Source organism: Siniperca chuatsi, linkage group LG8 (assembly GCF_020085105.1).
Source record: "Siniperca chuatsi isolate FFG_IHB_CAS linkage group LG8, ASM2008510v1, whole genome shotgun sequence".
In the NCBI taxonomy this organism is placed as follows: Eukaryota; Metazoa; Chordata; class Actinopteri; order Centrarchiformes; family Sinipercidae; genus Siniperca; species Siniperca chuatsi.
Window position 1 is genome coordinate 27807756 of NC_058049.1, and position 140975 is coordinate 27948730.

Genomic DNA, 140975 nt, shown 5'->3' on the forward strand with positions numbered 1-140975 from the left:
TGACTGGCAGACCACAGCACGTGCGCCTGAAGCACTGTGTCGGACAGTGTGGTCAGCAACACTGGGGCCCCTCAGGGGACTCCCTTCCTCTTCACCATCTACACCACGGACTTCAGCTACCACACAGAGTCCTGCCACCTTCAGAAGTTTTCTGATGACTCTGCTGTGGTGGGATGTATCAGTGGTGGTGATGAGTCTGAGTACAGGGCTGTGGTGGGGAACTTTGCCTCATGGTGTGAGCAGAACCATCCGCAGCTCAATGCGACAAAGTCTAAGGAGCTGGTTGTGGATCTACGAAGGGCCAAGGCACCAGTGACCCCGGTTTCCATCCAGGGGGTCAGTGTGGACATTGTAGAGGACTACAAGTACCTGGGAGTACACATGGACAATAAACTGGACTGGGCTAAGAACACTCAAGCTGTTTACAGGAAAATTCCCTATTTATTGATATTACTCATACATCTATTACTGCTGTGCAATATCCTCCATCTCATTATAATCTTAAGCTACACTTGACAGTTCACGCACTATTACCTTTATACCGTATTATCATCAACCGGTAAACCCACTTTGTAATTCACACTTATTTTATACTTATACCTACATGGTATTTAATTTATTTTCTGACCTGTATTATAGTGTATTATATTTTTTGCTAGTACTTCTATTCATGTGTGCACTGACATAAAGGTGAGCTGCTGTAACAAAAGAGTTTCCCCTCGGGGATCAAAGTATTTCTGATTCTGAAATACTTGACCAATGAACGACAGACAACTGCAAGCATTTGGCTTTAGGTATACAATGTGTGGTCTGTTTTGATTTTTGAGCAAATCAAAACAAGTTTTTTTTTTTGTTTACTTCTCTTTTAAAAAAAAAAAAAAGTATCAAATCTTATGGTGGGTTGGAGTGGCTGCATTTTCCTGTATCAAAAGGGAAAATGAACAAAGGGTAGACACATCTAATAGCATTATGTGAAAAGTGATCAAACCTTACGCTTACCAGCACTTTACAACTTAACTGCAAAATGTTATTGTTTAGAACTTGTTATCTAATTAATGCCTAATTAACCTACACAAGATTAATATACAATAGAAACAGCATTTAAGCTGCCATTGCAGACAGTTAAAGCACAATGAGTGCTTAAACACCACATTGTAAATATCATATATTCATGTCAGATACTGTATTAGATGTGTGCTTTTCATAGGTAGCAAAGGCTGTGCTGCTGGTGAGCGGGAACCCCTTCAGTGCTGGAGGTGAAATCTCTCTTCACATAGATGGAGTTGACATTGTGAAGCCAGATGACATCTCAGTGGGAGTTGGTGCCCCTACTGGGTATCTATTTCATCTTTGGAGTTAGATATGCAGAGAATACAAGGAAGAATCTAATTTTATAATAAAGTCAAATGATAAAGTTCTAATAGGGGCCATTAAAATGGCAAATTTCTTGCTCTAAATGACTTATACCGATAATGATGTAGAGATTTTGTCAGCTACCTGTGATTATTTTTGAGACATTATATTGTCAGAGTACATGCAAATATTTTTATGGGAACAAGTACAAAAACAGTGAGCCTCATGAGTATTCACGCACACTCTAGTTCTGAGTCAAGTCCAGTGTATTGAATTGTTGTATTAATGGCTTTATTGACTAAAGTAGATCAGCATATTACTTGCTACTGAGATATCTAACCCAGGAGTGACCTGGTTTACAAGCTTAACTTTAGCTTGATGTTACTGATCATTGCGTTCAGTACAGAATCCACAGGGTATTGTATCCTCAGTCCAGTTTTCATCAAAAACCAAACACTGCTCACTGCATGACAAACAATCTTTTTAGCACCACAGTGTTAAAAAACCCATTGCCCTTCCAGGGTCGAACACCCGACAACTGTGATTTCCTACCTTTTTAAACCTGAACCCTTGATGGTAGCACAGCGACACCCAATGTACACAAAGGAAAAAAAATTACATTCTGGTTATTTCAACAATGTATTTGGCTCTTACAGACATTAATGTTTATTGTATCTATTCCTATGTAGTTTGTATTTATTGAGTTTCCTATTTATTTTTGAAAATAAATGCTCAACCCTCATTCATTATTGTTGAACTTTTCAAAAGTCTGATATGTAAATAAAATCTTGCTTAAAGACAGCTGCTGTTTCATCATTTATTATAAAATGTTTTCATTACTACAGCAGACCTTCTGTTGGGAGTTAGCAGTGATATCGCCCTTTTGCATTTTCACAAATAGAATAAAGGTTTCACAAATCGGAGTGCCTGTAATTTCGTGAGTCAGTCTTTTTCGGTAGTTTCATAATTTTACATCAATTCTAATTGTGTTTGTGCAGATTTCACAAACTCAGCCTGACATAGAGTCCACCATTTCTTAAAGTCTGTGTAAAGGAAATTTTTAAAATTTGTTTCTAAACACATTATAAATGTTAGAAATATATTGCTTAAAACATGGTAGACTTTGTTCCTATTATGTTGGATTAACAAAGATCTATAACAAACATTCTCTTCCACAACATTATTTGATTTGATGCTGATGTGAGCATGTTGTTACTTCACTATGAAGGTGAGAAATTCGAAATAATACACTTTGTAACAAGTCTTTTTTACTGCCTGTGGTTTTCTTTGTCAACAGAGCATCAATCAAGACACCGCAGGACATGGTAAAGTACTTGGTGTATGAGGAGTGCCTGCTTGAGCTTTTTAAAATCTGCCCCACCTGCTCAAGAGTCTGCAAGGTAGCCACGTTTGTAAAAGGAACATTCCTTTCTGTGACTAAGAAGTGCCTCCACCAGAGTTGCTCATACACCAGAGAGTGGAAGAGTCAAGCACATTACAGGTGCTCAATGCAATGCATGTGAGAAAAAAGCTTGCTAAGGTTAGGTAACTTTGGTGGAGGATTATGTTCCGGTGATATGACGGTCAGGACGGGATAACAAAGCCAGGACCGTGGGAGACTGACAGCTGCTGCGGTTACGTCAGCACACACAGCTGCTTCAACAGGTCCTCGGCACCGTCAGCAGGGGGCTCTTTACGCTACTCCCACCGACGGAAAACGTGAGCTATGCACCGTAAATCTTGTTTTCTAATACTAACTTCCAGATTATTCAGCATAATGATTTCAATAATGAGGAGCGCTGTGTGGAAAGTATTTAATGTTTAAGGCAGCGTAGCTATCTTTTAAAAAACACCACCTGATAAGGCATAATGGCTAATGTTAGCTAGCATTAGCATCCTATTATGAGAAGGCATGATCGGTAACCTCAGTTTCCTAACATTAGAAACCCCCCCATCGTCAGCCTTTGCAATCCGGAGTTAAGGAGGGGCAGTCTTATTTCGACTTGCCGAATATGACTCCTGAAGTATGTTCTCTAAATTATTCTGAGTGGAATAATTTACACTTAAGAAATTGTTAGTAAGATGCTATTTCATCATCAGGGCAGCATGTTTAATGTAGGCCTACAGTAAATACGTTCATGTCGGGTGCAGTCCTTTTTTGACACAACAGGTGTTTTTTGACCCTCCCCACTTCCACTCTGTCACAGAGTGTACTACTCTGTAGTCACACTCACAGCTGAATAAAGCACACTTCATCAAGGTGTAGGTGTTCAGGACGAACTTCCAAATTGGCGGCAAGATGGCGGCCTGAGCGGTCACGTTTGCCTCTGGTAAATTCTCTCCAAAGTTATCTTTTGACTATTTGTTCCCACTATTTTGACTGTTTAAGAATCTTAAAGTTTTCCTGACTGCAACAAGACAAAATGTCCCCTCCGAAACCAATGCAATCCGTTGTTTCATTGGAACAAAGTGGCCATGACTATCTTTCGGCAGGCGAAACGTCAATGGACACAGAGCGTAGCCGTGATAAGAGGAACTTGGACGATTTGAGTGAGTCTGTTCCCTGTACTCCGTCCAAAGGTGAACATGTTTGCAAAATGTCAAAGTCAAATGAAGGGGAAGTTCCAAGTTCTGCTATTCTTGCTGCAATAAACTTGTTGAATAAGAGATTTGATACACTAGAAACGAAAATGGAAAACATGGACACTAAGCTAACACAGAACTGTGCAATGCTTGCTAGCCTCTCGAAAGCAGTTGAATTTAATGCGTCTGAGATCAAGGATTGCAAAGGCAGAGTATCTGTGATGGAGAAAGACTTGGAGCGTTTGCGTGCTGAAAATGTTGAGCTGCAAGAAAAATGCAGAGAACATGACCGCTATAAAAGAAGGTGGAATCTCCGGATCAAAGGCATGAAAGAGACCATGAATGAAGATACCAGAGCCGAAGTCATTAATCTCCTCAAGAAGATAGCTCCTCAATGGGCACAAAACATGGAGGAGATTGTGGATACGGTCCACCGGATTGGTCCTAAGTTAGACAGTAAAGTGAGAAACATAATCATTCAGTTCACAAGACGCCAACACAGAGATGGGTTCTGGAAAATGACCAAAGTTTCTGATGTCTGCAAGAACGCTGGTATTCGGTTTGCAGAAGACCTCACGAAGGAGGACAGGTCAGCGAGAGCAGCGCTGTGGCCCCGCATCAGTCAGGCACGTCAAGCCGGGGAGAAGGCCTATTTCCGAGGGCCACATGGATACATCAACGGTCGGCGCATCAAAGACTAAGTATACTCTCACATTTTTCCAACGTGGGATAATGTTCTCAGGAGGGAATAAACCTGTTTATTAGTCACTTTAAGACACTTCTTACTACTCTTAAACTTCTTTTTTTTTTTATTGCTGCGAGGTTATCCAGCAGATGGATGTTCTGAAAGCCCATTTAAGTTTTATTTCACTCAATACAAGGGGTTTAAAAGACAATGTGAAAAGAAAAGCTATTTTTTTGCACTGTAAAGGATTTAAAAGCCACTGTGTCCTTCTTCAAGAAACTCACTCATGTGCCTCTGACGCCACCTACTGGTCAACGCAGTGGGGGGACAAAATTCTTTTCAGCCATGGGAGCAACAGATCTGCAGGGGTAGCCATCTGCTTTAACAAGTGCCCCGGTAATGTAGTCTCATATAAGTCAGATGACAATGGTCACTGGCTGACAGCTGTCATTAATATGGACAATATTTACTTGATCTTAACAAATGTCTATGGTTACAATAACACCAATCAAAATAAGGCCCTGTTACAAGAAATCACAGAGGTTGTTTCTCAATATAAAAGTTCATACCACACAGATTTGATATTGTTTGGAGGAGATTTCAATCTAGCACCTGATGATTATCTTGATAGATATCCTACTAAATTCACAGACACTCATTACAATGGTACCTTTCTTGATTTTTGTAACACCTTTTCCTTGATAGATATATGGAGGGATACATATCCTAATCTTAGACAATACTCTTGGATTAAACCTAATGGGAGTAGTAGGTCTAGAATTGATCTGTGTCTCTTAAATTGGAGCCAGAGCTAAGAGGTAATAGGAGAAATGTTTGTTGGAAATTTAATGCTGACTTTCTAAAATGTCAGGAATACTGCAACATAATAAAGGAGCTAATGTTAAATATCAAATATGATACGTCAATTGGTAACTATTGTAGCAGATGGGAATTTTTTAAGTTTAGGGTTAGACAGATTTCAATTCAATTTGGAAAACAAAGGGCCAGAACCCTGAGAGAACAAGAACTTAAACTAATACAGGATTTGGATGATTATTGCAAAAGGACTCCCATGTTGGATTCAGATAAAGCTACTTTCATCAATTTAAAAACCCAATTGGACGAATTAAGTACCAGAAGAGCAAGGGGAGCTTTCATAAGGTCAAGGGCGAAATGGATCGAAGAAGGTGAACGTAATACAGCTCATTTCTGTGGTCTTGAAAAGAGGAGACAGGAGAGAAATATTATCAACACACTGATGATAAATGGCTCTGAATGCACAGATCCAAAATTAATCACCGAGGAGGTCTACAGATTCTACAACGATTTATACACTCCTTCTGACCGAGGCAGAGATTTATCGCTTCTGGAAAGTATTAAACATCACATTCCCTCCATCAGCTCAGACTTTAAGGACTTGTGTGACTCAGACATTGAAATGTTTGAACTGGACAATGCTGTTAAACAGCTGCCTCTTGGGAAGTCTCCCGGGCAGGATGGACTCTCTTCGGACTTTTATAAGCACTTTTGGGAGGATCTTAAGGATTTGTTCTTCCTTGCCATAACGGAAAGTATCAAAAACAAAACTCTGATGACTACTATGAAACAAGGGCTCATATCACTTATTCCAAAAACTGGAAAGGATAAGAAATATCTGGACAATCTGAGACCGATAACACTACTTAATGTAGATTATAAATTGTTGACTCATGCCATTGCAAATAGGCTTAAGGTAGGTATCTCGCAAATTATCAGTGAATCTCAGTCTGGTTTTCTCAGAGGTCGGTCAATCCATGACAATATTAAGCTTGTTCTTGATTTATTGGACTATAGAGACAATATCGAAGATGATGGTTTTATTTTGTTTTTGGATTTCTGTAAGGCTTTTGACCGTGTAGAACACTCCTTTATGTTTGATACTCTAAGATACTTTAATTGTGGAAGTGCCTTCTGTGATATTATTCAAATGCTGTATAGTGATATCAATAGTGCTGTTCTGTTGCCCTTTGGCACATGTAGACGTTTTGATGTAAAGAGAGGGATACGGCAAGGGTGCCCTTCCTCTCCACTCTTATTTATTATGGTTGCAGAAATTCTGAGCATAATGATAAAAACCTGTGAAGAATTAAAGAAATTAGATGTTTTGGGATATCCACTTGCGATAAGTCAGTTAGCGGACGATACCACGCTGTTTTTGAAAAACAAGACTCAAATACCAATAGCTCTGAAAGTTGTTGCTCGTTTCTCAGAAGCATCTGGTCTTTATCTAAATGTGGGTAAATGTGAGCTGATGGCCATCCACGATCACCCGCAAATACCGTTATATGGTATACCTGTCAAGGATCAAGTCAAATATTTAGGTATTATTGTAACGAAAAGTGAAATAGATAGAGAGAAGTATAATTTTGATGGTGTTTTAAAGAAGAGTAAAACAATTCTGAACATGTGGTTGCAGAGAGACCTATCTATTTTTGGAAGATTACTACTCTCTAAAATGGAGGGTCTCTCGAGACTTATTTATCCAGCATATTCCCTGAACATACCTCAAAAAGTGATCAAACAAATCAATCAAAATAACTTCAATTTTCTCTGGAAAAATAAGCATCATTATATAAGGAAAAATGATATTGTTAAATCTTTAGAAGAAGGCGGCCTGAATGCCATTGATTTCGACCCAATGAATGGCACTTTAAAATTACGGTGGTTACAAAATTTTATAACAAATCTAGACAGTTTCTGGTTCAATCTCCCCGCTAAAATATTCTCTAGTTTTGGTGGTGTCGAATTTCTTATTAAATGTGACTTTGAGTTATCCAAATTACCCATTAAGTTGTCTAAGTTTCATGGACAAGTTCTCCAGTACTGGAAATTAATTTATAATCATAATTTTTCGCCCCATGATACACCTTTATGGAATAACAGGTATATACTGATTAGGAAAAAATCCTTCTTTTACAAACACTGGGCTGAACAGGGTGTAATGCTGGTTTTACATTTAATGGATGACAGGGGTAATTTACTTAACTATTCAGATTTCATTCACAAATATAATATTATTTGTTCTAATCAACAATTTACACAAGTCATCAATGCGATTCCACAAGCTATTATTGGTTCTGTTAAAGGTTTTTTGATGTACACACACTCTGTTCCCCAACTGTTTCCCTTAACTGTTCAAAACATTTCCTTTTTAGACAGAAAATGTAACAACAAGTTCTTAAGATCCGTATTGTCCAATGAATGTTTTCCTTTGCCTTTAAGAAGACGAAATATTATGAAAGGTTTCACCAGTCAAAATGTAAAAAAGTTCAGATGTAACTATTTAAAACTTCCTGTCCCACCCAAAGCTAAAGAGGTACGTTTCAAATTGTTAAATAATGTTTATCCATGCAAAGAATTTTTACATTCAAAATTTAATATTGAAGACAATGTTTGTACTTTTTGTTTAGCTAACATTGAAACAGATGAGCATCTCTTTTTCTCGTGTGTTTATTCAAAGATATTTTGGGATAGTTTCTGTATTTGGGTTTATCAAAACAACTTAGGTGTCCGATCTTTCGATTACAGTGATGTTAAATTTGGCGTTGTACTGAAGGACAAATCAAAAGATTTAACAATTAATAGCATGATTGTTATGGCAATTTTTTTCATTCACAAATGTAAATTTGGCAATATTAAGCCTTTATTTAATGTTTTTATTCATGATATGTCATCTTTAAAAGAGTCTTTGAATGTCTGTAAATCTAAGAATGCACTTTGGCTATGTAATAATCTGGAAGCTCTTTCTTTGAACCCTGTAACTTTGTAATTATGGCTTTCTTTGTTCTTGGTTTCATTTTTGTTCAATTGTTCGACCTGCTCTTCTTGAAATATTGAATGTTTAATAAGCCTGTATGCTTTTTGAAATAAATATAAAAAAAAAAAAAAAAAAAAAAAAAAAAAAAAAAAAAGGACGAACTTCCCTTTCTCTGGCGGAAACAGGAACTGTCATAATTTTTTGTAACCATGGTTTCGTATTAGCATCTTTCGGAAGCAGCAACTTAAAAAAAATAAAAGTAGAATTTGTACAACCATAGGCTACATGGCAAGTGATACATCATCAGTAGTAGGCTCTTTAGAAAACGGAGCACACAATGTAAATAGAACTATAACCTAATAAGAGAAAATAAAATAAAATACCTAAGGGGTCTAATAATTTTAAGGCATCAATAATGTTCAGTGTGATCTGCAGTGCAGTGCTAGTTCTCTTATGAGAAAACACCATTAAGGGTTGTGTCTTAATACATGGAAACTGTTACCATGAACCTCCAGCTATTGGAATATGAGATGAGGCTCTTTTTTTTTTAAACATATCATTTTTCACACAGATGTATAAAAGCTGTTTGGTTTTTGCAACAGTACCTGTAGATTCAATTCAATTTATTTCAATTCAATTTTATTTATATAGTGCCAATTCATAACAGAAGTTAGCTCATTGCACTTTTCCTATAGAGCAGGTCTAGACCATACTCGTTATAATATTATTTACAGAGACCCAACAAATCCCAACCATAAGCAAGCACTTTGCGACAGTGGCAAGGAAAACCTTCCTTTTAAGAGGCAGAAACCTCGAGCAGGACCAGACTCAATGGTGGGCGGCCATCCGCTGCTGCCATGTTAGGCTTTGAGAGATAGAAAGAGAGAGAAGGGGGGTGGGGAGAGGGGAGGGGAGAGGGAAGCACAATGCAAATACCACATAGAATTTTAAAATAAATGGATGGTAAATGGACTGTACTTGTATAGCACTTTAACTACATATCACATTCACACACTGATGGCAGGTGCCAGCTGCTCATCAGTTGAAAGAAACTAATTCACTCATAATTTGGAGTTCAGTGTCAGAGGAGGGAAACGAGAAAGCACAAAACTATGGGAGAGAGAAGATGTCGAGTTAGTAACATGCAGTGATGGGATAAAATTTGCATTGCTACAACGTATGAAAACATATGAGATGTTTTACACAAGCACAGCTGTAGATTTAGTTTAAGGTTAAGCTAATTTGAACTGCTTTATATACTGTTGGATAGTTTAATCTACAGCAATGCATCATATTCTACAAGATCATCATATGTTTGCACTATTTGAGAATTTATGTATGTTATTTTAGAGAAATTGTGTAGGCTATATCGAGATATATATTGTTTATCACAGCATAGCCCAGCCCTACTCGTAGTAATAAACTGAAACTAAGTATTTATTGTATTTGAATATTCTGTCCCGTCAATGGCTAATGGCACTTTTTAGCCACAGGGTGGCAGCATAACACTTCACACAATTCAAGAAAAATTTGGTTTTTCCAAATGTTCTATATGGTGTCTTTACATATGGGTTTATTCACATATGCACAACTTGTGAACTGCATAATCTGACTTTTCTACAGGCTTCTCTTGGCAGCCCTGCATTTCAACCATAATGGCAGCTGAGAGGTTGCTGTGATGGTGAGGTGTGTTATATAAACATTTTTTATCTCTCCCCAGCATATGCATCGGCCCTCATGGATTCTCTGACAGAGGGCTACTCCAGGTTACCAAAGACTCAAGCAAAGCCGATTCAAGAGCTTGGGGGAGCTTCACAAAGAGTGGACTGAGGCTGGATTCAGTGCATCAAGAGCCACCACGCACAGACATGTCCAGGTAATGGGCTACAAGTGTCACATTCCTAGTGTCAAGCCACTCCTGAACCAGAGACAACATCAGAAGCGTCTTACCTGGGCTAAAGAGAAAAAGAACTGGACCGGTGCTCAGTGGTAAGAAGTCCTCTTTTCAGATGAAAGTAACTTTTACATTTCATTTGGAAATCAAGGTCCCAGAATCTGGAGGAAGAGTGGAGAGGCATAGAATCTAAGTTGCTTGAAGTCCAGTGTGAAGTTTCCACAGTCAGTGATGATTTGGGATGCCATTTCATCTGCTGGTGTTGGTCCACTGTGTTTTCCCAAGTTGAGTCAATGCAGCCTCTACCAGGAGATTTTAGAGCACTTCGTGCCAAAACTACTAGTGACTGGTTTGCCGATCATGGTATTACTATGCTTGATTGGCCAACCAGCCTGACTTGACCTGTATTGTCAAGAGGAAAATGAGAGACACCAGACCCAACAATACAGCCGAGCTGAAGGCCGCTTTCAAAGCAACCTGGGCTTCCATAACACCTCAGCAGTACCACAGGTTGATTGCCTCCATGCCACACCACATTGATGCAGTAATTCGTGCAAAAGGAGCCCTGACCAAGTATTGAGTGCATAAATTAACATACTTTTTCAGAAGGTCGACATTTCTGTATTCTAAATTATTTATTCTAATATTTTGAGGTACTGGATTTTTGATTTCCATGATCTGTAAGCTGTAATTATCAAGATTACAACAAAAAAACGTCTTGAAATATTTCACTTTATGTGTAAGGAATCTAGAATATATTAAAGTTCCACTTTTTAAATTAAATTACATAAACTAATTAACTTTTCTGCGATATTCAAATGTTTTGAGATGCACCCCTATAATGTATTCCCTCAGCTGAGAATCTATATCACTCAAAGAGAATATCATCAGGAAAAGAATTAGTGAAAGGGCAGTGCTTTTTACAGCCGATTTAAATCTGAAACATAACCTCCTCCGGAGCACGTTAGGTGTGCAATATAAGTTACCATGGCGATCTAGCAGGTTAAAAGAGAGCCACCTTTGTGACATTGAAAACTCTGGTTTTAGACTCAACATACCACGCTAACCCATTAATCTCGCTTTGTAGTACACACCTCAGATTAGAGCAATTTTGATGAAATCTGGTAAACAATTAGGATTTTGTTAAGTTTTAATGTTTTTTTGTTGCTTTGTTTTTAAAAGTTTTCTCAACATTGCAAGATAGCATTTTGAACTTTTTCACTGTTTACTTATGCTTAATGTTTTAAAAAATGGTCTGTGTGTATTTTGATGTAGAGCCAGATGCTAATTAAAACATTTTCTATTAATAAAATATTGAGGATTGTTTGTTTGAAGTATGTTCTCTGTGTCCTTTCTATTTTTAAATGGGTCAATTGGTATTTTTTCTTTTGATCATATGCATTTGGTACAACCACATACATATTTTAAAAAGTTCCACTCTTGTGTTTTGGTGGTGAGGTTAATGTTTGTATTGAATGTGCCTTGTCTATTTCAATTCATAAATAAGTTATATTATTATTTATATAGAATATGTTTGTAATTAGTCTTGCTGCTGCATCATGCAGGCCAAACCATTAATGCAGTATCTGTTCAATATATATATATATCATTTTAACTGCATAAAATGTTATACAGTATGACACTTTGTGATTGTGATTAATTGTATTGATTGTCACCCAAATGAGGCCATATAAAGCTTTGTAAATACCCCTTCTTCTGGACATAACACAAGGGTAACATAAAAATGCCTTAGGCCCAGCAGACAACCTGGCTGTAAGCTGTATAGCGGTACTGCCTGGGAATAAGGACACAAGATCTACATTTAAACCTGATCATCTTAATGCCATCATCGAACGTAGTGATGGTATGAATATATACATAAATATGGACAACTTCTAATAGAGAAAATGATTTAGATTCAGTTTTAATATTGTCTCCAATTTACTATTTATCTACATAATAAAGTACTTAGCTGTTCTATTCACAAGTTCAAACTGGTAAACTTTACATATAGATGAAGTATATTATTTAAAAGCAATGATTTCTGTGTTTAGATACCTGCTGAATCAGCATCAGTATGTACTTTATTACCTTGGTCCACAAGGCTTTTATTCAAATACATTTTTCCCAATGATGGTTTCTGTCATTTTAGGTAGTTCATATTACGCTGATGTGTGTTCAAGTGTTCGTTTTTCTGATGTTTGGTTCTAATTAGTTATTTGATGCTATAAAAAGGGGGTTACACGTCACGATTGACAGCTGAGGCTGGCTCGTGATTGAGTTGGCCAGGTGTATATGCGGAATCTTGATACCGTGGCTCCAACTGCGATCACTACTGCACAGACTCTGTCTTCAATGATGTCACCAGCGAAAGATGGCAGCTCCCGTATGCAGGATATTTTGACTTAATTTTTGTACAATAGGAGGAAACTCATTTCATACAAGGTAGGTTGAGTGGGGAATTGTTTTCTCTCTTGCAATGATTGTATGAAGGGTTTCCCCCATAGAATAAAATAAAATAAGGTTTCCCCTCAGAAACTGATGAAGTAGTAGTGTCAGCGCGTTCGTTTATTTGCAAAAGAAAAGTCTGGAGAGAAGCTATTCCTTAATTTGGCATTTATTAAAGAATTGGAGGATCAAAAGCATCTTGTACAAGGATCTTTTCTATTCAGAAAACCACAGTCAGCAAGCTGTTAATCTGTAGCTATCATCCTAAAAAAGAATGCTATTCTTAACATTACACAGAGTTTTAAATGAAAAGGTACAACTATCTGATAGGTTTCTACAGAGGTGGGGAGGAGCTGTGGTTTAGACTTAGCTCTCCCTTCGGTGGTGCACAGGCTGGTCCCAGCCTCTTGGCACACGATTCCACCCTTCGTGTGGAGACAGCACCCTAGTGGAGGAATCCTACACTTCCTCTACTTGTAAGTTGCTAAAGTCTCTGCTTCGTTCCCCAAAACTGATACTTTTCCTCTCATGGTCATTACAATACATACTGTCCTCAGTACATGATGTTCTTTCTGATATCCCTGTTTCTTTGTATAAATGTAAGCCTGTTTGCAACAGCTAATCAACTTTTCCGTGCAGTCAGCAAGTCTGCAGGACAACACTTTGAATTGTTAAACCTCGTGCCCTGTGTGTGTGTGTGTGTGTGTGTGTGTGTGTATGTGTAAAAAAGTTTCAACATGGTATTAATATAATAGGCAATCAACCTTCATTAAAGTTTTTAATTCTCACAGTAGCACCCAATTTTAAATGTCCAAAGATGATCAAAATGGCCGTGTTAACATGGTATTTTAAGTAATATAACTAACGTTAGCTAGGTTGTGAGTTAGCAAACTGTCCCTACAGTTGCTGCTGCTGAGGAGCCGCAGCGCGAGCTCGTAGGAGGAGAAAAAAGTTGTCGCAGGTGACGCCGCGAGGCCCCCTCAGGCCCTCGGTCAGGTCTAGGACCACGCGCGCGCCCTGGTTTCTTTCGGGAGGCGCGCCGGCGTAGACCTGCATGTTCCAGGCGTAGCTGGACCGCGCGTCGCATGCCACCCAGACCTTGATCCCGTACCTGGCCGGTTTGCTGGGCATGTACTGTCTGAAGGGACATCGACCTAAATATGTTTGGGACACACACACACACACACACACAGAGAGAGAGAGAGAGAGAGAGAGGAGTGATCGACGGGTCCACAATAAAGAGACAGACACCTGGGAAGGACACGGAGTGCGCCAGCCGGTGCCTTATTGAGTTAGTACCGAACATAATAATGAAAGTTACACCGAGGACAATTACAAACGCAAATATCTCATTGACATCTATCAACCGCAGCAATGAGGAGAGGAGCAGCTAGGGGTCTGTCTCGGATAAACCCGATGACACTAACTTCATTATACCGTAACCCATAAATAAAGGATACACACACAGGGATACACATAACCAATAATAACTAAGGCAAACACACACACATGTATAAAGCGGGTTATTGTTATCACTCTTATTATTGGTCCTGTGTGTGTTTGCCTTAGTTATTATTGGTTGCGTGTCCCTGTGCTTATCAGTCCTTAGTGTTGTGGCAATGGAGCTAATAAGACTACCCATACGGATATGGCTTGGGTCTGCTAAGTACAGGTGTGTGTGTGTGTGTGTGTATAAGTGTAATACTATCACAGGGAGGAGTACGCGTGAAACGCCTTGAGGGGCATGGCTGCTCGAAACATCGCGCGGCCGCTCTCGGCGTCCCACAGGCTGGCCGCGGCCTCGCCCCTGGACCTCTACACTCCGGCTAGGAGCAGCAAGCCCACGTACGCGCGCAATTCTACCGCGTCCATGTCCCTCCACCAGCCGCGCCGCGCGACATAGTCGGGCCGCCGGGCCTCCAGGTTGGTCATCTCTAGGATGAGGCGCTCTACGGACTGAGTGAACAGCAGGCGGAACGCGGACTCGACGTCGCTCGCAGCGAGGCTCGCGGCATAAGGAGTGGGGCCCGGGGGGCCCGCGGGAAAAGGACATCGGGAAGCAGCAGCAGCGGAATGGGAGGAGGAGGCGGCTGACCCGTACGCGGCAGCCGCAGTCTCCGCAATGGGGGACCATTTCACTTTGCGGTCTTTGGACAGGTACCCGGGCTCGGGCTCGGGCTGCTGGGCCTCAAGATCCTGATCGTCCGTTCCTTGTGCTTGCCCTTGCGAATACCTCTTTGCGTCTCCATCCTCGTGATCTTCATCATCATCATTATCATCATCATCATCCTCGGTATCCTCATGATCGGTACCTCGATCCTCATCCTCATCCTCCAACGGGGCTTCTAGATCGCACTCCTCCTCCTCCTTCTCCTCCTCATCCTCCTCCTCCAGATCGTCTTCCTGATCATCTTCCTCTGCTCCCGAGATGGATTCCTTCTCGGGGTCCTCCTCCCGGGACATTGCTTTTTTGTCCTTGTCCTTTTCCTTTTCCTTTAGGTTGTTAATTGTTATATACCTCCGTTATGGTTGTATGTGAGATGCTTGTGTAGTACAATGTACACAAAGGGATGGGATAATCCCTGTAACGTTCATTAGTAATAGTAAAAATAATATGTATCCCTAGGGAAAGGGAAAGGGAGAGAGAGAGAGAGAGAGAGAGAGAGAGACAGAGACAGACTCTGGACTGCTTTTCTGGTTATTCTATTATGTGTGTTGTGTAGTTCGCTTCATCAGCAGGGGTCAGGGTGACCCTCATTTTTGCCATGGGTAGGGGGGGTCACGTTGACCCTGAACATATGTCCCGGGTCAACGTGACCCCATTTTTTGCTATGAGCAGGGGTCTACGTGACCCCAGAGTTGCAGCGGCTAGGAAGAGGGGGATCACCGTGACCCCTTTTGTCTTGTAGTTCATGAACCTATTTCCCCGGGTCTCCCTGACCCATTGGCTGTCTTTTTGCTATGGGCAGGGCGGGGGCAGGGGTCACCTTGACCCACTGAATCGCGGTCGCTATGAAATGGGGGTCGCAGTGACCCCGTTTGTGATTTAGAGCGCTTCATCATCAGGGGTCACCCTGACCCCCTTGTTACCCGTCAGTCACACACACACACACACACACACACACACAGACGGGTCACTTGGACACGGACCGCTAGGGGCGCACGAGGGTTAACATTACCTGACACACAAATCATGGCTGGAACGGCTGGAATAGTGTGTGGCCCAGATATAAAATTACCTGGATCTTCCGCATCATGGGGCCCACAGAGCAAGCACACTAGAGATTCCGCCGTCCTAGCCAGCCAACTTCCGGTTTAGCCCTCCGCTAACTTGAATGGGAATAAAATGATTTAATTGTGCGGCTCTTCTAGACTTTCCACATGTTATCAGACCAAATGGGTCAAATTCTGATCGTGAAATGAGTCATTTCGTGGGACGCTCAAAAAATGTATCCATCACTTTACAGCCACTCTTTCACAATCTAAGTCTATGGAGAAAAGAATTTCTGGGCCCCTGTGCATCACATGACAGACCCAGAAGTTATAATGACACGGTTTGGCCACTATGCCAAATGGGCTTCAAAGCCCGGCGCAGCACTACCAACGTTTTAAACAGAAGATTTGCCAAAAACAGTGTTTCCCTCAACCAAATAGATGTATTTGTGAGTCAGAGTTAATTAATTTCTGCTTTACAACATGTAATAGTTCAACATTTGACCCATAGAATGGGTAACATTACATAGGCCTGCCTGAAAGATAATTTCGGATACAGTCTTTAAATATTGGTAGGTGAACCTAGCACTGTTCTTTAAGGGATTAAATAATAAATGTTATGTTAAAACAAAAATACATGGTACTCAAAATTAGGAAAATTCAAGCAAGTTCACCTTTGTATCACCAGGTGTATGAAAAACATATGAAATTGTAGTAACTTTGGATTTATGTATTGCAAGGTAAGCTTTTACCATTGCAGTAATTCACTTAATTTGCATTAACAGAATGTAATAGCATTGTTTTTCGTATCCTTTCTCAGACATCATCATCTCTTAATATTGATCCTCAAATCACAAAATACTTGCAAATCAGTGTACAATATATAAAATACCAGAATACTTGTCTTTTACAAAAGTCCAATTCATTCAGGTGACATTTTTTACTTGTTCATCTCGATAGCAACACGAAATACTACACTATCTTTAGATAAATAGTAGTTTGAGATAGCAACAATGGCAAAAATACACACAAACTAATTACATCATATGATAAACAAGGCATGTGGATAGATTTTCTTTATGTTGGACTTTATTTTGTAGTGTATGAACACAGATAATTAAGATAGAAATGTGGCTCACTCACTGTCATTCTTTCCTGTAGTGGTAGATCATCCATTATTTTCTGCCTAAGTTACAAATCACCCCTATGAAGCTCAGGATATACACTACTTTACCAATTTCAGATATTATAAATGTATGTATCGGGCCAGCTGAATTAGTTCAAATGACGAATGAGCTAACCAGTTTAAACAGATATTAATTGTTAAACTCAACACCTCAAAAGGAGCCCTGTTAAGTAAACTGCAGCCGCTGTGTAAAGCAATTGACATACAGTTAAGTGAAGATATAGACAGTGAAAACTGAGAAAAATGGTAGTAGTTTTTCATCATATCCTAAATTTATAACAGTGGTAAAATCAGACGAACAGCACCTCAAGCCAGAGACATGTCTCCTCTAATTTAAACATTTGGTTTCTTGCATAGTTCTTGTGTTTACTTAGCCTTTGACCTAGATGTTACTATGCTTCATATGTCAGTATTTCATTTGAATGCCATATAAAGCATAGTGACATCTAAAATATCTATGGTGTGGTTTGCAGCTGCAGGGGATATCAGGTGCCACAGGTAGAGGGGTGTTTCATTGTCCAGAGAAATTCATCTGTATTATCACTGTCCAGTGCGAGCCGCTTGTCTCTTCTGGAACTCCTCCAGCTCCTGTTTGTACCAATCAGGGGCTTCAGGGCCATTCTTCCCCGTTGGCTTGTGATCGTAACCATAAGCAACCGTTAGCTCCTCATCTTTCTGCACAGCCCTCAGGGTTCGGATACACTTGATAGGCCCAAAACAAGGGTGGACAAACCTTCACAAACCAAAAATAAAAGACATTCAGACAAGAAACACAACCATAATTAATAATAATAATTTCACCATGCTTTCCTTATGAGAAATGTTAAGATGTTAGACAATAATTCACTTTTAACATATATAATTTATTTTCCTTTTTTAAAAGTACTTTTGGGGCATATTATGCCTGTATTAGAGATTTGACAGGGTAGAGATGACAAGAAATGAGGGAAGAGAGAAATGGAGATTGACATGCAACAAAGGTCCCCAGCCAGCCTTGAACCAGTGATGTTGAGGTTCATGGCTGGCTCCTTAAATCCTAAGGCTACCCCATATATCGATTTTCTGTGGAATCATATAATATATAAAATTACCATATTGTGGTATAATTTTTACAAATTTCTATTATCTAAATTATTTCCGGCAAATTGTCATATAAAACTGCCTAAATTAGTTATTAATGTTGCCATATCATAAGATATAGCTCTATCAGAAAACGATATTATTAATAGCCGGCTATTAATTTCTTTCATATAAGACTTGTTTCCCTGTGACAATAGAAGCTCATACTAGCAGCCACTTAGCTGCTAACATATCACTGAGGTGTTCATAGTTTACTTGAAGTTACTGGATAAAGAAATTGTGGGGGATTGAACTGAGGCAAATTGTGGGGGATTGAACTGTTTACTTACTGTCAGTCTTTATTTTGCTGCTATGGGAAGGAAACTGACCAAATTTTTTAATTAGATTTTTTCCAGTTAAATTATATTTCACTGGTTAGTGTTTGCTAGGAACTTCATGTTTGCAATTATTGCGAGGCCAATTATAAAGTAACATGTTTTCACTTAAAGGGAACCTTTATTTTAAAAATCACTATTAAACACATCTCCAGGAAAAACATGCAGTCAAGTCAATTCAAGCCAGTTTTATTTATATAGCCCAAAATCACTGATTCTATTTGTGGGGCTGTCACTGCACTCTGACCAACTGGTGCGTTATCCTAGATGTATATATACATTAAAAAAAAGAGAGGATCGCACTCAAAACTATGTCATACATATAAATTATAGTTATTATTATAATAAAGTTTACTTAATCATCTGTCTGATAATACACAAAACGTTTTCGGCCATTCAGCCTTCATCAGTGTGTACAAATGCAGATTAGCATGGTGGTTTTGTAATGTTCTTAATAAATATTATTCAAAATTTCTAATTGACTGATATGAAAATATGAGTTTTAATGCTTAGCAACGATTGACTTTGAGGTTATACTGTATACCAGGGATGGGAAAACTTTTTGACTCATGGGCCACAATGGGTTCTAAAATTTGACAGAGGGGCCAGGCGGCCTGTTCCTGCGTCGACTGCTTGCGAGTGTAGTTGGCATGCTTCGTAGCAAAGTGACGGCTGATATTGTACTCTGAAAACCGCGACAGTTTCTTGGCATATTAGGCATACAGCCTTTGATCGGACTTCAGTGAAAAAATATTTTGTTGTCCACTCCGTATTAAACAATCGGCGCTCACTATCCACTTTTCTTTTCTTTGATAAGCTAATTTTTGCAGAAGGGTTCATAAGAGAAGAAGAGAGTAATACACGTGAACAAGGTCAATGTAGCTGAAGAGCGCCATCTTTTGGGGAAACGTGGGCATTACAGGGGAAAGGTAAATTGAACAAGGTTTACCCGTACCTATTTTAATATAATTTGGTATCGTTCAGTGGGCCGGATTAATAAGCCCAACGGGGCCCGCAGGCCGTAGTTTGCCCATGTCTGTTATATACGATACCAGTCTGAGTGGAATTGCGATGATTGTATTCATCGGTTGACTCTGTGTAGTTCCATTCTGGGCGAGGTCGCAGTGATTAGTGATTGCATTCACCTGTTAACTCACCTGACCTGTTTAAGTAGGATCATATCTCTGCATTTGTACACACTGATGAAGGCCAGCTGGATGCAAACTTTTATATCTAACATCACTTTTGCGGTATGATTTTGTTTGCCACAAATACACTTCCATAAAAAGTCAACTGGACAAGTAAATTTAAATGTAACATTTTGCATTTCTCCTGGTACACCTCTTGGTAAAGTTCAGTTTTACACAAAAAAATCAGTGTTTGCACGCCTGAATCAGGAGCTGAGTTCCATTTACATCTTAGTTCAGTTACTTTAGGTTTAAGTTGGTTTGGTTTACTTATCTTTAGTTGAATGTAAATATAATATAAATATATTTTAGTTAGTTTTAGTCAAGTTAGGTTAATCCAACATGGACGAGTCCAGTCCTTTAAAGTAAAATTTGAACATCTACAATTCTGTTGAGGAAGATTGTGATTCAAACGTAAACTCCAGAACAGCTACTTCATGAACCTTGTGCAGAGATTGTTCTGTCAATTACTGTTTTTAAGTTCAAAAATGAACTTTCAATCTTTGTTATGTGGATGATACCCAATTAGATCTATCGATCAAGCTGAAGAAGCTAAGATGAAACTTATCAGTTAGCCAAACTTCAAGCATGCCTTAAGGACATAAAAACCTGGATGATCTGCAATTTTCTGATATTAAACTCTGACAAAACTGAAGTTATTGTAACATCTTCGAGACATGTTATCTAAATATATAGTTACTCTAGATGGTATTGCCCTGGCCTCCAGCACCACTGTAAGGAACCTCTGAGTTATCTTTTGATCCAGAAATGTCCTTTACCTTTCACATAAAATAAACTTCAAGGACTGCCTTTTTTCACCTACGTAACATTGCAAAAATCAGGCACAGCCTGTCTCAAAATGATGCAGAAATCTAGTCCATGCATTTGTTGCTTCTAGGCTGGATTATTGCAATGCCTTATTATCAGGCTGGCCCAGTAAGTCCCTCAAGACTCCCTTAAGTTTTGTGTTTTCTCGTCTCTCTCGTCTCTCCTTCTGTCACTTCCAGCAGGTATTTCTTCCTCCGGAGCTGTAGAGTCTGGATCTATGATTGCGGGCCTCCTACTGCTCCCATGTTCCTGCTCAACACCCACTTTTATTATTATTATTTATTATTATTATTATTATTATTATTATTATTATTATTACCACTACAATTACATTATTTATTATTTTAAAATTCTGTGGAATTTTGTGCTATTGTTCACACACACACACACACACACACACACACACACAAGGAAGTATTTCCTTGCCATGATGGCCCAGTAATCAGTAATCAACTCTTAAAGGAAGTTTTTTCTTGCCACTGTCGTCAAGTGCTCACTCATGGTGGGAATTGTTGGGTCTCTGTAAATAAATTATAAAGAGTACGGTCTAGACCTGCTCTATAGGAAAGTGCAATGAGAACTGTTATGAATTGGTGCTTATTCTTATTTTGAAAATATATAACTGTCTTCTGCTCCTGTCAGTTTGTACTCACGGGTCATATTTGCAGTTGGGGGTGAAGGAGTGGTTTGCCTTGTGACCCAGAGAGGCACAGTATCTCTCTGTCTGGTCAAATGGGTGAGGGACGTCAATCACCGTATCCTCGTCCAATGAGATTGTGTTGCCATTCAGTGCCCAGTCTCTGCTGTCCACCTGAGGAGTCAGATGGTTTAATTAGCAAAAGTACTGCAAAAATGACTTAAGAAAACTAAGGATCACAAAAATGTAAAATTTTCTCATTTATCCAATACTTTTAGCGAAATATTTCAACCACTTAAACATTATATTACGCTAATAATGTTAACTGTTTAACCACCATTACTGTTGCCATTTGAACAGTTAGCTTAAAGTACTAGTTTATCCATTACTTTAAGCTAACTGTTTCACCTGTTTGTACATTACTTAAAACTAACTATTTTAACTGTTTAACCATTATTTTAAATCGCTATTACTTTTAGCTATTTCAACATTTTATCCATTACTTTTAGCTAACTACTTCAACTTCTCTGCTCTGCTTTATTTGCACTCTAAACATGTCAGATATTTAAATTGTAATTTCTATTTTTTTAAATTAGTTTAGCTACTCCACAATCTGGGGTAGTACCCCTGTTTGGGAATCAAGCCCTTAATTATCTCTTTATTTACTTGTGCTCTGTGCGTCATACCTCAGAGTGTGTGATGCGTACTCCATTATAAAAAGCCATCACAGTGTCAGTCTCAGCATCTGTCTTGGCAAACAGGCCCTGTCCTGCTCCTCTGATCATAGAGTCTGCCACAAACACCCTGACACACAAAAACAATATGGTGACAATATGAAGAACAGTCTTGTGGCTCTGCCCCAGTATCATTCTAATTCTAATAGTAAATTCTAGGAGAGATGTAATTTATCAGGCTAGCAGTCTGTGCAGTACAAAAGGTCTTTACACACAGGGGTTGTTGTTTTCATGCGATTAATTTGTACGTCAGTATATTCTTTTGAACTTTTGTTTTTGTCATGAGTACTTTAACACAGAACACAAATATTAACGCGGTGAAAAAGCGATGTTGCCATATATGAAAAACTGTGCTCTCATTTGTGAAAGTAAACCTTTATTTTGTATTGTGACATATATGTCAATAGTTTTTCCCCTGTGGGAGTTCCAGTCACAGCAGAACTGATAGAAACTGTGTTTCTATTCCTCCGTAATTATTTGGGCCATCTTTGATTGCAAGGGCTAAATGACACCATTTTATATTAGCCTACCAACAATGAAGGAGAGCCGGCAGAAGATGGGGAGAAAAATGCCAAGGCATATGCAGAGCTAATCCAATTTCTGGATGACAAAAGTTTGTCGCTGATAATGGAAGAAGCGATAGACAATGGGCGGAAAGCGCAAAAGATTCTGAGAGACTATTATGCTGGCAAAGGTAAGCCACGTGTATATAGCTTGTGTACAGAACTGACTTAACTGCAAAAGTCGACTGACTTTGTGACTGAATACATTATACGTGCAGACAGCCATTACAGCATTGAGAAACGCTGGTGAGACATTGAGTGATGGCCTGCCAGAATCATTCAAACCTTTTGCTATTCATGTCACGCAAAGTGAGAAAATGCAAGGCAATGCTTTTTGCTGAATTCAAAACTAAACTACGGAGCTATGAGGACACTGAGAAAATGCATGCCATAGCATCTGATGACAACGTCAATGCAGAGTGCAGCTGAGTGCGGGACCCGCTTTGGTGAGTGCAAGTGACTGGGGAACTGAGAGTGCGGACATAGCGTGCTTCAGATGTGGCCTGAAAGGACACAACGTGAAGTCAGTGAAAAAGCACCACATATCGAGACACAACCTGCACCCGGAAACAGCGGTGGGAGGACCCACGAAAAAGTTTCCGAGGAGGTGAGCAGTAGGGAGTATGCATTCCAGATGAGTGACGGGACCAGGGTGTGATGTCAAGGTTACAGGTCTGATGATGGATACAACTTTGGGGCAACTTTGCATATCATCACAGATGTAGCAAAGTTCAAGAAGGTCAATGACAGTTTCCAGCCCAAGACACTGCATGGGGTTGGCTGATGGCACAAGGTGCAACAAAGTCGCAAAGCGGAAGATGCGGAAATCTGGCCTCATACCCACAGGACATTTTCTGTAAAAGCAGCTACTGCAAACGGAACGTCCATAATCTTAAGAAGAAACCAAGTTATTTAAGTGAATATGTATCTGGCGAGGAGAGTGATGATCAGGATCACTGATTAACATAGATTATTGGGGTGGCTGTGGCTTAGTGGTAGAGCGGGTCGTCCACCAATCGGAAGGTCAGCGATTTGATCCTGGCTTCCCCCAGCCCACAACGAAGTGTCCTTGGGCAAGACACTGAACTCCAAATTGCTCGTGCCTTTGATGTGTGAGTGTCTGTAAATTAAAAATGTGTTAGTTTCTTTGGACTGATGAGCATCTGCCATCAGTGTGTGAATGTGATATGTAGTGTGAAACGCTTTCAGTAGTCGGAAATACTAGAAAGGCGCTATACAGTAAGTACAGTCCATTTGCCATTATTGTTACAGATTAATGTGTATCCCTATATGTACCCCTAACATTTAGGGAAGCTGTAGCCTCATCTAACTCGAAGGAATGGGTTAATGCGATGGATGAAATGATGCAATGGCTGAGAGAAAATGACACATTTACCCTAACCAACTTGCCATTCAATCAGTCAGTCACTCAGTCAATAATGAATGGATGAATTAAAAAAAAATAACTGAATACAATTTTTTTGAGTGTCAGTAAACAACTCACTAACAGAGGAAGTGTAGGGTTCCTCCCCCTAGGGCGCTGTCACCTCAAGGTGGGTGGAATCCTGTGCCAAGAGGCTGGGACCAGCCTGTACACCAACAAGGGAAAGCCAAGTCTAAACCACGGCTCCCTTCTTTTTACAACCAGTCAGATAACTGCACATTTCTATTATAAAACCCTGTGTAATGTTAAGAAGAGCACTCTTTTCTAGGACGTTGGCTTGCTGACTGTGGTTTACTGAATAGAGAAGATCCTTGTACAAGATGCTTTTGATCCTCCAATGCTTTAATAAATGACAAATTGAGAAATAGACTTTCTTTGGACTGTTCTTCCACAAATAAACGAACGCGGTGACAATACCAAATCAACTTCAGAATAAAAGCAGACCACCACAGTGTGTCACTCTAGCTGCATTTCAACCGCAGGAACTTTCCCCAGGGACTAGGAACCTTTGGAGGAACTCCAAATAGAGTGCATTTCCACCGCAGGGACCAGGGTCTAAATTAAATACCGGGGACATTTTTTACCCCACAAAAGGTCCCTGCTCTGGGGGTAGTACTTTTCAGAAGTACCAGGACTTTCGGGGTGGGGCTTGCTGTGCTGGTTTGACTGTCTGGATCGATATGTTGCTGGGTCACAGGCCAGCCTTGTCTAGCGCAGCGGCTCAGCTACTGCGCTGCTGAAGCTGTGGTGGAAGACACACTATGACTGTAGCATTCCCGGCTGAACAGATGCATCTTACTCTCAGGAACTGATGTTTATAAAGAATTTAATTTCCAAAAACACCGTAAGAGCTGAATAAAAACAACAAACAAGCATTAGACATCTGCCTGCAAATAGTATACAAATATCCATAAATATATAAACGAATACACATTTGCAATTAATTGGCTTAAATCATAAATAATGTGTAAATAAATCACATTTTAGCAAACTGGCTAATGCAATAACCTATATGAATTGTTTTAATTACAACAATCTCCTTTTAGAGTGCGATGTTAACTACGTTACATGAAACACCCGAGTTAACAATCAATTAATTTTGGTAAAATGGACAATCTCAATTTAGAGAGAAAAACGTAAATTAATTATATAAAATTACCAAATGAAGTGCTGATTTACTGTAAACAATCTATCTGGAGTGCAAATCAAGAGAAACACTGACGAGGCAATAACAACATTAGCTAAAGAATGATATAGCTAAACCAAACACTTCAAAGTCCTTCAAAGTTTACCACACAACATAAAACTAAAACGGTACCTTGTGCCCTTCAGCCAGGAGCTAAGATGTAGAAAGAAACCTTTTTAAAACAAACATTTGTACAGTGAGTACCCAAGGGTTTATCCTTTCTCTCTTAACGTTAAATCAGAATGGCGCTTCACGTAAAAAGAGCGCCAATGTACACAAAGAGTGCTGCTGCACTTCCTTTTCCAGACTTCAAAATAAAAGCATGTGAGGTAAAAAATGTACACTTAATAAAACAAATAAAAATACAATGTCCACATTAAGTATGCAGCAAGAATTATTAGTCAACCAAAAACAAACAAAGTAACATTTGGTTCAAGTTCAATAATAAAGTCCTTTCTTGTGAAAGCCTTTCTCAGGAGTTCCATGGCAACACTGCCCTCTATGGTTGGAGGTAAAGATGACGACCTACTTCAGTGATTGGGGATTCAATGGTCATTTACACTCCCACCAAATCATGAGGGATTTGTATGACGTTAAGAAATATAAATTACAAATGATTTTTAAATTTTAAAAAATGACCTTTAACTCAGAAACGGACGAAAAGTGCCCATACTATGTTGAATGAATGCTAGAATTTAAGTAATATAATGAAAAGGATACACTTGGTTGCTACTGGAAGCAGTTAGACGGTCTCTAGCAACAGTATCAGCTTCTGGACTGGGCGTTCAATGACAGACAGCTTGTTGAGACGACGACCATCCTTCTCCAGATTCCGGTCACCAAGGCATACTTTGACTCTTCTTACAAGCCCGTCTTTATCTGTAGTAGTCTCTGTAACTCTGGCCAGCCGCCACTCATTTCTAGGCAGACCATCAGCCTTTTCCATCACAATATCTCCTACTCGCAGGTTTCTCTTTGCTCTGTGCCAGCGCTGCCTGGTGGCAATGTTGGAAAGATACTCCCTACGCCAGCGACTCCAAAACTGCTCTGCGAGGTACTGAACATGACGCCACCTTTTTCTTGCATAGATGTCTTCTCTGATGAATCTGCCTGGTGGTGGTAATGCTGGAACAGACTTCATAGTAAGCAGGTTATTAGGGGTGAGAGGTGCAAGGCTGTTGGGGTCGTTTAGGTTGTCAACCGTTAGTGGTCTACTGTTTACGATCGCCATAGCTTCAGAAAAGAATGTCCGCAGTGATGCATCGTCCAGTTTGTCAGAAGAGAGTGAGAGAGTTGAGCGAAGAACATTTCTCACTGTTCTGATTTGTCTCTCCCATACCCCACCTGCATGACTTGAATGGGGCGCATTTAGGACAATGTCACACTGCTTCTCAGCTAAGAACACTGTCAGACGATCAGCGTCAATCTCCTTGAGGGCATTTTTCAGCTCATTCTTGGCTCCTACAAAGTTGGTGCCTTGGTCACATTTGATTTGGCGCACTGCTCCCGTAAATGCAACGAAACAGCGCAGGCCATTGATGAAAGCATCTGTAGACATGTCATTTAGCATTTCGATATGAATAGCTCTGGAGCTGAAACATGTGAAGAGGAGGCCGTACCTTTTATGTTCTTTCCGACCCTGTTTAGTGACAAAGGGACCAAAGCAGTCCATACCACAGTATGTGAAGGGTGGAGATGGATTTGTACGCTCTGAAGGGAGGTCGGCCATTCTTTGTTCTTCGGTGGGTCTCCTGAGCTTCCGACATGTCACACAGTGATGTACATGGGATGCTACTGCTCTGCTCATTCCTGGAATCCAGTAGCCTTGTGATCTGATCTCATTAATAGTAAGGCCCTTACCTTGGTGCTTGACATTCTCATGACATTGAGAGATGATCATCTTTGTTATATGGTGATCTTTAGGAATGATCACCGGGTGTTTGACTGAGTTGGGTAGGGGTGCATCGCAAAGCCTTCCTCCCACCTTGAGTAGTCCGTCTTGATCTAGGAAGGCATCAAGATGATACAGCTTGCTGCTAGGTGACAGCTGGGCCCCTTGCTCAATAACTTGATATCCCTTGTATAGGTGTTTCTTTGTAGGTCTTTAATGATGATGCGTTTAGCATCTTCTCGCTCAGCTACCGTACTGTGACCGATGGACTTATCCCCTTTGGCTCGGCGAACAAGGCGAGCCAGAGCTTGGACAGCTCCAGACCATGAAGACAGCTTTGACAAGCGGTCTGAGAGGGTGACTTCTGTTGTTTCTGCACTCAGTGTCTGAGCCTGTTTCACTTCAGGATCTCCAGTCATTAGTGCTGTGTCAATATCTGCCACAGGAGGTATATCCTTCTTCCATAAGAATCTTGGCCCTGTCAACCAATTGGATGTAAGAATCTCACCAGCGTTTAAACCCCTTGAAGCATGGTCAGCAGGGTTCTCATTAGTGTGAACATATCTCCACTGTTGAGGAGTAGAGCTGAGATGTATCTTCTGCACTCTGTTTGCCACAAATGTGTGAAAGCGGCGTGCTTCGTTGTTAATGTACCCCAAAACTACTTGGGAGTCGGTCCAGAAGTGCTCTTCTAGGTCTGCATATTCCAGCTCCTGTTTAAGCATATTGCTCATGGCAACTGAGATGACAGCAGCGGTCAGTTCGAGCCTGGGAATAGTCTGGACCTTAATGGGAGCAACTCTGGATTTACCTATGACCAGGGCACAATGGATGTTACCTTCTTCATTTGTGACTCGTAAATAGGAACACTGGCCATATCCGCTGTTGCTCGCATCAGAGAAGTGATGAAGTTCTCTTTTTATGACCTTTCCAAAGTTTGCAGGTACATAACAGCGGGGTATATTGATCCTTTCCAAGTTCATAAGATCAGCCTTCCAAAGCTCCCACCTTGGCTGCAATTCTTTAGGAAGAGGGTCGTCCCAGCCTGTTCCGCTTTCTGCACATTTCCTGAAGCACTAATTTTCCACTGAGCACAAAAGGAGCAATAAAGCCCAGCGGATCATACAGTGATGCAACTGTGGATAGTATGCCACGGCGTGTTGCTGGCTGGTCTTTGAGGTCAACAGAGAATCTGAGTCTGTCAGAATCAATGTGCCAATGGATCCCTAAAGCTCTCTCTAAAGGGGTGTCATCGGTTGAGGTCAAGGGCTTTTACTTCAACGGCTCGTTCAGAAATTGGAATGCTATCCAGGACAATTCTGTCATTTGAAATAAATTTGTGCAGTCTAAGACCACCTGAGGCACACAGTTGTCGAGCTTCTCTTGCTACCTGGACAGCTTCTTCTGCGCCGGCTACACTGGTGACACCGTCATCTACATAAAAGTCTGTTGTGATGAATTTTGAGCCAAGAGGATACGTACTCTCATTCTCCTTGGCGAGATGTTTCAGACCATAGTTGGCGCATCCAGGTGATGAGGTAGCACCAAAAGATGGACCTTCATGCGGTATTCTTGTGGCTGTGAAGTTAAGTCTCCGTTTTCCACCAGAGAAAACGGAGGTAGTTTCGATCTGCTTCTTCCACATGAAATTGGTGAAACATCTGTTCGACATCGCACATAAAGGCAACTGGATGTTGTCTGAATCTTACGAGAACACCAGTCAGCTTATTCATTAAATCTGGGCCTTGGAGCAAATGGTCATTGAGGCTGGCTCCCTGGTACTTGGCGGAGCAGTCAAAGACAACACGGAGCTTGTCTGGCTTTTTAGGGTGATACACCCCATGATGAGGGATGTACCACTTCTCTCCAACCTTTCCTTCATCATGCACTTCTTCCGCATCACCTCTCTCAATGACCTCTTCCATAAACCTAACATAGTGTTCCTTGTACCTTTCATCTTTCAACAATTTCCTTTTAAGATGACTGAGCCTTACAATGGCAAGCTGCTTATTGTTAAGCAAGTGAGGTCTCTCTTTGAATGGGAGAGGCATTTCATAATGCCCGTGATCGTTCTTCCTTATGCCTTGCTGCAGTTTGGTCAAGAAGAGGATGTCATCCTGCGACACAGTTTTATTATCTTCACCAGCATCTTTGAAGTCAGACTCCAAAACCTTAATAACATCTGCTGGAGTCACTGGGGAAGCTCTTTAGTGCTTACTCTATGACAGATGGTGTTGAAGCTTTGTGATTCATGGTGTGTGGACAGGCGACCAACAATACTCCATCCTAGGTCTGTATGGACTGCATAAGGCTCATCGTCTCCTCCTAAAATTACCTGTTTTGGTGCCAAAGCCTTTGGACAACTGTAGCCTATTAGGAGACCAACCTCACAATCCTGCAGTGGTGGAATTTTGTCCACTATTGTAGAGAGATGCTTCCAGTGTCGTGCTGTGTCACAAGTAGGGATGTGAGTACGGTTCACTGGAATGGAGTCCTTAGTGTAGGCAGGAGGAAGGTTGAGGACAACAGTGGAGCTGAAGCCTCTTACTTTGAGACCGGACACCTTTTCACTCGGCATAACAACATCTTTTGCAGTCATGGTTGTCAACTTCAGTCTCACAGGACAGGAGTCAGCTTGTAGCTTGTTGCTCAGATCTCGGTCGACAAACACAGTATCACTCTGGGTGTCAAGCAGAGCATAAACAAGTTTTTCAGAGGCTGGATTCCTCTCGGTTGATACCCACACTGGCACTATCATTGAAGTATTGGTGGATGGCTCATCATTCTCTACTTTGTGAGACGTACTAGTAGCCATCTCTGTGTCACCTTGATTTGAGACTGGTGCAGTGTTGATTTTCTTTGTGTAGTTTTCATCATGTAGACACGTTGGATGTTTACCTCTACAGGTGTCACAGGACAGACGGTGACGGCAGTCTTTTGCGCTGTGGCCTGGTCTCATGCAACCATAGCAGAGCTTGTTCTCCTTCACATATTTCCGTTTCTCTTCTAATGACTTTGCCACAAATTTAAAACAGCTGTGAATCTTATGCTTGCTGTCTTTGCAGAAGAGACACATATTATAATTTCCTTTAGTGGGCTTTTGTTCGTTTTTATCATTTTGTTTATTTTCTGTAGCTGTTTGAATGTGAAAGACGTTAGCCCTGTTCCTTTTACTGTCCTTAAGGTTTCGTTCTTCTGAAGTGGGGTCAGAGGCACGAAGAGCACTGAAGGAGGTGACTGGATTGCAAGTAACCTCTGCTTCCATTGACATGAAGGTCACAAAATCTATAAACTTTGGAAAGTCATGAGTCTCAATAAGTGTCTGCGTGACCTGGCGGTTCCACCGTGCTGCTGCCCAATCTGGTAATTTGTGTACAAGTTTCTGATTTTCATCACAATCATCCAATATTTCAAGCCCTTTGACATGAGGCATAGCTTGATGACACGCATTCAAGAAGTCAGAGAAATCTCTGAAACCTTCAGCATCTTTAGGCTGAATCTTAGGCCATTTAGCTAGTTTTTCTCTAAATGCTTTCTGTATGACAAATGGCTGTCCATACCGTTGGTTCAACTTGTTCCATGCATCATTATAAGCCTCATCATCATCTCTGTAGAAGATACCATCAAGAGACTTACGAGCTGGCCCACCAACATACCTTTTAAATAGTGCAGCTTGTCGGCAGAAGAAATGGCCTTTCCATCAATGAGCGACACAAATGCAGCCTTCCACTCAATGAACTGGATAGGATCACCACTGAACACAGATGGTTCTGTTGTAGGCAGTCTGTTCAGGGCTATGCTATCTTGGATAGCTTGAGCGAGATAAGATATATCAGATTTTGGAGGAGGTAGTGTTGCTGTGATGTTGGTAGGACATTGGATGGGAAATGGAACTACATGCTGCTGCACCGCTACACTTACATCCTGCTGTTCCCTTGTATGTGAGTGTGAAGAATGTATGCTGACTTCCTGTGCCATTTCTTGATCATAGGCCTGTAGTCTGGCTCTAGCTGCTTTTAGATCCTTCTCTGCTTTTAGTTTTTCCAGTTCACACTTTCGAGCTTCAATCTCTTGTATGACTGAGTATTCTGCTTCTTTGGCTGCTAAATCAGCTGCTGCATCTGCACGCTTGGCTGCAATGGACATAACTGTAGACCTTGATGATGTGGGGCGTGAGACTGTGGATCCATAGACAGAGCGAGCATAATTGTGATGGAGTAAATCACGCAGGCTGTGTTTTACATTTTCTCTGTCAAAGTCCTCAAGACATGCCATTCTGTCAAAAATTATCTTCAAATATCTTTTGTCACAGCTTCACAAGTGTCGATTCTGCGTCTAGTGTCACTGGATGGAGCAATGTAATCTCTGATTTCCAGGTAGACATGCATAACATCATCCCTTCCCTTCTCAAGTGTGTTAATAAGAACTACCAGTTGACTCTCACTAACGCCTGTTTTTAGCTCTTCCCTTGTGTTGCGAGCCAGGTCCTTCCATTTTTCATACAGCTGAATCAACCTTTTCTCCCTTTTAGGGCTTCCTCCTCTTTATACGCACGCATCTTCTCCGTGGGGTTGCGTTGTCGACCAGAACGGTGAAGCTCCTCCTCTTCCGTTCCATTATGAGGGGCCTCCACTTGCTGGTCGAGGTCCTTATTTTCAGAAGCATCCATTTTCTTTACAGGCGTGCATTGGACTAGATTATCATATCAAGTCCTTTGGTTGTCATTAGACAGCTTTCAGAGGTGAGGTAGGACTGATTAGGTGAAGCTGTTGTTCTTCTGGGTAAAGCTCTTACTGTAGCATTCCCGGCTGAACAGATGCATCTTACTCTCAGGAACTGATGTTTATAAAGAATTTAATTTCCAAAAACACCGTAAGAGCTGAATAAAAACAACAAACAAGCATTAGACATCTGCCTGCAAATAGTATACAAATATCCATAAATATATAAACGAATACACATTTGCAATTAATTGGCTTAAATCATAAATAATGTGTAAATAAATCACATTTTAGCAAACTGGCTAATGCAATAACCTATATGAATTGTTTTAATTACAACAATCTCCTTTTAGAGTGCGATGTTAACTACGTTACATGAAACACCCGAGTTAACAATCAATTAATTTTGGTAAACGGACAATCTCAATTTAGAGAGAAAAACGTAAATTAATTATATAAAATTACCAAATGAAGTGCTGATTTACTGTAAACAATCTATCTGGAGTGCAAATCAAGAGAAACACTGACGAGGCAATAACAACATTAGCTAAAGAATGATATAGCTAAACCAAACACTTCAAAGTCCTTCAAAGTTTACCACACAACATAAAACTAAAACGGTACCTTGTGCCCTTCAGCCAGGAGCTAAGATGTAGAAAGAAACCTTTTAAAACAAACATTTGTACAGTGAGTACCCAAGGGTTTATCCTTTCTCTCTTAACGTTAAATCAGAATGGCGCTTCACGTAAAAAGAGCGCCAATGTACACAAAGAGTGCTGCTGCACTTCCTTTTCCAGACTTCAAAATAAAAGCATGTGAGGTAAAAAATGTACACTTAATAAAACAAATAAAAATACAATGTCCACATTAAGTATGCAGCAAGAATTATTAGTCAACCAAAAACAAACAAAGTAACATTTGGTTCAAGTTCAATAATAAAGTCCTTTCTTGTGAAAGCCTTTCTCAGGAGTTCCATGGCAACACTGCCCTCTATGGTTGGAGGTAAAGATGACGACCTACTTCAGTGATTGGGGATTCAATGGTCATTTACAATGACCAGTCGGCTGAAGGTAAATCACATGCCATATGACATGCCACATGCTGCTTGTTAAATGTTATAACTGCTAACTGTTGTCATGCTATTGCTACCCTAACCAAAAGCTAAAGTTAGCTACATGCTAACGCCAACCGCTAACATTAATGGTGTAGAATCACGGTGTTCCTTAAGACAAGGCTTGGCTAAACTGAACAAAATGATATCTTGTTAATGTCGTTGCAATGAGACAATGTTTATTTTTTTCCACTGTGTTTTTCGTCCCACGCCTCCTGCTGAAGCACACAAACGCTATATTTTGCACACTTATATTACTGCAGATTAATAAATAGTTATGGAACTAAATTTGTGTATAGTGGCTGTTCTTGTATCTGAAAATAAGTATATACTGCTATATATGTAAAAAGACATGTAACGCTTATGCTTCTGTTACCATATTCTAATATTTACAATGCTCTGAGGAAGTAGTGGCTCTCAATTTCACGCCTAGTTATAGCCCACTACCAAAGCTGACCTGGTCAGTGGGGTTGGTGTCCCTCTCTGCCGGGTGTAGTACGGGAGCATCACAAGGTGTATTGCTGGGATCGTCCGGCTTGTAAACGCATCCGCACATTCTCTCTTGTATACAATGAACACATAAAACACATTGTCCACTATCATAACTGGCCTTGTCGGTTTGAATAGTTGTGACAAGGCTGGCTGCATTCTCGATCATTGCAAACCTTCAGCACAGAGCGGCTTTCCACTCTCCTGGCAAAGATGGCCATCAAGGAGGTGGGGCAGGCAGGGTTTTATTCCCAATATTTCCTTATCCCGAAGCGGGACAGAACTCTCAGGCCAGTTTTGGACCTCAGTGGACTAAACAGGTTCCTCAGGCCTCTGAAGTGACCCCAGTTTCTAGGCATGTAGTTGAATGCCAGGGCTGGGTTGGTAACATTGACACAAGAGAGGCAGGGCAGTGGCCGACCTGTTCATGTCCAGAGACAACACACACTGTACACTGTACACTGTACTTCTTCATGCCTCCCAGGCATCGATGCCATAGCACACCAATGACCTCAGGAGCTGTTGTACGCTTTCCCCCATTAAGTCTTCTTCCAACCCTGCTGCAGAGAGTCCGGGAGGAGGAGGTGAGGCTGATCCTGGTGGCCCCAAACTGGCCTCACACGACGTGGTTCTCAGAGGTGACATCTCTTTTGGATGGGAGGCAATGGGAACTTCCACTTTGCCAGGACTTTTTGAGTCAGACACAGGGGGCCCTGTTTCATCCCTTTCTAAAGGGGCTCAAACTTGGTTCTCTGAGTGAAGAGACTATCTCTCCAGGGCATGGTCGTTTGGGAACCATTCCAATCAGTGGTAATCAGTGAATACATGCACACCTGAGCCTTATAAAACCACGCATGGGCCACATAGTGGTGTGTCTTAAAGAGGTAGCCACGTCAACTGTCCCGATGGGGTCAGTCCCCTGTACATATGGAATATGTAACTGTGTAGCGATGGGAATCGAAACCTGGTTCCAAATTGTCCGATCCATTGGAATCGTATGCCTCCGAGCTTATCAATTCCTTTTATCGATGCCGGCATACCAGTTGCGCTACTTTCTCTCCTCCTCTCCTCTGCTCTTTGTGTTTCACCGAGGGCAGGACTGAGCACACACACAGAGCAGAGCAGAGAACGTGAAGTGAACATTACTTGAGTTGAGGACAACTCGTTACATTACATGTTACATAACGCTGAAATTCAGCTGTGGTGTTCTGTCAGGAGATCCAGTGACTCAAACCAACGGTGAGTAAGAAAAAGTATAAATAATATTTGTTAAGCTATGACTGGAGGAAAAGTCTGGTAGCCGTTAGGCTAACTTATGTAGTGTAAAATGCAAAATACAATTGTTTTGTCTATGAACTTTGACAGTTATGGGATGACTTATCAGATATTTTTGGACAGGGTACACTGCAATCTAGACTGCCCAGAGCAGGATGAGGAGCAGGAGGAGGCAGGACAAGAGCTATGGAAGTTTCAAATCTGTAGAAACAAATCCACAAATGTGTACCATACACAAATTTCTCATTTTCCACAAAGCTGTATTTTTCTATTTGTGTTTGTGTAAAGTCATGTCCACAAAAATACAGTTGCGATTTGCAACTATGCATAACTTACTCTGTAAAAACGTACTTTAAATTCACAGAAAAATACATGTAAAGTGATATATATGCATTTGTGGATCCATTTTTACATGTGAAACGAATTTTGAACATTTGTGGATTGCTTCCTGTCAGCTTGTGGGCCACGTGACATTTGTGACTTCCCTCCTATTTATTTGTAGAATTTTGTCCAATTCGTACCATAGCAGATCTGTAAAAAGCAATCTGTAATCACTCACATTCAGTTAGGACATGATGTAACATAATTTAAAATTTCCATGAAACATTTAGCCTAATAAATCATTCCAATGTTCAAAAGAGACTATAATCATATTCTGGGTTATTCAATAATGAATTCACAATCAGAATATCAATAAATACAGATGCAAATAATGAATAAATAAAATAAAGGAATTCTGCCAAAAGGACATAGTACACAGTATAAATACAGAATGCAGCTTGTTATTCATGTGCATGTGTTTGTTAAACAGGTAACAGGCTACAGAGAGACAACACTGCTGCTCTGGCAGTGATAATGGTGTGCCTTTATTAGTATTAGGACAGTGCACTGTTAAAGCCAACTACAGCTGATCCAGCTATGATCACGCTGTTTTATTTCCTCATTCATTCAGTCCGTATCAAAGCGCTATCGAAGCACATTAGTTAGTGGAGGTTTACTGTCAGAATCTAAATCCTGGTTGGATAATAGTTTGTTACTCAGGAATATCTTTATGCGCTGTCATTTCTTTGAACAGCGGTTTTTGTAGTTAAAAAAAAAGTGACGGTAATTTAAATGTTAAATGCTTTGTAAGCCATGATGTCTCTGGTGTGTTTCCACTACATGATTATGGGAATGATTTGACTGAATGATGGATTTTCTCTGAGATATCGCTGACCTTTTCATCCCTCTTTCTCTCCGTCTTCTCAGCAGCACCTTGGCCTCACATATCTCAAGATATGCCCTGTCTCCTTCTCCTAGGAGTATATGTAATTTTGAGAGGTTATTTAGTTCTTTGAAATCTGAGATTACAGAGTTGAATATATTAAAGTAAATGTTCCTTATTTCATTGAATGTTGTACATTGTAGGATGAAGTGCATCTCTGTCTCAACCTCACCTGTTGAACAGTGACGACATATTCTGTTTTCTTTCAGTTGCTATGATTTTGTGTCTTCCTTTTTCGATTGCCAGTTTGTGGTCACTGAGCCTGTACTTGGTTAGGATCTGTCTCTGCTTTCTATCTCTGACAGTAGAGAGTTATTCTGACAATTCATAATCTCTTTTTAGGGCCAGATAACATTCTAATCTACTTCGGCTTTTAGTGTCATCTTTCCAATGTTCCAATTAGGTTTCTTTACATTGCGTTATAATTTGGTTTACTCTGATTGGTGTTTGGAAAGCAGTGCTGTTGTGACTGGTCAGAGTGTCTCTGAGAGGGGGCAGTTAGTCTCAGCACCAACTGACATAGGGGACTCTTTTCTGGGCTTAGCTCTTGGGTTTGGAAGGCTTTGGAATGGACGGTGTCTAGGGGGCTGGATTTAAGGTCATTAAAACTATTTTTTGAATGTTAATTATCAGTGGGTATCTGACTAATTCTGCTCTACATACATTTGTTGGTGTTTTTCTGTGTACATGTAAAATGTATCTGCAGAATAGCTATGACGATTGAGTGGACCCCATATTTCACTACCATATAGCGCAAAGGGCTAGATGGCACTATCAAATATTTTAAGCCAAATTTTAATTGGAATTTGAAAATGTAATTTTTTTCTCCTAATTACATTTAGAGCCTTTTCTTTTAGTGCATTCACTGCCATGTTGAAACTCCCTGATGCTGTTACGGTTATACCAAGGTAGGTATAGCTGATACTATGTTCAATGATATGATTATTAATGGTAAACTGGTATTTGTTCTCCTGGCATCTGGAGCATCTTTGAAAAATCATGGCATTCGTTTTCTTCATATTTACTGCCAGGGCCCAGTTCTGACAGTACTTTTCTACTATGTCCAGCTGTTGCTGTACTCCTTGTTCAGTAGGAGACAGTAGAACAAGGTCATCAGTGTAAAACAGAGACTTCACCTCTCTTTCTAGGAGGGAAAGGCCAGGAGCTGCACACTGACCCAACTGTATAGCGAGGTTATTTATATACACATTAAATAAAGTCGGGCTTAAGTTGCAGCCCTGACGAACACCTCTTCTCTGGGTGAAGGATTCAGTTTGTTTGTCTCCAATTTGTACAGCACATCTATTTTCCAAATACATTGATTTAACCAGATCATACATTTTGCCCCCTATACCATAATGTAAAAGTCTGTAATAGAGCCCTGCATGCCAAATAGAGTCGAAAGCTTTCTTGAAGTCAATAAAACAAGCGAATATCTTACCATTTTTTGTTTGGTGTACATGTTTGTTAATTAAAGTGTGAAGGATTTATACATGGTCGGTGGTGAGGTGTTTTGGGAGGAAGTCAATTTGATTTTTACTCAAGATGGAGTGTTCTTCAAGGAAATCTAGTATTCTTTTATTTAGAATACTACAGAATAGTTTACCTAGAAAATTGCTGAGAAAGATGCCACGGTAGTTACCAGGGTCTGATTTGTCCCCACTCTTATGAATAGGGGAAATGAGCCCTTTGCACCAGATGACAGGAAAACATCCTGACTGTAGTACGATATTGAACAACATCAACACTGTACCCTGCATCTCTGGGGTGCTGCATTTGAGCATTTCGTTTTTAATGTTGTCTGGACCACAAGCTTTTCTTGGCTGGAGAGACTTTGTCTATGTGGTCAATTCTTCCCAATTAAATCAAGGGGGTTTTGATTGTCTTTAATTGTTTCTTCTAATGTTTGGAGTTCTTCTTTTATAATACAGATTTAGATTTTCAAAATTTGCTATTTTTCTGATGGTCTTGCATTCTTGATCAAGTCATTTGTCGGCATTTGGCTTTTTAATAGGCTTCTGTTTTTGTTTTATAAAGGTTAGCTTTAATAGCTTACTTATGAAATATCATATTGATATCAATAGCCTTTTTTACACCATCTCTGGTAGGGACATATTGATTTTGGTTATATACTGATATGTCATTCATCAGATCAGTTGAGTTCAAGGCCATTATGAATTTGTCTCCACTGTCTTGGGCCCGATCTGTAAGTAGGGTTTAATTTATACAGCTTACTGGGTTCCCTTTTTGTGTCACTCATTTGACCTGAGAGTTTAAAGAACACATTTATTTGATTGTGGCAGTGAATGCACTGATTGTGGAGGGGTCCATGTCAGTGATTACATAGTCTACTACACTAGACCCAAGAGTTGAGGAGTATGTGAATCTCCCTAAAGAATCCCTTCTGAACCTACCGAGTCAAGGTTGTTCTGAGGGGTGATGGTTGGTGTGGTAAACAGGGGAGACTGACCAAACACATGGTCGTTGCCCTGTGGTCCAATGACATCAGGTTCAATTCCTGTTCGTCCATTCAGATCTCCAGTTAGAAGCACATTTCCCTGGGCCTGGAAATAGGCGATTTCTGAGTGGAGAGTATAAAAAATGTCTTCTTCAAAATAAGGAGAATCTACGGGGGGTATGTAAATAGCAAAAACACCTACAATTATCTATACATTTACAATACTGAATAATAATTTTACATGGATTACATGAAGGTATGTACTATTTTCACTAATATTAGCATTGTATTGACTACTACTATTGCTATCGTTCTGTTTCTCAAGTGAGAAGGTGTTCTGAGTATGTGTCTTAGCTGAACAGAAGCCGGGTGCACAGGGTGTGCAGCATCTCCCTGATGTCTCCCAGCTCAGAGGTAGCGGGGGACTGCAGCATAGCTCCACTGCTGTTGGTGGGGAGGGGGTCTGGGGGCAGCTTCTGCAGTATTGCTCCGGAGCAGTGGGTGGAGAGGGGGGGCAAGGGGTTTGTGCTGCTGCATATCTCTGCTGCTGTGGGTGGGTAGGGGGACAAGGGGCAGGTGCTGCCACATACAGTGGTGTGCAAAAGTGTTTGCCCCCTTCCTGATATCTTATTTTTTTTGCATGTAGGTTTGGATTTTGTCTTCCCTTAATAATAACCTTTATTTAAAAACTGCATTTTGTGTTTACTTGTGTTATCTTTGACTAATATTTAAATTTATTTGATTCAGTTTACTTGATATATTAATGTTACCATCAAGGATCCTTTACTTTGTCTTGTCTTTATAAAGGTACCTCTTCTGTTAGCTTCTCCAGTGCAGTTTCTCCTTTGGAATGTTGGTAACAGTTAATAGTTGCTAGCTAGCTTGACTGTTAGACAGGTAATTTTGCAAAATGTCCCACTTTTTTAGGTCCAAGTTTGAGATGTATTCAGGAGCTCATCTTTCGGTGCTTCTCTCATGGAATTTTCTCTCTCTCTGATATATATAAACCCTGAGTCTGGTTCTACACTTAAAGGAAGTTTTTCCTTGCTACTGTTGCCAAGTGCTTGCTCATGGTGAGATTTGTTGGGTCTCTGTAAATAATATTATAAAGAGTATGGTCTAGACCTGCTCTATAGGAAAACTGCAATGAGATAACTTCTGTTGTGAACTGGCGCCATATAAATAAAATTTAATTGAATCCATCACTAGACTCTAAGCCACCATCAACACTGCATTCAACTGCTGCTGGACAACGCTCTGATTTTCATCTCCATCTAAACTTTTCTGTACAAGTATATAGTTTACTTTTGAATAGTTTATCACAATGTACTTGTTTTACATTTATATTCTCTGTGTGTATGTGTGTCTATGCTGTGGGTGTGGTGCTCCTCTCACTCCCCTGGCTGTCTGAGTGCCTGCCTGCCTGCACACCTGTCATCCATCAGCTCCAGTCCAGCAGAACTTAATCTCCGGCCCTTCTTCCATTCTTTGCCATATAGTTGCTTCAGGCTGTTTGGCACCAAGTGCTCTTGGCCACCTTAGTATAGTGAATACTAAGTTTGTCTCTGTGTTTTTTTGCCTGAACCAACATTCCAAGATCGTGCTTCAGGTTCATCTCCTGCTTACCTGTCAGCCTGCCATGCTCACTGCTCAGCTCTGCCACCTGCCATTTACCCCTTTGCCCTCCACCTTCACCAGCTTGAACCCTCACTCACCCTCTTATCATACCTTCCAAAGCCTTTTGCAATAAAGTCCTTATTTGGTCATCTAACCCACACATTTGGGTGCGCTTATTTAACATAACTTTGATGTAAAATGATTAAAGTGTTCTTAAAACTAATGCGCTTTTTGTTTACTCTTTGGTAGTAACATATACAAATAATACACTTAAAACAAATACATTAAATTGCAACTCAAAAACCTACTGCATATTTTAAATTTTTTATTTATATAGCACCATTCAAGTTATTTCATTGCACTTTTCCTATAAAGCAGGTCTAGACCATACTCTATACTGAATTACTTTTTATAAGTGCAAATAAATACTATTGATTAAAATTTACTTTGAGTTCATTCAAACAGTGTACTTAATAGTGTATCACAATAAATTCAAAGTGCACTACTATTGTATTTATTTACATTAACTTAGTAAAATAAATATTTGTATTGCACACACTGGTATTGTATGTCAAGAGTATTTAAAGCAAGCTATGTAAAAGTGTATAAAGTACATTTTCACATATAAAGCCCACTTCAAAATACTCCATTCCAGTGTACTTATAGCATACTTTTATGTAAAATGATATTACACTTGTACACTTTTTGGTATTAAAAAGTAATACCCTATTTAATGAACATATTACAGTACAACTATAAAGGTTCTGCATATTTATGAACTTAGTATTTACATACAACTTGATTAAAGTACACTTTAAGACAGTACATTCAAACACAAAGTGGTTCTTTTACATTTTATGTACACTTGAGTGTTTTTTTATTCTTATTCGGAAAACGCTCATGCGTTAAGTTTAGGTACCAGTGTACAAAAGTTTCCTCTTGTTTGGACCAACACCCTCAAAAAATGCAGAGCATATTTCATTGATTTTGTTAATGATTTTTAAAACACTTTAAACTTCAGACTCGTGCTGTAGCGCCATTATCAAAACTATTTGCCCCAAACTTTAGCAGATGTCTTTTGGCATAGTAATAGAGCTATGTGCCAAATGTGTGCATTTTAATGCATGGGAAGGCAGTTTTATTAAGAAATACAAAAATAATATTAACATCAGTTAATACAATAGGGACCAACAGAACTGGCCAGCCCCTATTTAATGCGGATATGGTAGTGGCATGAGGCCAGACTGTTTACTACAGGACACAATTCTCAAAAGTAGGCTCATATTTACTTAAATATAAATGTAAAACAAGTACATTGTCATAAACTATTCAAAAGTAAACTATATACTTAAAGTTTAGATGGAAATGAAAATCAGAGAAGAGTCCAGCGTCATCCAGCAGCAGTAGAATGCAGTGTTGATGGTGGCTTTGAGTCCAGTGATGGTTAACAGGACAGGAGAAATGAGGCCAAGGTGCTGCTGAGAAGACAAAGAAGAGAAAAGAAAGGGCTGAAAGGGTCAGCGATATTTGGAGAAAATAGTCACATCATTCCCATAATCACGTAGTAGAAACACACCAGAGACATCATGGCTTACAAAGCATTTAACTTTTAAATTACTGTCACTTTCTTTTACCATCTAAACTGAGATTACACATTATGTGCAAAAACATTTTAGTGGAGCTGCTCTAACAAACTGTCTTGTGTGCACAGAGTCACAGTGTTATAAAAACAGAAGGACATGCAGAGATTTTATTCTTATCTTTTTATGTTTATTCTTACAGTAAACCTCCGCTAATGTGTGCGCTTCAATAGCGCTTTGTTACGGACGGAATGAATGTGGAAATACAACAGCGTGTCCTGCTCTGTAAGAGGGAGGAGACAGAGAGAAACTCAGGGTTGTTGAAGAAAACCGGCCAGCGAGCAGGCTAGGTTCACAGTCAGTTACCATGGTAAACTGATCCAGAGTTTAAGTTACCTCTCTTTCTGGAACTGAAAGTTGTGTTTTCAGTCAACCCACTTTCTGAAACAGGGCCCCAAACTTAAATGATCTAACACCAACATTAGAAAACTGTAGGTAATGCCAGTAAATAATCAAGCATTGCACAGCACACTCACCTGGAGATGACAATGATGAACCTGATCCTGAATCACAACCTTTGGGTTAAATAAAGATGCTCCACCTTGCCTTGTACGATCTTGTTTAGCCTTCTTCTAGTAGCTTACAGACTGTAGTTCCATCAGCTCATGTGAAGGAATCTGGCTAGCTGCTGGTGTAGCTAGTAACTGCACCTCAATTTACAGAGTCCTTTTTACAGCTCTGCTGTGGCACGAATTGGACAAAATTCCACAAATAAATAGGAGGGAAGTCACAAATGGCACATGGCCCACAAGCTGACAGGAAGCAATCCACAAATGTGCAAAACCCGTTTCACATGTAAAAATGCATCCACAAATGCATAAATATCACTTTACATGTATTTTTGTGGTGAAACTATTTACATTTGTAAAATCATTTTCTGTTAAATTAAAATACGTTTTTACAGAGTAAGTTATGCGTATTTGCAAATTGCTCCAAATTTTTGTGGATATGACTTTACACAACACAAATTATAAAATACATGTTTATGGATAGTAGTAAAATATTTGTGTATTATGGTACACATTTGTGGATTGTCTTCTGTGGGTTACAAATAATAAAGTCCAATAAAAACTTCCATAGAGCAAGACGAGAAACTGGAGATTTTTAGAGCAGTATTTGGAGAGGAAGGAGGCAAGGGAGCAGCAGCATGCCAGGGAGCGTGAGGAGAGAGATTACATCAAATTGTTTCTCATGAGCCTGGCTCCAGCCATGAGACGACTACTTTTAGACAGGAAATCATGGCTCAAAGTTAGGATGTAGGAGATGCTCAATGAAGCAGAGTTTGGAGTTTCATGTTCACAGCCGCCACATGTCAGTTCACATTATGTACAGCTGTGATGTGTTTGTGTATATATGTATTATACATGTACAATATATTTATTTTGATGTTACTTTGAGGTGAGTGTTGGTAGCTTTGTTGATTGTTTTTATTGTACATGTTCCTGTTCTATATTTGAGAAAATAAAATCACTACATTTACTTTAGCATCATGCCATTTTTGCAGTGGAAGGGCAACCTAGAAACTATGTGTTAAATAAATATTTGACAAACAAAGGAGAAACAGTTACCTTGATGTTGTTTAACAGTGTGCATCTTAAAATACAATGTAAGACACAGGTGCCTTATCGTGTCTTATGTTGTATTTAAGTATGCACATTATTTACCTGTCCAGTTTCCATGTGCAGTAAGTAAATGTTTTCCTTTCACTGCAACAGTGAGGTAACTGTTTCTCCTTTTGTAATGTTTGCCTGCTGAGCTGACTTTTTCCATGCATTTGAACCCTAGATATTTGATCAATATTTTGAACAATAACTTAAGAACATTGGGTATATTTATTGTATTTATTTGAAGCACCAAGAGTTGAATTTAATCTTGAGTAATTAAACATGGAATGTATTACAAATTATATACATGTACAACTTAAACATTAAAGACTAAAGAAGATGCCTCCATCACTGTTGCTGCCGCAACCTCCCACGTCGACAGCCAGAAACTGGTAGTCCACATCCACCAGAGTGAGGAGGACCACAGAGAAGGTGTCCTTATAATTATAAAAACAGGAGCCAGAATTAGCTGGTGCCTGAATAACAACATGCTTCCCATCAAGTGCACCGATACAATTTGGGAATCTATATATATAGAGGTAGACATAGATGGTTATGATTGCAGTATCAGAAGCATGCTGCATGCCAACATTCTTTTGAAATTACACTCATGTGCTGGTGCAATCATTCATTACAGTAAGCAATGTTGTGTTCTTTTTCACATTCTGTTGATACATAATTTATAATCCTGTGGTATATAATTTGACATAATGTGAGTATACTGTTTACACTCACAGTCTGCTGCTAATAAAAACTTAACTTCTTAGTTAACTGCTATAGCCTAGTCAATAGCCTCTCTACTACTGCCACCTACTGGACTATCATTTTAGCAGTCTAGCAACATACCAAGTTTACAATGTAGGCTATCCACATTATGTCAAATTATATACAGGTCTGCAAGCCCGAGATCATGGACGAATTCTAGCCAGGCAGGGTGTTCATTTAACCTAAATATGGCCTTATATGAATGATGAACAGAGATTAAATCTTTCAATAAAAGAATAGCAAGATAATAAAAATCAATAGGCTATGTGTTTACAAATGACAGGCATACACACACGCACAAAGAGTGATAGTGACAGTGTAGAGTCAATTAACAAGTTGCTCTTTTTGTGGACAGCTGGTGGGAAAAGATTTGGATTTAGGTTAATCTCAAGTTTTGTTCCTCCTAACGACAGATTTGTTCTCAGTCTCACAGCAAAGTGAGCCTGTCATCATTTATGCAGTTGGATGCAGTGTTTTTTGTTTTATTGAAATTACAGGCCTGTGCCTGGCTCTACAAAAATGTAAACAATGTATCAACAGATTGTAAAAATAAAACAAACAGCGGGCCATGCTCGATTTGTAATGACTAGTGACTAATGTCTAGTTAAAAAGAGGATGATGAGAGTAGATAAATAGATAGCGTTGAAGGCAGTGTTGTGAAAGACTTTGTGCTTATGATACACCTATGATAGTCTTTGTATTCAAAACGTACACTATAGTAGCTTAGGCTATACAACTTACCTCAGACAGACTACCAGACTCTGCTCTGGGTCATTAGGATCCCGATAGTTGGTCCTCTGCCTCCTCAGATGCGGCGCTAGCATCCCCAGAAGGACGTCAAACTGTCCCACCAACATCCTAAAATGTGTCCGGAACTGGCCGTGGTAGAGCTTCAGCTCATGTATGAGGCAGTGGAACTCTCCTTCTCTTTCTCTACATTGTAAAATGGGGTGTACCCAAAATCTCCTCTTCTTTTGTTACGTGAGGAGGAGGAGGACAAGATCATCATCCCTGGATGATGTTGAATCCATAATTTTTTTCTGAAGAATGAGATGGCATTCAACTTTTTCGATTAAAACTTTTTTTTTAACTGGCGCAAATTCGCATCACTGTAAGTATGAATAGTTTTAATGTGAAATATTTGCAGGCGAGTATTTTGCATTTTCATGTTGTTTATTAGTCATGCACCCGGTGTGTAAAGGCCTTAAAGCTTACTTACCTTTGGCTCTCATAAGGGTCAGGAAGCAGAGTGTGGGTGGCGATACAGGTGGACGTGGACTTGTCATACGAGTACATGGGACCTTAAAAACACAGTATGTCATGTTAATGTCCAGTTGTTTACACAAATTCCTCTCCATACAAGTAGAGCAATATAAACCAGAACTGCAGAGGACAATCTGCAGTTCAGGAGGCAGAGTTGCAGTCCTACACGCTTCTCTGCGCTTCCAGAGCAGTTACCCATCCAAAACTCCTTAGTGACGGTGTCTGCCCCCCGACCACATGAATTAATAAAATCTAAAGTTAACAGAAGAGGAGTTAATAAATAAAAACCTAAACAAAAACGCTGAAATAGCACAACAAAATAGGAGAATTAAATGTCGACTCTTACACATCAGATCTCTGTCATCTAAAGCTGTACTGGTGAACAAATTAATATCAGAATATCATATTGACTTATTTTGTCTTAATGAAACCTGGCTGGGTCATGAAGAATATGTTAGCCTAAATGAATCCACTCCGCCCAGTGATATTAATACTCATATTTCTCGAGGCACCGGCCAAGGAGGTGGAGTTGCAGCCATCTTCGACTCAAACCTATTAATCAACCCTAAACTAAATTATAACTCATTTGAAAGCCTTGTTCTTAGTCTTTCACACCCAACCTGGAAAACACAACAGCCAATTCTATTTGTTATAGTGTACCGCGCTCCTGGTCCTCATTCTGAATTTTTATCTGAATTCTCAGAGTTTAGTCCTTAAAACAGATAAAGTAATTATTGTAGGTGATTTCAATATTCATGTGGACGTTGAAAATGATAGCCTTAGTACTGCATTCATCTCATTATTAGATTCGATTGGCTTTTGTCAGAGTGTACATGAAGTCACTCACTGTTTTAACCACACCCTCGACTTTGTTCTGGTACATGGCATTGAAATTGAACATTTAATAGTCTTTCCACAGAATCCTTCTTTATTGGACCATTATTTAATAACTTTTGAACTGCTATTGCTGGACTACACGCCATTAGGCAAAAATTCTTACTTTAGATGTCTATCTGATATTGCTGTGGCTAGATTCAAGAAAGCGATCCCATCTGTATTTAATTCAATGTTATGTCTCAATATAACAGATATAAAAAAATAGCAATAACAAATATAACAATACGCAAATCACAGCCCCTCCCAAATTGACCATCTAGTTGATAGTGCTGCAGGCTCACTGCGAACGACACTATTCTATCGCTCCTCTAAAAAAGAAGATAATAAAACAAAGGAGGTTAGCTCCATGGTATAACCCCCAAACCTGCAAATTAAAGCAAACATCACGAAAACTTGAAAGGAAATGGGGTTCCAACAACCTGGAAGAATCCCGTTTAGTCTGGCAAGATAGTCTTGAAACATATCTTGCCAGACTAAACGGGATTCTTCCAGGTTTTTTTACGGAGGGTCTAGGAAGGCTTTGGAGTGGCCTAGTCAAAGTCCTGACCTGAATCCTATTGAGATGCTGTGGCATGACCTTAAAAAGGCAGTTCATGCTCAAAGACCTCCAATGTGACTGAATTATAACAATTCTGCAAAGATGAGTGGGCCAAAATTCCTCCACAGCGCAAACGCTTGTTTGCAGTTGTTGCTGCTAAGGGTGGCCCAACCAGTTATTAGGTTTAGGGGGCAATTCACGCAGGGCCATGTAGGTTTGGATTTTGTTTTCCCTTAATAATAACAACCTTCATTTAAAAACTGTTTTGTGTTTATTTGTGTTATCTTTGACTAATATTTCAATTTGTTTGATGATCTGAAACATTTAAGTGTGACAAACATACAAAAAAAATAAGAAATCAGGAAGGGGGTAAACACTTTTGCACGCCACTGTATATCTAACATTCCCTTTCTTTCTAAGATCCTTGAGAAAGCAGTCACCAATCAGTTGTGTGACTTTCTAAATAACAATAGTTTATTAGAGGATTTTCAGTCAGAGTTTAGAGTGCATCATAGCACAGAGACAGCACTGGTGAAAATTACAAATGACCTTGTAATTGCATCAGACAATGGACTTGTCTCTGTGCTTGTCTTGTTAGATCTTGGTGCTGCGTTCAACACCATTGACCATCACATCCTATTACAGAGACTGGAACATGTAATTGGCATTAAAGGAGCCGCACTAAGCTTGTTTAAATCCTATCTATCAGATCGATCTCTGTACATGTTAAAGGTGAGTCCTCCGTGCACGCCAAAGTTAGTCACGGAGTTCCAAAAGGTTCTGTGCTTGGACCCATTCTATTCACCTTATATATGCTTCCTCTAGGCAATAATATTAGGAAACACTCCATAAACTTTCATTGCTATGCAGCTGATACTTAATTATATCTATCGATCAAGCCAGATGAAACTAACCAGTTAACTAAACTTCAAGCATGCCTTAAGGACATAAAGACCTGGATGACCTGCAACTTGATGTTAAACTCTGCCAAAACTGACGTTATTGTACTTGGCCCAAAACACCTCCGAGACACATTATCTAAAAGTTATAGTTACTCTAGATGGCATTGCCCTGGCCTCCAGCAGCACTGTAAGGAACCTCGGAGTTATCTTTGATCAGGATTTATTCTTTAACTCCCACATGAAACAAACTTCACGGACTGCCTTTTTTCACCTACGTAACATTGCAAAAATCAGGCACATCCTGTCTCAAAATGATGCCAAAAAATGTGTGCATGCATTTGTTACTTCTAGGCTGGACTACTGCAATTCCTTATTATCCGGCTGCACGAATATGTCCCTTAAGACTCTCCAGTTGATCCAGAATGCTGCGGCACGTGTACTTACAAGAACTAGGAAAAGAGATCATATATCTCCAATATTAGCTTCTCTGCACTGGCTCCCTGTAAAATCCAGAATAGAATTTAAAATCCTTCTCCTCACCTACAAAGCTCTTAATGGTCTGGCACCACTGTATCTACAAAGGAGTACCTTAAGACCTATACATCATACATTTTGTTAAGAGTATACACAATGTAGACTGTATCCCTGTCTTTGTTTGAATTTTGTATAGTTATTATGACGTGCTACATTTTGAATATTCATTGTCAAGTCATGTTATATTTTTATTGTGGCAACACATGCTGCATTTTGTATATCCACTGTATGCATTCTTGTGCTACATGAACAAAGTCAAAAATGTGAGATTTAAAGGACGCCATTCCATGGCAGTTTTAAAATCTCTCCTTCATTCACATTTTTAATATTCCCTACATAATAAACACTTAGCAGTTTACTCTATAGTGGACAGTAAAAGGATATTTGAGACAGTTTACTCTATAGTGAACTGTATAAGGAGATTTGAGACACTGTGTCATCACTCACAAGTATACTGTCCAGAGGAGGCTGGTCTATAGCGGTAGAGGAGATTGCTCCTCCTCTATTATTGAGAGGCAAGAAGGGAAAGGGCAGTCTGTGTGAAGTGGATGAACTGGATGCCGGTATGGGCGTCTGACTGCTGCACAGGATTATTGCTACATTTGCGAGTGCTTTTGTTAACTGGCCACCTGCTCTGGATCAGGTATCTTTCATAGTAGTGGGCAGTGGTCTTAACCTAGTGGCCATTTAAGAAAATTGCACCTACTGTTTTAGTATGGGTATTTACCTGTTTTATACAGTATATGGTATTTAACAAGCGGCAACCTCCGGCGCTGAAAAATGAAGCCAATGCATAAGTGCCACTGCAGTTCATCAAATGGCAACTTGAGGCTGGTTCCATAAACATGTTTACAGCATGGTACAAAAAACGGTTTTGTTCTCTATAGTAAATTTCCCTCTTCATGACACCTGTGATGGGGGTGAATTTTTTTTATAACTCAACCGTATAAATTGTGGGGGGTGCCAGTGCCGACACCGCTAACGGTCTGCTGTCCCCTCAACAAGTCACCAAACTTCACCTCTCGGCTGTGTTTGTGCCTTTGAGACTTTTTCATGAAAATAACTGAAGAATAATATGGCTTGCTGTGAGGTTAATTGTACCAACAGACCGTCCAAGAAGTCTGTGCTCCAGTTTTTTCGGTGAGTGAAATGCTAGTATTTTATTTATATGTTAGTAATAATTAGCAGATATCGGTGTCTGCATTCACCGCCAGCTAATGAATTAGCCTTGGGTTAGCCTTTGAACAAGACGTCCAGCTATGCTAACGATGCTAACTTAACGAGAGCGTGAGTTAGCCACAGTTATTAAACTGGCATGCACTGGAGTCAAAACATAATAGAAAAGTGTTAGAATTTAGGGTGATAATACATTTGAACAAATGGCATCTGTGTGAGGTTGGAAAATATAGGTCCACCTCGTTAGTTAGGTCGTTCTAATTCTGATTCTGATAGTTAGCTAACATTATGCAAAGCTAATGTTGAACTTACCATACGGGCAATGTAACATTAACGTAACGTTAATGCTAGATTTGGCTAGGTACTGTGGTCAGGGAGGGGAGCTGCTGTGGACACTGATTAGAATAAGTGGCTACACCTGTGCCCGATGAGGACTGGTGTACAAAGTGCTGAAAAGGAGAGAGTTGAGGTGGGTACGCTGTTCTGAGGGGAGGCGCTTGGTGCGGATAGCCAAGCCTAGCAGAGCACTCGTTACTTGGGGCGGGTGCCGTTTGCATGCTGGTTAGGGCTGCTGGCGGTGAAGACAGGTAGCTGGACTCTAGGGCTAGGTTCCTGAGTTAGGTAAGGTTAAATTAGTAGTATTAGGACATGTGACAGCCCTTGCTTAGTCTACTTGTATGTGTTGTTTGTCAGTAACTGTGTCTACCCATGTTGTCTTTTGAGGTGCCAAAGAGCTGATTGCAGTATCCAGCCAGATCTGGAACACCTGTGTGCAGTGCTCTACAGGATATAAAAGTCCCAGCTTCCAGTGTGACTCGCTCTCTTCCCTGTCAGCACCTGCACCCTATTGCTTTGCTTAGCACTTTGTTTTACTTTTACTCCTTATCGTACACTATCCACACACATCCACATCAACACTACTGATTTCACTGACTACCACACCTCATATCCAAAGTTACAGTTCAGTTTATTTTCTTTACTACAATAAATAACTTTTATTTAATGGTATTTTGTGTCTTTTCCCGTTTTTGTCATGACCTACGGGCCGGGTTATGACAGACAGTTGAGAAAAGTTATGACACTGGGCTATTATCCATAGGTACTATCATTATAGTTACTGTTACACATATTTTCACTTATTTCAAGTGTACTTAAGTCATACAAAACAACAACATTTGCAACCTTTAATTTAGATGTTTTCATGAATGCAAGATATGATTTTAATTTGTTAAACTATTGCTTGAGTAGTGGTACATTTTTGTACTTTGTATTTTTTGTATACTTTAGAGTAAAAGCACATTCTTAAAAGCTGTCATTCATCAGTTTCCTATGTTAATTGGAAATATAGTGGTGATCTAAACTTTTAAACAAAAATTGTTTATATATATATATATTTGTTTATATATATATATAAAAACTTTGTCCTTCACCCTCCGTGGGTGGTCTCATCCTTCGAGCTCGGGTCCTCTGGGGGCCTGGGAGCTTGAGGGTTCTGCGCAGTATCTTTGCTGTTCCTAGTACTGCACTCTTCTGGACCGAGATGTCTGGTGTTCTTCCAGGGATCTGCTGTAGCCACTCCTCCAGTTTGGGGGTCACTGCCCCGAGTGCGCCGATGACCACGGGCACCACTGTTGCCTTCACCTTCCAGGCCTTCTCCAGCTCTTCTCTGAGCCCTTGGTACTTCTCTAGTTTCTCATGTTCCTTTTTCCTGATGTTGCCATCACTTGGTATTGCCACGTCAACTACAACGGCTTTCCTCTGCTGTTTGTCCACCACCACGATGTCAGGCTGGTTCGCCATTACCATTCTGTCAGTCTGATTCTGGAAGTCCCACAGGATCTTGGCTCGGTCATTCTCTACCACCTTTGGAGGTGTTTCCAGTCCATACTCAGTGCAGATGTTCCTGTACACTATGCCAGCTACTTGGTTATGGTGCTCCATGTATGCTTTTCCTGCCAGCATTTTACACCCTGCAGTTATGTGCTGGATTGTCTCAGGGGCCTCTTTGCACAGCCTACACCTTGGGTCTTGTCTGGTGTGGTAGATCTGGGCCTCTATTGCTCTGGTGCTCAGGGCCTGCTCCTGTGCAGCCATAATGAGTGCCTCTGTGCTGTCCTTCAATCCAGCCCGCTCTAGCCATTGGTAGGACTTCTTGATATCAGCCACTTCAGTTCTGTTCCAGTGGTACATCCCGTGTAGGGGTTTGTCCTCCCATGATGGTCCTTCCTCCAGCACGTCTTCCTCTGTTCCCCATTGCCTGAGACATTCCCTGAGCACGTCATCTGTTGGGGCCTTATCTTGGATGTACTTGTGGATCTTGGATGTTTCATCCTGGATAGTGGCTCTCACACTCACTAGTCCACGGCCGCCTTCCTTACGGCTAGCATACAGTCTCAGGGTGCTGGATTTGGGATGGAACCCTCCATGCATGGTGAGGAGCTTTCGCGTCTTAATGTCTGTGGTCTGTATCTCTTCCTTTGGCCATCTTATTATTCCCGCAGGGTATCTGATCACTGGCAGGGCGTCGCTGTTTATTGCCTGGGCCTTGTTCTTGCCATTGAGCTGACTTCTTAGGACTTGCCTTACTCGTTGGAGGTATTTGGCCATTGCCGTCCAACTTATTGCCTCTTCGAGGTTGCCATTTGCCTGTGGTATTCCAAGGTACTTGTAACCATCCTCAATGTCTGCTATTGTTCCTTCTGGGAGTGAGACTCCTTCTGTGTGGACTACCTTCCCTCTCTTTGTCACCATACGACTGCGCTTCTCAAGCCCGAATGACATCCCAATGTCAGAGCTGTAGATCCTGGTGGTGTGGATCAGTGAGTCGATGTCCCGCTCGCTCTTAGCGTATAGCTTGATGTCATCCATGTAGAGGAGGTGACTGATGGTGGCCCCGTTCCTGAGTCGGTATCCATAGCCAGTCTTGTTGATTATTTGGCTGAGGGGGTTCAGACCTATGCAGAACAGCAGTGGGGACAGAGCATCTCCTTGGTATATGCCACATTTGATGGATACTTGTGCAAGTGGCTTGCCATTGGCCTCAAGGGTGGTTTTCCACAGCCTCATCGAGTTTGCAATGAAGTCTCTTAGAGTCCTGTTGATGTTGTACATCTCTAAGCATTCAGTGATCCATGTGTGCAGCATTGAGTCATATGCTTTCTTGTAATCAATCCAGGCAGTGCACAGGTTGGTGTGTCAAGCTCTGCAGTCTTGGGTGACTGTTCTGTCAACCAGGAGTTGGTGTTTGGCTCCTCTGGTTCCTCTGCCAATGCCCTTCTGTGCTTTGCTCATGTATTGATCCATGTGTCCACTTATCTTAGCCGCGATGATGCCTGACATGAGCTTCCATGTTGTGGAGAGGCAGGTTATTGGCCGATAGTTGGATGGGACTGTACCCTTTGCGGGATCCAGGATCAGGATTGTGCGCCCTTCGGTAAGCCATTCAGGATGCGTCCCATCTCTTAGCAGCTGGTTCATTTGTGCTGCTAGGCGCTCATGGAGTGCAGTGAGCTTCTTTAGCCAGTAGGTGTGGATCCTGTCAGGGCCCGGTGCTGTCCAGTTCTTCATTCCTGAGACTCTTTCTTGGATGTCTGCCACTGTGATGGTGACTGGATTCTGTTCATTCTTTCTCAGAGCCGCCAGCCACTGTGCATCGCTGTTGTGTGATGCCTCCCTCTCCCATATACTTTTCCAGTACTGCTCCATTTCCAGCCGTGGTGGGTCTGCTCTGCTGTTATTACCCTGCCATTGAGCATACACTTTCGCAGGTTGAGTTGCGAACAGCCAGTTTATTCTTCTGGCTTCATTGTCTCTCGTGTATCTCTTTAGGCGGCTGGCCAAGGCTTGGAGCCTTTGTTTGGCAGTTTCGAGTGCTTCAGGTATGGGCATCTGGTTGTACTTCTTGGGTACTTGCTTTCTCATTGCACCTCTCTCAGCCTCTGTCAGTTGGCTCACTTCTCTCCGGGCCTCCTTGATTTTTGCCTCCAACCTTCGTTTCCATGGTGGGTACTGTCTCTCATGGCTCCCATGGTTGCTCTTGTAGCCAAGCATCTCTAGGATCACTGCTGCTGAGGCGTATATCAGCTCATTGGTTTCAGTGATGGTTGTGGTAGGGATCACTCTCAATGCTGCATTCACATCTTCTAGGAGACTTTCTGATGGTACTTGACTTAGCCGTTGTAGTTGGTGTCGGGGTTGCCTTGTATTCATCCTCGCCATGATCTTATCTTTCAGGTCAGCCGCTGCCTCGTTCAGCGTGATTTCTCTTGGGGCTTCGTACCCAATCTCTGGTTGGGGAGCTGCTGGTTGCTCCCCTCTGACCTGTAGTCCTGGCTCCCCCTTGCCGTAGCATTTGTGTTGTACCTCGTCAATCTCAAGTTGTGATAGCAGTTGCCACTTGTGGATATTGGAACACTGAGATACTAGTTGCTTCGCTGTAAGCCTTGATTGTGGGTTTCGAAGTAACCATTCATCCCACATCCTGTGCATGTAACCCCTCTGACTAGGGTTACTGGAGTAGTAGCATTCCAACAGAGCCTTATTATCGCATCTTGCCCATTTCCGTCTTGTTCCAGTAGCCCATTTGTCGTCTCGATGCCCTGGTTCCCCAACACCTGACGCAGACCTTGTTTGGCCGGGCGACGTCTGCCGTCATCATCATGAGGTAGGCAGCATATATATATATATATATATATATATAGAGCTGGAGAAGGCCTGGAAGGTGAAGGCAACAGTGGTGCCCGTGGTCATCGGAGCGCTCGGGGCAGTGACCCCCAAACTGGAGGAGTGGCTACAGCAGATCCCTGGAAGAACACCAGACATCTCGGTCCAGAAGAGTGCAGTACTGGGAACAGCAAAGATACTGCGCAGAACCCTCGAGCTCCCAGGCCTCTGGTAGAGGACCCGAGCTCGAAGGATGAGACCACCCGCGGAGGGTGAAGGACAAAGTTTTTTATATATATATATATATATATATACACACATACACACACACACACACATATATACACACATACATACATATATAAATTGTTAATAAATGAAAATATTAAGATGGTATTTATAGGTTAACATTTTATATAAATCTTTTTATTTTATTAAATTAAAAGATACTGTATGTACTGGTTTTGTTTGGACATTTCTTTAAGAAACTATACTCTTGTGAAAAAGAATTATCTGCACACTGAATAGTTTTGAAGCCCCCTAGGAGGTGTCATTCATTTGCAATCTCTGAGAATGTCTTGTGGGTATTGCACAGATATTGTGAGGTCAATACTGTATAGTGAGGCAAAAGACAACAAAAACGGCTGATGGAATGCACCTTGCCACAGGTGCATTCCATCAGCTGATTGTTTCTTTTTGCCTCACTATATAAGCCTCACAATACCTGTTATTTGCCTGAGGGAAAGCCTTCTCAGAGTTTGCAACATTGCAAAGTCAGATTAAAATGTGAAATCTAACATTTTCAGTCAATAGTAAAGACAGAAGAAGTGCAAATATAAATAGAATTTATTCAAATGTGAACCATGTTTTTTTTTAATAAAAAGGACATAACACAAAAAGATGGACAATATTTAATACTATAAATGTAAAAGTAAACCTATTTACAGTGTTGTAGTCAAGACCACCTAAACCAAGACCAAGTCATGACCAAGACCAGAGTGTATCGAGACCAAGACAAGACCAAGACTTTAAGGGGTTGAGATCAAATCAAGACCAAGACAGGGCAAGACCGAGTCAAGACTATGACTAAGCAAAAATGTAACTTAACAACAACAATTTGTCACCACACCACGTTAATACTGCATTAGCTAGCATTACATCTCTCAATATATGTTAAATAAATTAGGTAGCTTGCGCACCTAGCTATGTGACAAATAGCTGGCAAGCAACTGAAACTACCGCCATGAAACATACAGTATATACTGTACATACCTTAAAACTTCAATTAATAGCCCAGGCTTTTATTTGCTTCAATCACTGAACTCAACCTGCCTATATTTGGAACAGGCCTTTAATTCCTTTCGCACAAAACTTTTGCTCAGCATAGATGGGAAATACTATCAAATTGTTTATTTAAACCAGCAGGAATATTAGGCTATCGAATAACATATCAATTACGAATCGTTCATTTGATCTAGCTCCAATGCACAGACAGACAGACAGACAGACAGACAGACAGACAGAGAGAGAGAGAGAGAGAGCGAGAGAGAGAGCGAGCAACCTTTGAAAGGATGAAAGCCAAAGGCTACCGTAGTTAAAATTTTGATTCATTTTTAGAAAAACCATTTTGATTCTTTTGATCAGTGGACCTTTACAAACTAAAGGAATATAAATAATCGAGGAATGGATCGAGCATGTCCATATTGACAAAAAAGTTTAAACATTTATATTTATGATCTTTGTGGTTTGGGTAGCCAATTTTTATTACAGAAGATTTGGCTGACATCTCCTCCTAGACAGCCACAGTATCTTCTCCTGTCCCCCGCATTCATTTTCTTGGATAGCTTGTGAAGGGGGGCAGGGAGGGGTGACAGCCATTAACAGTACAAAAATTTCAAATTAGAAATTAGTCAAGTTATTGGTTGGATTTGAAGCAGGAAATTTTACATTCAATCACAGTAATAATATTAACAAATAAATCAGACAATGCACAGGCAATTTAGTGATAGTAGTCTCGAAATAAAATCCCAAATCCTCTTTGTCCGAGACTGAGACAAGGCTGAGTAAAAATGCGGTCGATTCCGAGGCAAGACTGAGACCTTCAAAAAGTGGTCTTGAAACCAACTTGATCTCAAGTACTACAACACTGCCTATTTATCAAAATAAAATCAACAGACTGTTGCCTGTGCAAGAGGTAATGGCTATGCCCAGAGAGCAGCAGAGTGCATGGGGTCGTAGGGGGAAAAGAGGATGAAGGATGGGATTGTAGGAATGAGGAAGAGCAGAGGTGGTAACAGTGTTATGGCTACAGATGTTATTTTTTAATAACCATAATGAACATAAAAAATAAACTTAACATTAGCCATGACAGTCAGGGCTATGTTTAGGTGTGACAAAATGGGTCCTAAAGGCCAAATTCAAAAGCAGTGACACTGCCAACTGTAAGCAGTTCACTGCATTTGGAGGTGGTCTTTACAGCAATTAGCTACTGTACTTAAAAACATATAATTTCCTCTAGGTGTGAGATGAACTCCATCTTTCAAAAATAGCCCAGGACTGTCATGTCTAACGTGAGGGTGCTCAATCATAACACCATTTCAGCTACGAACAAATGTAGCTAGAACACTGTTGACAAATTTCCTAGCCTTGTCAAGCTTCACCGGATTGGCACTAGCCTTCCAGGGTGCCAGAGGTGAAGCTGGTGCAGGTCCTCCTTCATCATGTTGACCAGCTTGACACTGCTGACCTCCCCCATGTCGTTGCCACCACAGTGGATGATGAGGAGATCCGGTACTGCTCTTCCTCGCAGGGACTGGGAAAAGAAGGGGAGAAGGCCTTTCCACCACAGTCCACCCAAGCCAAACCAACAGACACAGATGTGCAGCACACTGAGTTTGCTTCCCAAGGTCAATGCAGCTCTCTCACCAATGATCCACACTGTGATTATGGTAGTAAAATAAATTTGTGTAATAAATGCTTCAGGTAATAAAAAATATAAAATTAACTATAAAGGGTGGTTCAGTTTTTAATGTTTACAATACTATTATGTCACATCTGTAGGACAAAATGGAACAAGGGAGGAACACTTCAAAATATAGATGACAGTCTTTAAAAATGTTTTTGTTGTTGTCGTCCTTTGAAGACTACAATGGCCCTGAGGGTCAAAACACAATGACAGAAAAGAGTTTTCTTCATCTCAGGGTTAACAAACTGAGTTTTCACTAAACCCGCTTTCTGAAACAGGGATGTTTGGATAGAGAAGTTGTTTTTTATTCCGTCGGGGTTGTTGTTTGTTGGTCCACATTGGAGCCACATGATTCTGTAGGAGAACCCATTTAAACGGTTTTAATTTGTCATATACCCGTCTACATGCTTTAAGCCTTGTAGACGGGTGTCATAATATGTTGAAAGCATATCAAGAATTAGGCTACATCATATGTCCGTTCTTAAAGTATTCTCTTATGATTTCAATCTCCTTTAATCCTTTCAAACTCGGTTTAAGATTTGTGCAAGGACACTGCTGAGAGTAGTAGGCTAGGCTACACAAACAGGAAATTACACTGAACTGTCCCCAGGGACTTGGGTTCTGTCCAATCACAAACAAGATGCGTTGTCCCTCCTTTTCTGTAATCTGAAATGTGTTTTGTGAAATGTTGTGTTTTGTGAATTATTGTTGCATTTTCTGAAATGTTTTTGCGTTTTCTGAAATGTCGTTGCGTTCTGTGAAATGTCGTCGCGTTCTGTGAAATGTCGTCGTGTTTTGACCCTCAGGGCCACTATAAATGGCAATGGTAAATGGGCTGTACTTATATAGCGCCTTTCTAGTCTTTTCCGACTACTCAAAGTGAAGACAAACGATGTAAAATCAGCTCTCTAAAGTCAAGTAGCCAAGACTGGTACTTACAGTTTATGCTATGTGTAGCAGGCGTGGTGGAGGCATCACAGGTGGCCATGATTTCAACAAGGACTGAAAGACAAACGTCTTGTAACAAATATAAAAGCACCTTTCTTTCTCATCATATCATATCTCATATCTCACACAGCGCTGTCGGTAGCAGTACACAAATCAAAATAGCGGTGTGAAAAATTACAATCTATCTGTAAGCTATTATGCACCGACGCATCCGCAATGAGAAACGAACTGAAGATTTTCAAATTTCTTGTTTGATATTTGTTATATATTTAAGTTATTGTTTGGCCTTAATAGGCTAAAAAAAAAAAAATTATGACTATGTAATCACATGTAGGTAACTTAACGTTAGCTTATTAACGTGAACTTATTAAAAGTATATATATAAAATCAAGTAAATGACTTGCAACTAAAGTTATGTGGAAATCTAAATTCTGGTTAATTGATTTGCTTCAAATTGTTCGTTAAACATGTATTAAGTCACCGTTACACTAACTCAGGTAACACTGGCCAAATTTCTGCAAGTCTCGACAAAATCTAGTGTTGCAAATTACCGTAATTGTATATTTAAAAAACGTTCAGGCATTTTAAATCTCACGTGTATAATCTCAATAACAGATAAATCATTATTTCATTTGTTGTATAGTTTCAGGTTAACTTACCTCAAGTGTAAGCTGGGACGATGACTGGGTACCAACCATAGACTGCCAACTGCATACCATAGGGTTTTAGCCAACTAGCAATGCAGAGTAGCATATAGCCTAGCTTCTTAGCCTTAGCTAGCTTGATAACTTCAAGCTAGGTGGGCGTGTTTCAGCAACCAGGCACCTCAGCTCCACCCACGCTCCACCTCTTTGCCCATTTTTGGTTATCCGGGAGTTGGGTTGAGTGACGCACTGGCAAAATGGCGATCATTAGTAGTTCCACTTCCCCTCATTCACTTCCCCTCAGCCCTTGGTATTACGTAACAGCATACATCGCACGGAGGCCAGAGGGAAAGTGAGCGGGAGAAGGGCAGGGGGATTTAAATGGAACACACCTGCCCTTGTACACTTGCAGCCCAAACTATCATGGATCAACTGCCAGTTGTAGGCTTAGTGCTATACTGCTTTTTACAAATCATCAGAAATACCGGCAGACTCATTTCAATGAGGCAAAGGAGTCTTCTGCGGATAATTGCAATATGTCAACACTTTATTAGCTGCATTAGTTTTTGTGAAGTGAAGTCAACGAGGCCATGTTTAAAGACTAATGAAACACAGCCTGTATACAGTACATAGATGGACAACACGTCTCCACTTCCTCCTTATAGACTGTAATGAAGCCAAAATATCCCGGATACGGGAGCAGCCATCTTGTGCTTTTGACCTCATTCGGAGCCAGAGTGTGCAGTAGTGATCGGAGTTGGAGCAGTGGTATCGAGGTCCCGCTTATACACCCAGCTGACTCAATTGCAAGCAGAGCTCAGCTGTCAATCATGATGTGAAAACCCTGTTTTATAGCATCAAATAACTATCTAATAATTAAAACCAAACTTGAACATACATCAGCATGATAAGAACTACCTAAACCGACAGAAACCATCTTTGGGAAAAATTTATTTGACGTGTACTTTGAGTTTTTAGTTTGGCCCATGTCCCATTGACTAACATGGAGGGGGTGGGGTTTATGACCTATACTGCAGCCAGCCACCAGGGGGGCGAAAGAGATGTTTTGGCTTCACTTTTAGGGAGCTGACATGTCGTCCATCTTTATATACAGTCTATGGTATTTACCATTGGTGTTGTGATAATTACTTTGATATTTCCTTTGTAGCCTAGAAATAGAGCTGGTGTGTTATTAATTGCCAGCTATTTATTAATATGTATATTTGTAAACCACACACTACTTTATACATGCCCTGGTGAACCTGTACTTGTGATAATGCATCGTTGGGAATAAAATATTGGAAATGGAAGTAAGCTTAGTTTGTCAAATTGGAAATCAGGCCAGCTAACCAGTTAGCGGGCATCATCAGTCACCACACTTTCCCTCATAGCTGTTGAACACTGGCCTGCTTCTTGTTACATCTCACATCCTTAATAAATACTCATATCTTCTGCATTAGGCCTGTATGGTTATTCTGGAAACAAAAGGACTGAATTAAATTATGTTGTTTTTAAGAAATCTTGTAAGCCATTGTTTTAATGCTTAATTTTTTGTTGAACATAATAAAGTAAAGATAAGTAGCCAACTAGTGTAAAATAACATCAGGCCGTGGGTTGGTTTTCCTCCTGTCCTCCTCCCCACCAGCCACCACTGGTACTGTCAATTCAATTCAATTTTATTTATATAGCGCCAATTCATAACAGAAGTTATGAAGCTCATTGCACTTTTCCTATAGAGCAGGTCTAGACCGTACTCTTTATAATATTAATTACAGAGACCCAACAAATCCCACCATGAGCAAGCATTTGGCGACAGTGGCAAGGAAAAACTTCCTTTAAGAGAGCAGAAACCTTGGACAGAACCAGACTCAATGGTGGGCAGCCATCCGCCGCTGCTGTGTTAGGTTTTGAGAGAGCGAGAGAGAAAGAGAGAGATATAACCTAAATTTACACATCTAGCTAAAGTGAAGAATTGCACTGTTTTTAGCAAAACGTAGTGTACATGCTATGGACACAACATGTTTGAAGTTCAGCAACTCACACTGCAGAAGGATGTCAAGACTCTTCACTAGGTTTGGCCAATATGATGATATATTCGATAAGATTCTCAAAATGTGTCAACTGTCAGAGATTTGCTTCTGTTTACTCTTTATACTGTGCCAACTAACCCGTTAACATCTCTGGTTGTATGAGACCATTTATGGCACTATTGGATCCACTGTATCCGCTCAATATGATGAAGTATCTTAATTTGTTAGGTGTTTCAAACCCATTTGCTTATATTATTTCTCACAACAGTTTCTCAGTTGAATTTCCAGGAAATGTACTCCATCACTATGTATCTCTATATCGGAATATAAAATTACACTGGGATAGAAGACTTTATTCATATTACTCACTCCTAGATCGAACATTCACACCTCGAAAAACAAATGTGACCGATTCCAATTCTAAATGGATCCATTAGCTCCTGAAGCTCATATGCAAAAAGGTCCCCTGTACAACCTCTAAAAACTAGTACCACCTTTCCCATCATAGAGATGACATCTGTACTTACTGTTGGGTGTGATTTCGAAGCGTGGCCTTCCACTCTCGTTGGAGATCAGGGTGGCAAGGCGAGCCTTGATTAGCTCTCCGTCCACAAAGCTTCCATAGAGAGCCGTGTGTCCATCAGGGTAGATGTATGCTACAGATTCACCAGTCATCTCCCCGTCCTCATTCACCTCCCCAAACACACAGCCTCTATCCTAGACACACCACAGTACACACCAAAATGCATAATACATGCAGTTAACAAAGACCATTAATTTACTTTACTTCTACTATGTTCTGTAGGTGCAGAAATCATGCAGTGTATCATGATTGTTTCTGTGTCTTAAACAAGGCTTTCAAGAACATTTAGTGCCATATAGAAATTTTAATGGAAAAGATAGATACTTCCTAAATATGGCCTCAGAAGTGCTTTAACGCATGTGACCAAGTGAATTCTCCATACATGTAAACATTACGGGTGGGCGATGTCTACCAAATTGGCATATGACAATGTCCACAGCAAAATACTGGGGTGGGCGATGACATCACTGTCGATGAACCCATTCACAGCCCATCCTCAGCTCCTCACCCAGTCTTTTCCTCCCTATTTGTTACAAGAGTAGTGTGGCTCCTTTAAGGAACAGGGCACTGTGTAGTGAGTGTGTGGGTAAACAAGACAGAAAGTGACGGTGACTACACTCAGAGCAGACAGGTGTTGGCGATTAGAGCAGAGGGAAAGGTTAGCAGTGAAGTTGTCTAGTGGCAGTAAATGTAAAGTGTAGGTTACAGTTTGCCCATGAATAAACGCTGCAGCTCCTCAATACCCAAGACGTTCCCATGTCTTGCTTTCCAGCTGCTGGGTAAAAGTGAAGGTGGTTAGCCCCGAGGTTAGCATCAACTTAAACCCTGGAGGAAAACAAAGTCTTCCCTGTGTTTCCCGACCACGGTCTGAAAGCTGCAGCAGGAATGGTTGACACTATGCTTAAGTTACCTGATTAAGCAGATCATATGATAATAAAAAATATCTTAAATACTAGTCATAGTGATAAACTGCTCTTATTAGCTTTTTACTTGTGAAGCTCTTATTGCACTTTCACTAGGGGGGGCTTTAAATCACAATGACTGTCAGATGGACATTGGCCCAACCCTAGTAAACATAGCCAGGGTGTTGCAGTGAGCACTGAGCTGACTCACAGGGTAGTAGACCCAGCATTCCCCACAGCGGTTGTTGTCTTTGTACTGGCCCTTGAACACCAGGTGGCCTTCTCCATCGAACTCCTGAGCAGGGCCGTTGAGCTCACCATCCACATACGTCCCATAGAGGACACCACCATCTTCATATGTATACACCCCCTGGCCCTGCAGGGTATCATCTACATAGAAACCCTCCAGGGTACTGTGGAGGAGAGAGACAGAAAGAGAGCTGCAATGAAAATCAAGCTATTATTAAATTTAATCAAGTAGGGTCAAATAAAGGGATCTACGCCAGTGGTGTAGTCTATGTGATACGCAGGTATACGCTGTATATACCCACTAAGAATGTTCCACGATTTCCGTATAACCACTTAAAAATGTGCAAGGATACATAACAATAGAGTTTTCGCAAATACCGGGTCGAGAGATGTGACAGCAAACTAAACAAACGTTGCCGAACACGCAGAAAGACTCGTCGTCTTTCCGTGCCCCCACCCGAAACACCACCCCACTGCCACCGTGATCAGAGACAGTGTAGGGCCTAGGCTACATACCATACTACTTGTTGGAAACAGGCATCCAACTACAAAGATGGTCGTGGGTCACATCTAAGCCAATCATTTCAGACCATTAACCTGCAGTTGCAGTCACTAGTCTTTCGAAACATATACAGTATTTTCTTAAAGCACACTCATTGTGGATGCCTTAAAAAGTCATACAAAGCAGTGACGGTCTCCACCAGCCATGCAAAATCACCAGGGATGGTGATTAACACTTAAACCTCCAAAATCTCAATTCGCAGCAATTTTTGCATACCTTATATGTTTATATTGTATTATGACTATATGTCATCAGTTCACTGTACATGGAGTACTTTGGTAGCCGAAATGGTTAACACATAACAGCAACATTGCCGGTTCAATTCCAGCCAGTGACTTTTGTTGCATGTCATACCAACTCTCTCTCCTTCTGTTTCCTCTCTGCCTCTTCACTATCAAACTGTCCAATGAAGGTGAAAATGCAAAAAAAATCTTAAAAAAACAACTGTGCAATGATTTGTTTATTTAGAGCAATATTGTAGGAATAATAATATTTGTGTCAGTTTTTACATACCTTTATATCATTTATGATATCTCAGTCTCAAGACACAGCTGATATGACTGTCATCACAAAAACTTCCATCTATCCGAGCATACGAAACATATGATCATATTGTTTTTACATATTTATATAAGAAAAATTTTAGAAATAACTCCATCATAACTCAATACAATATCAACTCTTAATCCAATAGAGCAGATTCTCTTGAAAACAAAAAAAGATATGTCCAGATACATAACAATGTGAACATAAAAGAACAGTATGAACTGGTAAAGGACTGTGAAAAGTCCAAAGCATTTAAATCTGCCCGGCTGTAAATGTCCTGTCCTGGCTGTTGAAGTCTTGTGCTCCTTACAATAAATTGTTTCAGGAGGGTTCATCCTGAAAACACATGCCCAGTATTTTGGAATGCCCTGAATTATGTATGTGGTGGTGCTTATGCGGTATGGAGCTAATTTCCTGCCAAAACTTAACAAACAAAACATGTTTTACAAATGCCTAACAAACACAGTGTAAACGAATGCATTTTGTTTTGCAAATACAGAACGTACCTATCAAACAAATACACAACATACTTCTAATACAACATACTTCAGAAACAAGTACAAAAAAAAAAATCCTACACAGACAAAAAAAAAAAATCACATGCCTTTTAGCACAATCTTTCCGCCATGATTGTGCTGAGGATTTTCTCACAAATGTCCTGAGTAATTCGCCCTCCACAACAGCAGGTGGTGCTATGAGTCAACCTCTTCCTCCAGACTGAGCCAAAGAGTGCAACCAAGTCTCCACTGTGCTTCAGCCACAGCTTCAAAACGTGCATACATTTACATAGATTTGTGGCATGACATTTTTCTCAAATTTACTACTTAATTCTTGAAATGTCCATTTTTTTCAGTGGCCCTAATACACCGTCGTAATTTTGCTTTGAAACCAGAACATCAACATGCTTGTTTAATGGTTAAAAATGTACTGCTCTGACAAACATTCATGACAACCGAGTGGCTGAGGTAATGTTTTTTTTATGTCTTATCTTTACAGTACCTTCCGTCAAAGAAGAAGAACTTGCCCTTGCCATTCTTCTCTCCGTGGGTGAAGTGTCCTTCAAAACGATCACTGGATGAGTAGGTTACTGTGCAGAGCCCATAGGGCTGACCATCTTCATCCAATGGGCCTAAATACACACACACATGCACACAAACAGAGATAAGTTGAGTCTGATGACTCTGACTCGACTGAATGCATTCTTGCACAGTCCACAGACTCATTGTTTGCTTATGTAATTTTTCTCTGCCTCATGACACTCTTACCTGCTTTTTAGCACACACTAGCGTTATTGTACAGATAACACTCTGGTCTGGTGAGACATTTTTCGAATGAAACTTTACTGCCCGGCTTTTACTGTCTGTCTATATATTTGGATTACCCTCAGTAGCCCTCAACCCAAACTCTGCCTCCACCCAATGATATATCACTAAATAGGTCTGGCCTTCAATCAAATCTTTCAAGAAACTGAAACCAATAAGTAATTGAAGATGGAAAGACTCACCACTCTCTCTCTGTTTCATGTAAGTGCCCCCCAGTAGAAGTGCAAGATCGAAAACAAATACACAAGATAGGACTGGTGCAAATAGCAAAACATTTACAATATGTCACAAAAGTTAAAGCTGCATTTTTTTATATATATTTTTTGGCCACTTAAGGTTAGTGGAACAAGCTGTAAACATTGACATATTATCATCTTATGAAGACTGATATGGCTTATGTGTTTGAAAACAATGGCTTATTAACACATCCAGCAGACAGGAAGCAAAAGCATTCATTTGGAGTTGAGTTTCTGGCCACCTGACAAATTGAAGTCAACTATTCACTTACCTTTTAGCTCTGGTTTGGTCTCCACCAACTCCTGAGAAAAATATCTGACTGAACCAAACAGTAAAACTGTGGGCTGTACGGCCAAAACAATAAGCCAAAAGACACTGAAATGCTCTCTAGATCTGAGAGGAATTGCATAGTCCGGTGATAATTCTAAAAGGGGTGATCATTACTATGAACTACCTCTTTCCTATTACATTATAGTCATTTTATCCACTGTAAAAATACTGATTAGTGCAGCTTTAATGTTTGTAATTTTTCCAGGAATTATAAGGTGCTACTTCCAAATACTCTCAAGCTTCTCTCATTTTAGCATCTTTAAAAAGATTTTTTTTAGAACCCTATTCATTAGCCATGTCAATTAGACATAAAAAAACTTGCATTAATAACTTCATTCGTAAGTTATATATGGACATATATAGAAAGACACCCCTAAAATAGCCTTGGTTTCAGATCATGTGCAATCAGGCCATTAACCATCATTCTTTTTAAGAACTGTATTTTGAGTGCCCTTTGTAGCTATTATCGATATTCTGTATTTCCACAGTGAAGCAGCAACTTCCGATTCAGTAGTTAAGGGGAAAGTTAAGGGAAACTTCACTTAAATTGCTGAGCAACCGATCCTCTGTTTACTGCACCTCTTACTGTTGTGAAAATGTGTTAGACATTTTAGGTAAAGCCTTTAAGCTGTCTGAAACCCACTTTCAAATTTATAAAAACTTTACTGTATTTGTCAAAATGCAAAAAGGGGTGATTTCAGTGCTTTTTTAAACACCTAGACCACATTGGACAAGGTCCAGATGATCGAAAACCACTATACCTACACTTGTCAAATCTGGACTAGATTATTCCAAAGAGGCTAAAGATCATTTAAAAGACAGTTTCAGATTTGTGAAACCTTTGTTCTATTTGTGAAAATGCAAAAAAGATTTTACTGCTTTTTTCACATCTAGTAGCCTAATCATTTGCCACATTGTGTAGTACGGTAATGTAGTGTTGCAGCCCTTTTGTTTTTCCTGAATCTGCCTGCAATTGTGATTTTTGGTTATGCTAGTTTTTTGCCTGCCTGCCTGCCTTAACCCTTTACCTAGCCTTTATATAACCTTTGATACCAAAACACTGTATAATCATATGAGGGTGAGCCAGCCCCTTCACTTTCCACAGCAAACTGCAACAGTACATGTTCGTTGGAAATTAAAGTGAGTTACAAAGATGAGAGTTAAAGCCACACTCTTGCTGTCACTGGAACTGATGGAGTAGGCTGACTAGGAGACAGGTGTTTTAGAGACAAGGGGCCCCACTGTGGCCTTGTTCCAGAAAAGGAGGCAGGACTGATTAATTACTAAGATTTGAGTTTATTTAATTCATACTTTTCAGGCCAATGTCTCTGGTGAGGAGCAGCCACTCCTGCTCACTTTACTTTTGAGGAACGGTGGGTCCCAATCCTCTTTGACGATGACACCCAGCTGGACAGGATCGTGAAATACCTGTCAGACTTCCTCGACAGCTCTCTGCTTAAGTCTTCTGACAGGACCAAATACATCCTAAATGTGATGCTGTTAGAGGTAGGTCAACAGCAGTTTCAACTTATATCCATGAACAGACATTTTTTTCTATTAAGTATAGCAGAGAAATTAATTATTCATGGTTAAGATTGAACCTGGTGGATATGTGTATTTGTTCTATTCTATAAAGCTTACATATTTGTAAATTTTAAGAACATTTTAAAAATAATCTTTGTAATTTAAAATGAATAAATACTCCACCAGCTATATTAAATATATTGGTATCAATATTTACACCAACTTGTCATAACCCCCTTTCACACCCCTACTTAAAAGTAGAAAAGACGACTGTATCGTCCACAACAACCACCCATCGCAGGAATTGACTTGTGCCAGTTTGGTTTGAGAAAAACTTGGTATACATTGTAAACAAATCTGATTTACTAAATCTATATTGTCAGTTAGTTTTCTACAGGGAGCAGAAAGGATATAAAATGACAAAATGGTGAGAGGTAGATGGAAAGGAGGGACAGAAGAAAAAAGGGAGAGAGGAAGGAAGGACAAAGAGTGAAGGAAATGCAGGGAGAAACAATAACAACAGACATGTACATGGGGAAAGCACAGAGAACTGGGTGAAAAAAAAATAAAAGAAATTAGAAGGAAAAGGGAAGTAGAAAGGGAAAAGTAAAATGACAGATAAAGAACAATAGGGTCAGGGTGGAAGCTATACATATGACTATGAGTGACAGAAATGTAGGAATAGGGAAAAGAGGAGATAGAAAAAAAGGAAAGAAGAAAGGAAAGTAAGAGAGACAGAAATGTACAGAATTTAACATGGACAGACAGTAAAACAGAAGGACAGTGAGACAAAAGCGGGACATGCAAATGACAGTGGTCGGAAAGGAGCAAGAGGATAGCAGGAAGAAACAAAGACAGATCTACATATGAAGGTTTCAGCAATAGTTAAAGGGCTCCATAGGTACCTCAAACAATAGTAATAGCGGTAGTTATATTAGGAATGCAACCAAAAGTTGTAGCAGTACTTTACTACTTTTGACCCAAAGGAGACTCAAAAAGCAGGAGCATTAAAAACAAAGTTTACTTTGTCAGCAGGCATAACACAGGACACCAACAGGTTAAACAGGTAAAAGGGTTAAGGCAGGCAGGAACAAGGTAAAAAACTAGCATAGTTCAAAATCACCATTGCAGGCAGGCAGATATAGGGAAACACAAGGGCTGCAACACTACGACTAGGAGACACGATACACAATCTGGCAAATGACTGGCCACTGTGCAGGTCTACAGTAAAAACTCTTTGGATAATGGGGTAATGAGGATCATGTCTGCAGGCAGGTGCGAGTTCAGTTGACTGGCAAAAGTAGTAACACTGGTGGGCAGGAGAAGAAGAGCAGGGTCTGATATGATGGCAGATGTTAGTGGACAGATAAACAAGTTGAATTAAATGATTTCTCAAATCAAATGTTGATAATTGTGACGAAGTATTGACAGAAAGCTTTTCATAAAAATGTCTTCATATGTAGATCAAATGAAGAACAAGCACACTAATAGCGGAATTATGGTACTTCTAACACAGACCATAGTTAAGGCTTTGGCAAAAAAGAGGAAAATAACACTGGCAGAAGCGTGAGAGAGGTTGACTGTGGCCAACACAGTAAAGGTGAGAGAACAGTAATTTGTTTTGAAAGAATAATTTCAAGAGTAAATTAACCAATTGACCAATCTATGAAGATGTTTTGATTGTTTTTCAAAAAGGTAAAAGTAACTTTTCTACTTTTGTTTTAAAGTGAGAAAGACAATATCTTCACGGCAATCAGAAATGAAATGGAAACGTGGACTTCTAAAGTGACTTTCGACCAACAAAGGCCATGTTGTGGCAATACTGTAAATCAGTAACATTGCTATTTTTCATATTTGACCAGTCTAGGTATAGTGGGTTTTGATCTGGACCTGATCCAATGTAGTCAAGGTGCTAAAAAAGCAGTGAAATCGCCCTTTTTTAATTTTTACAAATATAGTAAAGGTTTCACAAATCTGAAACTGTGTTTTAAATCATCTTTAGCCTCTCTGGGATAATCTAGTCCAGATTTGAGGTACACCTTCAGTGTAGGTATAGTGGTTTTGTTTGTTGTTTGGTTTCAGATAGCGTTGAGGCTTTACCTAAAATGTCTAACACACTTTCACAACAGTAAGAGGTGCAAAAAAACGGAGAATCGGTCGCTCAGCAATGTATGTTAAGTTTCCCTTAACTTTCCCCTTAATTGCCGAATCGGAAGCTAACTTCAGCGTCGTTCTACTTGGGTGAAATAATTCCCAACCGTTCACGTCGATACACGAAATACAAAGTATCAAAACACCACACATATTCATGTATTACAGTGTTGCTTATTATCATAAACCGAGCACACGTGTAGCTGACTGTGAAAAACAAAAATGTACATTTCATGCTATTTTACATTTCCTGCCTGGTTAAATCTTTCCAGCAGCCACGCTGGTAACGGGACACTGATATCACCCAGGCCGCCCTCACTTGTCTGTCAAGCGGATCGTCTTCTGGAATAAAGTCCCCGGCGCTCTTATGTTACCAAGCGGGCCCACTGACAGACTGACTCATGAAGATTTACGGAGAACTCACATCAGAATCTCAAAACAACAGAGAAATATCGTATATAGCCAAAATTTCGTCGTTTGAAGATACATTAAATGAAAGAAAGATGTCGCTTACCTTCCACGACCTCTTCTATATTTTCATCATCGCTGTCCATGCTGCACGAGGCTGCTGGATCACCACAGCTTTGACTGCTTTTCCTGTCACCCATGGGGCGTCATCTGGGCGTGACATGATATGACAACTGACAAGCTTTTCTAGCCTGAGTTCAAACTTGGACGTTTTCACTGTAAGAAATGCACAGATCAGACACAAATTGGCACAAATGTTATTATTAGTTCATTTATTTATTTAAAACAGTTCAAAAGAAGCAATCAATTTCATCTTGCAGTTAATGCAGTCATTGCTTTTGGTGGTAAATGATGCACAGCCCATTCTAGGTTATTGGTATGGTTTTTACTTGTGATTTTAACAAATTTCCTGATTTCATCAGTTCTCCCTTACATAAAAGCAAACCAACATTGCCCCTCCCTATTATGGGGCAGCAGTGTTCCTCCTCCTTGACTGGAATCATTTAGTGATAGGGTGAAAATTGGACCTACCCACTATGGAGAGATTGGATTAATTTTGTCAATGTAAGACCTTCTCTTTTCAAAGAAATCATAAAGGTAAAGTGATATGAGAGTGTAACAATCCATTGTCATGATGTGTTTCCCCTAGATGGGAAATAGGCTACGTCCACATAGTGGACAGTTTGGTGAATGTGAGGATTTCCTGTCTTATTTAATGGCATCTGATATTGTTCCCACTGCTCAAAGTGTGTTTTTGTTCCTTTCAAATTCTGCCTGTCATATTTGGTATCTCTAGAATCTTTTGGGGCACCACTACAATTTAAAGCTGAAGTAATTGATTGTTGACCACTAGAGGGCATAAAACCATCAAAACAAACTAACAGATACTCAGCCAACACATATCCCTGGTTTATAAAGTTGTTATGTCAGTTTTGGTAAATAATTGCCTACTTTAGGGCAAGGGTAAGCTTGAAACAAACTAGTTCCACCATGTCTGAAGGCTAACATTTTGTATAGTTGTTCTGAATGGCTAAACTCAAAGGTGTGGGGAAAAGCCAGCCATCAAAAAGAGGAGCAAGATACAATAATTGTTTGCACACACAAAAAGTGACAGAAGTAACTTTTTTTAGCGGCCTGGTTTGGGGACCTCAGGCTTGTTTGTCTGCTCTTTACAGATGATGTGGTTCTGTTAGCTTCATCAGACTGTGACCTTCAGCATGCACTGGGGCAATTTTCAGTTGAGTGTGAAGCAGTTGGGATGAGAGTCAGCACCTCCAAGTCTGAGGCCATGGTTCTCTGTCGGAAAACAGTGGATTGCTCCCTCTGCGTTGGGAGTACGTTGCTGCCCCATTTGAAGGAGTTCAAGTATCTCTGGGTCATGTTCACGAGTGAGGGTAAAATGGAGAGTGAGACTGACAGGTGGTTTGGTGCAGCATCAGCCGTAATGTGTGTGTTGTTCCGGACTGTTGTGGTGAAGAGGGAGCTGAGCTGGAAGGCAATGCTTTCGATTTACCAGTCGATCTACGTTCCAACTCTCGCTTATGGTCATGAGGTTTGGGTAGTGACCGAAAGAATAAGATTGCAGATACAAGCGGCCACGTGTCCTTCGTAGGGTGGCTGGACTCACCCACCCACATCCGAAGGGAGCTCGGGGTAGAGCTGCTGCTCCTTCACGTCGAAAGAAACCAGTTGAGGTGGTTCGGGCATCTGATCAGGATGCCTCCTGGGCGCCAAAATGAGTTTCCTTCGTAGGGTGGCTGGGCTCACCCACCCACATCCGAAGGGAGCTCGGGGTAGTGCTGCTTCTCCTTCACGTCGAAAGAAACCAGTTGAGGTGGTTCGGGCATCTGATCAGGATGCCTCCTGGGCGCCTTCCTTTGGAGGTTTTCCCGGTACGTCCAACTGGTAGGAGACCCCAGGGTAGACCCAGAACAAGTTGCAGGGATTATTTATCTCATCTGACTTGGGAACCCCTCGGGATCCCCCAGAGGACCATGACTTCTCAGGACTACCCCTCCTAAAACCGCGACCCGGCCCCAGACTGCCCAACAAAACTCAGCCTTTTAAAGCTCTTAAGTACTGTAAATGAAGATAAATATCACATTAGAAGAATTTTTCACTTGCCTTGCATCTTCAAAGCACCTTTGTTTTTTAGAATTTTCAAAGAGATATGGATCCAAGGGCATAAACCTCTCTGAATATTGTTCTTAAGAAATAAGACTGAGGCTAACTCAGCAATGGGAAATCAGAGGCTGTTGTGCCCACATCTTTACAGAGACCTGGCTCCACCACAACATCCCAGATCAAGCTATTACAGTTGACAGGCAGACCGTGTTCTGCACCGACAGAACACAAGACTTCAGATAAGACGAGGGGAGGTGGACTCTGTGATGCTTGGTGTTCAAACATGGTCAAAACTGATGGACAATGTTTCCCAGATGTTTTTAATGTTAAGGTGTCGACCATATTATCTGCCCAGAGAGTTCACCACTGTTTTTGTTGCTGCTGTTTACCCCAGATGCAAATTCACCACAACACCACACCCCAACCAGGTTAAGTAATGCCCTGGACCATGTTTATGCAAACATTTCTGGCAGCTACAAAGTTTTGAGTACACACACTGGCACATGTTCAGAGATGCCACCACACAGGAGAACCACATCAATCTTGAGGAATATACATCATCAGTGAAATCATACATCAGCAAATGTGTTGATGATGTGGTGATCACAAAGACAATAAAAGCATTCCCCAATCAGAAAGCCTGGATAAATGGAGAGGTGACAGCCCTATCCAGAGCCAAAAAAACCTGCCTTTCGATAAGGTGACAAGGAAGCTTACAGCAGCCCTCCACTCAGCCCACAAACATCTTGAAAACAATAACACCTACATCAGAATGCTATGTGTTGATTTCAACTCAGCATTCAACACAATCACCCCACTGAAACTGATACACCCACGACTGCAATCCTTGCCATGGAGAGAAATCTATTGTGAAGTTTGCGGACGAAACACTACAATCACAATATTGTGGTGGACGGCTGTGGCTTAGTGGTAGAGTGGGCCGTCCACCCATCAGATGGTTGGTGGTTTGATCCTGGTTTCCCCCAGACCTCATGAAGTCTCCTTGGGCAAGATACTGAACCCCAAATTTCTTTCTTTGGACTAATGAGCAGTTTGCATCCGCCATCAGTGGGTGAATGTGATATTTCTGATATGTAGTGTGAAATGTTTTGAGTAGTCGGAAGACTAGAAAGGCACTATACAAGTACAGTCCATTTACCATCATCGGTCGGATTACAAACAATGATCAGAATTCATATCGGGAATGCAACCACAAGGGGGCACAAGCCAGTGTCTTCTTGTGCCAGTCCCATGTCTGGATAAATGCAGAGGGTTGTGTCAGGAAGGGCATCCGACGTAAAACACATGCCAAATTAAAAATGTGCATCGTGAAAATGACTTCCATACCGGATTGGTCGGGGCCCGAGTTAACAACGACCGCCACCGGTGCTGTTGACCTACAGGGTACCGGTGGAAATTGGACTACTGTTGATCAAAGTCAAAGACGAAGAAGGAGAGGAGGAAGGTGTGTTCGTAGGCAGAGAGAGAAGAGGAAAGCTAAGAATGTAGGACTGACAGTAGGGACTTTGAATGTTGGGACTATGACAGGGAAGGCTAGAGAGTTGATTGACATGATGCAGAGAAGGATGGTGGACATACTGTGTGTCCAGGAGACCAGGTGGAAAGGTAGCAAGGCTAGAAGCTTGGGAGCAGGGTTTAAGTTGTTCTACCATGGGTCAGATAGGAAGAGAAACGGAGTAGGAGTTATCCTGAGTTTGTGAGGAATGTTCTAGAGGTGAAAAGAGTATCAGACAGGTTGATGAGTCTGAAGCTGGAAAGTGAAAGGGTGATGTTCAATGTTGTGAGTGGTTATGCCCCACAGGTAGGATGTGAGTTAGAAGAGAGGGAGAAATTCTGGAGTGAGTTAGATGAAGTGATGCAGAGCATCCCCAGAGGTGAGAGAGTGGTGATTGGTGCAGATTTCAATGGGCATCTAGGTGAAGGGAACAGAGGTGATGAGAATGTGATGGGCAGGTTTGGTCTTCGGGACAGGAACGCAGAAGGACAGATGGTGGAAGACTTTGCAAAGAGGATGGAAATGGCTGTAGTGAACACTTTCTTCCAGAAGAGGCAGGAACATAGGGTGACATATAAGAGCGGAGGTAGAAGCACTCAAGTGGACTACATCTTGTGTAGACGTTGTAATCTGAAAGAGACCAGTGACTGTAAAGTAGTGGTAGGGGAGAGTGTAGCCAGACAACACAGGATGGTAGTGTGTAAAATGTCTCTGGTGGTGAGGAAGATGAAGAGGACAAAGGCAGAGCAGAGGACGAAGTGGTGGAAGTTGAAAAAGGAAGAATGTCGTGTAGTTTTCAGGTAGGAGCTGAGACAGACTCTCGGTGGTCAGGAAGTGCTCCCAGATGACTGGACCACTACAGCTACTGTGATCAGGGAGACAGGTAGGAGGGTACTCGGTGTGTCATCTGGAAAGAGGAAAGTGGACAAGGAGACTTGGTGGTGGAACGAGGAAGTTCAGGAGTGTATACAGAGAAAGAGGTTAGCTAAGTGGGACACTGAGAGGACTGAAGAGAGTAGACAGGAGTACAGAGAGATGCACAGTAAGATGAAGGTAGAGGTGGCAAAGGCCAAACAAAGAGCATATGAGGACTTGTATGCTAGGTTGGACACTAAAGAGGGAGAGGTGGATTTGTACAGGTTGGCCAGACAAAGAGATAGAGATAGGAAGGATGTGCAGCAGGTTAGGGTGATTAAAGATAAGGATGGAAATGTATTGACAGGTGCCAGGAGTGTGATGGGAAGATGGAAGGAGTACTTTGAAGAGTTGATGAATGAGGAAAATGATAGGGAACGAAGAGTAGAAGAGGTGACTGGTGTGGAGCAGGTAGTAGCAAAGATTAGCAAGAGTGAAGTGAGGAGGACGTTGAAGAGGATGAAGAGTGGAAAGGCAGAGTCTAGGAGAGGTGGCAGTAGAGTTTCTGACTAGTTTGTTTAACAAGATCTTGGAGAGTGAGAGGATGTCCGAGGAATGGAGGAGAAGTGTACTGGTGCCAATTTTTAAGAACAAAGGAGATGTGCAGAGCTGTGGCAACTACAGAGGAATAAAGCTGATGAGAAATACAATGAAGTTGTGGGAAAGAGTAGTGGAAGCTAGGCTAAGGGCAGAGTTGAGCATTTGTGAGCAGCAATATGGTTTCATGCCTAGAAAGAGTACAACAGATGCAGTATTTGTTTTGAGGATGCTGATGGAGAAGTACAGAGAAGATCATAGGGAGTTGCATTGTGTCTTCGTAGATTTAGAGAAAGCGTATGACAGGGTGCCGAGAGAGGAGCTGTGGTATTGTATGAGAAAGTCTGGAGTGGCAGAGAAGTATGTTAGAGTGGTGCAGGACATGTATGAGAGCTGTAAGACCGTGGTGAGGTGTGCTGTAGGTGTGACAGAGGAGTTCAAGGTGGAGGTGGGTCTGCATCAAGGATCAGCTCTGAGCCCCTTCTTGTTTGCTCTGGTGATGGACAGGCTGACAGATGAGGTTAGACAGGAATCTCCATGGACTATGATGTTTGCGGATGACATTGTGATTTGTAGTGAGAGCAGGGAGCAGGTGGAGGAAAATCTAGAGAGATGGAAGTCTGCTCTGGAAAACAGAGGAATGAAGCTTAGCTGCAGTAAGACAGAATACATGTGCGTCAATGAGAGGGACCCAGGTGGAACGGTGAGGTTACAGGGAGCAGAGGTGAAGAAGGTGCAGGACTTTAAGTACTTAGGGTCAATGGTTCAGAGCAATGGAGACTGTGGAAAAGAGGTGAAGAGGCGAGTGCAAGCAGGTTGGAATGGGTGGAGAAAAATGTCAGGTGTGTTGTGTGATAAAAGAGTATCAGCAAGAATGAAAGGAACGGTGTTCAAGACGGTGGTGAGACCAGTGATGTTGTTCAGCTTAGAGACAGTGGCACTGAAGAAAAGACAAGAGGCAGAGCTGGAGGTAGCAGAGCTTAAGATGCTGAGGTTCTCTTTGGGAGTGATGAGGATAGACAGGATCAGGAATGAGTACATCAGAGGGACAGCTCATGTTAGATGTTTTGGAGTTAAAGTCAGAGAGGCCAGATTGAGGTGGTTTGGACATGTTCAGAGGAGAGACTGTGAATATATTGGTAGAAGGATGCTGAGGTTGGAGTTGCCAGGCAGGAGGTCTAGAGGAAGACCAAAGAGGAGATTTATGGATGTAGTGAGAGAGGACATGAAGTTAATGGGTGTGAGTGAAGAGGATGCAGAGGACAGGGTTAGATGGAGGCACATGATTCGCTGTGGCGACCCCTGAAAGGGAACAGCCGAAAGGAAAAGGAAAAGAAGAAGATCAGAATTCATATCGGGAGGAAATGAACAATCTTGCAGGGTGGTGCATAGAGAACAACCTACTCCTCAACAAAACCAAGGAGCTGAGATTGAGATACACACCCCTGTCTACATCAGTGAATCTGAGGTGGAGCAGGTGAACAGTTTTAGGTTCCTGAGTATCAGCATCACAGAGAACATGGAGTCATGGATATCACACATCTCCAACCTGGTAAAGGAAGCTCAGAAACAGCTGTATTTCTTAAGGAAACTTAAGAAGGCAAAATTCCCATGCCAAGTTCTTATTAACTTTTACAGAGGAGCAAGAGAAAGCATCCTGCCTGGAAACATTACAAACTAACATGGGCTGTACACAGCCCAGAACAGGAGGGCTCTGCAGCAGGTGATTAAAACCACTCAGAACATCATTGGTACTTATTTACCAAGCATTAATGATATCAGTGAGGTGAGGTGTCTGCGCAGAGCCCAAAGGATACTAAAAGACAATACCCACCTCAGCCTGTTCTTTTCTCACACTCTCATATCGCTGTGGGAGTGTTTTTAGTAGAAACTGTATTAGATATATTGTAGTGACATTTGTTGTTACTTTTTGCTTTCATTCATGCCCTGATTCATTGGATCACAGATTTCAACTTTAAAAAAGTGGCAGTTTGAAAACATGGCCATTATAGTGTTATACCCCTTGCTCAAGGGGAAGCAACTTAAAGGAATAAACTGAAGTGAATAAACCAAACTGTCAGTTTATTAAACAAATAGAAAGTACAAAGGAACAAACAAAGTGGTGTGGGGAGACTTCTGCTGAGCCTGCTGGCTGCAGGAGTGGCTGAGAGAGAGTGCTGCTGGGTGGATGAGGGGCTTTTAAATCCTGCAGAGCAGGTGCCATGTATTAGCAGTTAGGGCTGGTGGCATATAGCTATGTATATATATCAAATCTGAAGAACAGGTAGGTATATATGGTTAATTGCATTACAGTTATGTCCATAATATTGCACATAATGTCCCATTATAGCACATTATGTCCCGTAAGTCAGAGAGTTGTAATTTGTAGCATGTTTTCTAAATGCTGTGCATGTGTTGTCAAATTAATGAAGATGCTTTCTTAATTTGCTTGTGTTTTGTCTATTTGCATGTGTTTTCTTAAGTTGCAGTGCGTTTGCCCTTGTTGGCCACTGTAGTTTTCTGCCTACTGAAGTCCATTACCAACTCTTTTGTCTTACCACTGTTAAGCTGCAGGTGGCTCAGCCCACACCACTCAATGAAGGCCCACTATGCTCTGTACTCAGCCTCCTTCCCCTCACTGATGCATCCACAATTGCAAAGTTGTCCAATGATTACGAGGCAAACGGTGGAAATACAGAGTTCACGTTACAAAGTAATCTACCAGGAATGTACACTTGCGCGTATTTGATTGTCCAATGCAGGTTGCTCTATATATTAATGAACGAAAGATCGTGAGTGTCAGCACTAAATATCAGCTATCCAAAATTAGAATTTGCCATATCATGTCTTCCTTTTACCTAGTCAAAGTCAATCAAAGATGTTTTGATATTAAAGTTGACTGTGTGTGCTACGGTGTTTTCAGTCAGAACTGTGTGGAGTGTTACCCTGTATTCCTGGTGACACCATGGACCTGCAGTATGTTCTTCAGCGAGGTGTACATAATCGTGCAACAAATATATGTCAACAGATATGTCAAGTCCACCAAGAAAAGGTAATTTAACTGATACAACATTGTTTTTACAAAATATTTAAATGTATGATGTGTCTTCTCTATAATATGCCATGACAGAACTTAATTTAATTGAATGAGTGCTTTCTGGTTTGCGAGTTACCTGTTTTTTACCTGACTTTGGCTTATGAAATGTGGGTTATTTCAGAAATAGGATTGTTCACAGGATACTCATCTGTTTGCAGCTCTAATGATGTCTAATCAGTGTTATCTGTTTGTTTCTAACCAAACCCCAGGATCATGTTCTTCTAAAATGCAGTTTTTGTAACCTCGCAGATACCTGATGTCTGAAAAATTCTATCGAACAACATTGGCCTTTGGTGTCTCATTTTCACAGTAACAAAAATATATGCCCAAGTTTGTCATGCAGTTCATCTTATCATAAATATATTGTAGAATATTACTCCCCTGCACAGTGACACCTTAACTTTCAATGTGGTCTTTCACATTTTATAGAACCAAACAAATTCAAGGTTGATTAATCAAAGTGAAGTAAACTGTTTTTATTTAGTTCATGAGCTTCATTTCATGCAATTGTCATTAATTTTGAATACACAAGGGTGTCTTAAAAGTAAGGTTTAATTTCTTAATTTCCTTTAAAGGTTCTCAATATACAAATATACATGCATACATAGAGTACACACATAAATACTATATAATTTCCATAGCTTTATGGATGGTCATACATACACATCATACATGCATATTGTAAACAAATATGTATGTCTAAATATATATACTGTACGTCAAAGGAGAGAGACACCATCTATTAACCTAGAACCCACCAAGCATTCTCACCTTTCCCTTTCTAGCAGAATTTTGTACACAGCAATGATGGGATCCACTGACATTTAGTGTAACTCTCCATCCATACATGATGTCTGTAAATATGTACATCAGACTTCTTTCTGTGCTTCCACATGTACTTCTTCGGATGCTGTACATCATTGTTCTATATTGATAATGAATGGTTTATTCCACGCAGGTATGTTGTTGTTTTATTTTCGTCTTGGTGTCCTATCGTCTCCTAGCGGCGGTATGGTGTACTGGCCTAAACTGGACATACTGAACACAGTAGGTGTCAGACACAAACCCTTTACATTTTCTGTCGAAATTCTGCATTTCAGCGCAGCATTTATTGTTTTTCACGTCGCAAGGTATGTGTCCCGAGTTCACATTTTTGTTTATTTAACGTAATATGTGTGGCAGTTGAAGCTAAACAGCATCCGGCTTAGCATGCTAACAGCTAGTTAGCAGCAGGCCTGGCTGCTATAGGGTTTCTTTTTCCGCCAGCTAGCCACTTCTGTCACCCGTTTTAATATGGCAAGCTAACCAGCTAACTGTGGTTAAGACTTCAAGCAAGCAAAAGACATGATACCTCTCTGTGTGTGGGCTGTTGGGCTCAGTTCTCACTAGCTTTGCTTCATGTCAATATTGCACAACTGATTTTTTTTTTAATCGCTAGTGTGTGATGTAACGTTATCGCCTTTCAGCCATATCACTGCCCAGCACAGCCATGGGTAAATGTAAATTCAATAAGAAGTTCTAGAGATTCGTACGAGGCGCGATGTGAACTTTGTCGCAAAACATTCAAACTTGGGATAATGGATAATGGTAAGCACGGATTCTCACATGAAATCTCAAAAGCACAAGCGCTTGCTAGCGCTCGAAAAAGTACTATGCCCATTGAGTCCACTGGTAGTTTGGCTGTACGTACTAGAGATGATTTGCTCTGCATTGGTGGAATGTAAATAAGTACATTTAGGCTACTTAAGTATTGTACTTAAGTACAAATTCGAGGTACTTCTACTTCACTTGAGTCTTTTCTTTTCATGCCGCTTTCTACTTCTACTCCACTAACGTTACATCGTCAAATATTGTAATTTTTATTCCACTACATTTGTCTGACAGCTTTAGTTACTATTTTTCAGATGACAGTTTTCATACCCATCCTGCCCAGTGTAAAACCATGTATCTCCAAATGTGGTGATTTGAATGTTTGTAATAAAGTGAAGGACCAAGTGTCCCTTTATGGGTTGAGAAAATTATCCTACTTCTTTATAATAAATAAACTGTTTTAAACCCTCCTTGAATTAGCTAAAATGCATCATCACAAAGCTGAAAACAGGGCTGTTTTTCTGAGCTCATGAAAAATTGACTTTATAGAGATACATGGTTCTCACAGGACAGCAACGCTACAAACACATGCTGATCTTATAGAATGTAATGCATTGCTGTAGATTAAACTACCCAACAGTATATAAAGTAGTTAAAATTAGCTCAACCTTAAACAACTACAGCAGTAAATTGCAACATACAGATTAATGCAGCAGTAATATTAATCCAGAAACAACATATATAATAGTGAAACACTTACAGGGAACATTTGACTGCAGAATGAGTACTTTTAAGTACATTTAGTTGATAATACTTACAACTTAACTAATGTTTTGAATGCAGAACTTTTACTTGTAGTTAAATATTTTCACAGTGTGGTATTAGTACTTTTTTACTTAAAGGATCTGAATACTTATTCCACCAGTGCTGCTCTGGCAAAGCCTTAGGGCCCCGCTACCATTCATCAAACTACAGCCATACAGTTTTATTTTCGTTAATGAGAAGGTACTTATGTTAGCTAATGTGCACTGAATATTACAGTTATTCAAATTCAATAAAACTCAATAATGGCGTATACTGTAGTGTAGTTTGCTGTGGTAATGGTATTATTTTTTCCTTTTAGAGGTATTAAAAAGGACTTAAGTCATTAAATTTGTACTTAAGAAATGCGCAAATACCCTGCTAGAAAGTCCCATTTTTTTCTTTTGTCAAATATGCAAATACAGTGGTGTGCAAAAGTGTTTGCCCCCTTCCCGATTTCTTATTTTTTTGCATGTTTGTCATACTTAAATGTTTCAGATCATCAAACAAATTTAAATATTAGTCAAAGATAACACAAGTAAACACAAAATGCAGTTTTTAAATAAAGGTTGTTATTATTAAGGGAAAACAAAACCTACATGGCCCTGTGTGAAAAAGTGTTAAAACATAACTGTGGTTTATCACACCTGTGTTCAATTTCTCTAGCCCCACACCCAGGCATGATTACTGCCACACCTGTTCTCAATCAAGAAATCACTTAAATAGGACCTGCCTGACAAAGTGAAGTAGACCAAAAGATCTTCAAAAGCTAGAAATCATGCCGAGATCCAAAGAAATTCAGGAACAAATGAGAAAGAAAGTAACTGAGATCTATTGGTCTGGAAAAGGTTATAAAGTCATTTCTAAAGCTTTAGGACTCCAGCGAACCACAGTGAGAGCCATTATCCACAAAACGAAAACATGGAACAGTGGTGAACCTTCCCAGGAGTGGCCGGCCAACCAAAATTACCCCAAGAGCACAGCGGCGACTCATCCAAGAGATCATAAAAGACCCCTGTAGTGGCAATTTCTTCAGAATAAAGAAACACTCAAGGCGATTACTTGTCTTTCTGTAGGTTTACTTCAAGCGTCTGCAGACGGACTCACAGCAGCAAAACATACATCAGTATAATCTGCTCTGAATGAGTACAGAGGAAAAAAAGCATCAGTTATTTATCCAGTCTTCAGGGTCAGGCTCCTCAGCCCGGGGAGAAGAGTGTCCCTGAAGTCTGGACATAACAGTCAATTGGATAATTTGTAGTTCCATGTCATCATTGTCAGTGTACTGTTCTCATCTCACAGTCCAAACAATCATACACAGATCAAGTATTGACGCCAAACAATTATGAATAACATCTGTATGTTATTATATCAGAGAGTCCGTTTGTTCTTGCCATTACAATTCCTCCCTTTTTTAGCATAAAATCATCTTAAAATAAATGCTAATCAAAAATAATTAAGAACAAACATTAGGTAGGAAAGGAAAAATCAAACAACCAGACAAGTGGGGAAAACCTCAAGTGTCAGAGGAAGAAAACCCCACATGTACTTATCATTACCTTATCAAGCAACCTTCAATTCAGTAGCCTGTCATTAGCAGTCATTATCATTATAAATGGACGCAAATAGAAATGAACTAAAAAATTTTATGAGACTAAACCAAAGAACTAAGTTATAACCAATAAGCATGCGTGAATCAAAAGAAACAATTATTATTATTATTATTATTATAACTGTAACCATTAGGTAAATAGCTCTAGCAGTAATATATGAGCATGCATGAGCATTTTATTCTAAATTCGCAACATACTTCAAAATCCAGTGTGGTTACATGCAATTTTATTCTCCTCAAATCATCTCATTGTCAAACGGTGGAATCCATTCAACGGAGCTGGATGTTTCTATTGGCATATTCATATACTGACCCATAGATGATTTAATTGCTGTAGCAATCATTGATCTGAAGCAGGGAATTACACAGGTCAAAAGGAGGAAGAGCACAATAACTAGGAGCACAGGTGCCACATTTTCATCAACACATTCTTCCATCCTCCCATAGTCAGCCATGACCACATATCCCATCCTCCGTAGGCATCAGGATGATGGGATTGTCACTTCCTGGGTGGTGTAAGCTGGTGGTGTCAATCAGATTCAGCTGAGCGATGTATGGCTGAGGTCCCCTGCATTCGCTTCGGCCTTCCTTTTTCCACCTGGTGCCGCATGTTGTAGTGACAATCTGTTTGAATGCTGAAGTCCCCAGGAAGTGATCTCTAGATGTGTAGCACTGTCTGGTGAATCCAACCATACCGGCCTGGGATGTTGGATTGGTAGTCATGATGGGCAGATGAATCCCTTGGCTCATGTTCCAAAACCTTGCTGTGGAGCCGTCGTAGTTGGTGATGCTGATGTTACATAGCTTGAGTGCAGTTCCCATGTCTCTCACTGTTCTGTTCTGCAGAGTAACCCCCCGGGTGAATGCCACCATGACTCCTAAGGTCTCAGAGACATTTAATGGCGTGGGTTTCACTGGGATGGAATCCCCCACCCCATGGGGGAGCTGCACACTTTTCTGGCAGTAGTCAGTATAGTTGCATACCATGTGTTGTCTTCCAGCTGAGCTGGGATGTTGGGGAAGATGGATGGCACCTTCCTTTTGACCCCTCCTTCTTCTAGGGTTAGTTGTGATTTGAATGTTTCCATTAGTGAGACTGATGACAGGACAATAATGACAGCGAGCAGCACCCCGTCTCCGTGGCCTCTCAGTCTGTCACCCCTCCATCGCCATCACCATCTTTCTCTGGTCTCAAGTGTCATCTTATCAGTTGTATCACCTCTGCCTACCCCCTAATCAGTGTGCCCGTGATGTTGGTTCGGGAGGGTAGCGGTTCTAGGTGGTCCCAGTGGAATTTCTGTGCTCAGAGAAACTCCCCCACGGGACCGCCACTCCCCTCCAATACCCCCTGAATGCACAAGGGGAGGAAGGTTCGGTTCACTCACTGATCTCGATCTCATTTGTCTGGTGACTGGCTTCTGGCCCCGGCTCGGGTACTCGTTTGCAGTGGGTGGCATGGATCCAAGTAGCTTTCTCTGCCACCTTTACAGCTGTTTCAGTGGTGAGCAAGATCTGGTAGGGACCATTCCACTTGCGAGCCCGCCAGTTCTTCCGTCTGAAATCCTTCGCCACGATCCAATCACCAGGCTCCAAGTCATGCAGTTTTCTCTCTGCAGCCCTTGGAATGGCTTCCTTCACCTGTTTGTGAATATTAGAAAGCACAGAGGATAAGTTTGTGCAATAGCGTAGCATCTCATCCTCACATTGGCTGGTGTCAGGAAGTTGTCTTTTCACTGGCCCAATACCAGTGTTTAATGGTCTGCCAAATAGGATTTCAAAAGGGTTGAGACCCCCCCTGCTTCTTATCCTGGACCTCATGTACATCAGAACAATGGGCAGTGCTTTTGTCCAGGGCAGCCCTGTCTCATCACAACACTTAGCAAGCTTGTTTTTCAGAGAACTGTTCTCCCTCTCCACGGCTCCTGCGCTGGCTGGGTGATAAGCACAATGATGTTTTAAATCAATACCAAGATACTCTCCTACACTCTTCAATGCTGCGCTCATGAAAGGTGTACCGTTATCACTAGAAATCTTATCTGGAATACCCTAGCGCGGGACAAGATCTCGTATTAGACTCTTTGCTACTGCTGCTGAATCCTGTTTGGCCGTTGGGATGGCCTCTACCCATTTAGAGAACAACAATGACCAAACAATATTTCTTTCCCTCACTGGGTGTCAGCTCAATGAAATCCATCTGCAGATGTTCAAAGGGACTCTCAGGAGGCACATGGGCCGCCTGTGGGACTTCTCCCCACATTATTGATTGCACAAACAATGCATTTTTGGCAAAATTTTTGAGAGAAGTTATTAAACCCCTTTGTGAACCAGTACCTGTTCACCTCCAGCATCATGCTCCCCTTAATAATGGAACAGATACTTTGGTATGCATGGTTTGCCACTTGGTCCATACCACACTTTATCTGTGACAGTGCAACCTGCCTTTTGCCACGCTGCTTTTTCCTCTGCCGTTGCTCTTGTCTGCAGTTCCTGCAGATCAGCTGTAGGTGTCAGAGGTTCATTAGTTACTGCAACACACTGAGTGGTCGGTGTTTGTTTGGCAGCAGCTTTTGCTGCCTTATCCGCTCTGGCATTCCCCTGTGAGATAGGATCAAGGTTGTTAGTGTGTCCTTCACATTTACAAATGGCAATCTGCTTAGGCAACAGCACAGCATCCAAGAGTTCAGCAACCATTGTGTGATGTGCAATGGGTTTGCCTGTGGATGTAAGGAAGTTTCTGTTTGCCCAGAGTTTTCCAAAGTCATGCGCCACTCCCCATGCATATCTGCTATCTGTGAAAATGTTCAGTTTGGTCATTAGCACATTTACATGCTTCCGTTAATGCAACTAACTCTGCTGCCTGTGCTGAGTAATTTGATGGGAGTGGTTTAGCCAGAATTGTTTCATACAATGTTGTTACTGCAAACCCTGCAAGATTTTTACCAGTTGCTGGATCTCGTGAAGCTGAACCGTCAACAAACAGCTCCAGCTCTGGATTGATTAATGGTGTTTCCTGCAGATCTGGTCTGGGGGAGCAAGTCTCTGTTATCACTGCCACACAATCGTGAGGTTCACAGTCTGCCGCTGTAGGGAGGAGAGTTGCTGGGTTAAGCACTGTACATCTCTTAACAGTGATATTAGGCATTTCAAGCAATATGGTGTTGTGTATCTTAACCACCTGGCCGTTGAGAGATGTGATGTTTTCTGTTCAACCAATATCATTGAGACAGCATGTGGAACCAACAGTGTCAGATCAGCATAACCCACAATGTCACGTGAGGCTATAACAGCTTTCTCTGCAGCCGCCACAGCCTTCAGACAATTTGGCAGCCCAGCTGCTACAGGGTCAAGCTTGCTGGAATACCCTTGGACAAGTCTGGTGAATGTGAAACTCTTACCTTCAAAAGAGAACGCAAACCAATACTGGCTGTCAGTTTCCACTGGGATGCTGAAAAAAGCATTAGCCAGGTCAACAACTGAAAACCACTTACTCCCAGGTGGCACCTGTGAGAGTATTGTGTGTGGGTTGGGAACATTGGGTGCTCTTGCATGTACTGCTGCAATTACCGCCTACAAGTCTTGCACGAATGTCCAATGTTGTGGCTCTCCGGCATCTCGGAGTTTTCCTACGGGGAAAATAGGTGTCCGGACTGAAGATTTTGCGCATGGAATAATCACTCCTGCTTTTAAAAAGAGAATCAAACACCGGTTTAATACCGTCAACAGCTTCCTTCTTCAAAGGATATTGGTTCTGACACGGCCTGTATGAAGATTTTGGTGTGATTACTACAGGCTCAGCATCTTTGATTAATCCTACATCATACTTGGTACCTGATTTAACTCAAGAGATGTCTAAGATGTCTTTCACAAAAATGTTTTTGTCATGACTTATTTCATCATCTGATGTTACCAAACTGGCCATTAAAAACTCTGAATCTGGAATGAGCTCAATGCTTCTTACCCCTGTTGCTATAGCTGAAAATCTTTTCCGGAATACCTGAAGTTGGTTGTGAAAATCCACACCTGAGTCTGATGTCTTTATCCAACCAGCAGCTTCCTCACAACGTCTGGTCCAGGGGCCCAAGCATTCCCATGTATCCTGCTGTGCTTTGACCAGGGGGACATGAGGATATGTGTTAGGGACCTGAAACAAAGCTTTAGACAGTGGATCATTGAAAGCTACTGAGACAGTGCATCTTTTATCATTCCAGTACAACCAGGTCAGCTTTAGTGTGTTTCTCTCTTTGTCTTGCCTGAACCATGTGTCATCAAAATGTTTATCAACCCCAAGATGTACATGTGATGTGCAGTGTAACTCTTGTGGCGACTTGATGTCTATTCGTGTATAGTTGTCTGGAAAGAGAGCTTTGACCTCAGTAATCAGTGTTATTTACAGAGCCAGCAGCTGTGTGAGGCAGTTTCCATTGATAAGAGTACATCAGCTCCCTGCTACTGTGTTTCACATATTGTGATGCAGTGTCAGAAATTCTGGCTACAATGATGCCTTCGGGAGTGGAAATCAGAATAATTCCTAATCTTATCATCATATCTCTTCCGATAATGTTGATCGGGCATCGTTTAGATAACAAGAATGAATGTTTAAAGTGTTTCTCAATTTCTTCACTGCATGGCAATGGTGTGGTATACCTTTCCATCAGGGGTGTTCCTGAAACTCCTACTGTCCTCACAAATCTGCCACTCATCTTTGGAAGGACTGCACATTCTGACTCTCTGATGACAGAATCAGTCGCACCAGAATCCACAAGAAAAACAATATCTTTTCCAGCAACATTGATTGTGTGTTCAGGTATGCGTTTGTATGCATCATGTGTATATTCAGTGTATATCTCTGCTGGGGCTTTGTCATAAGTGGCTTGTGTGTGCTCAATGTAAGAGATAGCCTCACTTATCAATTTCTGTGTGTGTGTCGGTGTCTCATGCAGGCAGTTGTCTGTGTCTTGTGTGTTCGCATGCTCTTTTGTGTCAGTGTGGGTGCTCTTACGTAACTGATGTGAAGAATGCTCTGTCATCTCCAGTTCAGTGTTCAAGGCAGCTCCTTCCCGACCTGGCGTCGACACCCCATCTAGTCAATCAGCCTGCTCGTGATTCTTGGGGCAATCTTTTGCCCAATGTCCCATTTTGCCACATTTGAAACAAGCGTCACTCCTTCCTCTTCCTCTTCCTCCACGTCCCCGTCGGCCTTGGTCTCGGCCTCTGTTCTGATTCTCATACGCCCTCAGCTGCGCCATCTGTAATCTGTCCGTCAGCTGTGTACTTTTCTTCCTTTGCTCATATTTGAGGAATTTTTCTGCATGGATAGTGTGTCTCTCTATGGTCTCCAGGTTACCATACTCCCAGGTCACGCAGTCGCGTTTCACCATGTCCGCAATCTCAGGGTGGATGCCATTGAAGAAACGGTCACGTAGATGTACTTCCCAGGGGGTGATTGTATTATTACCCCTCATAGCTTCAGGCTTTTTCACTCCGCTGTGTGTATTATGGATCTCTGTGAGCCTGGCCAAATGCTCTACTACAGTCTCACCATCCTTTTGTTTGCAGGCTGTTATCTTTCCCAAATCCATTCTCAGGGGAAAAAGAGTCTCTATTTTGTCACAGAGGTCAGTGACAGCCTGCTTATACGGTATGTTATCAGCATGGTCCCACTCTGTCTGTTTCAGCCTTATATCCGCTGTAGGAAATCCCGAACAGAGGGGAGAAATTGTGCGGCTTCTTTCAGGTCAGCATATGTCCATGGTCTGAAAATCAGTTGTGAGGTCCCATCTCCTGCTGCCACCTCCATCATCGGTGCAATCACTTTTAAGGAGGTGCCGGAGTTTGATCTGGGCTGGAATTCTTTGTTGCTTCGAGTGCGATGAGGGCTGGAAGGGCGATTGGGGGTGTTTGGGCCACCCCAATGTGATTTGTAGGCCTCTTTGGGTGTTGGAGGTGTGGGAATGAATGATCCTTGTCCTCCTGTTGCCTCGTCCGGGTATATTGAGGCTGCAGTTGGTGGCTGTGCCTCTGCTGGTGCTGCTGCTGTAACTGCTGCTGCTGCTGCTGCTGCTGCTCGTTGTTGAGGCTGACTTCCTTTGATGGGTGCCGAGTCCAGGTCCAGATCCAGCTTGGCCCACTGTGGGACATACTGAGACACAGAGGTGTTTGGCTGATCTGTCCCTGCCTTATTTATTTTTTTTATCCCTGATATGGGCTTCATGTTGCCAACAAGCATAAGCCTTCTAGTCTGCTTTAAATTGCTTATTTCTTTTCTTTTGAGTGACTTGTTCTTTCTCTTCTAATTTGCCTTTTAATATCTCTATCTGTCTGAGAAAGAAGCTGCCGGTTGATGGAAAACCAAATTCTTTTACCCAGATGTCCAGCTGGTCAATGCTGTGCTTACCATAATTGGTAATCATGTAGTTTATATTAGGGGATTTCAACATAGGTGATAGCAGATTTGATTTTTCATTCTCAGAAGTTTTGCTATTGTTAGAACCCATATTTATTCTTTAACCCGGATTCCCCAGCTATAATAACTAAATGGCCTCTTTGTGCTTTTTAATATTTTGGCTGGATTCTTAGGAGCGCTTCTGCCACAATTAAGAGGAAAGAAAAAAGGACCTTGAAGCTGGCTGCTAGGGGAAAGACAGTTACAGACTTACTTGAGAACCAAAAAAAATTAACCCTTCAATGCCTCTAAGAGCGGCCTGTTTTATTGCCTTCCCAGATCATCCGTTTGGCATTCACACCTTTTACTTACTCAGTTTATTAATTATTTATTTTATTTTATATAATTTTATTTTTTGTTTTGTTTTTTTGTTTTTTATTTATTTATTTTTTCTTTCACACATTCACTCCCCCCCTTTTTTAAAGATGAGTTCCAAACTACGAATCTTTAAATAACCCAAGAGGGAACCCAATGAGTGCGTAGAGAAGAATTGCAGAATAGAACCGGTCTGTAAGAAACACCCTGTCTGACAGTGAAAATCTTGGCCAAATACTTCAATGATTCACACAGCGGTACCAGACCTGCCCTGCTGACACATCTGTCACACACACGCCTCCTGGTAGCGAGAATCGTATACCCCGGGCACCCCTGAGTAAACTCACCTGAAAGAGAGTGCTGCCGCAGCCACTAGGTTCACTGGATCACAGCGGTGAGTGTGTGACTGTAGGTTTACTTCAAGCGTCTGCAGACGGATTCACAGCAGCAAAACATACATCAGTATAATCTGCTCTGAATGAGTACAGAGGAAAAAAAGCATCAGTTATTTATCCAGTCTTCAGGGTCAGGCTCCTTAGCCCGGGAGAAGTGTCCCTGAAGTCTGGACATAACAGTCAATAGGATAATTTATAGTTCCATGTCATCATTATCAGTGTACCGTTCTCATCTCGCAGTCCAAACAATCATACACAGATCAAGTATTGACACCAAACAATTATGAATAACATCTGTATATTATTATATCAGAGAGTCTGTTTGTTCTTGCCATTACACCCCACAACAACATCCAAAGAACTGCAGGCCTCACTTGCCTCAGTTAAGGTCAGTGTTCATGACTCCACCATAAGAAAGAAACTGAGAGAGTTCCAAGATGAAAACCACTGCTGAGCAAAAAGAACATTAAGACTCGTCTCATTTTTGCCAGAAAACATCTTGATGATCCCCAAGACTTTTGGGAAAATGCTCTGTGGACTGATGAGACAAAAGTTGAACTTTTTGGAAGGTGTGTGTCCCATTACATCTGGCGTAAAAGTAACACCGCATTTCAGAAAAAGAACATCATACCAACAGTAAAATATGGTTGTGGTAGTGTGATGGTCTAGGGCTGTTTTGCTGCTTCAGGATCTGGAAGACTTGCTGTGATAAATGGAACCATGAATTCTACTGTCTACCAAAAACTCCTGAAGGTGAATGTCCGTCTGTTCGTGACCTCAAGCTGAAGAGAACTTGAGTTCTGAAGAAGGACAATGATCCAAAACACACCAGCAAGTCCACCTCTGAATGGCTGAAGAAGAACAAAATGAAGACTTTGGAGTGGCCTAGTCAAAGTCCTGACCTGAATCCTATTGAGATGCTGTGGCATGACCTTAAAATGGCAGTTCATGCTCGAAAAGCCTCCAATGTGGCTGAATTACAACAATTCTGCAAAGATGAGTGGGCCAATTCCTCCACAGTGCTGTACAAGACTCATTACAAGTTATCGCAAACGCTTGATTGCAGTTGTTGCTGCTAAGGGTGGCCCAACCAGTTATTAGGTTTAGGGGGCAATTACTATTTCACACAGGGTCATGTAGGTTTGGATTTTGTTTTCCCTTAATAATAACCTTCATTTAAAAACTGCATTTTGTGTTTACTTGTGTTATCTTTGACTAATATTCAAATTTGTTTGATGATCTGAAACATTTAAGTGTGACAAACATGCAAAAAAGAAATCAGGAAGGGGGCAAACACTTTTTCACACCACTGTATATATGGAGTTAGGATTTTTTTGTAAAGCATTATGTTCATAAGACAAATTTGGCATACCACTAAATAGCACTTTATGAACTTTTAATAAATCCTACCTTTTGAAATGAACTTATCTGACAATACTCGCTACTGAACATCACAGTTAATTAAGTGGAAAAAGTTTTATGGGAGTGTTGGGGAAGACACTTGCAAATACTAGCATTTCCGTGAGTTACGTAATTAATGTCGTCGTCAGAAAAGCTATGAAGTCATCTTTAACCAGGTGTATCTTGTATAATAAACATACACTAAATTGATTAAATTATATTTTCCTAAAACTTTCAGTGTCCCTTAGAATCGCAGCCCTGCATTCCAAAAAGGAAGACGAGTACTTCACCATGAGCTCAGACGATGGTGAGACAACATGCACACACGCATGTAATCATTCCTCAGTTCAAATGGCAATCAGTCATGTTGTTTGACTGTCCCTACATGGCTGCAGGTGACATGGAGAACCAGGTTGAGCTGGAAGAGAAGACAAGGCTCATCAACCAGGTGCTGGAGCTTCAACACACTTTAGAGGGTATGACAAGCACACACACACACACACACACACACACACACACACACACACACATTAACTATGGACTGAAGAAATGCTTAAAAGCACATTTTTTCAAATCAGATGTGAAAAACGTGTGTGTGTGTGAATGACTGCAATCAATCATGTATAGTTGTAAATGCTACACAACGATAGATTTATAGTTGTACTAAAATTAGATTTTTTGAATTGCAACATAAAAGACTGGCATTGCATCCATATTGCTGTGACTGCAGCATGAAACATGGCTGCATACCTCCTCCATCACTGGTGTCATGTGGTGCAACTTTCACACTACAACTTGATATGACTGTGGTGTGAAGAGCAAGAGGATCCAGCTCACTGCTGTTACCACAGCAACCAATGTAGATAATTTGACAATGCCTAAACACAAATCTCACCTTATCACATGCAGATAACCTTTATTTATTCAGAGGGAGTTTCACTGAGAGCAATGCTCTCTTTTTCAGGATCTCCCTGATCTCATTCACATAGTTACACATTCACACGTGGAAGCTGTATAGTACAACCACTGTTTGATCTGCTGGCCACTGAGCAGCTCCACTGGAACATTTGGGGTTAAGGGCCTTGCTCAAGGGCAACTCAATGGTGGTAATGAGGGAGGGGCAAGCACTGCTTTTTTCCTTTCATTCCAACATTGACAATATATTGCAACATGTTCCACTTATAAGACATTATCGAAATACTGATACCAAGTAACAATGGATTACTCCACATTGGAAAATGTGGGGAATAAGGTAAGGGCATGTTCAAAATAACTTGTGAGGAAGAAAACCTGATGGTAAAGATGACAGATACTGGTGAAAATCAAACTCGAACGGCATCATCAACTTCAAGTCAAAGTTCTGGTGTTCCTTGTTTTTGTGTGGTTTTCTATTGTCTTTTTAGTGCTCATGATCAAACAAAATACCCATTTAGCTGCCATATACCAGTATAATTTTGCTGATGACTGTGTTTGTGTGTTCAGACCTGTCTGCCAGAGTGGATGCTGTCAAAGAGGAGAACCTGAAGCTGAAGTCGGAGAACCAGGTTCTGGGTCAGTACATTGAAAACCTCATGTCCGCCTCCAGTGTCTTCCAGACCACTGACACTAAGAGCAAACGAAAGTAAGGAGAACCTCGGAGAGCCTTGACCTAGAACCCCCCACACATTCCATAACCTCAACCCAAAGCCTAAACCTAAACTGTCCTGGATGACTGGACTCTTAATGATCAACATCATGGACCCTTTAATACTGCCTAAGCCTAAAACATGTCTGCAAACATGGGTATTCGTCATGACCTTAATATGTGCACTGGGCAGCAGTGTTGCATTTTTCACATCAGAATGTACAGGAAAGGGGGAAAAAAGCTGGAGAATTTAAAGCCCTGGAAAATCAGTCAGAATACAAAGACCCAGATTTTTATTAAGCTCAACTAATAAGCAGATATGCACCACAGTTTTTTGAAATTTTGAAGTTGAACACATGTGAGCTGTGGTAACCCTGTAACCCCTGATTGCATCTGTATGCAAAGATATATCTTTTCAGATGCATGTTTTAGACTTTAGTCAGCTGCAACTCAGATCCACATCTAACTTCATCTCTCAACCCAAACATCTTAAGTCCCAAGACACTGAGTACTGAGGAAAAGCAGACACAACTCTAAACAGGTTGTCATAGATGTGCAGTTGATCCCCAAATCTTCTACCAGTTACAAACATACAGTGGTGTAGTGAGTGAACAGCATGTCAGCATGACATAGATAGCAGCCAGTAGTTTTAATTTTGGTACAGGCTTTTGTCTTTGAGCTACATTGTGTAAACTTGATTAAAAACTGGACTGGTACTTAAATTCAGGTGAACTACGGCATGTATAATTTGTATGGGGGTTATTTTATGCTGTAAATTAAGTCAGAATTGGCTCAATAATCAGAACTGATTAAATATAAACATTCACAGCACAATAATGAATAATTGACTTTAAGAAGGTCAAAAATAAATCAATTGAGCATGCGTGCAGCAGGGGGGTAGAAAACTCTGGTGGAAACCATCAAAATGGCTGTTTAAATGCAAATTTGTATGATGCATTTGTTCTCGCATTTCCCAAACATTTTGTACCACACGCCACATTCTGATAGACATCTGTCGGCACTGGCTAGCTAACGTGACACATATTCCAGTGAGATAAGGCAGCTAGTAGCAGTAATAACGATAACCCAGACTATACAAAGGTAGCTCTACAGGTAGTGAGAAATGAAACTTGAGTGTCCCAAAACATCAATGGGCAGCATGGGTTAAAAGCACAGAGCCCCACTCACACAAGTAACGTTAGCATTAAAAAAAGATATATTAGTAACGTGGATGTAGTAGTAACGCTAGCACTGATCATAGAGCCTGACAAACTTCTGCAATATTTCTTTAACTACACTTAAAAACAGTTGCTGTGCAAAACTATCCACCACCTTATTAAAATCTGGGGCTCTGACCAGATCGCTGCATGCTAATAGCTAATTCTGGACCCTGAGCCTACAGGGAGGTTTCCTTCTTGTGAAATTTAACGTTTTCCACGCATTACTTTTGTAGTTTGTGCAGTTAATGATGCAAAATCAACTCAAACAACAACAAAATCAACAAAATCATAAGCTCAGTCATTTCAGTTAGTTTTCTATCCCCCGCATCTCATAGTGGCGTTGCAAATCTGTCTGTTTTCTGTATTCATTATCATGGAAAATATGTTTTACTTAAATGTTATAGTTCAGATCATGCTGAGACTCTTTCAAAGCCATGTTGTCAGATGTCCATTGGCTCACAGAGATGGTGATGTTACTGTTCCCCCCCACCCCCACTGAACCAAAAAAAAACCACAATCCTATTCAGATTTTTTTTCTAGAATTAAAATGTTTACGTTAAACTTTTCTTTTCTCCTTGTGGCATAATGGCTTAGTCGAACACAATTTTCAGTGTTTGCTGGTGAGAGATCATGTCTTTGTCAGTGCACTAGAGACTCCTACTGGTTGGTCAGGGTGCCTGCATGGAGGCAGCTGGTGTTACCATGTGTATCAGAAGAGACACGTTAGTCTACTCCCTCCCCAACTCCAACTGTACTGGCAAGGAGCACAGTACAGGAAAATTTGGCTGTTCAAAATGGGGAGAAAAAGTGGGGATTCAGTAAATCTTAGAATTTGTATTTTTGTTATAAAATGGTTTTATTGTTACTGCTTATAACTTCTCTAAAGAGAGAAGGGTTAAAGGGCCATTTTGAATTGTTTAGTCTTTGTCATTTCAGTACAATGTCACTTTTTTGTTGCCATTTGTTGCTGCTTCTTACAAGTTGGGAAATAAATTACTACTTAAACAGACTGTCTTTGTTAAATCAGTGACAAATATACATACTGTATTTTATGCATAAATGTTGAAGAAACATCATCTATGATGTCTTGAAATATCTTTAAATCTGTTGCATTTGTATGTTTTTTATGTATTGTTTTTTGTTGCGAATTTAAAATGACTGGTTTAATAAAGTGATGACATGTTTGTCGGTAATGTTTCCTTAGCTAATCATCTGTTTCATATTTCACATGCTACCAGAGTCACTAAGAGGGCTTTCAAGGGACAAGTGACCTACTGCTTTGCCCTCTGCATTTTCAGTGTTGGTATATACTGCATATACAGGCTAGTGATAAATGAAAGGAAAATCTGAAGAAAATAGTATAGAAATATAAATAATGCAATTTGATAATGCCCTTCAGTAGACTTCCACACACTTGGAGAATCTATGACAAGGAGCACTGTGGTGGAACAATAACTTAGTAACACACTTAATGTTGGATTTTCCTTTCATCACCCATTTGTAGGTTTCTATGATAGATAAAAACTTAACAAATATAGTTTGAGTCAAAATAAACTACAGTGTGCGTGTGTGTGTGTATCCATGGCACAGAGAAATAATCAGGCTTTGGATACACACACAATACTTGTGGTTCCTAGAGTCTCCAAAAGTAGAACGGGACCCAGAGCCTTCAGTTATCAAGCTCCTCTCCTGTTCCAGTTTTGGTTCAGGAGGCAGACACCATCTCCACATTTAAGAGTAGGCTTAAGACTTTTTGATAAAATTTATCATTAGGGCTGGCTTGGGTGAGTCCTGAACCATCCCTTAGTTATGCTGCTATAGGCCTAGATTGCCAGGAGACTTCCCATGATGCACCTCTCTCCTCCTCTCCCTCTCCATTTGTATGCATTTTTCTCCTATTACTGCATGTTACTAAGTCGACATCTTCTCTCTCCTGTAGTTTTGTGCTTTCTCGTCTCTCTCCTCTCTCCTTCTGTCGCTTTCAGCAGGTATTTCTGCCTTCGGAGCTGCAGAGACTGGATCTTTGGTTGTGGGCCACCTGCTGCCCCCGTGTTCCTGCTCGACAACTGCTACAACAGTTGTTATTGGCTTTGTTACTATTATTGTCATTCTGAAAACAGTGTCCAGATGACTACGACTGAAACCTTTTCTACGATATTATTGTCATTATTATTCCTATGACTATCATTCCTATTAAAATTACTTTATTAATATTACCACTACCATTACATTATTACTATTTTAAAATTCTAGGTGGAATTTGCATTATGCTTCCATCTCCCCGACCCCACCATTGAGTCTAGTTCTGCCCGAGGTTTCTGCCTCTTAAAAGGAAGGTTTTTCTTTCCACAGTCGCCAAGTGCTTGCTCATGGTGGGATCTGTTGGGTCTCTGTAAATAATATTATAAAGAGTATGGTCTAGACCTGCTCTATAGGAAAAGTGCAATGAGATAACTTCTGTTATGAATTGGCGCTATATAAATAATAAATGATGTAAGAGATTTTTCTTTTCCTTTTCTTACCCTGTGTGCCTCTTGATGGAATTGTAAAGAAACTTTGTATTTTCTGCATTGTACTACAAGGCATCTAAGATCAGTCAGATCAAGTCTCTTTAGGCCAAAATAAGGTTAATATAAGATCTACATCCCAAATTTCTAATTTTATACTCACGAAGCCTTGAGTTACATTGAATATATCGAGTTGTTGCATTGTTTTGTCTTGTGTTGTCTTTTGTCATTGATGCTGCTTTTAATCTAACCATTTTCAGGAACATAGGGGAGTGCCTCACTTGCATCTGTTTCATGTTTTCATCCTTCACCTGTGATTTGTAAGTAAAAGAAGGCTTCTATATTCTATATATTCTAGTTCTAAGACTCAAAAGCAGAAAGAATTTAAAAGCCCAAACGCTCCTAAACACATACAGCAGAGAGTAAGGGAAATACTAAGGTAGAGACAGAAAGTAAAAAAATCCACTAATTTAATCAGGTAATTCTACTCCTGCTGATATTATTGTAAAACAAATAACTATTTTGTTGTGCTTCTCACTGTGCAAAGTTAACAACCACAGCGGTCTTCAGAAACGTAGTGGTGTGTTCTTTTTCCTTCATGTGTTTGTTTTACTTATTGTTGCTCATTTTTGTGTACTTAGCTGAGTTTGTACTGTTTTCTGTTTAATTGTAGTAAGGCTTTATTGTGTGCAATTTTACACTGGTAATATTTTATCCTGGAGTAAAATAGTCCAGTACTCTATCCAGAAGGGACACAGGTAAAAGTCAAAAGCATGATGTAGCTTTTTGATCAGAAATTGAGAAATAAATACCAACGTTAGTGCCTAAACTCGCAAATGCCCTGTTGATTAAATGTTACAAAATAGAGCTGAGAGAGATAAACTATCCTGGCCAGAAGAACAACAAACCTTTGTTATGTAACATTCTGAGGTGGTTCACAGCCTCATCCAAGTTTTCATTTATAAGACTGTGGAAACTTTTGATGCTGCAGCAGTATTTATTGAATGTATGTGTTTAATGTTTTAATGTGCATGCTGTAAATATGGATAATAATTACTCCACAACAGAGGCTAAAAATGAATCTGTAGTTAATTCACCAAAAGAAAAGATTGATAGTAAAAATTCACTACAAGGTGACAAAAGACATGATAAAGACGTTAAGCAAAATGATCAATCTGCCGTTATCAAGCACTCAGGACTGCAAAATTATGTCCCTGATCTCATGTCTCAATTCAACGCAGAAGCTTATCAGCGTTGTGGTGAGGATAAGAATAACAAACTCCATGCGTGGATGTCTGATCAGTTAAGGGATGTCATAGAACAAAGTGCTAAACATGTTATTGCATATCATATGCCCATGATGGAGGCTGAATTGCGAATCAGAGCTGCAGAGAAGATGAAAATAAGACGCCTTGCTACTGATAATAGGGAGACAGCTGATTTTAGTGTCGTCACTGAGTGTTTCCAAAGACCAGAAAAATCTGTAACACACTTTAACAAAAGATTCCAGAAAGTGTGGGAGTAAAATGCAGGCATAAAAATGGAACAATGTGAACCACTACCAGTACAAACTCTAATGAATTGCTTATTGCCTAGTATAGCAACTATCCTTGAAATCAATTATGCTTTGCACACAAAGACATTTTCAGAGGCCAAACATAAACTTGAAGTGTTAGAGACAAGCGGTGTGTTTCGGACGAGAGTTAAAACCCCTCAGAAAGGTGCTTGCCAGAAAACACAAGCACACACACCCAGGGACAGGAGAAATGATAAGTAACATAGATACGGAAGAACTGGACATTGGAAAAGAGACTGTAGGGTCAGGAATGATTTTTACCCATAGGAGGTACATATGTAAAGAAAATTATCTGAAATGTTGCAGATAACTGCACCACAATAACCAGCTTCTCTCACACTAGGCTTGACCCGTACAGAAATCCTAACAATACATGGTGATGATCAGTATTACTTCTGGGTTGCAAGAAAAAGTAATATTGTCTAAATCACCTGAGCTACAATGTTGGTTGGCAGTAGCCTATATCTATTGTTTCTATAGCTGGTAAATGTGTAAAATTTGCATACTTGTACATGTATCAAAGGCTGTATCAAGCAGATAGCAAAACCTATTCCACTGAGCTATAATTTTGTTTTTAACTTCTTAAATGAGCCTTTACTAGAGATGTTTTGTGTAATTTGATTGCTGTAAGTTACTCTATTTCTGATGGAATATTTGGAGCTTCCTGATAAATATTGTTTTACACCGCTTGATTGTTGTTGCTAAACTTAAGATACTCTCTGACCAGTTTGATCTGATCTGTAGTCGTTTTTGTTCACTTTGGGTGATGTTTACTTTGGCTAAAACAGACTGCATCTGACACTTCTTAGTTGCTATAGCATTATAGTTTTCAGCAATTGTCTTGGGCGACGCGTGCACGCACTGCCAGGAGGCCCGAGGATGGTGCTAGAAGCTTGGCAATCCAAGGCACTGAAATGCCTCGCGCCAGGGTCAACAGGAAGCCTGGACACCAAGGACACCAAAACCCCCACCAGGAAGGGGTAGCGATCGAGCCAAGGGGGTGGGAACGGGACCCATCGCCATAGTCGATCCAAACCACCACCACCAAACACCTTCCAATCTAAAGGAAAGGCACAGTTCAACCGGAACCCAAGACATGACAACTGAAATTAGTCGGATGCGTGCCAGCACTTTTGCAGAGATGGCCAGGGCCATGCTTGCCCTTGGGGAACTGTTCCAGGTCGAGACTTTCAACACAAACATCACCAGTTACACACAGGACAAGTCATCCATAACAAAGCGGGCTTGGGTTGGTGCATCCCATTTTCATCTGCATCCTGGACACAGAACCCCTGCTTGTTGGTCAGGACCTCTTGAACCGACTGGCCCCACTCACTGCCACAAGGGACATATTTGGGCTTAGGTCGAATCCCCCAAACCACAAGTCGCCGTCATCCAGGAATCCAGAGGACCCCTACCAATGATCATGCCTTTTCCTGCACCTGATACTATCGCTGATCCTTTTCGGCGAGTGTGTCACAACTACAGACTGAAAGTCTGAACCCCTTTCATCACCACAAGTCCTTTCTGTGCTCACTGAGAAACACAAACTCAGAATTGTACAGCCCTCGAGTGGTCGGTGGAGTCACCTCAATAGCGTTGCAACTCCAGATGTGCTCTTGGCCCTCTGGTCCAAAAAGCGGACCAGAGGGCCCGCTGTCAGCTAAAAATAGCATAACAAGATCTGCCAAAACACACTTCCTCCAGCTTTTGCACAGTGGAGCCACCGCCTTCGTTCTGCAGAATCGCCGGAGTGTGTGCCCTCTCAGTACAGAACGGGAGGAAAGGGTCACGCACTTTGTGAGTATGGTCCCCCACTCCGACCCACATTCTTCTTAGGGGCGGAACTTCTTGTTAGGCTCGGCGCCCAGTTAGACACAGTCAATCAAGTTCTGTGGGCCAAAGCAAGCGCCAAAGTCTCCGTTCTGAATACTGAACCAGAACACATGAAATCTGGGCAAACCATTCCCTAGGCATGTCAGGTTGCTAGCGAGGCTGATGTGACTATACCCACTTGGACAGCAGGTACCCCCATCTGCCTCGTATCCTCAAGGGACAGAAGATGCCTGGCTCACAAGCATTCTTCCAACCCCTGCCCTGCTTCTGGGAACTCAACCTGACAGTCTGCGGCATGCCCCTGCTTGAGTTGGACCATCACTCAACATACTTACTGGTGCAGAATCCAACATATTCCCCAGTCCAGGTGTCAGCGTGACAACCACTAGGGGTACTGATCGACAGTTCGTTCCTTGACTTCGAACAAACAATCGGAGAACTGCCTTCATGCTTGACCAGTAACAACAACCTGGATGCTCTTCTCACTTTCCCGACCCAAATGATCACCGCTCGCCACGAAACGCTCCAGGAGGAAGCGATATGTGGAACCGCGATATGTGGAACCGCCCTATGTGGCGAAGGTGACATGGTCGTGTATTTCCTGGTGACCCAACCAGTGGACCCAACCTCAGGTGGAGATGCGACCCATTCCCCACCAGTGTAGTCTCCCCCCGGCTTTGAGTACGAGGCTGAACAACAGCTAGCGAAGGCAGATGTCCTGACAACAGAGGACCAGAGAGATGCGCTCCGGAACTTGTTCCGTGGTTTCCAGCCCATCTTCTCACAGGGCCCTCATGATTGTGGAGTCACCGACCTCCACACTGACCCAAAGGCCCCTCCTGGTCAGAAAACAAAGTAACATGTGAAGCAGGAGCTTTAAAGTTACTCTCCACAGGGTGTGGTTGTCTTTAAATCAAATTAGAGGTGTATGTGTGTGATCAGTTTAGGATAATGGTGCCAAGTTAGTTAGCATGCAAAGACTGTCTGTGTGGAGCATAACATAACTAACATCAACTTAGCATGTGGCTATCAAATTAACCTAACAGATAAACACGTCACAACAAAACCTCAATGAAAACACATCAGTAAAGTCACATGTACAAAAGTTAAATAGTCCTTTGTTTAGCTATATACACTGTTACTCTATGCTATGTCCAGTTGTTACGTTACCCGTCCATGGGAGGGAAAGAGAGGTGGCTTTGGTGCTGCTGTTAGCTGGCGGTCAGTTTGTTGTAGACGAGCCAAGCTGGGAAGAATTGTGGTTCCGCTGTGGAAGTGTCTTTTGCTGTGCAGTGTCTGCTTGTAGAGATCGTAGGAAGCCGGTCGCTCCATCTGTGGTTGTCCTTGCAGAGTTAACCGCTTGGTGTTAACTTGCATCGTGCTCCTGCTAGCACGTGAAGTTAGCTGGCAGGCTTATATCCGATATCCGGGTCACAGGTCAGACTGGCCAATTCTGCGTTCAATAGCTCTCAGGATTGTGGGACAAAAGAGAATGCAATCTCCTAACAAAAGTTGTTAACAAATCACCCAAATGAATGAATTCATCTGTGGAGTCCCAACAACGTGGTTCCAAAATTTGTAACAGTGCTACCTCGTTCCAGAATTAGTAATAGTGCTACCTTGTTCCAAAATTAGTAACTGTGCTACCTCAGCTCCACATCGTCAGATCTTTTATAAATTTCACATGTTTGATAAGAGCCCCAGCCTGAAGATATCTACATACCAATATTCAGACATAGCCATAGTGCCATCTACTGGCAACAGAAAGTTACAGGGCCTATACTCTTAAAAATTACTCCCAGCAGGGTAACCAGATTCACCTCAAACTTGATGATGATTAATAGTGAAGCTTGTGAGTTTTCATCAAACGTTGTTGCCATAATGGCTCATTATTCACTATGAAACAGGAAGTTGTTGTAACTTGAGTGTACATTGTCCGATCTGCCCAAAATTTCACGCTTGATAGGACTCCCGGCCTGAGGACATGTCTACATGTTAGTATTGAGTTATAGTCATAGCACCACCTACTGGCAACAGGAAGCAAGCCACATCTGACAAACACCATACCAACTACATGAAATTTACATTGTTTGGTCTACACTTGACAGTTGAACACTTAACAATGTTTCAACTGATCAGCCTCTAACTTCATATGGCTATTGATGGATCACTCCCGGTAAGACTTGTATGACATTCATGAGTCAGTCATAGGACCACTTACTGGCAACAGGAAGCAAGCCACATGTGACAAACATCATCCGATCTACATGAAATTTACGTTGTGTGGTCTACAATTGATATATGGCAACATCTGTTGATGTGTCGAACGGGGTCACCATTGGAGATGCGTGAGGCCATGCCAAACAGGAAGTGAGAATAACTCAGCAATGTGATTAGTGCGTGTTCTCCACCACCACATAGTGGACGCAGGAAGTGATATTTAACTCCTTCTTGCAGTGCCTCATGGTCATGAACATTCAGAGTGGTGTCAGCCAGCCTCTGGTCACAAGACCGCAGCCGTCGTTCCGCCCTGAGGCGCGCATGGAGGCGAGAGCCCATTTAATGCTGCGTGCAGCTTCAATTATTATTATGCTGCTCTTCAAACGCATTTTTGGACGGGCTTAGGATGCTCAAAAACTCTTGAAATTTTGCACACAGCAGTGATTGGGCTCAGGCATGGCCAGATTGGGATAAAGTTGCTTTGATCTTTGCTCTCATCATAAAGTACATATTTCAGTTTCTTTTGAGAGAGTTTGCCCAACAGGAAGTCAGCCATTTTGATTTCCTGCATCAATTTAAATTTTTTGAACACGTTTGAAGCTCAAAAAGTCACGAAACTTTGCACCCTGACTTGAACTGGCAAATACTTTCATTTGATGTCACTTTTGGGCTTGGGGGTGGCATGTCAGCACTGTAGCGCCTCCTAATGACTTGTAGCCTTCAAAATTAGTAACAGTGCTACCTTGTTCCAAAATTAGTAACAGTGCTACCTTGTTCCAAAATTAGTAACAGCGCTACCTTGTTTCAAAATTAGTAACTGTGCTACCTCAGCTCCACATTGTCAGTTCTTTTCCAAATTTCACATGTTTGATAAGAGTACCAGGCTGAGGACATTAGAAGCCTCATTAGGAGTTATATTGTGTGATCTGCATTTGATATGCGGCAACATCATGTGTGATTAGAGGGTGTTCTCCACTGCCACATAGTGGACGCAGAAAGTGATAACTCCTTCGCGCAGTGCCTGATGGTTGTGAAGATTCAAAGCGGTGTCAGCTGGGCTCCAGTCACAAGACCGCAGCTTCCCCCCGAGGTGTGCGTAGAGGGAGGTCCTGTTCAATGCTGCTTGCAGCATTAATTAATTTTAGTTTATATTGTGCCGACATAAATGTTTGTTTAATCAACATTACAACCTGTTGCCAGGTACTGAACTGTAGTAAATGGGAAATACAGTGGGAGAGGGGGGTAATATGATGGTAGTGGTGGTAGGGAGGGATGAATAAGTGCCCAAGAGATTAATCCGGCCATGCCTGTGAAATAACAGTAATTTAATAGTAATTGCCACATCAGAAACAGTGCTATGTACTAAAAGTGGCAGTATTGCTTAATAGTGTTACATGGTAAAACCTGCCCCTCCTTGAACCGCCACCTTAACGTGGTGGAGGGGTTTGAGTACCCGAATGACCCTGGGAGCTATGTTGCCTGGGGCTGTATGCCCCTGGTAGGGTCACCCATGGCAAACAGGTCCAGGGTGACGGGTCAGACCAAGAGCGGTTCAGAAGACCCTTATGGATTATTTAAAATCAAGGCCAGTTACGCCGCCCGGATTGGCGCTACCGGGCCCCACCCTGGAGCCAGGCCTGGGGTGGGTGCCCGACGGCGAGGCGCCTGGTGGCCGGGCCTTTCCCACGGGGCCCGGCCGGGCACAGCCCGAAGGAGCGACGTGGGGCCGCCCTCCCGTGGACCCACCACCCGCAGGAGGATCCGTAAGGGGCCGGTGCAGAGATCTGGGCGGCAGTCGAAGGCAGGGGCTTCGGCACCAGATCTCCGGACACAGAAACTGGCTCTAGGGACATGGAATGTCACTTCGCTGGGGGAAGGAGCCTGAGCTTGTGCGGGAGGTTGAGCGTTACCGGCTAGATATAGTCGGCCTCGCCTCCACGCACAGCCTGGGCTCTGGAACCCGTCTCCTCGAGAGGGGCTGGACGCTCCATTTCTCTGGCGTTGCCGGGCGGGGAGAGGCGGCGGGCTGGTGTGGGCCTGCTCATAGCCCCACAGCTCAGCCGTCCACGTGTTGGAGTTTACCCGGTGAACGAGAGGGTCGCGTCCCTCCGCCTCCGGGTGGGGACAGGTCTCTCACTGTTGTGGCGGCCTACGGGCCGAACAGCAGTGCAGAGTACCAGGCCTTCTTGGAGTCCCTGGGAGGGGTACTAGACAGTGCACCACCCGGGACTCCGTTGTTCTACTGGGGACTTCAACGCCCACGTGGGCAACGACAGTGACACCTGGAGAGGGGTAATCGGAAGGAACGGCCCCTGATCTGAACCCGAGCGGTGTTCAGTTGTTGGACTTCTGTGCTAGTTACAGTTTGTCCATAACTAACACCATGTTCAAGCACAAAGGGTGTCCATCAGTGCACGTGGCACCAGGACACCTAGGCGGGAGGTCGATGATCGACTTTGTTGTCGTATCATCTGACCTCCGCCGCGCGTCTTGGACACTCGGGTGAAGAGAGGGGCGGAGCTGTCAACCGATCACCACCTGGTGGTGAGTTGGATCCGCTGGCGGGGAGGAAGCCGGACAGACTTGGCAGGCCCAAGCGTGATCGTGAGGGTCTGCTGGGAACGTCTGGCGGAGCCCTCTGTCAGCAGGGTCTACAACTCACACCTCCGGAGAGCTTCTCCCAGATCCCGGGAGGTTGGGGACATTGAGTCCGAGTGGACCATGTTTTCCACCTCCATTGTCGATGCGGCGGCTCGTAGCTGTGGTCGCAAGGTTTCTGGTGCCTGTCGCGCGGCAATCCCCGAACACGGTGGTGGACGCCGAAGTAAGGGATGCCGTCAGGCTGAAGAAGGAGTCCTATCGGGCCTTGTTGGCTCGTGGGACTCCCGAGGCAGCTGACAGGTACCGGCAGGCTAAGCGTGCTGCAGCCCGTGCGGTCACAGAGGCAAAAACTCAGGACTGGGAGAGGTTCGGAGAGGCCATGGAGGAGGACTATCGGTCGGCCTCAAAGAAATTCTGGCAAACCGTCCGACGGCTCAGGAGGGGGAAGCAGTGCTTCACCAACACCTTGTACGGTGCGGGTGGAGAGTTGTTGACCTCGACTGGGGATGTTGTCGGACGGTGGAAGGAATACTTTGAGGATCTCCTCAATCCCGCTGTCACGTCTTCCAAAGAGGAAGCGGAGGCTGGGGACCCGGAGGCGGACTCATCCATCACCCTGGCCGAAGTCACTGAGGTTGTTGGCAAGCTCCTTGGTGGCAAGGCTTCGGGGTGGATGAGATCCGTCCCTGAGTATCTTAAGTCTCTGGATGTTGTGGGACTGTCTTGGCTGACACGTCTCTCTGCAACATCGCGTGGCGGTCTGGGACAGTGCCTCTGGACTGGCAGACCGGGGGGTGGTCCCTCTGTATAAGAAGGGGGACCGGAGGGTGTGTTCCAATCACAGAGGGATCACACTTCTCAGCCTCCCCGGTAAGGTCTATTCCAGGGTACTGGAGAGGAGAATTCGTCCGATAGTCGAACCTCGGATTCAGGAGGAGCAGAGTGGTTTTCGTCCCGGTCGTGGAACACTGGACCAGCTCTATACTCTCCATCGGGTGCTCGAGGGTTCATGGGAGTTTGCCCAACCAGTCCACATGTGCTTTGTGGATCTGGAGAAGGCATTCGACCGTGTGCCCTGGGGCGCTTTGTGGGGAGTGCTCTGGGAGTATGGGGTCCGGGGCCCTTTGCTAAGGGCTGTCCGGTCCCTGTATAACCGGAGCAGGAGCTGTGTTCGCATTGCCGGCAGTAAGTCAGACCTGTTCCCGGTGCATGTTGGACTCCGCCAGGGCTGCCCTTTGTCACCGGTTCTGTTCATAATTTATATGGACAGAATTTCTAGGCGCAGTCAGGGGCCGGAGGGTGTCCGGTTTGGGAACCACAGGATCTCATCTCTGCTGTTTGCAGATGATGTCGTTCTGATGGCTTCTTCAAACCAGGACCTGCAGCATGCACTGGGACGGTTTGCAGCCGAGTGTGAAGCAGCTGGGATGAGAATCAGCTCTTCCAAATCTGAGGCCATGGTTCTTGACCGGAAAAAGGTGGTTTGCTCTCTTCGCGTGGGTGGGGAGTCCTTGCCCCAAGTGGAGGAGTTTAAGTATCTCGGGGTCTTGTTCACGAGTGAGGGACGGATGGAGCGTGAGATTGACAGGCGGATCGGTGATGCGGGCGCTGTATCGGACCGTTGTGGTAAAGAAGGAGCTGAGTCGAAAGACAAAGCTCTCGATTTACCGGTCAATCTACGCTCCTGCCCTCACCTATGGTCATGAGCTTTGGGTAGTGACCGAAAGGACAAGATCGCGGATACAAGCGGCGAAATGGGCTTCCTCCGCCGAGTGGCTGGGCGCTCCCTTAGAGATAGGGTGAGGAGCTCAGTCACACGGGGAGCTCGAGTAGAGCCGCTGCTCCTCCACGCCGAGAGGAGCCAGCTGAGGTGGCTAGGGCATCTGATCCGGATGCCTCCTGGGCGCCCCCTCGGGAGGTGTTCTGGGCATGTCCCACTGGGAGGCGGCCCCGGGGAAGACCCAGGACACGCTGGAGGGACTATGTCTCTCGGCTGGCCTGGGAACGCCTCGGGATCCCCCCGGAGGAGCTGGAGGAAGTGTCTGGGGCGAAGGAAGTCTGGGAGTCCCTGCTTAGACTGCTGCCCCCGCGACCCGGCCCCGGATAAGCGGAAGAAGATGGATGGATGGATGGATGGATGGTAAAACCTGTAGCTGTTGTGTGGAGAGTATTGCAGAGGATTTGAGTAGGTGAACAATTAGCACCATACAGTTGTTGGGACTTCACAGATGAATTCATTCATTTGGGTTTTTGTTAACTGAGGGTTTTGTTAGGAGACAGCATTCTCTTTTGTCCCAAAATCTTGAGAGCCATCGAACGCAGCATTGGCCAGTCTGACCTGTGACCCGGATATCACTAGGTCAATAAAAAGGTCAGTGATCATTTGTTTGCTCACCAGCAGACACCCACCTGAACTCTCTCCTCCTGGCTTCACCGTGTAATCTGCTCGGAGCAGAAACATGCAGCAGAACCGAAGTCTTCTGATCTACTAAAGCGCTGCGAAGGCCTATTAGATCTCTGCAATAAAGTTTTGTGCCAAAGGCTATTGCACAAAGCCTCCTAGCTAACTTTAAGAAGTACGAAGCAAGTTAACTCTGTAAGGACAACCACAGATGGAGCGACCGGCTTCCTCCGATCTCTACAAGCAGACACTGCATAGCAAAAGACACTTCCACAGCGGAACCACAATTCTTCCCAGCTTAGCTTGTCTACAACAGACTAACCGCCAGCCAGCAGCACCAAAGCCACCTCTCTTTCCCTCCCATGGACGGGTAACGTAACAACTGGGCATAGCATAAAGTAACTGTGTACTTGGCTAAACACAGGACTGTTTAGTTAATGATGTACATGTATGTTCTGAGTTTTTGTTGTTGTGACATGTTTATCTGTTACGTTAATCTGGTAGCTTGCTTCATGCATGTGAAGTTAGCTGGCAGACTTTGTGCAATAGCCGTTTGCACTAAACGTTGTTGCAGAGATCTAAGAGGTGTATTGGCAAGAACAAAGGGACTCTCTGATATAACATATACATATGACTCTATTGTGTACCAGGCACATAACTGTTTGGCGTCAATACTTGATCTGTGTATGATTGTTTGGACTGCGTGATGAGAACAGTTCATTGATAATGATGATACGGAACTATAAAACATGCTATTGACTATTATGTCCAGGCTTCAGGGACACTCTTCTCCCCGGGTTGAAGAGCCTGACCCTGAAGACTGGATAAATACCTGATGTTCCTTTCCCTCTCTACTCATTCAGAGCAGATTATACTGATGTATGTTTTGCTGCTGTGAGTCCGTCTGCAGATGATTGACGTAAACCTACCTGTAAACCTTGTGCATAATTATGCTGGCCTCTTTAATGTTGCGCAAGAGTGAGTAATTTGCCAACCTCTGCTATGTTGAACTCCAAATCCTTCAACCTACTAGCTATCAATGGTAATTATGGTTATAGTTATAAATGTAGTTATTAATTTATTTTTTTATTATTAATTAATAGTTCCAAATTGATAGTCTTATAAAATACACTAAACTAAATCATTTCATTTCTCTTCTTTAAGAAGAGTGGTGCCCCCGAGGACTTTATTAATTAAAGTTATTTATGATTATCTTAATAATTCTGATAGCCATAATTTATTGATCACACCTACACCTTAAATATTGTAAATCCCAACATAGTATAATAGAAATGTCTGTTTCAGGTTCATAAAGTCTAGGGGGTTTAACTGAACTGCCTCCTGCATACCACTGCTCATCACATGCTTGTTACTTTAGGTAAAAACACTACCTGTGGAGATGGTGGTGGTGGTAGTGTTACTGGTGGGATAGATGATGTTGGCAGTTTTATAGATGTTCCTCAGCTGCTCCAGGATGCTTCTGAAATCCCTGCTGATCTGCCCTCCCAACTCCTCAGCCACCAACAAGCGCTCATACAGGGTCTGCAGGTCTGGCAGTACTGCTGAACCTGGAGACATTGAGACAAACGCAGAGTAGGAGAAACTATTTAGCCCAATTCTAACTGTGGCTAACAATGGCTCTCTGACTCAGCGTTTATCAGCATTAGCTTTATTATATCAAACTCAACTCTGCTTTCATCAGAAGCTGAAGCTCAGCAACTCGGCTTGTAAGTGAAACAAGACCTATATTTTTAGGGGTCTTTAAACTGTAGGTCTTGGTGAGAACTGTCTCAAACAGAGGCATGTCACATTTTTCAGGTACTGTAAATCTAAATTAAAGTAGTAGAACAGTTTTGTTCTAGTTGAACGTGTGTATTTTCTTTATTGATTATTCTCTCACTTTTGTAATTAATGGATTACGCTACAAAATTTCACATAATTGTCACAGTCTGTCTTTCTGTCGCTCCTCTCCAGCCACATTTCTAATTACCCAGGCCCCTTTGTTGCCATTTTCCTTCCATTTACCAGGTGCCCTCGGACTTTCCCCATCACCTGATTGCCCCACCCATATTCACACCTGTTCCCACTTCCCTCATCTGCTCTGCAATTGCCTGGCCTTCTCCGACCACCTCCTCGCCTGTTTCAACTTTCACTCATCAGCAGTGCAGTACATAACCAGCCCTTTTCCATTCACTCTTTGTCAGTTTGTTCTAGTTGCTATCTTGCCTTGTGTTTTTGTGGCCAAGCGTCCTTTACCTTAACCTTAACCTGCCTGCCTACCTGTAACTGCCGGTAAGCTATTTGGTCAATAAATCACTAAAGTCATCCTGCTGCCTCCTCTGTCTGCACTTGGGTCCTTCCCCTGTTGCCACTGTCCCGTACAACCATGACACAATTGTGAAAAATGCCTTTCCAATTTCCTAGAACCCAGAGTGACAAAATTGTGACAAAGATCTTCAAATTGCTCGTTTTGTCCACCTAACAATCAAAAACCCCGAAACGTAGCAAATCCTTGCATTTGAGAAACTGGAATCAGCAACTTGTTGGCTTCTTTGCTTGACAATTGACAGTTCAGTGCCTGCATGTCAACTGGCACTTCATCTGATTTTTGTTTTTCCACTGACACTTCAACTTCTTAAACTGACATTTCAATTGCTGTCACTGCTTACATACCAACTTTAACTATTTATAGTACAAACACTTCAACTATCGCCAGTGCTTCAACTTCTTTCTTCTTATTCCTAAAATGACAGTTCAACTGCTTTTATCTCTAAAATTTAAACTGCCAGTTTAATGACTTTCAGTGCTTACATATTAACTGACATTTAATTGCTTTTGTGGCTTAGACATCGACTGACATTTTAGCTGCTTTCATCTTACTCTGTTAATTCAGCTACTTACAGGGTATACAAACTGATAATTAGGGTTTAAACAGAAATTTAAGATGCTTTCAGTTTTTACTCTTCAACTGACACCAACTCCTTTTAGGGGCTTCAACTTATGCTGCAACATGAATACAATATTTCATTTGCAAAAAAGACACATTTTAACCTCTTTAAATTGTTTACAACTGCAATTTTTAGTTCAACTACTTCAACTGAAATTTCAACTGCTTTCACCCTTTACTCTTAAAAAGACAATTTAACTGTTTTCATCTGCTTTCAGTGCTTAGTCGTCAACTTACTTTCCAACTGCTTTCAACAATTAACATTTGAATAAGTTTACAGTGTTAGCACATGCAATTTTCAGCACAATCCATTTTCTTTCTAGTTGACTAATTTGTCTCAGCAGCAGACACATGCATACAAATCTTCGTTTTTAAGATAGCATGTTTTGAAGAAAGCATACAATGATTATTTAGGTAGAGTACGTCTCTCACAACACCTGTCAGCATTAGCAAACAGGAACAAACACATTGAGATGGGTGGGAAAGAAACGATGCTACAAGAAATTCAAAATTTGGCTCTCAGGTTCATGTTAATATCCCCACAGATAGTGTTGTTTTTCTGATGCAAAACCCAAGGCCCTGTTCAGCTGCTGATGTTGTAATGTATCAATTCTTCTAAATTTTAGCAACAATTTTGTTGAGGTTTTACCCTTTTCCGTGTGGAGAAATATGATCTACCTGCTGATGATGTGCACTTGGGCTGTTAGCCTCTAGTTTAGTATAACTTGTATTGCATACCATGACCCTTCCCTGACTGCCATAAACTATACAAAATGTCTGAGTTCTTAGTTGCGTTTACAGTGTCTTTCTTTATTTTCTTTGTGCAGTCACAGTCTCCTCTTTTCCTCTACTCCTCTGCTAGCAACTGATGCTGACAATGAAGCCATGGAGGAGTACAATAGTAATTAAATAAGAACAGAGAAAGAGAGAAAATACAGTAAGTAGAGGGAAGGAAAATCAGTAATGTATCCTTTTAGGCCTTGCAGCTCATTTTCAAGCGCTTTCCATAACTTGATAGTGACCAAAGTGGCTCAATGTATCAAAGCAAATAAACGTGTAAGATTCCTTGTTAGATATAAAGAATAAAGGAAGCAACAGACTGAGCTTCGGTGTTATCAGAGTTTGACATTATTTGGATCTGACAGCCTCCAAACTCCTGATGACCTTTAAACACAAAATTCTGTGCTTCTGGAGTACAATGTGCAAAACACCAAATCACAAGCTCAGTCTTCAGAATACCTCCTTAGTAGTAAAAGTTTCAGTGCTTATTACTATGTGTAGAGCTCACTGAATCAATGCAACATACTGTGTGCCTGTAAGCATTTCTCCTTATTTTAACAACATTACCCCTCATGAACATGTGAATTGCAACATAATTGCTAATTACTTTACCACCACTGCCAAACATGTCAAATGTATGATATTGGTTTAAAGGGAAAAAAGTAAAATTCAACTTCTTTCCTTTTGATTACTGTCAAATTGTTGCAGTATATAGAGTATTTTGTTACAGTAGTAGTATTACTGTAGCACACTGTATTTTAGATGTAATGACATTTAAGGTTTGGTGTCTTGAATAAAAAAAACTTTGTGGTTGATGCAGAACAGAAACAGTAAACTGATTTAGTTAAGAACAATCAGTTGTCTTTTTTTTTCTAGTATGAACATAGGATTTACTGAAGTCAGACTCTAAACTACATTACCCATATTTACAGTAATACAGCCTATCCTATGATAAAATCAAGTTTTCAAGTCATTCTTACTCATCACTTACTTAATTTCAAATGCTTAGTTCAGCATGAAATGGACTTTTTTTTCTTTTGAGGAAATTATTATTGCATACTCTGTTTTGATGAGAATCAGTGACTGACATTCATTTTAAAATGCAACAATGATTCAAATTCAGTGATGAACCAATACAATGTTGTGATGCACTGATAAACTTACTGCGCGATGTATTACCTAATTTACAGTATTTTACAATTGCTAAGTCACATTTCTCTATAGGAGTTCACTTTTTCAAAACTCCTCTCACAGTTCTCTTTAGTAACATGCAGCTCAGCAGTTAATCTCCCATCCAAAAAGCAATAATGCAACCACAACACTTCATACACATCTCAAGATGAACTCGTGTACCCGAACACTGACATTTGTCTGGCAATAGTAACGCAACAGGTAGCATTACAATTAGTGTCACTATTATTGTTGTAAAAGTATCTTATTTATCATAAATCAAGATTCCATTACAACAAAAATAAAAAAACTTCTTTATTGCATGGATTGTGCTACCTTACAGTAAATGTTAATGTTAATGAGATTAATCAGAAATGCTAGAATATGCTTCAATAGGCTTCTTTTTTTGTGCCATTTTTGCATAATGTAATTCCAAGTGCACAAAATGAAACTAAAGTAATTTCAGTAATGCAATACAAAACGATACATATTCACTATAGATACTTGTATAGAACAGATATAGAAATACAACAGTGCTAGTCAAACCCTGTCTTCTGCATTTGACCACAAGTTCTCATCCACATCACAACTTGTGTCCTCTCTTGCAATACACCTTGGAAAGGATCTTTTTGTATGTCTGATCCATCCCTGGCAATCTTCTGCAGATATGTCCATACATTCAGCATTCATTGTGTCCAAGAGGGACATCTGATCATGTGGCTGGTGGTCATAAACGTCCTCTATGGGGTTGAGGAAAGCAGAGTAAGGAGGCTTTCTGCCTCATATGTCCCCTTTCCTCACCTGGCACAAGTCATTGTTTTTCTGTTGTTTTGTACTTTCTCCACTTTGCGCATGTGCAGTCTGATCTGTAGTGTTCACTTACCCTGCAGGAGCATGCAGATTCAAAGAAACTGACAATTAAATTTGAAGAAAAAATGTTGGAAAACTACTGTTAATCAGAGATAATAACCAGGTTCATCAGTGATGACAGACGGACTGTCTAATGTGTGTGTTTCTGGTCTAATAATGCCTATATGATTATCATGCAGGCTACATGCCACTTTTTCGCTCTGCAAGGTCTTGCGAGGTCACGTTCAGTGAATGCACAGAGTACAGCAGTAGCAGAAGTCAGAAACCCACAATATATACAAACAGATGATACCTGGGCCCGACTTCAAAGCATGTCAAAGCCGTGTTCAGCACTTTTTAGTGGTATGACATAAACTGCGTACAGGGTCAACCTGCTGAATTCTAACTACCTGCTTTTTGGCTAAACTAATAAGGTGATTGGGGAATTTATTACGAGAAGGTGAGACCTCTGGTTAGGAAAATGTATACACAGATACATCAGAGCTAATAATGTGGGGTCAGTATATTGGCCTGACCCCAGAATCCACAGGTTGACAGTATGAGGTTACATCTCAATAAAAGGAATTCTTTTCAACAGCTGGAATTTCCCAGAAATAGTTTTCCCACATACTCCTTAATAAGAGAATTTTACAAGCAGATGCTGTTGTACAAATAACGTCAGGTGCTGAGCTAGCCACAGCAGGTACCTGTATGTTTTACATAGCCTATATTTTTTACCTACTAGAACACCTACGTTACATGCATCGCGTGCAGACCGTACAGTCACGTGCAGTGGCAAACGATAGTTTCTGTGTGGGTTCAACAAAATAAACTGCAATATTAAAATTTTCCAAACAGATACTGGTCTGGTCTCGACTACCGTCGACTGGTACAAACACGTTAAACAATCTACTAATTTCTTACTGTTTTCATAGAACCAGACAGTCCATTAAATTAATTAAACTTTTGTTCCAGACTAAGAAGTTGTGGGCTAATACTTTTCTTAGTAGTAACGGCAGGTTAAACACTGACAGCTTACCTCCATCACTGGGAATCGATTTGATCAAAGTAACCGACACAAAACACGCGAAAGCCAGCAGACATCCAAATCTGAAGGAGTAAAACCTCATTTCATTTCTCAGTCCGCCCGTTTTTGTCTGCCGACTTGCCGCCGGTTCACAGTGGGCACCAGGTTGATGTGAGCGGTAGAGGTAAATTGCAGATAATGTAACAGATGTGACTCTACCCTATGTCAAAAACAAACACAAAACCGTCTATGGGGACCGTAGGTGTACACTATCAAGGCTCATTTCAATATACTGTAAAACTGCCTGCGGGACCAACTGCAAGGTGCAGTATTCATGTGCGGGCAACAGCGACATCTGCTGGTGGAATGAGAACGCTTGTCCTTTAAGGGTGTGCATGAATTGATCAAATGCTCGTTCAACTTCAAGAACAAATTCATTTTACTTTTGAAAGCACCTAATATAACAAATCAATTTGTACTAAAAATTACAAATCATTTTAACAGTTACTTTCATCTTGTGATGTAAAAACAATGAGATTCCGCACTGTTTCTGTAACAGCATGATTTACTTTTAAGGAAACATGATGTTATCGATTTAACCGGATAATATTTCATAGCTTGATTTGGTGAGAGAAGTATGCCTAACGCTGCTGTAGTGTACAAATTTTCAGAAAGATTTAATGACCAACAAAACATTTTTTCTTTAGTGTTAAATTTATAGTGTTTTTTACTCTAACGTTATATCTCTACCACATCGTAAAAAGCCTGAGTGAGGTGTCGTTATTTTATGACTTTTAAGTACTTAAAATTAGCCTGTGTAAGTAATTTAAGATGACCGTTACATTATAGCAAATTGATTGGTTTCCTGTGTGGAACGCTACTTTTCTTCACTGTTAATAGCATAATATCCATTACTTAGCTATAATTCAAATGGTCGAAAATTAGAACTGACAAACTGATCATGTAATTAATACTTTGGTATCTGCAGCGTTTCACGTCGGGGATGTAGCTCAGTGGTAGAGCGCATGCTTTGCATGTATGAGGCCCCGGGTTCAATCCCCGGCATCTCCAACTTTATTTAAAATTTATATATAAATACTTAACTGTACTACTCTACTGTAATACTTATATATATAGAACGTTTTCAATTTCATACTTTGTCATTAAAAACCAAACGGATTTTATGGTAAATATCTGATCTGTATGCACCTTAGCTGCATTAGCTACTTAGGATAACCGTTCTTAATCCAGACAGTGAAACTCACAAACGTCTTTTTTCCAGATTTATGGAAAGCCATTAGTGTCATAATTTGCATCTATTTACACATGCTGTTTTTTTTGTTTTGTTTTACATTATGACGAATTTGCCATCATTATTATCACCTTACCCTGTCTTTTAAAATGACCAGTATCAATCGTCTTCAGCTGTGCTCCAAACCATTTAAAAAAATCTTTTTAATCACTTCCAGTCTTTTTTATAACAATAAAAGGTAAAATAGAAGAAGTTTACACAAAGTACAAGTGTACCAAGCTACAGAGTATTTCTACTGTTCTGAGAGCAGATGTTCAGCTCAGTTTATGGTGCTTAGCAGCACTAGGAGCTCATTCTCTATCAATGCATCATCAGAGATACACAGACCGATATATATGTAATTAAAAAGGAATTCAAATTGTGGCAAATCAAAGTCTGATTACATTATCTGTAACCAATAAATATACAGTAATCAACATTCATGAAACCAAGAACTCCTGGTTCAGAATAAATGTACATCTCAAAAGGTACAGAAACATTTGCAAAAATTAAATTGCAATAGCCAATTTTGGTACATCTCTTCAGAATCAGAAATACTTTATTGATCCCCGAGGGGAAACTCTTTTGTTACAGCTGCTCACTGACACGTCACTGCACACAGGAATAGAAGTACTAAACAAATCAAAATATAATACACTATAATAAAGGTAAGATAAATAAAAGTACAAAGTGGATATAAGTATAAAAGTTAAAATAAGTGTAAGTACAAAGTGGATTTAGAGGTTAATAAGTACATACGGTATAATACAGTGTAATAATATAAGTAATAGTGCAATAATGAGTACTGTTAAGTGTAGCAGATTAACCAGATTATTAGATGGTGGATATTGCACAGCAGTAATATAAGTATGAATAAATATCAATAAATAGGGAATATTAAACAGAAAACATAGTACATTCCACAATATTAAGTATTGCAGTGATGTTAATGATCCAATATCCTGTTTAGTGACTTAGAGTCATATAGACTGACATTTAGAGGGAGGAGTTAAAGTGTTTGATGGCCACAGGCAGGTATGACTTCCTGTGGGGGGTGGAGTCTTTCACCGAAGGTACTCCTTTGTTTGACCAGCACGTCATGGGGTGGGTGGGAGACACTGTCACTGTCCAAGATGGCATGTAGGAATGGCATTGTACGCCAATGCCTGGTTAGCAGAGGTGGGGATGTAAACAGCCACAACAATGGCATGTGAGAATTCACATATGGCACATATGGCCGGAGTCCCACCGCTAACAGTTCAATGTCCAGGCTACAGATACTCTGCTTGATAGTAACGTGACCAGGGTTACACCATCTATTGTTGACCAGAACAGCAAGCCCGCCGCCTTTCCGTTTACCGCTCCCGGTGTGATCCCTGTCGGCCCGAACAGTCTGAAAGCCGTCGATGGAAACGTTATGATCCAGGATATCCTGCTGTAGCCATGTCTCTGAGAAGCACATCAAACTACACTCACGGAACTCTGTCTGACTCTGGGCTAACGCAGTTGCACGTTGGCGCATGCGCATTGCATTGACTTTATTTGCCATAAGTGCAAGTGGGTCTCAAGTTTTACGGCAGAAACGGCAGGAACGTAAAACACAGAACCAAGACGAACTGACAAGGAACAAAGGAATCACAGAGTCTAAACACACTCAGGTGAGGGGAGATGCCATGACACCAGTGAAACTAATCAGGTCAGGGGAAATAATCAAAAGTGGAGGGAAAACCAAACAAAGACAGGAATACAACTACAAGACACATGAGGGAGAACGCTACCAAAATAAAACACGAAATAACCAAACACAAACCCAAAACCATGACACAGCTGGCTTCTTCTTGCTACTCTTATTGAAGAAGGTTGCTATATCTGCTGTCTTTCTCTCCATTTTTATTTTTCTGATATAGTACACCTATGCAAAATGCAGAATACATGAACCTTACCATCATTATAAGAAGTCCTAGCAAAGTTAACTAAACAAATATGTTTATGAAATTGCCTGCTCAACTTAAATCTTGCAGCAAATTAATATATCCTCCAGCAGACGTTAGTGTGTGTTTGCTATAGCTTTTTATTGGATTATAGCCTAAATTAATGAATTTCTGCCTAGCTGCCTAGTAGTAATTAAGTAGTAGAATTACTATTTGAAATAAAATGGTATACACTAATGTTTCCTGATAAAAATTATGCTGACAGCATCCAACCACTACCATCCAATTTGGTCCTCTTTCTGATTGCAGAGGACATCTTGGAATTGACGGGCAACTATGGCTTAGTGGTAGAACGGGTTGTTCGCAGATCGGCGGTTCAATCCCGGCTTTCCCCAGCCCACATGCAAGAGACTGAACCCCAAATTGCTCCTGAGGGCTGTGCCTCTGGTGTGTTACTTAATTTCATTTTGGTAGTAATGGTCTTTATGGACACTTGCGTGTACTGTCTTTCAATTTAGACTAGTGCAGTACCAGGCTATCTCCGGGAACAAAAATATAAATTCTGAAAGTTACATTATGCTTGAAAGTTTGCCTTTTTTTTGCTAAACTCAAACTTACAAGACTTTGCTACAGAGTAACATCTCCAGTCTCTCTTTCTTCATCTGTTCTTGAATGTACTGTAGCGAGCAATGGGGAGCGAGCTGTACCCAGCATATCAAGAGTGGAAGAGCCTGGATGAAGCATGGCCGACAGGCAATTAAGATCTTTCTTAATACCTTTTACAATTGCAATAGTCCAGCCTAGAAGTAACAAATGCATGGACTAGTTTTCAGCATCCTTTTGAGACAGGATGTGCCTGATTTTTGCAATGTTACGTAGGTTGAAGGCAGTCCTTGGAGTTTGTTTCATGTGGGAGTTAAAGGATAAATCCTGATCAAAGATAACTCTGAGGTTCCTCACGGTGGTGCTGGAAGCCAGGGTAATGCCATCTAGAGTAACTATAACTTAAGATAATGTGTCTTGGAGGTGTTTGGGGCCAAGTACAATACCTTTAGTTTTCTCAAAGTTTAACATCAGAAGATTGCAGGTCATTCAGGTTTATATGTCCTCAAGGCATGCTTGAAGTGGTTAGTTTCATCTGGCTTGATCGATAGATCTAATTGGGTATCATCTGCATAACAATAAAAAAATATGGAGTGCTTCCTAATAACATTGTGTAAGAAGTGTATGTATGTGTGTGTTTTTATCATTAAAGAAGCTCATGAAGTAAGTCGTTGTTGCTGAGGGCTATAGGAATACATGGCTCAAAAGAGCTGTGATTCTCAGCCTTTCTACAGTGCTGAAAAGAAACCTAGGGTTGTTTTTATTGTCCTCTATTAATGATGAGTAGTAAGCTGCTCTGGCATTATGGAAGGCTTTCTTATATGTTTTAAGACTATCTTGCCAGACTAAACGAGATTCTTCCAGGTTGTTGGAACGCCATTTCCTTTCAAGTTTTTGCGATGTTTGCTTTAATTTGGGGATTATACCATGGAGCTAACCTCCTTTGTTTTATCATCTTTTTAAAGGGGAAATAGAACAGTGTCATTTGCAATGAACCTGCAGCACTATCAATAAGATGGTCAATTGAATGGAGTGGTTGAAATTAGCATAGGAGTCCTCTGTTATATAAACCGAATTAAATGCAGATGCGATCACTTCCTTAAATTTAGCTACAGTACTATCAGACATCTAGAGTAGGAGTTTTTGCCTAATGGCGTGTAGTCCAGTAATAGGAGTTCAAATGTTATTAAATAATGGTCTGATAATGAAGGATTCTGTGGAAAGACTATTAAATGTTCAATTTCAATGCCATATACCAGAACAAGGTCAAGGATGTGGTTAAAATAGTGAGTGGGTTTATGTACACTCTGACAAAAGCCAATCGAATCTAATAATGAGATAAACATAGTACTAAGACTATCAATATTAGTATAACATTTGCTCATAACCTTTTTGAAAAGGACCTCTTAATTTTGAAATTCTCAACCTATTTATATTTTAAATGAATTACTCCTTTGTCTTTTGTTTTATATAGGTTGTTAAAAACAACATGCTTGTTGTGTTTTGTTACCTCACATAGTGTAATTTCAATACTACCATGATAACTGATTATATGAGCTAACTAAGTCTTGCAAAATGTCTACATAATGTTTAGAATTAATGGCTGTTACATAATGCCACATTTTCGATTTCAGAGTCCTGTTGAAACGTTTGACAACAAAGGCCTTAGTCTCATTTTGATGTGGTGAAGTGAATAATTCTATAATTTGGATTAATGTTTCAAACTCTTTGTTTAAGAATTTATTTCCTTTGTCTTTTGGTATTTTTATGGGGTATTCTACCGTCATCTAAAACATCTTTAAAGGCTGCTGAGACACATCTACCACTTTAATTTTTCAAGCACTGAGCCCATGCATAGTCTGAAGAATGAGCTGACATATCCACTAGATCTAGCTGGAACTGCCAATCTATTGTTTTCACTAGCACTTTATTTCTCTTAAAATGTACAGGAGCCGTTCTGTGAAGAGTATAAGCATTTTGTTTTAAGAGCCAGTTTTCTATATGAGTCTGCACAGCGAATACTTGTACTGTCAAATAGAGCCATTTTAAGTTTTTGTTATCCCCCTGCATTTTCTGGCGCATAGTATATATTTTTCATAACCTTATCCATGGCTGTTGTTGTAAAAATGAACAGGCATTTGTATTTTTACTGAGCAAAGATTCTACTAAACATTCAATTTATTTACATAGCGCCAATTTATAACAGAAGTTATCTCATTGCACATTTTCTCTAGAGCAAGTGTGTACTGTACTCTTTATAATATTTACAGAGACCCAACAAATCCCCTTGGCGACAGTGACAAGGAAAAACTTACTTTAAGAGGCAGAAACTTCGGACAGATCCAGACTCAGGGTGGGCAGCCAAGACAATACATTACATATGCTTGCGCATCTGCATAATTTTCATTAAAAATCTCTTGCTTACATGCCTTTTGATCCAGAAAATCAGTCAGGTTTTAAGCTGAGGCCATAAGCAGATCAGCATCAGCAAGATTTATGCATTATTTATGTATTCTCCATGGCCATGATGTTGACAGAATCAGTGCATTATGGAAAAGATGCATGGCAAATCAGATGCTCAATGGAGACACAACCGTCGTCCAGAATCTGCAAAAATCTCTGTCAAATGTAGCAACCATCATCCCACAGTCAGTGTTTAGTATATGATCTGTCACCCACAATGATGCTTTATAGTTGTACCATGTCAAAACCACTCCCAAAACACTTACATCAATTTAACAACATCTGTGCCCATATTAGGGATCAGCAAATGGTCTTGAGGCGTTGTGAAAGGAAGATGTGAGCGGACATGTCCGCATCCATCACTCAAGGATGTTCATGCACCATAGATCATACGCATGTACGTAAAGGTTGTCGGGGGTTATGCGCACTCCCGAAAATAGTCCCCTTTATATACTACTCAGATGTTTACATTGCCAAAACATGAGTATCTCTCTCACTCACTCACACACACATATTCCATACATAAAGCAAATGCCTTCTACCATCACATTTCCACTGAGGCAACACACCACATCAGCCCCGCAACTAGACTACTTATTCCACAACAGGTAAACCTCAATTAGTTTTCTTATCACATCTTTGTGTAACTGACCTTTTATTTGATAAACTACATTTGACTTGTTTTGTTTGCACACAATCCTACATTCACCCCTACTGTACATGTCTTACCCCTCACTCATTTAGACCTCTACCACTTCTTACTGCACCACACTATTAGCATTTAAAATCATCATCTAACTTCTGTTTCTCCTCACCATGTACCCTTACCTGCCTTGACCTGTGGAGAAACATCCACAGTCCACTATCAAAACCTGTGGAAACCGCCCCTATTTCAACACCACACCACACCGTAAACCGAAGACTCATACGAAACAACTGTTGTGTTCAATAGCCAGGACTACAACAACTTCAAGACCATACAAAAATGTAAGCAACTCCTTTTAAACACTCTGCACAAGCAGACCCATTTGAGCTTAATTATGTAATTTCCGTTTCATACACAGTTACACTGTAACTCCATGTACCTCTAACTGTTTTCAATAATCACACTCATGCTTGTTTCTATTAGGAGCTGACTAACTCCAAATCCACTTTCTTTCTCACACACACACACATACACACACAGAGAGAACATGTTATTCTTAACAATGTTTTTTTTTTAACGTTACCTGTTAATGTTATAATTATGACCTCTAGCTATATGTTTTGACCTCTAGCTATATGTTTTAATAGGATTTACAGTTAAGCTTTGGCTTATAATTAATTGATGTAAGACATCATAGATCATAACACACTGAAAAGAAAATCCAAACATGAAAAAGAAAAACATATTGTTATATTAACTCATATTTATGAGTTAATATGATTCTATTGGATTCAAAATTACTTTACAGTGAACTATCTCAGTGGACTCTTCTATAACACCCTCTGTAAATGTGCTTTCAGAGAGAATTTAGGAAAGCAATCAATACAGACTTTCCTATAACATTTCCATGTCAATATGGTGTTTAGACCCTGTAATTAAATGTGCACCTCAACACCCTGTGGACAGAATTTCACCAAATTTGGTGGGCATGCTCTGGAGGCAAGTATTAACCAAAATCTGAAGTTTGATATTGATTGGTGCAAGTGGGCGTGGCCTATCACATATTTGCTCTTAACTCAAGATGACTTTGAGCGATCCAGATTAAACTCCCAGGAGACATCCAGCACTATCTCGGAACTTTGAGTGCACAATAACTGTAACGCTGCAAGATGCGTGCAAACAAAACACAAAACCTTAACCAAACTGGCTGGTAGAGGGCCTGGAAGGGAGAGAGGAGAGGAGAGAGGTTAGAGATGAAGCCACTTCAATAGGGTAAGCCCAATTTAGTGTAGGCAGTTTCCTGATGTCCTTCCCTACTCTGCCCATTGGCTCCTGAGCCAGGAAGCCAAACCAACCATACAAGAAACAGGCAGAGAGCTCCCTCATCACACTGACCTAGCGTCAGCAATACCTACACAGAAATGCCTGTCTTTTAAGTAGGACCTAAAACATTAAAGGACAGTGCCATCAGGGCTGCCAACTCTCACGCATTGACCGTGAGACTTATGCAATTGACACTTCACATGCTCTCACACCACATGTCTATTTTCTCACGCAGTGACAAACAAATGTTATGTGGCGCAAATCAACTTCTCCCAGCTGATGCGACACCAGCGTACACCGGGATAGTAATCAAATTTACAAAATGGAAGCATCGCCAACAACAGCCAGTTTGATGAATTGATCTGTCATTGATGTCTTTTACCATCTTAAAATGTAAAAGAACATAAACAAAAGCTAACACATTCATTTACAGATTCAGTAATCTTGATAAAACTATTGAGTACTATTATTGAGTGTGTGATATATTTAATATTTTGAAACATTTCTTTTATGTTGTGATTGAAGTTGCAAACCAATATTATGCCCTTGAGGTGAGAACTACAAATTTGAAAATCAAATCACCAATAGCAACCGTTAACAATATATGTGAACAAAATTCAATTCAAACTCAAATTTAGCCCTCCAGATTCTCCTGAGTCCAATTTGTCGGTGCCCCCTTCCCCCCGTCCTCCCGACTCCATATTTTGGCAACAAAATGACTCAATAAATTCAGAATGCAGTCTCCAAAATGACCAGTTATCTGGGGGAAGATCCCCAGATACTACGATACAGGTTATAATGTCTGGAGGTTGGCAAGTGTGCTGATCAACCATACCTATTCATCACTGACCATGAATATTGACTTGGCTGTTATTGACTTCACCAATACCAAACTCCAAACTAAATTGAATAGTTGGAAGCCCTGAGTGCCACTAATGCCCACCCAGATTTCAAGACAGTCGATTAAGATGTCATGAACAATGTATCAAAGGCTGTGCTTTGATCCAGAAGAACAGACTGATATTTTTCAAAGATATTGTTTTTTTATCAATAAAAGCAAACAGTTGATCTGCCACTACCTTTTTGAAAGAAAACCTTAGCTAAAAATGAGATCTTGGAGATTGGCCTTAAATTATTATGATCAGTGGGGTCAAGTGTGGGCTTTTATTATTAGTGGTTGAATAAGAGCTTTTATTTAAAAATCCCATTGTTTCCAGCTGTGCACAAGTTGTAGGCAATGCTAAATTAAGACAGAACACCGGGGATCACAAAACCCTGCTTGGTGTGCGTCAATTCATCAGGATTCGCCACTGTCCTATCTGCCAGTGTTGGCATGAGTCAACTCTTCAGAAAAGCAGCAATTTCACTTCCCAGATACAAGTCTGGATCGGCACATCTCGGCTACTGTACCTTGAGTACTTTAAAGAAAACAAACAATTTCCAGTGTGTGCTATGGGCATCAATTGAAATCTCTGAAAGTCTTTGGAGTATCAGAATCTGTTGTTGTAGGATGGAAATGGCTGATAAATAATATTTAATAATAATAAACAATAACGGAAATGTATTCAAACAATATTTCTTATAAAAGCTGTATATTTGTGATCAATGATTTGTCTCCACTCTGTGACCTCCCACACTGGAACTCCCCCAGCTGGATTACCCAAGCATTGAAAAGGGGAATCCTCAGATTCCACATCATCTACGTGATTTACTGCAAGCGCAGCAGAGAGGTTGCTGTGGGTGCCACAATACACTCATAGAAAGACCAGTGGTTAAGATAAGCTGCATTCCTTCACGCTCACTTCAACTTTAGTAGTTTCAGATAACAGTAAGGAAAAACGTGAGTCAATCTAAACATGGAACATACTGTACCTCAGTTACGCCACTAAAATCAAAGCTCTTTATTTGAAATAACCATACAATGTTCCCTGCAAATTCAGTTTATTTGTAAATGCATATAAAACTATTAAGACACACAAAGAAGACAATAAAAACACCTAAGATCTTAACAAGTTCAATCACTCTTTGTGAGAAAGAGCCATTCTCATGAAGAGAAGAATTGACTGAACTGTGGAAGTTCAGAGGAACACCGTGAGAGACAGTCTGGTGGAAAACTGTGTGCTGTTGTGTTCAGACCCATTTGTCACGACAGAAAGATAAGACAAGCCAGCTGCTTCTCTCTCCCTATCTCAGCTATTGTCGCTGGCCACATAAATCCCTTTGCACCTTTAAATTAGTCAGCCTTTCAGAGCTGAGAAATAAAGAACTTTTTGAATTTTCCGATTGACTGACTGGTTTTTTTAAGTTGAGTTTTAACTGGGTTATAGAGTTCCAACACTTGCTCAACCCATGGACCAAGTCACACCTCAAGAGAAACTAGAAATTAGTACAGAAAAAGATCACATTAGCCATTTAGTTATCATGCAACCAAGGAGACACTTGTACAAATATAAATAAAATCACACATAATCCTTCCCAGAAACATTAAGGAATTTTAATCAAACACCCATAATATTTTCATTTAATTTGAGATAAATAAATAAAAAATCTATATTTTAAAGGACTTATGTCCTGACTGTTTACTAGTACTATATATTACAAAGTAGGAATCTAAGCTCAAAAATGAAATGTATTTTGAATCTTTCTCTGTTAGAAAAAAATGAAAAGGATGTTCTGCCAGACAACATTTAAATTGCAACATTAAAATCTACTGCCAATTTCAAATTTGGAACTTAACTAAAAGAAAACAGTGCATTTCAAATGTTTTAATACTTGATTTTTGTTATTCACAATTTTCTGAAAACTGTCTCCCCACTGTCAGATTTTTTTTTTCAGCTGTGAGCAGCTCCTACTTATGTATGACATATAAACAGTTTGTTTCAGACAGCATATACCCTTATTGCTATCATCTATATTGGCGCTAAAATATTCTAAACTGAAGGTTCACTGGCCTTCTTCAGGAAATTAAACTTGCTCAGGTGTCATAACATTGCCACGTGACACAAGTTCAGTACTTACTGTAGGTCATAAGTGGTCATATATGGGGGAGAGATTGTAGAGGCTGCAGTGTGCTTCAAACAAACAACGTGTCGTTTGACCATGTATAAAGGGAAAGGTATTTATAACTGTTCTGAAGGGCCACACTTTCAGACAATCTTTCCTAAAAGGCATTCATAGTGTTGCACTCATTTATACATAAGAAAAGTGACAGAAGTAGCTGAGTGAATAATGAAAAAAGAGAGCTTGAGAGAGAAGTTCAAACCCTGCGTACTCTCTTAAATGACAATTCACTGTGTGAAGTGGGCATGATAGTTGGATTGTTGGTTTTGCCCCCACAATTCCGATGTCAGAAAGGCGTGGGGGGAGGAGGTTTCAGATGCTGTCTGACAATCCGTGAAGCACTTTAATTGAAGCATTCTGATGTCTTAACACCTGTCTCTGTTCAAAGATGGTCTCTGGCCTTCTCTGTCTTTCTCCAGCCATCTACAGACTCCGTATTCACAAAGGATCTTATCTTACCTCAAATATTCCTCCTAAATGGATCTTAAAGGAGTAGTGTGTAGGATTTAGTGGCATCTAGTGGTGAAAATGCAAACTGTAACCCTATGTGAATACTGCTTGCCTTACCTACATATAGAACAGAATTTACTGGATAATCCAACGAAGGGGCTTGTAATCACCTTTATTTATGTATTTATTGCAGTTGGTGATTATTTTAATGTGCACTTAATGGACCGTCAAACAAATTGGGGTGATGAATAATTCTGTTAGACAGCTGAGGCTAAGATCATCAGCGCTGTGTACAGTATTTTTCTAGTAGCATAGAATTGTGCAAACTATCATCTCCTGTCATAGTTTAAGGTTCTGTCACTTCCTGTTTTATTTTGTAGTGTGTTCCTTCCCTTGTGTGTTTTGTGGTCTTACTTCCTGTCTTTGTTTTCCCTCCAGTTGTGATTGTTGGCCCTTCCTTGATTTTTTGCACCTATGTCTCATTGTTTCACCTCCCCTAGGGTATTTAGTCCATGTCTCTGTCTTTGTTTAGGGCTGGGTCATTGTTGTTAATACATGGTGTTGTTCCTGTCTAGTGAGTGTTGTTCCTGACCTTTGTGTGTCGCTGTTTGGTGCACCTTTTGTTGTACCTGGTTCCAGTGCCCAGTTCCCCGGCATTCTTTCAGTGAGTTCTGTTTTGGATTCTATGTCTCCCATGGTCCTTGGTTGGATTCTGGATTTTTGTAATATGCCTGCTCCCTAGTGAACTGTTTTGCCAACTTGGACTCACTTCCCTGCTTCCACCTCTGACAGCCGGTAACCTATCTGCCCTTTGCCTGTTTTTTTTTTGTTTTTTTAACCTGTCTGCCTACCCGTCTGCCTGTACCTGCCTGTAAACCACATCACCCTTAACAAACACTATAGCCATCCGGCTACTTCACCCTGATATCGCTTCCTGGCCATTTGCTTTTGGGTCCACATGCCACTACACAGCACATCATACGACATCTCCAGTGTTATTAGATTGGTTCAATTTGTTGTTAAGCAGATTCCTTATTAAGTGGCTGCCATCAAAATAGTTCAAGTAAAGTTGATTATCATTCTAGTTTTACAAAGCATCGATGCAATGAGGCTCATTACCCGCTTTACCAACACATTACTGACTGTGAACAGGTCTTGGTGACTCAAGAGTCCTCTGGACTTCTGACTTCTCCCTAACTTCTTTCAGACTTAGAAGTTACTTTTAGAGTCTTACAGTTAGGATTAATGTGCTCTTTATTTTTAGGAGTTTCTCCTTACTTACTTCCTTACTTTTTGCCTTAAGATGTTTTGTGAGTATTGATAACTTTGACTCTATGAATCACCATGCTCAAATTCTTATTCGTGTTTTATCATTATGAGGGTAGGGTGGGTATAGGGTTGCTGACTACTATAAGTGACTTGATAGTTATTTGTTCAGGTAATTTTTTATGTACTACAGAGGACAGTGGTGTCATTACAAAGAAAAGCAGCACATGACAAATGTGGTACAATCAGAGTATTTTGTCAGTTATATCAGTTGCATCCTCATCAAACGCTTTTGGATCTGTTATCCAATTATGTGATTTACTGTGCCTAAAATCCACCGACCTGCCACAAACAGACTGTCCCTTTCTGACACTGTCTGTGCCTTCTAAGAGCTCTGTGGGTTAAAGTCAAGGATCCTCAGACCACCTGGGACAGAGAACAATGCAGGCTGCTAAAACCTTATGTGGCAAAACACCTAGAGCCAGACATAGATGGAGTTTGGAAAAGGGACATGTAATCATGTTAAACAGGTCTCAGCCCTTTTGGCTACAGACTGACTTAGGTTAACTGTATCAACAGTAAAGTTCATCTGATTTTCTCAGCTCTGCCCTGCTTCACATGGGAGTCTACTAATGCTGGTCACTCAGCAACTTCAATAGGGTGTATCATTTGCTTGCTCAGGAGTACTTCAGTACTAGTTGGTGAGGCAGAGTAGATAGTACTCCTTTACTTTCCCTACGCACATTTTCCAAGTGGTCCAAGGATGAACAGAGCATATATACCAGATGGGTTTGGCTCTATTTATAACTCTAGTCAGCAGAGGAGGTGAAACCCACTCTATCCAACCCATTCCATGGACTGAAGGCAAGCAAAGAGAAGTCTGTCTCCGACAGCTCAGTTAGGATGGTCATTTCAAACAAGATGAGCAGATTCAGCCAGACAGTGTGGATGGGAGCATCTCTGCTGGCCACATGCCTCAAGAATCTGAAATGATTTACAGAAATCTCCTGAGATTATTCACAAAATCTGTGATAACTGCAATCCAATCTTCCTGGTTCCTGGAAACGTATATTTCTTTTGTTTTTCGTGTGACTTACTGTCATCAAGGTACAAGGCTTATGAGGGATTTTCAGCAGGATTGTTGAAGTTCGTGTGTGAGGAGACTCTGCCTGGAACTGCAAATCAAGCAAGGAATTAACTTTTATATTCTTGTTTATGGCTAGCTTCTTATAGTCTACAAAACAATTAATTTGACAAATCCAAGCCACCTGAGAGAATTGTGAAAAGGAGCTAATTTCAGAATTCAACATTGAATCAATTTAAGACGCCCAAAAAGGCATTGATCATGGGTCTTTGCACAAGCAAGTCCACTGTCACCCTGGATCCCAGCACTCATACCCTGAGTGCAGACCAAGCCGTCCATGCAGCAGGGGAGGGAGTCAGCCCTGAAGGGACTCCCATTTTGGATGATGGCATCCTGATGGTTCAGCCCATCAAAAGCAAAGCTGAGGGCGGAGGAGGAGAAGGTGGGACAAAGAGTGGCGAGGTGGTCAACCAAACCGCCAAGGGCTACCTGGAACTAGGGGGAAAGGGAGAACGAGAAGGGGAGGCGCAGACATCACGGGAGGCTGAGGAGGAAGATGAGGATGAGGAAGGTGATGAGGTTGAGGAGCTGATCAACTTCTCAGACAGCGAGGGGAGTCTGAGGAGTGAGTTCCTGTAGTAGAAAGGAAGAAGATGGGAGGTGAGAGGAGAAAACGGAAGGAAAATGAAAAAGTAAAGGAAGAGAAATTATGAAATATGACAAAGACAGATGTGTTGTTTTTATATCATGTAACTGCTGAATTTAAATAAATTTTCATTTTTTGCTTTGAAACTTCAGGTGGCTGACTTATTTTGTGTTTCATATTATGATTCATAATGTATTATATAATCACTGCTAAATTACACTTTCATCCCTAAAATTGCAATTATAATACAATCATATTTTTCAAGCTGTAATCTGTAAATGGCAAAAAGTACACTGAATGAGCTTTTATGATTTACAGTTATTTTATTGTACATGTAACCTACATCATGTCTGGAGTTAAACAAGATAATTGATATCTCGGTGTGTCCAGAGCAAAAATACTGAAAACATGATGAAATTGCAAGCCTAGCTCTATCAACAGTGAAGTAGAAAAATACACCTTAAAACAACTCCAAAGCAGATTATTTACACATTATATCTTACTTTAAATGTAAGAAGAAATATAAATGTATAAAGAAAGTTGTAAAAGACATTATACTGTTAGAGGTAGCCTCCACATTATTAATCTCCAGCTATGGTGGGTGTGGCCAGGTATCCTTACTAGCTAGTCATCAGCATTTTTTAAGTTGTAGAGTTATGATCCATGTTGGGCAATTTTGTTGAAAAATGTAATTAATTGCTAATCATTTACATTACTTTACTAATTACTCAACAGCAGAAGTTACTAGTTACATTACTTGTTACATTACTTTCTATTACTCAGCCTAGCTTCTTCAAAGGTGCATTCCAAAGCTGCCACACCCACACGTCCAACTCTGTCTCTAAAAATGTATGTTTATTACTACTATAAGGTTTAGCCTAATATGTTTTGGAGGAACCATGAATTATGTTCACTGGCAACATTATTTCCAGTCCACAAAGTGTTATGTTGTCCTAGTGAAGAAGTCAGAAGTCCAGAGAGGTGGTAATTTGGGCATTTATTTTGTTGTATTTGCTGTTGAAAATTAGTAGTATAAAAAAACATGTTAACCATTAACAGGGTCAACACATGGCATCTTCTGTATTAGAAGTATGCAAGACATTGTGGTAAGCAGCAAGCCTACCATTTGGAGGGATTTAATTAACAACAGCTAGCTTAGCCCTGGTGGCTGCCAAACCCAGTTGATTGAATGTAGGCTTACCAGTGGCTAGCTAGCCAGTTTAGAAGACACAGCATGAAAATAAGAAAACTGGATTTAACAGAAGGCACATTCCTCTTCCTTTGGCAGAGGCTAGCTACCTTCCCCAGCGTCTAGCCCCTGCGCCAAGCTAACACATCCCAGACCAGGCTGTCCCCTGAAAGCACAAAGACTAAATTGTATCTACTCCCGGTAAAACAGCAAACAAGACAACCCCCCAAACTGTTGAAGTAACGGAGCATTACTCAGTAATTTGTAAGCTCAAGTAATACTTTCTGCATCCACATAGCCGCGGGGTCAACATGACCTAAATTTTGTCATCTGTACATGTCAGTGTGGGAATCTTACGGATGTCCCCAAAATTTATGACACACACAGTCCACACAGATTGCATGCCAACTGCACACAAGTCTGCATGAAAAGGATGTGACTGTGAAACAGGACTTCTAGCAGACATGTTCACCACCATGAAGATTTAGTGAAGTACTTGGCAGAAAAATATGACCATCTTAGCCTAGTCTAACTGTATGGATGGTTTCCCTAACCATCCTAGAAAAAAATATATGGGACAGTAGCCATTTATACTTGAGGCATCTTTTCTCATTTGCTGGTATATATTAGAGGCACTGAATTTGACACCTTAGTAAAAGTACAGTGTATTTCAAACTAGCATTGAGCTGATTCCTTATTTTAACTTCACTTTGTCCAAATATTATCTTTATACTTGATGCATTTTTGCTAAGCAGTAGCCTGCCACAGTTACAACTATACATGACAGTCTTTGTAAGTTTAGACATGTCAAATCTCACTGTTAATTTGTATGATAAGAGTAAAATGCATACTTTCAGACATGCTAAAAATGTTTTAACAGTAATCACAGTAAGGGGAGCGCTCAGCCACAGGCTTGTTGTCTCATATTTCTGTAGCCACACCATTTTAAAATGGAATGGCATGCTTAACTTTGCTAACTTAAATGTGCTTGCCAATTGTGTTTGTGTTGTGTTCTGTGTGGCTTCCTCCATCATTCTTCTCGTAGTCACCTGCTGACCGAGAAACACATAGTGGTTCAGCTTCATCACCGACTCAGATCACAACACTCTGCTCTGCTGGACACACAGAGATGAAACTGACTTTGATTTTATCTTCTGACTCTGGGCAAGAAGTCCCAAATGTCAGTGCAGAGAACACAATTACTCATTTCACATTCCCTTGTATTTAGTTAGAAATAACATTTTCATGATTGCTGGAAGGAGAGGTTAACCTCAGTGAGCTGATAAATGTTGTGTGTCAGTTACTGATAGGCCTCGTTAAAAAAGTGATAAAATTCTTCATCATGATAAATTATTTTGATGACCTGCTTACCTTTCTTTTAGCAACACTATCAGGTCAAATATTACCATGACCAACACTTTGGTCCATGACAAGGTATCTTCAAAAATGTATTAACATAAAACTTGATGTGAATCCTCATGACCCCCAGGAGTTGAATACTGATCTTTTTAGTAACCATGTGACCTTTCTTCTATCACCAACACAATTCTGAAGTCCTTGTCATACTGCCATAACATTTACTGAGCATATTCAGGAGAAACATTTTAGATTTTTAAGACTCCTTGGTTTTTACCTCCAACAGGTCAGGACAAACTTTACATTTTAGGAAGGATCTGAGACCAAAATCGTCATTGTATTGTTCCGTCATTGGCACGAATCGGAAATTCATTACAATTCCAAGTAATACCCAGGCCAGAATCATGAATATCCATACTAATTCTTTTTATCATTAAAGGCTAAAATGTAATTTACTATCATGCAGGAGAAGGCCGTGATTTAGGGGGTGAATGTATCTTAAATAGACATTTTTTGTAAATAACAAATGCTTATTACTTGAATTCTCTGAACTTATGAGGTAATTACTGGACACATTATTTATTTATTTGCACACGACTGCAGCAGAGGGGCAAAGAGTGTATGCACTTGAGAAAAGAGTATTCATGTGTCAGAATGTGATCTATTGTGAGATGGATTCAGCATCATAACTCAAATCAAAACCTAGTATCAGTAAGTAGTAACGATACTTTAGGTATCAATCCACCCACCCAACACACAGAGACACATGTCTCTCTAATATCACAATATTATTATCAATATTTTTCTGATCAAATACGTATATGCAAAGTCACATATAAAATAATCAAACCGATGGTCAACGTGTTCCACTGTCATGAAGTACATCAGATAAATTTGTTTTCACACTTGTAAAACAAAAAAATCAATGCATCAATCAATGGATGGAAACACTTGATCAACAGAATTTTATAAAACGATAACATGTATGTTGAGATTTGCATCTCAATTTACTTACATTTCATTTAGTATAGATTTAAATGCACACCAGAATACAAATGTGATTAAGACAGTAAATACTGAATAATTCTTACCAATCATGTTATCCACAGCTGCTCTTAGAGTTAATTAAATAAAAAAGATAAGATAAGATAATCCTTTATTGATACCCCAGAGGAGAAATTCTGTTACATCAGCACCAGGACAGAAATAAGTAAAGATAAATACAGAAACCTGTAAAAATGAATAAATAATTAAAAGTATATACAATAAAAATAAGAATAGAATAAAATAGAAACTATACAAGAAATATATCCATACATTTTATACATACAGTATATTATACTCAGTTACCAAATTACAGATGGTCTTCTGACATTTTCCGGCCATTATGTTGACTCCACAAACAGCACAGCGACATAGTTCAAATGGGATGACACCTATAAGCAGTGTAGGAAAGTAGTACATTTACTCAAGTACTGTACTTAAGTAAAGTACAAGTACCTCCAAATTATACTTGAGTATTTCCATTTTCTGCTACTTTATTCTTCTACTCCGCTACATGGCGTAATATTGTACTTTTTATGACACTACATTTATTTGATAACTTACTAGTTACTAGTAGCTTTGCAGACTCAGATTAGTAATACAAAATATCATCAACAAATAAACTATATTGTATTATTATAGCTTAAGATGAGACTTTATTGATCCTCTGGGGGAATTTCACAAATCACCCATATAGAATTAGCTCCAACTTTACCAGCTGCAACATTAAAGTGATGTACACATTAATGCATCAATAATTATAATACAATTATATAATATATATTATTCTGAAATGGGCCACTCTGCATAATGAGTACTTTTACTTTTAGTACCTTAAGTACATTTTGATACTTATACTTTTGTATTTTGACTCAAGTCAAATTTTGAACACAGGCCTTTTACTTGTAACAGAGTACAGTCTACACTGTGGTATTGCTACATTAAGCACTTCTTGCACCTATTTGCCTATATGCAAATATGTGGGCCAGTACAAAATAACAGCAACACCTGTGCAATATCATGCAGTCTTTACTGTCTTTATTAGGCTTTTCAGTTTTTATGAATTTATTTTATAGAGGTGATACTCTCTTTGTGTACAGGGATTTAATAAATAACCTGAAAATCCAGACACAAGAACACAAACTGCTCATTTAAAAAGCACTTTTTTGTTGTTGCTTTTTTGCCTCTCACAAGGACAGTGTACATTCTGAGGTGTAAGTTACAGTTTATCTGGAGAGGTTTTGTCCGCACCAAGTTCCAGAGCTTAAAATGAGCCTTTCAGTGCCGCTACTGTGTCCACTGACAGTGCAACAGGTCTCAGATGTGGCAGGGTGGTTTTACTTTCTAAGAAAACCACAGCAGTTATTCATCTGTTGCATCACTGTTGTTTTCTGAGCCTCCCACTGACTGCAGTGATCAATACTAGTTCTTGTTACCTATTAATTATGTGAGGAAAGCTTTGTTTATACTGTTTGATGTGGAAATTACTAAGATTTGCTGTTTTGGTCAATAATATTATCTGCCTGAGAAAAGTTTTAGTCTTGTTATTTCTTTCACTTAGCAAGTGGCAGAACTTGAGGGGAAAATGAGTTTCTGTACTTCCACTTTTCTTTTTATCTCAATGAACAAAGGTTACAGTGGAAAACAAAGTAGCACATTTATTAATTTCATTTTGTCAGTGGAATTCTGTATGAGGTTTGAGCCCACACTGTCACCCACAGTTAAATGTTGCATTAGTTGGTATTTCCTGGAGAATGTATTAGAATAATCTAACAGGAATGGCATCATATGTGTTAACATGACACGTTATCAGTCTGCCATAGCCAAGATTCCCCATTTGGGCTCCAGTTCTGCCCACATGGACACAACTTTTAGCCTGACTTGGCCTATGTATCATCAGACATGTAAAGAGAAATAGGCCCATGTGGGACCTGATGACGATCGCTCACCTGAGCACCACCTGCAGCTCACCTTGGTCCCATTACCAGCACACAGTATCAGAGACACATTAGGCCCACAAGGAGTTGAGGCATTCCTGTGTTTCCTTCACAAAGAATCAGAGTTTTAGAGTGATTGTGATGGACAAGATAGTGTCATTTAAAGGGGGCCTGTGAAGTATTTTTGTAAACAAAAAAGTTTCTGTTTACATTCAGTGTTATTTACCAAAATGCATTGTGTGGATCCTTGAGGTCCAGCAAACATTTCCTTACTTAAAACATAAACAAAGCCTATTTTTGAATAATTTTAAATCCTGTATTCATGAGCTGTCATTGATTCATCACATCACCATTTAATTTGCTTTTGCTGTGTATCTGTTAACAGTGCAGCCAAACAAACATATGTTGTTTTAATAAAAAAGTCAATAAAAATTGCAACTGCGATCTGATTTCATGCTGTACAGAGCGCAAGTACTTTTCCCCACAACAGCAGGTCACAGTGAAAGGTGTTGGTTACCTTGTGGTGTGCAGTCCGGCACCTGCAGCTCTTCATCTAAAAGCTCACTGTGGCTGCCACAGTTAAACACAGTTAATGTGAAGCAGCAGCAGTAGGGAATGTTGGGTTTCCATAAGCAGTAACTTAATCTCGTGGACTCTCTACCAATAAAAATTGCTATATAGAGAGGTAATTACTGAATATAAATACACTGAATGGATATTGCAGAAAAAATGCTGATCATATGTAGTATTTATGGGGTCTGATTTCTTGCAAATCTTAAGGATTATAACTTTAAAGATTTGTTTGTACATGTACTGAACACTTTTACACTATGGTCATGCCAATGTGTTTTGCTGCCTCAGCGCCCTCCACCACTCCAACCTCCTCCTCGTGCAATATTTCCAGTACACACACAAATTACTTCTTTCAAGCCCATTGACAATACTCAGGCACTTTTGAGGCTTACGTGGATACCCAGCCATGGATGTACTAGCTGGATGAAAACATAACTTCAGTTCAATCCACAGCCTTTGAATTGCAGAAGAGGAAGTATCTGACTTGTTTTCCTCTGTGTAGTGGTGGCCAGGTCTACACAGAGGTGAGGAAATGCCGCGACAGTCATAAGCAGTCAGATCTCACTGATATGTGGCTAGAATCAGCACACACATGTATCACTCTTGCCACCATGTCAGGGTCCTGTGTGGGAGCATTTTGACAACGACAAATGATCAAACCATGGACAAAAAGTGCAGGGATTCCCCAATAGTTTGGAAATGTCACATCCTGATGTGTTAAAAGCTGCAAACCTGCCGCACATCCATTGACAAAGCCTCAGGAGAAGGTTCAGGCATGTACCATAGGCGACAAGACTTTCTATAAGAGTGTAGGCATAAATAATTGGCTGGACCTTTACAGTAGCCTAATCTGGACTAGAATCATTAGAATTAAAATACAGGCTGAAACATTGTTTTGCACAAAAAAAAAATATATAAACATTACTGAAATCTTAATTCATATTGTGAGCTAGGACTTCTCTAGTAATCCTAACTTATACATTAGCCATGACTGGGTCCTCTACCTCCTCTACATGTATGATGCCTCTACTGCTGCTGCCTCTTTTCATCTCTTTTCAGTCATCCTCTGCATGCATGCGTATGCATGAGTTCAACACCAATGTGAAAGACTTGGGAGAGGGGTTGAAGGTAAGATGGCATTATTCTGATCAGATATTGTATGTTACATAGTCACAGTGTGTTGCAGGCAAGCAAATATTATTGTGAGTCATTAAATGTGGTGGTACTTTCTTTTTACATTGCAAACAAAGTCACTAGATTTACTCACTTCTTTCTTCTTTAGGTTAGGTTAGGGTAAGGGTTAGGGCATTTAGTTGTGATGGTTAAGGTTAGGGTAAGGGGCTAGGGAATGCATTATGTCAATGACAGATAACAAGGATGTGTGTGTGTGTGTGTGTGTGTGTGTGTGTGTGTGTGTGTGTGTGTGTGTGTGTGTGTGAGTGTCTAAGGTCAGCGGTGAATCCAGACTAAAGCAATCAAAAGCAGTGTGTTGATGCTAAAAGAGCCCTTTGTAATAACAAATACTAAAAGACTTTTCCTAGGCATTTTAAGCGCATTGTTATATAAGCAACGAGGAAAATAAATAAAGTTGTGTGGGTGAAGGCGGTTGTAGATAAATGATTAAACATGTGCAAGCAGCTGATCAGTTGTTGCTGCTGCGACTCCATTTGGCATTTTGTTCATTTTTTGACCAGTTTATGCTGATTCTAGTGGTGTGATTTCTTCAACTTTGTTTCTTGTTTGGATTGACAGAACTGTTCTGATAACTGCAGCTCAGCTCAAATTACTGTAAGTCTACCATAATGTTTTTCATTCTATCTTTTTGACATCTTCTGTTGTTCTAACTGACTTCATCTCACCACTCTGCCACCTGCTCTGCATCTACTTCGTCACTTTCTTTTATAAGCTCTGTCTTTTTTCTCTCTAACTTAAGTCTTTAAACTGTTTCATTGGTTGAAATTATGCATTGAAATGTTTTCTGGCAGAATGTTATGAAGAATTAGCTAAGATGCTGAAATGGTTACTCTCATGGTGGTACTGTGACACTGAAAAATGCAGAAATGCTCACAATTGTATTCTGTAATATGCGTGTAATATTTTGTTGCTCTATTCTGCAGTGTGCACACACAGCTTCAGCATCATGACATCTTTACCACTTCCTCTTTGCTTTGCTGTTATCTCATCTGAACCAATTTCAGTTATTCTTGCATAGCTGGTAGATGCATTATTTTTCTATTTCTTCATTTTTTCCTTACATTTGTGTGCAGAGCCAAATAGTAATTCCCTTTCATCTGTCTTGATCCACCTCCAACTCCCTACTGGGGCTAAATACATCTAATTTAACATGGATTAAAATAATTTTCATTTGTAGTTAAAATAAGTAAAAGTTATAGCTTTTTAAAAGTTACTTCCTTAAAAACAAAGTTACACAAGTTACGTTGTTAATTGTGGAAGAGATTGATTATAACAAAAAAGACACCTCAGACATGGGAGCTGGTTGAATGAACTGAACTGTTTGATAACATTTTTACGTTATCTCTTTATGTTATCTTCTTAGGATAGAAGATGCAACTGTCTTAACCTCAGCTTGTCACAAGATGTAAGTGGTGTGTGTTTTTGTGTGTGAGTATGAGAGAGAGATGATTATCATTAATAACATAATAGGAGATAAGTTATTGTCTGTAATGAATGTCAGTGATGAAAAATGATTCTGATACTTGGTGCACATACATTCCGTCATGTAGGACATTTAAAATGTGTGCTACTCAGAGATTTTTTTCCCATGTGTTAACTGTCTTGACATTTTGGAAAAACTTACTCAGAGTCATCTGAGAAAATTGATTATTTTGGTATTTTCGGATTATTATTATCTCATCCGGTACAGAGATAACGTCATGGGACATGTTTAGCTTAGCAGAAAGATTGGAAGCAGATAGAAACTGCTAACTTAGCTGTGTGAACAATGAAAGATACACCTCCCAACAACTTATCTTATTTTCATATTTAACAATTAGACATTAGAGCTATTTCTTTAATTGCATGCATCATCTCAAAAGTCCTGTCCGCATTGTGTGATTGCCCAGTTTCAGTCAATTTGCAACCCTAGCATTTTTTACAGGTCAGAAATTGGACTCAATCTGAAACGCAGATATGGAAAATGTAAACAAATCTGACATGCATAAATTAACTTTCAAAAGAAAAGATCTGATCTGAAAGGAACATGAGGAGTCCAAATAGACTGTGGCATGGAATTGTAGATGTTCAAATTTCCATTTTAACATTCTGAGCACTATTTATCTTTATACATAAGCTGACGTTAGTTTTGTCAATTAATTTAGCTAGCAACGCAATAGTTACACCTGCCAGTTACTGGGTGTAAATATTTAGTAACAACTAATCTCTACGTAAGAACTGCACTTAGTAAACACTTACAAGACTTACTAACTAGGCTAAATTTGAACTCACAAAGAGCTGGTACCCCCAGCTCCTGCTGATTAAGATTGTGTGATATAATCGAAAGCCCAGAGCAGCTACTAAATGGACCTTGTAGAGAGATTGTTTTCTCAACTGCTGTTTCCAAGGTCAAGAATAAAGCTCAGCCTCAGAGTTGTTGCAAGGCAATGATTTTTTTTACTTTTGAGATTCAGATACAGTAGGCTAGCAGTTTCTTTCTACTGGGCTAACAAAGAGTAATAACAGGGATTTTTGACATACTGAGCTCATGAAGTTGAAATCCCACCCTCACATATTTTTGTTATTTATTTAACTGGAATCATGTTTTCCTTTTTTCCTTCATGATGGTCTAAGGTTGTTTCAGTGCTCAATGCGGAAACACAGAATCCTTTTTTTTTTCAAAATTATTGGCTGGAGAACAGTCATATTTGAATGTATTAAATCATGATGTGGTATCCACAGCCCTGTACCAAGTACTAGACACTCAAGTACACACAGGACTGTTTTACAATAAAGAAACAGTCCTGTTTCTTTATGGTAGCAGGGTTATAATAATACCCAAATATTATTATCAACTAATGGTGACATTCCTAGGGTGCATTAGTGTGTACTAACATTGCTATGTTCTGTCCTCTGGACAGGAAAGTGCCTTTCCTCGTTATTTCATTAAAGGCCTGAAGTCCCTGCAACCCAGTATTTCCAATCCGGAAACCATCTCAGAGCTGATCAGCTTACTGGAAATAATGCATGATCAGTGTCAGGTAAGTGATCATGGTTGATGATTTGTGTTTGTGTGTATATATAATAACACAGATATTACAACAACTATGTTGTTAGCATTCAACTGGAGTTTTTCTCAGCTCACTCAGTACATCAGAGACTCAAGGAAGCTGTAGTTATTAATTGGAAAAGGCAGTTTTAGACATATTAGCATATTATTATAGGTTAAGGTTCACACAGGTGGTAAATAGTACATCTTTTTACTGCTGGACATCACTGTCACACTGGGTGTAGCTGTCCTGATGTGGGTGTATTATGAATGTCCTCTGTACACTGACTGTCTAGTGCAATTCTGTGCAAATGCAATTTGGAGAACCTCTGGACAGGATGCAACAACTGAATTGGTGAAATAAGCTGCAATTAAAAGACAGGAAAATACTGTATTACAGCTATATTATACTATACCATGCTAGAAAAATACCATAAATTCACCATTGAGTAGTTACAACAGAAACATATGCTGCAATATGACAATAATAAAGAAAACAAAAAGACAAAGTTGTAAAAAAAAATCAGTACAAAATTCCCTCTTTGTGTTTCCACAGACAGTGGAGTCTGTGCTGAGCTGCTGAGAGGGGATAGTTAAACAAAGACAAAATGTCATACTAAAGATATTGTAACTTTGGAAGAAAGTCACTTGATCTGTCTAACTCAGACTGCAAAAGCCTCCTATTTGCTTTGGTTAAACTTTAGAATGTATTTTTGCAAGGAACAAGGACTGGATTTTGTCCTCCATTACTTACATTGGAAGCGTAACAGGAAGGGATGGCCAGTATGAACAGGAGGGATGATTACAGCAGGCAAATTTTTCTTTAATATAAATATGGGCACCTTGTTTCAAGACAGACTTGAAAAAACCTATCCTTTAAATATTTTTTCTTGCCTTCAAATGTTAGCTCAGTTCTGCTTGATCTCTAAAATAAATTAACAACACAGTATCAACTTTATGATTTTCAACTATAAACATTTCAACATGAGACAACTTGTCTTTACAACCCTCACATTAGAACATAAGTCTGCAAAAAGCAATATTTCAAAATAGACATCCTTGCCATAATGTTGCCTTATAAAGATCTTATGGCTAATGTGTTGGCAAATAGTTGCCTATTTGATGAGAGAGGTGAAACAAAACCATACTGTAAATGAGCAAAACAATGAGCAACAAGAAGCTAAAAAGCTGTGCAGAGTTGCAGAGTTCTCAGACAATTTTCTGTGCTTTCATCACTGCAAGCGGCCCATTTCACATTACACATAGTAATTAGATTCATTGTTAATATGTTAAGAAAAATTGCTTAGTGCAGCTTTATATACAACATTAATGTCCATGTGTTTCTCTCTTTAGAAAAAGACCAACTTCACTTTGTTGCCTGTGGAGTATGAGCCTGTCATTTCACCAAAAAGCCTCCATAAGAAACTGGAAGACCTGAAACAGCAGATCAACACCATCTCCACCACCTCAACTCGATAACCTCAGTTATCAATGGTGAACTGTAAACCTGTTTCTTCAGTAATCTAATAATGCCATTGACATCCTCATTCTCAATAACTGATATTCAGCAATGACCCAGAATTCTGACGTATGCACTGTATGCTTCAAAGCATATTTCTCTGATTTATTTTCAGTATTTTAAAATTGCTGGTTGCTGTAGCATCACCATTCTGGAAAAGGCTCTCATGACTGAGTAGGCATCAATTGGGATAAGAATGGAAAACTATGAAATGTTTCATGGATTTTCATTCACAGAAATTAAAATTATGTTTTTGACATAAGAAGTAAAGAAAGACCACAATATGTTAGTTTGACAGCTTTGACAATACTTACATGCAACTGACTTGAAATTGCCATGTAAATGATTTCCTGGGACAGTCCTTGGTCATTTGTTCAAATGGCCTGGAATGAACAATGAACAGTTTGCCAAAAAAATCAAGAGACTGTGTCAAAAACCTATGTTTCCATGGTCTAGAAAGAACTTTCATGCTCGACCTATGTTTGCATTTTACATTATCACAAGAATTGTCCTCATATTTAATCATTGTACATAGTTTGGAACTGAATTGGACATCTACATAACATTCTGTGCTAGGAAAAACATAAATAATCAAAACCAGTAAAAACAAATAGTGCTGGCCCTGCAGGCCTGATTGACTAATGATATGTTTGATATAGTACTTTTTAAACTGCAAAGTGCTTCAAAAACAAAACAGTCTGAGTCAGGGCTACATCTGAAAAGAATTGGATATTGAGTAAGATTAAATGAATAAATGGAATATTTGCAGAAATAGGTACTCAAGGAATAACTCAATGATCACAGTTAATTCATCTCATGAAATGTATCATATATTCAGATCAATATCAGTCACTGGTAGATGCACTGTATTATTAATAACAAAATACATCAGATCAATCAGTAGTTATTAAAACCCAAAAAATAAAAGTTAGATCAAACACTATCTCTTAATATGCTGCATGATTGATATTAAGATGTATGACAGCAGTAATTTTGTGAATTTCAAAACATTTGTTAACGATAATATAAAACATAAAACATTATGTATGTTTACAAATGTATTTTAGACCTATTATTTTATTTATTTATTATTAATTTATCATTGTGTTAAGGATAAATCTTAACTGATTTAATTATTCATTATTATTTGTCTCCATACAGGTGTGGAAAAACACTTGACAACAGTTGATCTTGTAAAATATACAATGTATTTTGCCTTTGAGTGAAGAATGATAAGAAACTGTATGAAGACTGAACAGCAATGTACACAGATCCACCTGTTATCATATTCTGCTGCGATTTTAAGGCTCTTATGTAACTTTATTTATGTTTCTTTTCATGTTTTGTGACTTTGTCACTTTGTCAACACTTACTTAGTGCCACACAAATAAAATTATTATTGTTATTAAT

The 140975-nt window shown here is 40.6% G+C and overlaps 3 protein-coding genes, 1 long non-coding RNA gene and 1 other non-coding gene across 27 annotated transcripts; 2 read left to right on the forward strand and 3 right to left on the reverse strand.

Moving 5' to 3' along the window:
- Positions 1–13417: 13417 nt before the first annotated feature.
- On the reverse strand, positions 13418–69657 carry setd7 (SET domain containing 7, histone lysine methyltransferase). Of its 14 annotated transcripts, XM_044204980.1 has the most exons (8): positions 69506–69657; positions 64427–64556; positions 62282–62483; positions 61113–61302; positions 45246–45327; positions 21951–22068; positions 21281–21438; positions 17040–17891 (listed from the first exon to the last, which is right to left on the reverse strand). In XM_044204980.1, exons 1-8 carry the CDS (start codon positions 69597–69599, stop codon positions 17699–17701), a joined length of 1167 nt encoding a protein of 388 aa, XP_044060915.1. In that variant the 5' UTR covers positions 69600–69657; the 3' UTR covers positions 17040–17698. The 14 variants fall into 14 exon arrangements, 9 of the variants coding, with proteins under 9 accessions (XP_044060916.1, XP_044060915.1, XP_044060922.1 ...); XR_006378839.1 differs by lacking the exons at positions 17040–17891; positions 21281–21438; positions 21951–22068 and adding exons at positions 41376–41495; positions 44768–45066; XR_006378838.1 differs by lacking the exons at positions 17040–17891; positions 21281–21438; positions 21951–22068 and adding exons at positions 43485–43698; positions 44768–45066.
- On the reverse strand, positions 24663–26693 carry LOC122880163. Its single transcript, XR_006378843.1, has 2 exons — positions 25324–26693; positions 24663–24856 (listed from the first exon to the last, which is right to left on the reverse strand). It is a non-coding gene; the product is annotated as an uncharacterized LOC122880163 (long non-coding RNA).
- Positions 69658–78606: 8949 nt separating the features above from the next.
- Positions 78607–94232, forward strand: LOC122880161 (short coiled-coil protein B). Of its 3 annotated transcripts, none has more exons than XM_044205012.1 (4): positions 78607–78695; positions 90443–90511; positions 90600–90680; positions 91687–94232. In XM_044205012.1, coding segments are annotated over exons 1-4 (294 nt in total). In that variant the 5' UTR covers positions 78607–78694; the 3' UTR covers positions 91830–94232. The 3 variants fall into 3 exon arrangements, with proteins under 3 accessions (XP_044060947.1, XP_044060948.1, XP_044060946.1); XM_044205013.1 differs by having other exon boundaries at positions 78626–78778; XM_044205011.1 differs by lacking the exon at positions 78607–78695 and adding an exon at positions 78983–79235.
- Positions 83029–113262, reverse strand: LOC122880155 (cell wall integrity and stress response component 1-like). 8 transcript variants are annotated; one of them, XM_044204993.1, is made up of 5 exons: positions 112975–113225; positions 107581–107757; positions 86296–87790; positions 85672–85750; positions 83029–83582 (listed from the first exon to the last, which is right to left on the reverse strand). In XM_044204993.1, exons 3-5 carry the CDS (start codon positions 86368–86370, stop codon positions 83029–83031), a joined length of 708 nt encoding a protein of 235 aa, XP_044060928.1. In that variant the 5' UTR covers positions 86371–87790; positions 107581–107757; positions 112975–113225. The 8 variants fall into 8 exon arrangements, with proteins under 8 accessions (XP_044060928.1, XP_044060927.1, XP_044060929.1 ...); XM_044204992.1 differs by having other exon boundaries at positions 86296–88835; XM_044204997.1 differs by having other exon boundaries at positions 83154–83289; positions 112975–113262.
- A 699-nt stretch (positions 113263–113961) lies between these two features.
- On the forward strand, positions 113962–114033 carry trnaa-ugc. The gene has a single exon. It is a non-coding gene; the product is annotated as a tRNA-Ala (tRNA).
- Positions 114034–140975: the final 26942 nt, after the last annotated feature.

Bases quoted from the DNA above. Each gene is read 5' to 3' on its own strand.
- setd7 (XM_044204980.1), bottom strand. From the start codon at position 69,599: ATGGGTGACAGGAAAAGCAGTCAAAGCTGTGGTGATCCAGCAGCCTCG. The intron at 61,303-62,281 runs GTGAGTCAGCTC...TGGTGTGTCTAG, and splicing joins AATGCTGGGTCTACTACCCT to GATAGAGGCTGTGTGTTTGG. The intron at 17,892-21,280 runs GTGAGTACAAAC...TGGTTTGTGAAG, and splicing joins CCCAACTGCAAATATGACCC to GTTTGTCCACCCTTGTTTTG.
- LOC122880161 (XM_044205011.1), top strand. The intron at 90,512-90,599 runs GTGAGACAACAT...ACATGGCTGCAG, and splicing joins CACCATGAGCTCAGACGATG to GTGACATGGAGAACCAGGTT. The intron at 90,681-91,686 runs GTATGACAAGCA...TTGTGTGTTCAG, and splicing joins GCTTCAACACACTTTAGAGG to ACCTGTCTGCCAGAGTGGAT.
- LOC122880155 (XM_044204993.1), bottom strand. From the start codon at position 86,370: ATGTGCAGTCCTTCCAAAGATGAGTGGCAGATTTGTGAGGACAGTAGG. The intron at 85,751-86,295 runs GTATACCACACC...GTCAAAGCACAG, and splicing joins GGAACACCCCTGATGGAAAG to CAGGATACATGGGAATGCTT. The intron at 83,583-85,671 runs GTGTGGATTTTC...CTTATCACCCAG, and splicing joins GATAAAGACATCAGACTCAG to CCAGCGCAGGAGCCGTGGAG.